The sequence below is a fragment of the Panthera pardus genome, unplaced genomic scaffold (genome assembly GCF_024362965.1).
Source record: "Panthera pardus isolate Hobbes unplaced genomic scaffold, ASM2436296v1 HiC_scaffold_11, whole genome shotgun sequence".
NCBI classification, from domain to species: Eukaryota; Metazoa; Chordata; class Mammalia; order Carnivora; family Felidae; genus Panthera; species Panthera pardus.
Genome location: NW_026526666.1, coordinates 91,009,152 through 91,122,647, shown reverse-complemented (window position 1 = coordinate 91,122,647; position 113,496 = coordinate 91,009,152). Strand labels below are relative to the sequence as shown.

General features: G+C 53.1%; 1 protein-coding gene across 4 annotated transcripts; it reads right to left on the bottom strand.

Moving 5' to 3' along the window:
• Window positions 1-310: 310 nt before the first annotated feature.
• Window positions 311-113,174, bottom strand: ECE1 (endothelin converting enzyme 1). Of its 4 annotated transcripts, none has more exons than XM_019461677.2 (19): window positions 112,721-113,174; window positions 60,763-60,849; window positions 52,233-52,374; window positions 47,199-47,411; window positions 32,891-33,012; window positions 31,056-31,202; window positions 29,902-29,967; window positions 28,674-28,865; window positions 22,618-22,760; window positions 21,143-21,257; window positions 16,488-16,598; window positions 15,133-15,231; window positions 14,561-14,638; window positions 12,944-13,047; window positions 8,564-8,674; window positions 7,810-7,877; window positions 6,801-6,991; window positions 3,526-3,621; window positions 311-2,870 (listed from the first exon to the last, which is right to left on the bottom strand). In XM_019461677.2, exons 1-19 carry the CDS (start codon window positions 112,721-112,723, stop codon window positions 2,694-2,696), a joined length of 2,265 nt encoding a protein of 754 aa, XP_019317222.1. In that variant the 5' UTR covers window positions 112,724-113,174; the 3' UTR covers window positions 311-2,693. The 4 variants fall into 4 exon arrangements, with proteins under 4 accessions (XP_019317222.1, XP_053754858.1, XP_053754860.1 ...); XM_053898883.1 differs by lacking the exon at window positions 112,721-113,174 and adding an exon at window positions 67,039-67,353; XM_053898885.1 differs by lacking the exon at window positions 112,721-113,174 and adding an exon at window positions 63,732-63,753.
• Between the last annotated feature and the right edge of the window lie 322 nt (window positions 113,175-113,496).

Below are 113,496 nucleotides of genomic sequence, written 5' to 3'. Positions count from 1 at the left end.
CCGACACTCTTTGCTCCAAGATAACAGAAAATTCAATTTTTCTAGGATGCCCCTTGGGCACAGTGGGGACATGCATCATTGTCACTAGCAGGGAGTGCTCACATGATCATATTGATGGAGGAAGGACGGCCAGATGGGCACAGGCACTGAGTAACCTTCTGGCACTTGTCAGGGTCCAAGTCCTCTGCTCTGGGGAGGGGTGCAGCTGGCCCCCATGCACATGCGACGGTGGGCAGCTCTGTGCTGGCCAGGAGCCCTCCCATAGCCTCCAAGCACTGTCCTCGGAGGCCACACACTCAGTCACATGGCGCTCGGTACAAGTCGTTTATTTCAGTTACAATAGTGCCACACCGAAACTACAGTAGCACAAAACGTAAGAATACAAAAAATAGATTCCCAGCCCCAAACCCCACATCCAAGTAGCCGCAGAGAAGCCAGACCTATGGCTCCCGGGCCTCAGGGGAGGGGTCTCTCACGGGGCAGCTGTCCACCTCAGCCTTGTTTTCAGCTCGGCAGGGACAGTGGGGGTGATCCCTTTGCTTCTGTCCCTGCTGGGCCTGAGCCCTCCTCCCCCTTGGCCCCTGCCTATTCCCAGGACACCCTGAAGAAATGAATGTGGTCTACATTCCCTCTGGCTGGACCCTCAGCTCTGGGACACTTGCTTCTGGTTGGGAGGTCCCAGCCCAAGGTGAGGACAGACACCCCTGAGGACTGTGACCGCCCACGGGGAAGGCGGGAAGGCAGGACGAGGCGGGTAGAGGAGGTACCTGGAGGGCACTAGGGCTGGGAAATCCAAACTCTGTGTGGAAGCCCCCAACTCTAGCTCCTTCTCTGGCTCCTGTCCTACGTCTCTGAAAAGCGAGCAGGACTGCTGCTTGCGGGGACCAGGGGCCTCATCTGGACCCCACCCCACCTCAGTGCCAAGGCTGATCTGGCTGGTCCTCTTGAGCAGGGAGGATTCTAACTTCCGGGGTGAGGTGACGGGGCACGACCAGGCCGTGGGCTGCCGAGAAGGGAGAGCCAGGGTGAGCACTGGCTGCTCTGGCCTCAGTCACAGGTGCCTGCTTCCCCCAGAGAGAGCGCCTGCACCACAGTTTCAAGGAGGGAAGCCACTCCTGGTTCCCTGACCCCACAGGCTAGACTGATCACATTGGGGGAACCTTTTCCTCAGTCTGCCTTGGCTGAAAACATCTCCAGATGAGGAGTCCCTCTAGTTACAAGTATCGTCTTGATTCAACCCAAGGGGCTGAGGGTGGGATGGGGCTCAGGGCAAGTTCAGGAGTCCTTCAGATTCCTGACCTTGGTGCCACTGCCCTGTAGGCTAGAGCTCCCAGGGCGCTGTGAGGGGCAGCTCTGTGGGCACTGGGAGTAGGGGGTATGGCCTTGCATTATAGTCAGGACACTTGAAGGCTTCACTGAGGAAGCAAAGGGGCACCTGGTAGGGGGTTGTCTCCTTGGGGTAGAGCCTGGGCTGCAGCCTCAGATAAGGCACTGGAGATGGAGGGCGGGCAGGCGGGGCTGCATGTGGTCCCTGGAGCCAAACCCGGGCCAGGGGTGCAGGACGGAGCTCAGAGGGAGGATCTGGGCCCTGTGGGACAGGAGAGCGGTCTTCTCTTTTCTCCTTCCTCTGCAGAAACGGGTCAGCAAGGCAGACCCTGAAGTGGCCAGGCTGGGAGGGCTGCTGTAGACAGGGAACCAGACCCTGGGACACACATGCAGAGGCCAGAAGAGGGACAGAGAGGGGCTATCTACGGCATGGCAGAGAGGATCTGATGGAGGGCCAGGTCTTACAGGCCTTCTGCTGTCCGGGCCAGGGCATCGGGGTGCCCCACGATGGGTTTGAAGGCCATGACCTGGCCTCATCCTGCTGCAGCCATCAATTCCCTGCTGCAACTTTGGGGATCAGACCGTCCTAGTTGGGGTTCCCACTGTTGGACTCTGGGGACAGAGGCAGGCAAGCTGCGAGGGGCGGTGCCCATGAGCTGGCCTCTGCCCCTTCCTGGCCTCCACACCTCTCCTCTCTACACCCTGTGACCACAAAACCAGGTGACAGAGGCTGAAACTGTAAATGCCAAGGGCAGCTCTCTACTTGGGGACGCGCTCAGTGGCTGGGGATGGCTGCCTCAGGCGACCTCACGGCGAGTGAGGAGGAGAGGGGTAAATCAGTGGGGCTTCCCTTATCCACAGGTTATTTAGAAAAACAGAATATAATAAATATACCAATCCTTTCCTTAAAAAAAAAAAAAGTGTTTTAAATTCATTATTTCCCTGAACATTTCCAGTGTATTCCACAATGTTTAAAAAATAGTTTCCCCAAAAATATATCTTTAAAGCATTTGACACAGTGGCATTTCTGGTGCTTCTGGCTCCGGATGTGGGCGGGGGGTTGCGTCCACTGCCCTTGTCAGCGTGGGGCCCAGGCCTGGTGAGCAACCAGCCTGATACCCAAATGCCCACCGGAGTTGACGCACATGTGCCTGGGATGCCAGGGTCTTCACAGGGGATCGAATCTCGGATTGTGTTGAGAACCCACATCGTAGGCTCAGTTCCGGCTGAAAACCCTCCAGTGCGGGGTAGGGGGGCCCTGGGTGGCCAGGGGGGCGGGGCGGTGCCCTGGACGCTGGATGGAGAGATGGCCTTGTTGGCCCCACCTGGGGGCTCATCCTCTGTCTCGGCTCGAGGTGCTCCCACCCTCACCAGACTTCGCACTTGTGATGAGGGTTCATGGGCGAGCCAGGGGGGCAGTGGAAGTGTTCTGAGAACTCCTTGGAGTTGGAGACGGAGCCAATGACCCGGAAGCGGGAGGGGCTGTGAGGATCGGTGATGAGGCCTTCGTGGGAGCTCTCGGGCGTGCGGACAGAGCACCAGACCTTTGTGAGGCAACAAAGGAGAAGCTGGGTCACTATGGGGCCCTGAGGCCGCCGGACTGCCCCCGTCCACGGCAGTAGGGGGATGGGCCCCCGCCTGGTTCTGAGAGCCTCGGGAGTCAGCTGGGGCTGCCGAGCGTGTGGGGAAGAGACGCTGGGCTGGGATGTCCCCCATCCCAGCATCCTCTACTGCAGTTACCTGGGTCTGTCCTGGGCCTCTGCATTAGATTTCATCTGAACAAAAGGTTCTGCCCTAAAACCAGTCTGAAAACCTTGAACTGAGTCCACATCACTCACCTCCTGGGCAGAACAAAAAACTATGGCTCTGGGCACCAACAGAAGACTATACATTAATGCCAACTCAAGGGACATCCTGGGGCATTTTGAGTTCAGGAAACTTCTAGAATCCCTGAACCAGGAGGCCCTTAGCACTTACCTGTCCTCTCATCTACCTGATACTGGAGACCTTTTAATGGCATTCACTGGATTTCTCTAATGGCAGGAAGCTCACCTTACAAACTGGATGCCCGATGGACGGGCCAATGAACTAGAAGGTTATCAATTGAGGGGAACTTGCCTTTTGGCTCTCGGAGCTCTTGGAGCTTCAAGATGGCAGAATGTGCCTGAGTTTGGCGTTTTTTTCCTCTAACAAACTCACCTGTGCAAAGCCCAGGAAGAAGAGCTGGTTGTTGGTGAGGCCCAGGGTGGGCAACGTTTGCTCAGCCCCGTTCTTCTCCACCCAGTTCTGGTAGGCCTGGGAGCAGAGAAAACAAAGCTCAGTGGCTCCCTCGACACAGGAGCAAACAGGGCGACAATGGAGGGCCAGTGCGGGAGATCCCGGGAAGCTCTACCCTGCTGGGGCGGGGACTCACACTGCGGAGTCTGGACCTCAGCTCAGGCTAGAGGAGTGATCTTCACCCGCACTCATCCTGAAGGGGAGCGCGTTCAACCCTACGGCTTAGATACCACCGACACGCCCACAGCTCTCAAGTGCCTCCTTCCAGCTCCAGCCTCTTCCCTGACTTGTTTATTCAACTGCTTCAGCTGGATTTCCACGATGCATCCCAGAGCTAACATGGCACAGCGGAATGAGAGGTTGTACACGCCCACGCACACGCACACGCACGTGCACGCACATATGCCTTCCCACCACAGTAAATGGTACCACCAACCGTCTAGTTACTCAGACTCCAGCCCCAGAGTTCTTTGAGCTTCTCTTTTTTTCTTTCTTCCTTTTGTTTTTTTAAAGATTTCATTTTGGGGGCGCCTGGGTGGCTCAGTTGGTTGAGCATTCAACTCTTGATTTCAGCTCAAGTCATGATCTCACATTTCGTAGGATCGAGCCCCACGTCGGGCTCTGTGCTGACAGCACGGAACCTGCTTGGGATTCTTTCTCTCTCCCTCCCTTTCTGTGCCTCCCCTGCTCTCTCTCCCTCTCTCTCTCTCAGAATAAATAAATAAATAATTTAAAAAAGATTTTATTAAAAAAATTTTTTAGTATTTATTCTTGAGAGAGAGACAGAGAGACAGAGCATGAGCGGGGGGAGGAGCAGAGAGAGGGAGACACAGAATCCAAAGCGGGCTCCAGGCTCTGAGCTGTCAGCACAGAGTCCAATGCGGGGCTTAAACTCACGAACTGCAAGATTATGACCTGAGCTAAAGTCGGACGCTTAACCGACTGAGCCAGGCGCCCCAGATTTTATCGTTAAGTAATCTCTACATTCAATGTGGGGCTCGAACTCACAACCCCGAGATCAAGTGTCACACACTCTTCTGACCGAGGGAGCCAGGCCCCCTGAGCTTCTCTTTCAATCATCCAAACAATCCAAATCTGACCACTTCTTACCCTTGCCATGGCTTTATCCCTTCTCTTGCCGGATAATCTCACAACAGCTTTCTAACTAGACTCCTTGCCTCGAGCTGGTCCAATTCCAATCCCCTCCTGACACAGCATCTTAAGCCATCCTCATAAAGTGGGGGTTGGCAAACTTTCCCGTGAAGTAAATAGTTTCAGTTTTGGAGGCCAAAGGGTCTAGTTGAAACTACTCAGTTCTGGCGTTGTCAGTGTGAAAGCAGCTGCAGACAACGTGGAAGTGAACGGGCCTGGCTGTGTCCCCCTAAATTTTTTATTTACAAAAACAGGCTGAAAGCTGGATTTGGCCCACAGGGTGTAGGTTTGCTGACCCTTGTTTTAAAGGATAAATTAGATCGTGTCATTCTTCTTTTTAAAAATCGTGCGGCAGCTCCCATCGTACAGAACAAAACCCAAGCTCCTTTTTTTTTTTAATTTTTTTTTTTTAACGTTTATTTATTTTTGAGACAGAGAGAGACAGAGCATGAACGGGGGAGGGTCAGAGAGAGAGGGAGACACAGAATCCGAAACAGGCTCCAGGCTCTGAGCCATCAGCCCAGAGCCTGATGCGGGGCTCGAACTCACGGACCGTGAGATCGTGACCTGAGCCGAAGTCGGACGCTTAACCGACTGAGCTACCCAGGCACCCCAAAACCCAAGCTCCTGAAGCCGTTGACCCAGACCTGGTGAGCTCTGATCCCGATCACTCCTCCAACATCCCCTCCCTCCGCTCCACCCCTGCCTGTCTTCCTGTCTTTGACCATGCCGGGCTGTGTCCATTTGCACGGACTATTCTATTCCAGCTTTCCCTGCCTCTTCCTCGTCATTCAAGGTCTCAATTCCAATGTCATCCCCTCCAGAAGGCCTACCCTGACCACCCTCCCCCCTTATGTTTCACTACCTTGCCCTATTTTATATTCTTCGTCTTATCAGTACTTGAAATTATCTTATTTGTTTACTTGTGTATTGGCTTTCTTCCCCCTCCCCTGCCCCACAAAATTGTGAGTTTTGTGAGAGCATGATTCCTGTCTGTCTTGGCACAAAATCTCCAGTGCCTAAGGCAGCCCATGGTGGGCAGAAGGTTTTCAGTACATTTTCACTGACTCCTGGACTTCAGGCAGGTTACTGAGTGTTTCTGGGCTCAGTTTCCTCACCTGCAAAATGGGGGCTGTAATACCTAATGGTAAAGTTGTGGGGGTACTGAGCAGAGTCTGGCACAAAATAAGGCCTCAATAAATGGCACCTCATTTATTTATTTCTGCTCTTACTGTCACAGTGAGAAGGAGGCTCTGTATTGCTCTTTTGACAGACATCTCCTTCTCTTCTCGTGGCCTCTGCTCTCTCTCCCTTCCAGCTCAGCTGACCTTTCGGAGTGTCACTCTGTGCCCAACTTTCTTTTTTTAAAAAATTTTTTTAAACATTTATTCACTTTTGAGAGACAGAGAGAGACAGAGCGAAGCAGGAGAGGGGCAGAGATAGAGGGAGACACAGAATCTGAAGCAGGCTTCAGACTCCGAGCTGTCAGCTCAGAGCCCGACGTGGGGCTCAAACCCAGGAACTGCGAGATCATGACCTGAGCTGAAGTCAGACTCTTAACCGACTGAGCCACCCAGATGCCCCTATCTGTGTCAACGTTCTGCCACGCCAGCGATGTAGGGAGTAGGTGTTCACAGTCAAGCACACTGGGGCTCGAGGAGGCTAAGTGACTTACTCCAGAGCCAGGACTTGAACCCAGAACTGGCTCCATGACGGTGTCCCCCCTCCCCTTCCCTCCCGGGTCCACTGCTGTGTGAATTAGTGGTGGCTTTCCTTGAAAAGATTGTCAGGTAGGTCCAACCTAAGCCCTCTCCTATGTCTCCTAGTTGGGCCAGACTCAAGGCTGGAAAGCCCTCTGTGTGCCACGCTCTGTGCTAGGGACTTCCGCAAGCTTCTCCATCAGTTCTCGTCCATTTTGCAGACGGGGAAACAGCTCATGGAGTGGCTACAGTCTGCCCAAGCTGGTCTCTAATGACCCTTTACTGAGGAGACACCTGCACAGACCCAGACTTGGGCCGGGGCATGTGCGGGGGGTGAGCTCTTACCCGATAGGCCGCCTTGAGGCCCCCGTTGTCGGCGATGTTCTCCCCGAGGGTGTGCCGGCCGTTCACTGGCTCCCCGTTCACACTGTAGTTGCTGTACTGGCCCACCATGCACTCGGTCTGCTGCTTGAAAGCCTCCACGGATGAGTTCTTCCACCAGGGCCGAAGGTTCCCATCCTTGTCGTACTCTCGTCCTGTGGGTTCAGAAGGAAGCGTCAGGTCAAGGGGAAGGAGAGGCAGAGCTGGCACGCGTAGCTGCTAACGGAGCCTCTCCTCCCAGTGAGAAATGGCTCCACCCGTCCACCTCCCTGCTACCCACCAGCACTGGGGAGATGGTGCCGGTCTGGGGGCCAGAGGAGCTGGGAGGATGAGCCAGGTGGGCTGGGTGGCAGGTGGGGGTGAGAGAATGGAGGAACGGGATGCAGGCCAAGGGTCAGCTTGTCCACAATTTCAGCGGAGCGGGAGTCATTGTCAAGGCTGGCGAAGGGCCTTGTTCCCTGAGCCCAGGAAGGGGTAAATGGAGCCAGCAGCATTGGGGTCACAGACAGGCCCCGGCCTCTAAAGTCCCGCCTCTTCCTTTTTGGCCTTGGAATCCCCAAGGCAGGAGGGAATGAGAATTCTGGACATTTTCTGATGAGGAGGTGAATGACTTCAACTCCTCTGCTGGCGGTGGGGCCAGAGAAGTCTCTGGAGTGGAGGAGAAATTGTGCTCCCTGAGGGCTACTAACACCCACTCCTGAGTATGGGACACCTCCCAGGAACCCCTGTGTCTGACACAGTCCCCACAATCACCCCATGAGGTCGGAATTGCCATGCCCACTTCACAGACAAGGACGAGGAGGCCTGGAGAATGACAGGACTTGTTAAAGTTCATTCAGATGACGGGAGGCAGGGCTAGGACTGAACCCAGATCCATCTGCCTCCAGACTGTTGGAAGCGACGAGAGCAAAGCAGAAGCAGTGGGGCCAGGAGTCAATGTGCCCGGTCTGAAGGGGGCCCCAGGGAGTCGTACCTTGATCATCAAAAGCATGAGTCAGCTCGTGGCCCACGACAACACCAATGCCACCAAAGTTTAAGGCCCTGGAGGGGAGGAAACAAGAGTGAGGGTGACGTCACAAGGGGACACGGCTTCCTGTGTCTGGAGAAACAGCAGGGTCCTGTGGCGCTCTGCAGGGACATGGCCGCAGCTTGAACTTCCAGCCAGTCCCCTGAGGCCACGGAGAGGCTGGGCAAGCGGGCTGTAGTCAGCCTGTGCCCAGTGGGTGCCAAGCACTGTATGTGATGCTCCACAGAACGGCACTGTCCTCTTTGGTCCCCTCAAAAGCGTTCGGCATTAATGACCGATCTATGAATGAGCAAGCCACTTGGAATGGCTTGATCACATTGTCCACGGGCCACGCAGTGAGCAAAGAGCAGACCTGGGATTCAAACTCAGGGCCCCATACCTTGTCTGTGTGAGACAGGGCCCTCACCCCTCCACCTCCCCGGCCGTGATGGCTCTAAGATACCATTGGAGGAGAATTCCCCTAGATGGGGCTCCTGACTCCATGACATGCCCCCAAATCCCCACTGTGGAAGGGCTTCTGGATCCTGGAGACCCCTGGAGGGAAGCACGGGGTGGGGGGCGGGGGGGGAGTGGACGTCCCAAGCTGCCCGGGCCACTGGGACAAAGAGCACTCAGTGTGGCTGTGGGCCACAGGGCTGGGCCGGGCGTCCACTGAGGGGCAGGGGAAGGAGACGGGACGGGAGCACCCCAAGCATCCTACTTGGGTGAGGAGCGGGTGTAGAATGGCGCCTGCAGGATGCCGGCAGGAAACACGATCTCATTCTTGGTGGGCGAGTAGTAGGCGTTGACCATGGGCGGAGTCATGCTCCACCTGCAAGGACACACAGGTGGGGTCAGCCGGTCTGGAGGACATCAGGAGCCTTAACCCCGGCCCCAAGTGCACACAAGTACAAGGACATCCTTAGCATCACTGTTTTGGAGGGAAAAGCCAGAAAAACCCCAACTGTCTGCAGACAAGGGATTGGTGAAATCCGATGTCACACACACGGAGGAACAGTGAGCCTCTTACAAAGAGAGACAGGCCACGGGCGCCTGGGTGGCTCAGTCAGTTAAGAATCCAACTTCGGCTCGGGTCATGATCTCACAGTCCGTAAGTTCAAGCCCTGTGTCGGGCTCTGTGCTGACAGCTCAGAGCCTGGAGCCTGCTTCGGATTCTGTCTCCCTCTCTCTCTGCCTCTCCCCTGCTCATGCTCTGTCTGTCTCTCAAAAACAAACATTAAAATTAAAAAAGGAAGGAAGGAAGGAAGGAAGGAAGGAAGGAAGGAAGGAAGGCCACTGCTGCAAAGCATCTCTCGAAGTGTGGTCTGTGGACACTGGGAGGGGCCCTCAATTCCCTTGGGGGGGGGGTCTGCAAGGTCAAAGCTATTTTCATGATAATGTTAAATCGTTTACTTGCCTTTGTGACATGTTGACATTTGCAACAGTGGGTAAAGCTGCTGGAGCCTAAGTGTGACTCAAGACAGGGGCCCAGCTGCTCCAGTGGTCACCATGCTCCTCACCAGGAAGAAAAACCCCATTCCATTTGGGAACATTTTTCTTTCTTCCTTGCTCCCTTCTCTCTCTCTCTCTCTCTCTCTCTCTCTCTCTCTCTTTCTTTCTTTCAAGTTTATTTACTTATTTTGGGTGGGTGGGGAGGCAGAGAGGCAGAGAGAGAGAGAGAGAGAGAGAGAGAGAGAGAGAGAGAGAGAGATTGAGAATTCCAAGCAGGCTCCACACTGTGAATGTGGAGCCCAATGGGGGCTCGAACTCACGAACTGTGAGATCATGATCCGAGCTGAAATCAAGAGTCAATGGCTTAACTGAACTGAGCCATGCAGACGCCCCATTTAGGAACATCTTTTTTTCTTTTTTTAAATATTTACTTATTTTTGAGAGACAGAGAGGGAGAGAGAGAGAGTGCAAGCAGGGAAGGGGCAGAGAGAGAGAGGGAGACACTGTATTCAAAGCAGGCTCCAGGCTCTGAGCTGTCCACACAGAACCTGATGCAGGGCTCAAACCCACGAACTGTGAGATCATGACCTGAGCTGAAGCCGGATGCTTAACTGACTGAGCCACCCAGGTGCCCCCCACAGCATGCAACTCTTGATCTATGGGTTATGAGCTTACTTACAAAAACAGAGCTTGGGTATAGAGCTTACTTACAAAAATAAAAACTAAAAAACTAAAAAAAAAAAAAATTAAGTTTATTGATTTATTTTGAGAGAGAGAGAAATTGTGAGTTGGGGAGGGGCAGAGAGAGAGAGAGAGAGAGAGAGAGAATCCCAAGCAGGCTCCACACGATGAGCACGGAGCCTGATGAGGGGCCTGAATTCATGAACCGTTGAGATCATGACCTGATCCGAAGTCAGATGCTTAACCGATTGAGCCATCCAGGCGCCGCAGAATTTTTTAAAAATTAAAAAGAAACTTTGAAGTTTCAAGCAAAATTAATTACTTAATTAGTGAAATTACAAGAACTTGTATCAGTCCCTCCAAACTTGACAGCTTCCCAATACTTAAAGACTTTTCTCAGGAGGTCAACAGTGATATGAACAAATGTGGATTTGGGGGGAAGGTATGTAAAAGTCAGCGGGGCCGTTGTTTCCCAAATGACCGATGTGTGATGTTACAAATTAGGGCTGGCTACAAGATCCATTCACAGTGCAAGACAGACTGATGGGTTTTAGTGTAACAGAGTAGGAAAAGTTCATGACTATGGGTTCAGGTTCCACAGTGCGATTAACCTTTAACAAATTATTACTTGCTGAGTTTTGGTGTAGTATCGACAAAGAGTGTGCACAAGTATCAGAAAAGACTGGGGCGCCTGGGTGGCTCAGTCGGTTAAGCGGCCGACTTCGGCTCAGGTCACGATCTCGCGGTCCGGTCACGATCTCGCGGTCCGTGAGTTCGAGCCCCGTGTCAGGCTCTATGCTGACAGCTCAGAGCCTGGAGCCTGTTTCGGATTCTGTGTCTCCCTCTCTCTGACCCTCCCCCGTTCATGCTCTGTCTCTCTCTCTCTCAAAAATAAATAAACGTTAAAAAAAAAAAAATTAAAAAAAAATAAATAAAAAAAAAAAAGAAAGAAAAGACTACTAAAGCATTCCTGCCTTTTCCAATTTCGTGTCTGCATGAAGCTAGGTTTTCTTTATATATTTCAAAACAAGGTATTGCAATAGATTGAACACAGCGTCAGATAAAGAATCTAGCTGTCTTCTATTTAGCCGGATATTAAAGAAATAGGCAAAAAGTAAAATAATACCTTTTTCTCACTAAATATTTTGTAAGTAAATAGTTCCTTTTAATAACATTTATAATAAGTTGATATAATCGCCATACAAAAATGACTCTTTGGGGTCCAATAATTTTTCAAGAGTGTAGAAGTGGGGCAGAGTGCCTGGCTGGCTCAGTGGGTGGAGCGTGCAACTCTTGATCTCGGGGTTGTGAGTTCAAGCCCTATGTTGGGTGTACAATTAGTTAAAAAAATAAAACCTAAAAAAAAATTTAAAAACAAAGAATGTAGAAGGGAACCTACTGGTAGAAACAGCTGTCCACTTGACAATTTTTCTGGTATTGCGGGGGGAAGTTCAGTAAGGAGTGGAGTGCTGGGGTGCCTGAGTCAGTTGGTTGTGTCCAACTCTTGGTTTCAGCTCAGGTCATGATCTCACGGTTTGTGAGTTCGAGTCCTGCATCAGGCTCTGCGCTGACAATGTGGAGTCGGCTTGGGATTCACTCTCTCCCTCTCTCTCTGCCCTCCCCCACTGAGGCGCTCACGCTCTCTCTCTCTCTCTCTCTCTCAAAATAAATAAGCTTAAAAAAAAAAAGGAGCAGAGTGAGACAGGAAGGACGTTTTCTCCAGGAGCTTAGACAGTTCACTCTGTCTCCTCCAGGTAAGCGCCACAGAGATGTGTTGGTGGGTAACTGAGGCCATGGAAAGATACTGGGAAATTGAAAATTCATATTTTTTAAAAACACATGGTTACATGAACGGGCAGGAGGCAGAATTTAAATGATAAATTTTAAGTTAAATTAAAGACTTCAGATAAATTCGGAACCTTGTGGCAGTATCTGGGCCATAGTCTGGAGACAGAGGAAACAGAGATGTTCAAACCTCGGTTGGCCACGAGGGGGCACCAGAGGCAAAGAGAAGTTGCTTCCACCTTGGTAAGATTTATTCTGCAAAATGTTTTCGGCGTGGAGGGAGCTTATTTTGAGAACTAGAGCTGCGTTGACAACAGAAGATTTTCCCAAGGAGACTGCTCAAAAAATGACAGATGCCAGAGCTCATTCCAGATTATTTTAAGAAGGTTTGAGGTCCAGGCGAAAGCTGTATTTAAAAAAACTTCCCCAGGAGGGGCGTCTGGGTGGCTCAGTGGGTTGAACGTCCAACTCTTGGTTTCGGCTCAGGTTATGATCTCACGGTTCGTGAGTTCGAATACCATATCGGGCTCTCTGCTGTCAGCGCAGAGTCCCTTTGGAATCCTCTGTCTCCCTCTCTCTCTGCCCCTCCCACGTGCGTATGCGCAGTCTCCCTCTCACAAATAAACATTAAAAAAAAAAAAAAACCTTCCTCAGGAAAACACACACACACACACACACACACACACACACACACACACACAACTTCCCCAGAGGGTCCTGATATGCAGTGAGGTTTGGGAACCACAGCTGTTGGGGGCCCGTCTGGAATCCTCCCTAACCGAGGGCCTCCTCTGGGCCAGACACTCCTGCGAAGTTCTCACACTTGACTGTCCATGGGCTCCTCCCATCTTATCTGCAGATAACAAGGCAAAGGCTCTAAACACTGAAGCTGTGGAACCAGGACGTGAGGCCAGGCCCGCTCAAGTCTAGAGGCCACTACTCTGCCAACAGGCTGGGCACTGGGGGCACACAGACCTGGGCCAGTCCCAGCTCCTGGCCGGGCACACTTCCTTGGTCCCTGGTCTCTGCATCTGAAAAGTGGGAAAACCATGGTACCCACTCCTCAGACGGCACTTAGGAGAGTCACGGTGGGCACGTGGTGCATGTGCGACAAAGGCAAGCTCAGCCCAGAGCACCCTGTGTTGTGGGAGCTACTTCCTCCCAGCAAGGCCCAGGGACTCACTGGTCTCTGTTGGGAGCTTTCCTGAGCTGGTCAGCAGTGACCCTCCAGGAGAAGTTGAAAAACCGCATGGCATTCTCGAAGTAGAGGTCCGGAACTGCCGTGTACTGGACAAGACGAAGCGAAATCACAAGATCAGAGCGTACCCAGGCCAGGAGGCCCCCCAGCTCCTCGAAAGGCAAACCCCTTCTTCTAAAACTGAGGAAGCTGAGACCCCACGAGGTTAAGGGATTGGTCCACAGGTCAGAGGATGGAATGGAGGGCTCGGGACTGCAGGCTTGGTGGCTTCCTGCCTTGGCCCTGACCCTGCTGGGGCCCGGCACCCTCCCCTCTCCCTTTCGAGGACACGGTAAGAACTTCACCAGGACCGCTCAATACCAAGCAGTATCACGGCCTGCAGCAGCGCCTGGGCCTTAGGCAGGAAATCCCTCCAGTGATGTCCAATCCACGACGAGGGACATGTTCTATGCCTGCGTTATCCAGTATGGTAGATACCAGCCACATGTGAGCATTTCAAACGTGGCTAGTGTGACTTTTACATTTAATTAAATGTTAATGTATTTCGATTTTCATTAATTAAACAGCAGTGGCTTGTAGCTACCACTCTGGATAGCACATGAATCAAGCCGGGATCTGTCTCTGACATGTCAGGGGACAGGCATCACTGCACATTTTCCTTAGCACTCAGCCCAGCCTTTCAGCTCTTTTCAGGGGGCAAGGTTCTCCCTCAGATCGGCTCCAGGGCTTTCTGGCTTTTCGTCAGGGCTCTGGTAAGACGCTGGGGCCCTGGGGACAGGACTCTGATCCTGTGGGCTGTCCGCAAGAGCCTCCGGATCCTGTATTGTGACACCCTGGGGCATCTTAAATTATTCTGAAGGAAACACGCTGCAGAATGAGTCAGTCCCATATTCTCAGAAGTAGTTTTAATATTCTTGGGTTTTAAATAGAGCCATGATGAGAGGTTACTATAATTGCAAAAATGCCTGAATTCACAAATTTCAATCACAAAAAGATATAAAACTATCTTTCAGGGCAGAAATACAATCCATTTAAAGGAATGACCTGCCAAAAGTTCCAACTCCCAGGAATATATCAAGCACCCCTGTTGCCTCATTTAAGCTTAAATGTGCATTTGGGATTCATGCTTCCTCTTTCCCATTAGCATTTAGGGTCCAAATGAGGTCCAGGTTTTTCTGGGAAGGTGGGGGAGGCCCCTGGGGAGAGGAGGCAACTTGGGGGCCTGGGAAGGAAAAGGTGGTATGAGGGGCTCCCTGATATTTTAGGGGCACCGATTCTGTCTGTCCCTTCCAGGGTCTGCTCACCTCCATGATTCCCACTCATTCAATGGAGCTGCCCATGAAATGGAGTGTCTGGCAGGGCACGTGGCACCATTTGGCACTGAGGGCTGGGCACTGACTGACAGAGGCTCGGGGGAGGCGGGCCCAGGAGGGGAGGAGCAGAGAACCCATCCCCACACCTCCCACCACCGCATCTTGAGATGTCCTGACGGTCAAGGTGCCTCCAGCATCCCACCTGGACCCAGCCTGCCTCTGCTCGTCCCCAACTGTGGACCTCCAGGGGCATTTGGGAACGCAAGGGGGCAGGGTGGGAGCCACTCACGTCATTGAACACTTTGTCGAGCTCCTTGGGGTCCATGATGAAGTTGGGGTAGCCTATCATGTTGTAGATTGCGTCTGCCTAGACAGGAGAGATATGGCGGACACTGAGCCCTCAGCAGGGCTGGCTGGCCTCGGGCTCTGGACCAAAGGGACATGGGCAGGTCCTCCTGCTTGGGGTTTCCACATCTCTTTCTGGAAATGTTCCTCTCTTGCCCGACTTCTACTTACCCTTTGGCCCTCTGCTTAAATGTCACGTCCCGAGGGAAGCCTTTCCTGGCTGTCCCCCACTGGACTCTATCAAGTCCCTCCCTCTTCGTTAGACATGTCACATCTCCCTGCATTTTTCTCTCACATGCTCAACACGGTCTGTTTTTACACAGTTATTAATGCAATCATGTGGTCAAGGCTGTCCCTCCCTCCTGCTGGACTGTTCACCCCCTGAGGGCAGGACAGCGTCCACGCCGGGCTTACTAGCTGGGACTGGTCTCCCTTCACGCACCCTCCTCCGTCCATGGCTGTGGCCCCACAGGCGGGAAGCCTCAGCCATCCCTTCAGGCACCGGGCCAGCCTCACCTTCTCCTTGGCTGATCTCCGAGTGTCCTCATCCATCCACTTCAGTGTGTTCAGGCTTTCCTCAAATGCCTTCTTGATCTCTAGGATTATCTCGCTGGCCTGAGGAGAGAGAAGCTGACCAGTGAGGGCTGGGCACTAGACAGACACCCCAGGCAGAAGGGAGGCCCCGGGCCAGAGTCGAAACTCAGATCACAGCTCAAAACCTCAGGCTGTGAGTGCTGGGTGAAGAAGGGGAGCCCCAGCCACTTCCCCAACCTTGTTCCTCAGAACACTGAAGTCCTGCAGGACAAGACTGGACCTCCATAAACAGAGCTCCGTGGCCAAATATGCGTAGGACAAGCTTTGGGGAAGCTGGAAAAGTCTCTCCTCTGCAGGACTTTTCAGAACCTTTGGCGTACAACATGCACCGTGGTTCTTCTGGAGAGTGTAAAAGTCTTATTAGTCTTTCTCAGACTTACTGGCCCACAGGATTTCTTTATTGATGGAATGGGTTTTAAAATCTACAGAACCTGAGTTCTGAGAAGCAGTCTCAGAAATGCTGTGCTCAGGCTGGAGATGACCAGCTTCTCTTGAGGGCGATAATGTCACAGGCAGACCCGGAGGTCAAAGATGCTAGAGCAGGGGGAGGAAGTCGTGCAGCAGAAAGAGCAGAGGGGCTGACGGCTGACAGAACTAGACGAAGATTCTGTATCAGCTGCTCACAGGCGAGTCGAGTCGCCTAAGGAATGGGAGTCTCCCTTTGCTAACATCTGACTGCAGATAATACCTACATAATTAAAATCAGGAACAAAAACTGTAACAATAACATAATGATAATAATATAATAGCTACCACTCACTGAGCCCTTGTTTTGCGTGCGGGACGGACAGCCCCACTACCAAGTTAACGGTGAAGGGAGAAAAACTGTCCCAAGTCACCCCACCAGGAGGTGATGGATCCAGGATCTGGACTGGGGCCCGGCTGTCTTCACACACCTAGCCATGATGTTCCTCTGCGTGTCCAGAACAAACCCGTCACCCACAGGGTAAGAAAAATGTCACCCTCCAGGCCAGAGCTGCTCTGCCAACACCAGCTCGTTGGGCCCCTCGTTCCCCTTGGAGGTAGAGGCAGGGATGGCTGGAATGGCCTTGCAGGGTTAAAGGGCAATACAGCTACAGTGCCTGCCACTCAATTACAGAGCTATCCCAAATAACTCCTGGCATTCAAGCCTTCAGACAACAGGAACTTTGAGTCAAGGCTGGAGCCCTGGCCCGGAGTAGGAAAGGTCCAGAGCAGACAGAAGTGTGGGCTGTCCGGTTCACGAAGGGCTAGAGCAGGTGCGATGTCACAGCCTGTGTGCAAGACGAGGCACTCACTATGCTCTTGCTGTCCTCCGCAAAGGTCGCTTTGACAAACATAGGGCCCAGGGCGAAGCCCAAGTTGTTCTCTGTGTCGCTCACGCAGAACTTCCACCGGGGAAGACAGGTCTGGAAACACAAGGGACAGGGGTTACTTGGTCCTGTCCTTCTTCCCAACCCTTGTCCGTCCAGGAGGCAGCAGCGGCTGGGGCTGCTTCCTTCCAGAACCTCCAGGAGACCTTTTCTGACGCAGTGGAAGTTATTTTAGGCACTGGATCAAGAGGCCACAGAATATTCCTCATCGCCGCCATCTATGATTTCCTGAATGCCAGGCTCTGTGTACAGCATGTCATAAATGGGATCTTAAGGAGCCATCAGAACGAACCTGGAAGGCAGGGATGTGGGCCTTGACAGATGAGGAAACAGACACAGAAACTCTGCAAGGGGAAGTCGCCGGTCCAGGGTCCCACAGCGAGCGAGGGGTGTTACAGTGACAGAACTCTGACATGCCTGCTCGCACGCCCCACCCCCCACCCCTACCTCGCCCTGCCCCTTGGGGGAGGCTAAGAATCCTGGTGGCAAAGACTTGAGAAATTACTGTGTCTATTCTTGTGCAACAGGAAAACCTTCCCAGAAGGCCAGACCCAACCCCATTTTCTTTTTTAATGTTTGTTTATTTTTTGAGAGAGAGAGAGAGACAGAGTATGAGTGGGGGAGAGGCAGAGAGAGAGGGAGACACAGAATCCAAAGCAGCTCCAGGCTCTGAGCTGTCAGCACAGAGCCAGATGCGGGGCTCAAGCCCACGAACTGTGAGATCATGACCTGACCCGAAGGCGGACGCTTAACCGGCTGGGCCACCCAGACGCTCCAGGACCCAACCCCATTTAAAGCCTCCTAGAGGAAGGACCAGCACAGTGATGCTGCAGGACGCACATGCCTTGGTAGCCCGTGGTCTTGCCCACAAGCCTGCCAGCCCACCAGCCCACCAGCCCCCAGGGCACCTATGGGGAGCTGGAAATGGGTGGCCTTAGGCTGTAGCCCCACAGAGCTCAGGGGAAGCACACCCACGCTGGTTCGAGCCCCGCTTGCTCTCCTGCCCCTCCAGCCTGCTGGCTGTGCATGGTCCCCATGATCATGAGTGGTGGCCCTGCTCACCCTGCTCGTGTAAATCCCTCATGTGGCCTCCTGACCCTGAAGAACAGGTGGTAACAACCACCAGGCTTGGGGCAGCCTGCTTCATGATAGTTTTCCAACTGAAAACAAGCAAATGCCCACCAACAGGCAGACGGATAAACAAAATGTGGTATTTTTATACAACAGCACACTACTTGGCAACCGGAAGGAGCGTGACACACAATATGGAGGCATTTCACAGCCATTAGCTGAGCAAAAGCAGCCAGACATGAAAGAGCCCACAGTGTGCAATCCCACCCACACCTGTCCACACCCACTTGGGGGACTGAAGGAACCTTCTGTTCCAAGGACACTGGATAAGTGGGTGACAGGAATGTTCTCTATCTCGATTGGGGTGCTGGTTACATGGGCGACTTCATTTGTCAAAACTCGCTACACTGTGTACTTCGTGTACCCCGTTCATTTTACGGTACGTAAATTCTACCTTAAAGAAATTTCTTCCAGGAAAGAAGGAAGAAGGGGAGGAAGTAAAAGGCATCTCAGCCTTCCACAAGTTGAGTGGCCCAAGTCCTTTTAAGCTTTCCCACCCATGTGTCCATTTAGATGCTGTGCCCTCCCACAGCTGGACATGGCTGTGGCCACATCTGGCCGAGGCCACCCACGCAGAAGGTCAGGACCGGGGGGGAGGGGGACTCGAACTCCCAGGCTCCGTGGGGGCCCTAGGCCCTGATGGCTGAGTCAGGGGCTGAGTCTTACTGCCTTCTCAGGAGAGCTTTTGCATAAACCCATTCATTCATTCACTCACTCATTCATTCACATGCCCAGTGCTCTCCGGGCAGTTCTTTTGCACCCTGAGAGCGCTAGGTGCTTGGAACCTAGAGGCGAATCAGCCGTGAGCTCTGCCTTCGAGGGGCTCAATAGAAACACCCAGAGCACCCAGTGGGAGAGACAGACACATAATAACAGCAACAACGGCAGCAAGACTAGTGTGTGCCAGCTGAGTGTTTATCGGGTGTGGGCCGTAGCTCATATAATCCTCATAATGTGGGCCACAGCTCATATAATCCTCATAATAACCCCACGAGGTAGGTTCTGTGCTCCTCTTTGCAGACAAAGTGCAGGGTGTGGAGTGCTTTAGCCTTTAGGACAGACTTTGTGGGAATACCTTTGTGTGATCCCAGACGGTGCCCTGGTCAGTAGGGCAGGGCAGGGATTAAGTATTCCTTTTTACATTTGGGAAGACTGAGTCTTCTGCTCCAATGAAGTGATTTGCCCAAGGCTGTGTGGTTAGAAGAAGCATTTCAAACACAGATCTTCTGACCAAAGTTCTGTGCTGTTTCCGTATACCATGCATGGGGCATATCGTGACCCTGGCTCACAGCCTCCCACCTCTAGGGGCTCCCAGTTGCCCTGGCTTCTGGCAAAGCCTTTCTGGGCTCCACCAGCTCTTAGCATCCCACTGATTAGAGCAGCACCCTGCACTCTGAGACTCGCCCAGGGAAGCTCTCCCTATGTATCTATGTATCTATCTACCTACCTACCTACCTACCTATCGTGGTAAAATACACAGAAGATTTACCATTCTAGCTGCTTTAAGTGTATAGGTCAGTGGTGCTAAGCATATTCACATTGCTGTGCAACCAATCTCCAGAACTTTTCATCTTGCAAATGTGAAACTTCACACCCATTGAACAACTACCCATTGAACAACTCCCCATGCCCGCCTCCCTGCCCCCAGCCCCTGGCAACCACCAGGAAGCTCAATTTTGACTTCTGGCTTCTGCAGAGCAGAGGCTGAGTGGAGCAGAGTTCGGGTGGGGGCTGTGGAATCAACTGTGCTAGGTTTGAGAACCCACTCGCCACTAATGAGCTGTGTGACTTTGAATCGTCCTTTCCCCTCATGGAGCCTCAGTTTCTTTATCTATAAAATGGGCTGATGAGAATAGTTCCGAACACACAGAGCTGTTATAGGAACTTGGTGACATAATGCCTACAAAAGGCAACATCTAGTAATGATGTCTTTTATTATTCTGATGATCATCGTTAGCATCAGTGAGTGGCTGAAAGTGCCAAGATGTCACCATCATCCAGAGCTGGGTTTGAATTGGAGTTTGGCTGCCTCCTTGCTGGGTGACTTGGGAAACCCTTCACCACCTAGAGCCTGTTTCCTCATCTGTACCCAGTGGGTAAGCAATGATGCAGGTACATGATCCCCACACAGAGGCATCTCTGTAACTGCCATCCCCAGTCCCGGTCAGACCCTTCCTGAATAAAGTCCCGTGGGAAGCCAAGTGCTCCAGGGGACAGAGTCCATGTCTCGTCATGTCTGTGACCCAGGGCTCACCCAGGGCCGGTCCAAGGTAGGTACAGGTGGAGCAGGAAGGCGGGTCAGCTGAGCAAAGCAGCCAATCCTTCCCCTGGTCCTTCTCTGCAGGGCCACGTGGCTCTCATAGCTGAGGTCCTTTGGTGCCCCCAGAGGCCCCTCTTGTCAGGAGCAGGGCCTGTTCCCAGCCACCCTCTCCTTCCGTCCCCTTCCTGCCAGAGGTGGGTATATATGGGGAGGGTAAAGAAAAGGAGAACTCTTCCCAGGATGAACTCTAGGACCGGAGGCCAGCACCCACATCCCATCATTCTCTGCCAGCCCTTATCTGGCTCTGTCCACTACACTGGACTCTAGGAGGGGCCATGGGGGCAGGGCGGCCGGAGCCAGCTCTGCCCGTCCCCTGGGGTCTTGTTAGCTGCTGTCCTGGGTGGGTGCACTGGGCAAGCTTAGCGCCTCGCCCTCTATTGGTCTATGGCTGGGGCACCTCCCTGGGGCCCTGACTTGGTGTGCGTCCCATCAGCACATGTGAGGACCTCACGATGTGGGCTCTTGGGGCACAGATGCCACCTCACTTGTCTCTGTGTTCCCACAAGGGACTCATGTCCTATGAATACATGTCTGTGGGCTACATGAATGAGAGGGTGACCTCCATGGGGAAAAAGTGGAAGTGTCTGGGAAACTTCCCACCTAGGGTGGGGCCCTGAGAGGGGGGGAGTGAGGGTCCTGGAGCCCTGGGACCTCTGGAAGAATGGGCCCTCGGGGCCAGGGAGCATGACAGCAGTGAACACATGTGCGGACTTACCACGAACCAGGTGCTGCACCGAGTGTTTTATGTTTATGGAGAAGCAGCAGTATTACTGGAGGTCCCCTGTATAAAATGGGGATGATGATCACACCCACCTCATAGGGATATTAAGATCACTGGAGTTACAGGAAAGCGTTTATTATCACCAGCATCGAGAAGGAGTTGGAAGGAAGAAAACAGAAGCCACCTTTTGCTGTAAAGTAGCTAACTCTCTAAGATTCCTCTTTACCCTTTGAGATTGGATGTAATCATCTCCTTCTGGAAGCTTCTGTCCATCCCCAGCTAGCTTAGATCCTCCCTCATGAGTTCCACGGCCCTAGAGGACACTAAGGTCACAAGAGCCTCCAACCCAGGGCCTGGCACACAGTAGGTACTCAGCACGTGCATAGGAATGCAGTCACAGAGGCTCACCTTCTTGGTCCCATACATGACTTCCATGAACTTCTCGTCGGCGTCCTGAAAGCGCTGATCAAGGAAGGAACTTGTCTTCCGCACCAGGTTCCAGATCATGTAGTTGTTGAGCAGGCTGGGGCAAGAGATCAGACCGCTCAGAAGGGCCCAGAGCTGAGAGCATCACAGCACTTCCCCCACTGACCTTTAGGGGGCGCTCAGAACCGGCCTTCAGCTAGCAGGCTCTTTCCCCCACCTGCCCCAGTCTGGCAGGTTACTGCTCACTAACAGGGAATGTCAGCTCTTCAAGGCAGAGCCTGGGTCCTCTTTTGAAAACCCCTCAGTGCCTAGTGAGGTGATTTGTACATCACACGTCCTCAATACACGCTTGTTGCATAGCTGCTTTTTGTCTGGAAGCCGTGGAAGGGCAGCATGGAGATGCCCCCTGGATGCTGTGTACTGCTGGGCTGGAGCAGGGAGGAGGCTGCCATGTCCCCAGCTTGGAGATGTCCCGGCCAGAGGGCCAGCGTCAGGGAAGGGGCCCTAAGAATAGGAGGGGCAGGAAAGGAAGCTCTGGCCAGCCCCGCCACGGTCTGGTCTGCGTGAAAGAGCTCACTGCCCCCTCCCTCAGGGCACAGAGAATCCTCTGTGGCTTTTGTCACCTTTGCAAAGAAGCCACCTTGGTACAAAGAGATGTTCACAACGGTGAGCATCTAGCCTCAAACTGGAACCAACCTAAATGTCTGACAATAGGGGAAGGGTTGAGTAAATAATCATATGTATACTTGGTGGAATACTGTGCAGCCGTGAAGAATGAGGTCCACAGAGAGTGCGGGATAACGTGGGGAAAATGCTCTTGACAAAGGTCAAGAGAAAAGCAGATTACACATGTGGTCACAACAATGGGGAAAAAAGGAACCATGTATTAGAAAATTCACCTCTCTCTCCCTCACACACGTGCGTGCGCGCACACACACACACACACACACACACACACACACACACACCCCATAGAATCAACAGCAGTGTTTGGGTAAGTTTAAGTTTTTTCTATTTTTTCTGTAGTTTTCAAAAACCTCTCCAACGAATCTTTAAAATTAAAAAAAATCAGAAGTATTAACTACAAATATGAGCGAACATTCACTGAGCCCCATCCCAAGTCATACCCTCACTCGGCTCTGGCATATCCCCACCAGGTAGGTGCTGTTTCCAGCCCCATTTTATGATGCGGAGCATGAACCAGGCGAGGGCGAGAAACTTGCCCAAGGGGACAGAGCTGGTGGGGGAGGGGCTGGGATTTGAAGGGCTGCCTCTCCCCAGGGCCCACGCTCCTGAGTCAGTCTGTCACCCGCTGGCCACACCTATCTGGCGGGAGAAGAGGACAGCGGTGGCAGCCGGCAGCAGGAGGGTGTGACCCCAAGGGCTGCCTGGCCGTCCCTTACCATTTGTCCGCAGCAGGAGGGTGTGACCCCAAGGGCTGCCTGGCCGTCCCTTACCATTTGTCCGTGTTGTTGATGAGGGTGGAGACCTGCCCCAGGTACTCCTTGTCGTAGACAACAATAGGCTCGGACTCATTGATCTCCACGGGGTAGAAGATGGTGTTGAGAAAGGGCAGCCAGTTGATGGCTGGCGCCAAGGCCTGGAAGGGAAGAGACCGTGTGACTCTGGCTGGGCTGTTTCTCCTCCACGCCCAAGGCTCCAGGGTGCTCTTTCGAGGAAGGCGGCACCATGCCTCCGAAGAGCTGGGCACGGACAGCGCCCTGTGCAGATGTCGAACTGAGGTCTCTGGCTTTCGTCAGAGATGCTCTCGACAGAATTCTAAGGAGCCAAACACCAACTTCAACTTGAAACGGAGCTGGGACGGAATAAAGGGGACACAGTGACAGCAGCAGTAGCTACCATTCTGCAAGCCCCTCCTGTGCCAGGTACCACTGCAAACGACTCACACGTCTTCTCTCAGCGGGACCTCATGAGAGGCCTAGGTGGGAGGCGCCACTGTCCCCAGTATATCGATGAAGAAACTGAGCCCAGACGGGCCTATAACGGAAAGCTCTGTAGCGTCCAGAGCCAAACCGCCTGGGTTCGCATTCCAGCTCTCTTACTTACTAGCTGTGTAACCTTGAGTAAGTGGATGAACCACTCTGTGCCTCGGGGTCTCGTCTGAAAAGGGATCTCCTCATCATAACAGAACTCACGCCATGGGGTTAGTGTAAGGATTAAACAGGTTAATGCTGTCTGTTCCATTCAACATGCACTTCCATCATACCAATTACTAGGTGATTAGGCTATACGACCGGTAAATTCGAGAATGATAGCAGTAAAATGTGCAAATGCTTCGGGCCATGGGTGATTTTTCTTGGGCACGGGATCTGAAAAAATAAGCTTAGACTGACAACCTCCAGCAAGGAAGGAGAAGCCCCCAGCTCTGCTGATGCACAGGAGGCTGGCTGGTCAGCTCTATTTTACGATCATTTATTTTTATTTATTTTTATTGTTTAGAGAGAGAGAGAGAGAGAGAGAGAGTGCATGAGCTGGGGAGAGAGGCCGGGGGGTGGGGGAGAGAGAGAGAGACGATCCTAAGCAGGCTCCACCCTCAGCACAGAGCCCGACACGGGCCTCCACCTTGCAACCCTGGGATCATGACCTGAACCTAAACCAGGAGTCGGATGCTTGACCAACTGAGCCACCCAGGTGCCCATAAGATCATTTAAAACGACGGCCGATGCCAGAGCTCCCTCTGCACTCCGGCTTCCAGTAACTTCCAGCTTCGAGCAGGTAGCCTGCTCTCAGCCCGCCTAGCGGCAGCAGCCCCCACTGCGCAGAGCCCATCCGCCTGCGCGGTCTCTGTGCCCACAGCAGCCTTCCTCCACTGCCCGCCAGGCAGCCTCCAGGCGTGCTGAGCTCTCTCCAGGTTCCAGTTATTGTTTTGGTTACAGACTTGCACAACTTCTGGGTTTAACTGTGGTCAAATACACAAACATGAAGTTTACCATCAAAACCATTTTTAAGCATGCAGTTCAGCGACATTAAGTACCGTCACCGTCCATCTCCAGATTCCATCTTGCAAAACTGAAACTCTGCACCTATTAAACAAGAATCCCCCCTAGTTCCCTCCCTACTGGGCCCCCAGTAACCATTATTCTACTTTTTGTCTCTATGAATTTGGCGTCTCTCGCTACCTCATGTAAGTGGAACCATACAGTATTTGTCTCTGTGACTGGTTTGTTTCACTTAGCGTGATGTCTTTCAAGTGGCACAACTTTTGAATCTAATTGGAGTTGTTTATACAATTAATGAGAGCTTCATAAACTGCAGGGCCCTGGAACGCTCTAAGTCCTATTTCTCCCACACGACCTGTTGTTCTTACTTTTCCGCCCTGTAATTTTACAAGATGCAAACATATACTGTGTTATACAGCAAAAGTGCTGATATGTGTCAGTCACAGAGAATGGTAGCCAGCACTTAACAAGCACTCAATCGATATTAACTATTGTAATCATTCTCAAGGTCTCCCAAGCGTGGGCCTGGGCTTGAAGGATAATAAATTCTGTTCTCTGTTCCCTTGCAAAAGGGCAGAACTGAAGACAAAGGCTGCAGGAGACACATTACAATCGGCCTTCATATGGTAAAATCAATCAATAATGTACAATGTAAAATCAATCTACAACATCAGATGAACCTATAACCTGTTGGTAACTACCTACGATACCCTCAGTGAGAAAGCAGTCATAAAGCCCTCCCCTTAACAGATGCTGACTTCGCAGATGAGCTAAGGTGACCTTTCTGAGTTCACGTAGTTAGCTAGTGTGTTCAGGTCTAAAATCTAGGCTCCCTCGTCTCTCCGGTTTCAAAGGGCAACTCAGCTCTTGGGGAATAAGGACCTCCGAGGACAGAAGAGGGCAGCTCCCACAGGCAGCGGTGTGCCAGCTCTTAGAGGGCAGGGAGGCGATTCATAGTGGCATCAGGACCTACCACAAACTCCCTCGGTGGTTTTTGTCAGAGATGCTCTAGACAGGATTCCAAAGAGGCGTGCCCAGCGGGCTCCCGCACATCCCTGCCCACCCGACTCCAAGAGGAGACACGGATCAGAGTCCTCACCATGAACTTGTTCTGGGACCTCAAGCCGTTCTGTAGCTTTTCTCTAAAATGGCCCCCCCAACACAAATATAAATACAAATAAAATGGGGACAACATTCTGCACCCCCCCCCCCACCTCACCGTGGTTGGTTGCTCTGTACCTCATGGGGATGGCCTGCTCTTTAAACCTGAGCTGCCTTTCTCCCTAGCTTGTCCATTAACTCTTTCTCTCTGGCAAGAATCCCCTAGGCAGGTAACCTCTGGGGCTTCTCTTTAACAATTTCTGTGGCTGCAAAACTGGGAGGTGTCCAGGTGAGACGGTCAAATAGGGCTCAACGCTTAGAGACACCTGCCTGCATGATCTGCTGGCAAAGACGCCTGGGAAATTCACCAGGTTTACAAAATGTCATTGTTTACACAATGAACGAGAGCTTCACAAACTGCAGGAGACTGGAACATTCTAATCAGGGTACAGACATCAGGTGGTGATAAATCCCTGTGCACTTGACACACGCCTGTTTCGTCAGGGAGAGCAGGTGTTCCGTGCAAGCAAATTCCCATAACTCCAGATAAGGTGTGTGTTGAACAGAATTTTCACATTTTCAATCTTGCTTTAGTGAACGCCTAACTTAAACATGTGTGCCTAGATCTGTATCCATAGAGACGGCTGTTTTAACCGACCGGGACATTCCACTTGTGACTCAAATCCTTTGGGGCACACCAGTCAGCTCTATTTTCCAAACCTGCAGCCAAAGAGTACTGCTGGTCACCAACCAGCCAGCTCAAGTAGGCTTGCAAAATAAGAGAGAAAAGGAAGATGCTATCAGACATGATCTCAGCTGGAGAATTTAGAGCAGAGGACAGGACTCATGCTCAAACAACTTTTTCTTATTTTTAATTTTTAAGTTTATTTATTTTGAGAGAGAGAGAGAGCGCAAGCAGGGGAGGGGCAGAGAGGGAGAGAGACAGAATCCCAAGAAGGCTTCATGCTGTTAGCGCAGAGCCCGGTGCGGGGCTTGAATTCATGCAACTGTGAGATCACAACCTGAGCTGAAACCAAGAGTCGGACGCTTAACCAACTGAGCCACCCAGGCACCCCTCAAACAACTTCTGATATGGAAGGTCTTAGAAAGGAATGAGAAGGGCCTCAGGCCCCCAGAGAAGGAACAGAAGGATGTCTGATTCGTGGCTCTGAATTCAGACTCTGATGGGGGCTGGCCTGGAACCACTCTATTCTGGTGGGGTTAGCCTGGACACATACTGTGAAGGCTGGCACACCTTTCCCTGAGTCACCTGGGGTGTAGGAAGAAAACCAAATTTCCAGCTACCAGGGAATAGCAAGGCATTCTCTGTCCAAGGCTGGAATAAATCAAATTGGTTTAGTGTTAGAGACGTGGGCTGGCATCATCAACAACAAAGGAATAACACGAATAATGATTACTACAGTACATTTGAATTGTGCACATGAGCTTACAAAATGAAATCTCATCCTTTGCCTCATCTCATCCTCTTAAACCCTGTGGGCAGGCCAGGAAGAGATTCTTTTGGAGGATACTAGGTTTCAGGGCTCCAGGACTTAATCTTTAAATGCTAGACATAATTTTTTAATATGCACACACGCCCTGTTCCCCTGGGAGACACTCCAGAGTTTTCAATTTGTTCTCAAAGAACTCTGTGACTAAAGAACCAGTCCACCTTATGGGGACAGGGGCTGCCTCTCATTTGTCTCTTGTGTTCTGGAATAAAGCAGGTGTGAATGAGTGAGGAAGGAAACAAAGGCTCACATGGGGGTCTTGCGACTTGCCCAAGGTCACACAGCTCCTAGTGGGGCTGGGCCAGAGCAGTCTTCTGACTCCAAGCCCAGGGCCTGTACCTTTGCTAAAGTCCTCCCCTACGTGGAGGGCTCTGCAGCAGCGGGGGAGGAAAAGCCTTTCCTGTCTTGCTCGAAGATCAGAGCAAAAGCAATGTTATAAGGTGCCCTGGGGTAGAGCCCGGAAGCCACGCTGGGGCAGATGTGCTCAGGGCTACTGTGTCTCCTCTGCTTCCCTGGGGGTGGTCGGTTGGCATTATGGCCACCGTGGGGGGCTGGGCTGCTGCTGAGGCCCTTCTTGCATTGAGAAGCGGACAGCTGGAGCAAACCAAATCACTGCACAGACAGCATCTCCGTTGACCTCCGGACCTCAGAGTGGCAACACGGTGCCAGATGGTCCCCGACACAGGCTGCTGATCTCTGTAACAACTCATGCACACCACTCACCCCGATGCCAGCTCCTCCGGGGACCCGAAGGGCAGCTGGCACCCAGAAGAGACTCTCTCACCTTCATCCCCAGCTTTGCCTGGGCTGTATCTCCACCTGGGACACCCTGTCGGCCTGGTGCTGCTCTTGCCCACACATCCCACTCACCTTCCCTGACTTCCCCCTACTCGGGTCCTAGTGCCCTCCTTCTTTCACCCAGAGCACTCAGCAGGGAGTCTGGGACTGCTTCCTGGTTGGTGTTCCTCTCTACCCTGGAAGTAGAGAGCAAGGCCCTGACGGTGGCCTTATACCTGTCAGAGCAAGGAATGGAGGGTGAAAAAGGGTAGGGACCGAGGTGTTCTTTCTGAAAAGAGAGCGCATGAGCCAACTCCAATGGGTGGGCGGGACCTGGCTGGTCAAGGTAGACAAGGACGGAGGAGACATCTCGGTGCAACCCCTACACACTGGCCTAGTCACCCTCCCCAGCGGAGAAGCAGGCCTCACCGAGGCTTCCTAGGCAATGGCAGGAAACAGGAAGACTGGCCAAGGACACCTTGCTCATTCCTCTGCGACCCTGGGGACCTGGGATAAAGCCAGACGCCAACACATGGTGAACTGGGAAGACGGAACTGGCAGTCAACTCACCACCTGCAAGCCTCAAGGAGCCACCAGGGGGCAGCCTTCAGCAGAGGGGCCACTTGCTTTCCAATGGGTTACACCCGGTGACAGAGAGAAACCCCCTCTCACCTCCAGGAGGTTGCCAGGGATCGTGGTCAAGAACAGATGCCATGAGCCACGCGTGAGTCCAATGTCCAGCTCCCCTGGTACTCAGGGAGCCTCAGGGACTTGAACATGTCACTTAACCTCCTGGCTTGGAAAAGGGAGAAGTGACTACAGAACCCACCTCTCAGGTCTATTGTTTGCTGTATATACACCAGGCTCGATGTGACTGGGGCTTGAGCATGGAAATGCCCAATCAGTGTGAGCTATTATCGTTATGACCACAGAGCCTCCCCAGGTAAATGCTGTTGTTACAGAAAAGCTGTGTGGCCTTCAGCAGATAACTTAGCCTCTCTGAGCCTCAGTTTTCCCATCTGTGAACTGGGGTGACAACCATCCTTGCTCCTTAGGGTTGTTCTGGGGACCTGATGAAGTGGGTATAAAAGCCTCAGCCCAGCACCCTACGTCCTGAAGCCCTGTGCCTCCCCCGGGCTCCACGTCAACCGGAGCTCACGTTACCTGCAATTCGGCAGCTGTCACTTTGTGGTAGATGAGCTCCTCGTCCCGGCGCTTCTCCTGGGGGATGGTGATGTTGGCCAGTGCCGTCTCAAAGTCCAGAATCTGTTGCATCTGGGGCCGGATGGTGGCCTCGTCCCCTCCACCCAGCAGCTTCCCCAGCTGGACCATGTAGTTCAGGTATCCCGTCAGCACCTGTGGGCCCAGCACCCGCAGTCTATCAGTCGTGTCACCTGCTGCACGCTGGACACGGGTGGCGGGTGGGGCAGGGCCAGCCCAGTGCGGGAAGTCCGCAGACCGGCTGCCCACGGAACTCGGGACGAAGCCCTCAGGTGCTCGAGTGGGTGGGGGACCCTGCTGTTCCCCACCCACACTCCCGCTCGGACACCCATCACGGGAAAGCTACCCACAGACCATCCTTCGGTTCTTACAACACACTTTTTCTGAGCTGCCCTCCTCTACCATGTCCCCAGATCCAAATTAGGTTCCCGTGTTCGACTTTCTCAGCTCACCCTTGAGCTATCACAATTTGTCATTATGCCTCCAACTGGGTGGTTAGTTCATTAACGTCTGCCTCCCCTGCTAGACTCTAAGCGGGGACCATGACTGTCTCAGTCCCCACTCTCCCCCCAGCATCAGGCACTTGGTAGGTGCACGCCCAATGCAAGTGGGCAGGATGAATGGAGACATGATGAACCACAGACGAGGTTTCTCCGGGACATCATGAGAGGCATGGGTTTTGGAGTTAGCTGGTCTGGATGTGAATCTCAGCCTCACCCCTCTGTGACCTTGGGTGGGTCACTTAGCATCTCTGGGCCTTGCTCTCTCCTCTATAAAAGGCAAGGTAAAAATAATACCCACATAGCAGATGAGATGAATGAAGTTCAGAGACGTTCTGTATCTGCGGGGTTACTGGGGGGGCGGGGGAAGAGGTAAGTATATAAGAGGCTTAGCACCCACAGATGGCCATGGCCATTACTGCTGTCTTGCTCTACAGTGGGGACAAAAGACACCTGCCCATCCCCTGCCTATTGTGCCCACGATGCCTGAATGGGAAACAGCCAGTCTGTTTCTGCCAGGGACTGCCTATCATCCATCAGATAACTGATTCGTCAGTGCAACTCCAGCTTCAAAGACCCGCACAGGTGTGATGTGGAGGGGACACTGAGAGGGTAAAATGTCACAGGGCGTGGGCTGGGAGCCACTCTCTCTGAAGAAGAAGCACACTCACCTTCTCGTTTTCAGTTTTGTTCAGGTAATAGTCCCTTGAGGGTAAGCCCAGGCCAGACTGGTCCACCTGGAGAGAAAGGCAGGAGTGAGAGGGGGTCTCCTGTCGCACATACACACCGCCTGCTGTGGGGACAGCTGGCACATGGCAACACAGGACCGGCCTGGGTCCCAGCCAGAGCAGGAGCTGGTAGCGGAGGACCCCTCTGGGGTGGGGCCAGCCGGCGTGGGAACAGACACATGTCTGGCTGCATAGCTGCCCGGACACGGGGATTCTGGGCCCTTCTGAAGGGCTAGAGCCACCCTCCCTCTAAACACCTCTTAGGCTTGGCATGGCGCTTCTACTTAATTAAACACTTCCCAAGACGGTGCAGTGGTTAAGACCCCTGTAGCCTTAGTCAAGTCACTGAACCTTTCTGGTCCTTAGTTCTTCGCATGGAAAATAGGGGAAATAATACCTAGCCCTCAGAGCTGGAATGAGGACTCAAAGGAGAGAGCCAGGGGAGGACATGCTGAGGGTCTGGCAGGTAGGGGAGGGTCAGTTCCTGACAGCAACTCTCAGAGCCTAGACGAGGTGTTGTTACAATTCGTTTGAGAAGGAAACTGCAGCTCAGAGCGGTTGAGGCACTTGCCCGAGGTCACATGCTGAGTGAGAGGCAGAACTGGATGGGAACTCGGCCTTCACGGCCCCCAGCCTGGGCTCCTCGCTTCCTCATCTGAGGGTGGGCAGATCAGGGCCGGGGCTTCCCTGGGGGTGCCGATACAAAGTCCAGGGCAGGCTCCGGCAGGAAGAGAGGGACTCCAAGCCATTCCAAGCAGAGCCACAAAGGGCGGAGGCTGAGGTGAGGGAACCGGGAGGTGGCTTTAGCTGTGTCCAGGAGTTGGCATCACTCTGGGGGCCCACGGTGACCGATCAGAGCCCCGGAGACCCGTCTGTGCTACACTGACCCCACCTACCCGAGGACGGCAGCCTGCTCTTTCGTGACTTGTTGCCGACAAAAATCTCACGGTTCAGAGTCTCCAGAAATAATCCAGGCTCAGAAACCAGAGGCCTGTCGCCCAGGGCAAGTCTGCCCCTACTCCGGCCCTTGCAAAACTCAGAACAGGTTAAATGCAAAACATGCCCATTCGTCTTCCTGGGGACCCAGGCCAGCTCACCTGGATCACGTTGCTGTTGGAATTCTTGGAGTCGGCACTGACGTAGACAGAGAAGAAGGGAGACGTGCGGTAGTGGGAGGTGACCACCTGCAGGGTGTCCTGGAAGTTGTCCTTGTCCCAGGGACCTGTGATGTTCCAGCCCCCTAGCTGCGGGCAGAGAGAGGGAAGGGGGAGGTGAAGAGGTGGCAGGAGACCCGGGTGTGAATTCTGCTCCTGCCACGGACTTGTCTCTGAGCCTCAAGAGCAAATGAAAGGGATGGTCTTCGTCGAGTGTCTGACCAGCAACAGGAGACGCTGGGTGGAACGAGATTTGCCCTAAACGAGCGAGCAATGAATCCACGTGGCAGCTGCTCTCTTGGGGATGGGGATGGAAAGGAGACTTCTCCCACACCCTGTTCACTTTTTGAATACTGACTCATGTGGATTCACTTGTGCACAAAATTCAATTGTGCCTATGGAAAAAAAGTCTCCGTATTTTTAAAAAGGTTGATAAAGCCATGGTCTCTTGTGTCTCTCAGAGCTTGGACTCTTTTTTTTTTTTTTTTAAGTTTATTTATTTATTTATTTATTTATTTATTTATTTATTTAGAGCATGAGAGAGAGAATCCCAGGCAGGCTCCACACTGTCAGTGCAGAGCCCGACGCGGGGCTCAAACTCATGAACCGTGAGACCATGACCTGAGCCGAGGTCAGATGCCTAACCGACTGAGCCACCCAGGTGCCCCTGGGAGTTATGTTTTCAAGTAGGCTCTATACCCAACACAGGGCTCAAACTCACGACCCCGAGATCAAGAGTCACATGCTCTACCAAGTGAGCCAGCCAGGTGCCCCGGAGATGGGATTTTGTAACCTCCTCGGTGTCTCTAGCTTGGCACACACTGGCATATGGGACCAGTGCCAGAGGGGAGGACTGTCTGGTCTCCGGTGTCCACAGCTCCCCATCCTGCTGCAATGACTTCTCAGAGCCAAGCCAGGAGGCGGGGCCCTGAGGGAGCATGAGACAGCTGGAAAACATCCATGGCCACCCTCTGTGGGTGTCAGGCAGCCTGGCCAGTCATAGGCAGCCCCTGCAGAGTCCATCCAAGGCTGACTGGGAGGTACTCAGCAAGAAAGAGTCCTCCTCCGTGAGAGAATGGGAGGCCTAGGGTAACTGGGGCCCTCCTCACGGGGGAGGAGAGGGTTCTTCTTCTTCTTCTTTTTTTTTTTTTTAAGAGAGAGAAAGAGAGTGGGGAGAGGGGCAGAGGGAGAGAATCTGAAGCAGGTTTCACGCTCAGCACGGAGCTGACAAGGCTTGAGCCCACTACCTGGGATCACGACCCGAGCGGAAATCAAGAGTCAGACGCTCAACCAACTGAGCCACCCAGGTGCCCTGGGGCGGGGGGGGGAGGGGGTTCTGCTTCAGATCTGAGACTTTCAGTTGGTCCTTCTGGAACATACCCCTCTTCACAAAAACACACCCTCTGCGGAAAGGGAAGCAACAAGGTAGAGAAATGCTTTTTCTACAAATACGGCCCCCATCCCACACACAGATGCAGAGAGGCATACATACGTGTGGCACACATCCACAACAGGTGCTGACGCGTACCCTGACACAAATACAGATATCCCCACCCACAGAGACGCATGCGTACACATGAGCACGTGCACGCACACACACACACACACACACACACACACACCCCCAGACACACTCAGCCCCAACAGGTTCTACAGTCCAGCTGGGTGCGATGGTTGGAGATGTGAGGTCGCCAGGCCCCAGTGGTACCTGAGAGCTGGGGTGGCAGCCAGAGGGGCGGAGGCAGGTGGCTCAGGCTGGAGGAGATCCAAGAACTCACCTTCTCAATCAGCTCCATCAGGGGCTTGGCCTTAAGCTCCTCAATCCTGGTTTCATTCATACATGCACGGTAGTATACTTGGGCCTTCCTTTCTGCCTCGCTCACACTGGCTGTGGAATTTTCTGGAATGACAAGGGATAGCAGTTTGCAACACGCCCTCAGTTGCTCAGTGGGTAGCACTGAGGGAGTCCTTCTCAGAGCCTCGGTGTTCTCAGCTGTAAAAAGACCTAGGACTTCTCCCTGTCGGGTAGCCACAAAGACTCAGTCACAGCGGGTATATGACTGCCCCTGGGCAGATCCTGGGAAATGAGGTGCTTCCTAATTTTTGCTGAGTGCGAATAAGAAAAGCATACCATGTGTCTCCCTGTCTGCCAGGCAGGTTCGCAGACATGTCCCTAGGCTGGCAGCATGGGCCACCCAGAAGGACACCCTGCTTTCCCTGCTGGCTAACACGTGGCCCAGACACCCCTGCCTGGTGTGTGGGACAGAGGCCTGTCTTGGTTTTCAGATCCCAGATGACTTCTCTTGGGATAAAGCCTGGAGCTGAATGGAAGCTTCCAAGGCCTCATTCCCTAGGAGTTTCCGTCTCCCTTTCTCCCCTGAGGGTCCAGGCTGTTCATCAGATTTACAGTTCACGCAGAGTGCTTTTGCCGTGTCTCTTCCCAACTCAACAGTCAGCACCTCTATCCTTACACCGGGACGCCTGGGAGACCTTGGTCCCCCTCTCCCTGTCCTCAGTGTCCCGGTCCAGGAGCCGCCTGCCGAGGGCCACACTCCTGTACGTGCACCAGCACAGGGCAGGGCCCTGCTTATACCCAGGGAAGGTGACCACGTCCTGCTGTTCAGGTCGTGAAGGACCTACTACCTGCCGGAGCTCCCATGCCTGAGCCTTCATCTCAGAGCCCTGCTCCAGACAACGCCTGGGTCCCTGACCCCCTCAATTCTGTCTGTCCACTTTGCTGCCTCCCTGGGGAACCCCTTCCTCACTGCTCCACAGTCACCTTTCCTCATTTCAAATTCACTTCTCCTGGACCCAGAAACTCCTTCTCTTGCTTCCTTCAAAGACTCCCCCAAGCCCCACCTCCTCCATGAAGACTTTTCTGGCAGAACCTTATCCACTCATCCACTAAATAGATGCTAGATGCTCACTCTGTGCTAGGTACTGCACAAGCTTCGGGGACACAAAAGACAATGTCCCCGTCCCCGTGCTTCTTCCTTTCTAGTATGACGACACCGATAACAGACAAGAAAACACATGAAGAAAAACGTCCCCTTGGCCCCCTGTATGGGACACTGTCAAAATCCTACACCCTTCAAGGCCTCTCCCGGACGCCATCTTTCCTGTGGAGCCTCTCTGGAGACGTTCTTTCGTGAAGGCCCCAACATGGAGCACCTATTGAGTGCCAGGCACTGGGCTTGGCTCCAGTTTTACAGACATGAATAGGACCCAGGTAGTCTCTGCCTCCAGGGAGTTCATGGTCTAGTAGTGAACACAGCCAAGCAAAGAAATGACCGGGAGACACGGAGGTGCTTTGGTTAATGCAAATGGCTATGGAGCCCAAAGAAAATTCACACCCTTTGGTGGGGTGAGGTGGGGTCAGGGGGACTCTAGCTCTAAGCCAGTTCTTTTATTTATTTTTTATTAAAAATATTTTTTAGGGGCACCTGGGTGGCTCAGTCGGTTAAGCGTCCAACTTCAGCTCAGGTCATGATCTCACGGTTTGTGATTTTGAGCCCCTTGTTGGGCTCTGTGCTGACAGCTCGGAGCCTGGAGCCTGCTTCGGATCCTGTGTCTCCTCTCTCTGCCCCTCCCCAATTTGTGCTCTATCTCTCAAAAAATCAATAAGTGTAAAAAACAATAAAAAAATATTAAAAACAATTTTTTTAGTAGGCTCTACACCCACTGTGGGGCTCGAACTGACAACCCCTAGATCAGGTGTATGTTCCACGGACTAAGCCAGCCAGGCTCCCCGAGCTGGTTCTTTTAAAGGTAAGAAGTTATTCACCAGGTAGAAATGAGGGGAAAGAGCCTTGGGTTTGGATGGAATTGGAGAGTCTGGGGAAACACGAGAGGCACACAAGGGCATGCTATCTAGAGAAAAGATATCCATTTGGAGCGGCCTGTGGTGCAGGGGGCACCCGTCAGCTCCTGACTTGACTTCCAGCGTGGGTCACTTTGGCTCTCCCAGCCCTGTTGCAAAAGCCCACCTGCCCTCCCCCCAATTCTTACCATAACCAGCACCACGGTTTTCTCTGGTCAGAGAGCATCAACCCCCATCTTGCTGAAGTCAGGGTGATGGCCCTGAAGAGGGCATGGGACCAGCCTGAGCTAGTCTGAAGGGAGATGCAGAGACAGAACCCTGAGAGAGACAGTGGTCCAGGGGCCTGAGTGACGAGGGGCTGTGGAGGGTCCACACAGCCCTGGAAGCCACAGCCTGCCATGCCGCTGAAGCCTAGAAACACCTGCGCGTCCCTATTCCCTTCTGGAACACGAAAGGAAGCCTTCCGGAGGGGAGGGCAGAAATGGGGAGAGCTGGACCTCTCCCTGCTCCTCAGACTCAGGAAGCAGAACTTCAGGGAAAGCAAAAGGGGGGTGTCCACCCACCCCCCCAGAAGCCTTGTTTCTATGACAATGCCTCCCAGCAGCTGGGCTGTTAGAAGGGAAAGCAAAAGAATCATCATTGCTTGCCAGAGCCCGAAAGTAGCGTCTCATCTTCCATATGTGGCTCTGGCCGTGACCCTGAAATGCCAGGGTCGGTGATGGGGGAGTGTGCTCTGTGTACTCTGGCCAATGAGAGGGCCTGGCATCTCCCTCCCCTGCTGCACCAAGGCCACTGAGATAAGAGGCCCAAAGAAAGGCTCCGGAGGAACAGCCTGGCTGTGCTCATTCTAGAGAGTTCCAGGTGCCCATCTTTCTCTGCATTATCGCCAGGCGGACAGAATGTGTGCTTCAGGCACACACACCCTCCCGCTCTCCTTCGCTGAGAGGCTGCCCCTAATGAGTTCAAACTTCCTTCCTCTGAGCTCCACACCCTGGATCTCACATTCACTTGTTTTTTCACAAATGTTTATTGAGTTCCTAAGGTTTGGTGGCTGCCGGGCTGGGGGGAGAGTGCAGCAGACCACGCGGATACGCGTCTGTCCAAAGAAGGCCTGTAGGCTGGTAGGTGAGACAGACAGCAATGAGATGATCACAAAGCATCTGACCGCACGGAGGGCAAACGCTGTGAGGACAGGAGGCCCTGAGAAAGGATGGCGGGGGAGGCCCCAGGGAACCCCTTGCCCGAACTCTGGGCTGAAGGCTGAGCTCAATGTGGCGGGGACACGGGGGCCTGTGCTTGGGCCGCTTCACCCACTAGTTTGCATCCTACTTGTCCGTTTCCTCGCCTGAACTCAGAGGAGGGCACAGAGTAGCCCCCAGCAGTATTTGCTGGGAGAACCGAGCCCAGTGTCTGTCTGATGAGGAAGGATGCCGTACCTGGGCGCCGAGAGGGCGATGAGGTCAGTGCCTGATGGAGACTGGCACAGGCAGGAAATGAGGCAGGTGTGGCAGGAAGGGCCAGGGGCACAGGCCTCACCAGGAATCGGCATTCACATCCCCTGTATTCCCACAGTGACACCGGCTGGGGCAGGAGCTCTGGGAGAAGGTCCAGCTCCTCCATGGCTCCCCCTGCCTCCCTCTGGTTCATGGAGCCCACTGGGACAACCCTCAGCACCCTCTCCCCTCTCCTCTCTTTCATCCTCTCCCGTGGGGCACGTATGACCTGGAAGGCACTGGGGAAACAGAGGTGAAGGCACTGGGGAAACAGAGGTGAAGCAAGACGGCCAGGTGGCAGGCCACTGCAACAGACGAGGTGAGCGATGGTGCGGGCTTGGGCTGGGGCGACAGCAGAGAAGGGGCGAGAAGCAGTTGGAGTATGAGAGAAAGAGGAGTCTCAGATGCCACTGCATTTCCTTGACCTGAGCAAGGGGTCGAGGGATGGGGAGGGGGATAAGCAGTTCGGTTTCCAACATTTTTAGCTGGAGACGGTCTAGTAGACGCTGAGGTGGAACCCTGGGTGTGGACTTTATAGAGCAAGTGTCTTGAACGACTCTGAGTTCAAATATACTCTGGAGCACACAAATCCCTTAAAACTGCCTATAAGGCTCTATGTCGCGCATTCTCAACAGGGACAATACTGCCCCCGAAGGGGGAGAGAATTAGCTCTTAGGGAGCAGAAATATCTTACGCTTTCACGTGTACATATAGTACATAAACTGTGAGTAGTAGTATCTCTTATATTCTTACTGGACTTCATGGACGAAATGGATAGATTCTTAAAAATACACAGCCTACCAAGACTGAATCACGATGAAACAGAAAATCTGAACAGACCAATTACTGGTAAGGAGATTGAATCAGTAATCAAAAGCCTCTCAACAAACAAAAGTCTAGGACCAGACAGCTTCACCGGTGAGTTCTACCAAACATTCAACAAAGAATTAAGGGACCAATCTTTCTCAAACTCTTCCAAAAGACAGAAGAGATGACTCTTCCAAACTTACTTCGCAAGGCCAGCATTACCCTGATACCGAAACTGAAGATGCCCCAAGAAAAGAAAATTATAGGCCAACATTCCTGATGAACATAGACGCAAAAATCCTCAACAAAATATGAGCAAACAGAACTCAATAAAACATTAAAAGGATCATACACCACAAGCAAGTATCATTTATTCCAGGGATGCAAGGATGGTTCAATGTCCACGATGAAGGATAAAAATTATATCATCTCAACAGATGCAGAAAAAGCATTTGACAAAATTCAATATCCATTTATGACAAAAACTGTCAACAAAGTATAGAGGGAATGTGCCTCCACATGATAAAGGCCCACAGCTAACCTCATACTCACTGGTGAAAGCTTTTCCTCTAAGATCAGGTAAAGACTAGGATGCCCACTCTTGCCACTTCTATTCAACATAGCACTGAAAGCTATAGTCAGAACAATTAGCTAAGAAAAAGAAATAAAAGGCATCTGAATTGGAAAGGAAGAAATACTTAAATCTATCAAGTTAAACACAAGTTATAAATCTTTTGTTCTGTGAATATGGTGAATGAGAGAATAAATGTCTTTTAATTTTGAAAAAAAAAAGGGAATGGAAGAAGTAACACTGTTGCTATAATGCAGAGAACGTGATATTATATACAGAAAACCCCAAAGACTCCATCAAAAACCTGTCAGAACTAATAAACAAATCCAATAAAGTTGCAAGATACAACATAAATACGCAAAAGTCTGTTATATTTCTTTTTTTCTTTTTTTTTTAAGTTTATTAGAGACAGAGAGAGAGAGAGAGAGTGCAAGTGGAGGAGGGGCAGAGAGAGAGAGGGAGACAGAGAATCCCAAGCAGGCACTGCATTATTAGTGCAGAGCCTGATTCAGGGCTCAAACTCATGAACCATGAGATCATGACCTGAGCCGAAATCATCAAACGCTTAACTGAATGAGCCGCCCAGGTGTCCCTGTTGTATTTCTATACTACACTAATAATGAACTATCAAAAAGAGAAATTAAGAAAACAGTCCCATTTACAATTACATCAAAAAGAATAAAATATATAGGAATAAATTTAACCAAGAAGTTGAAAGAGCTGTATATTGAAAACGACAAGATATTGGTGAAAGAAATTGGAGAAGACGCTTAAATGGAAAGATATTCTGTGTTTATAGACTGGAAGAATTAATACTGTTATGCTGTCCATACTACCAGAAGCAATGTACAGATTCAATGCAATCCTTATCAGAATTCCAACGGCATTTTTTTACAGAGACAGAACACATAATCCTAAAATCTGTATGGAACCATGAAAGACCCTGAATAGCCAGAGTAATCTTTTTTTTTTTTTTAAAGTAGGCTCCACATGGGGCTTGAAATCATGACCCTGAGATCAAGACCTGAGCTGAGATCAAGAGTTGGATGCTTAACTGACTGAGCCACCCAGGCTCCCCCAGAGTAAGAAAGGAGAAAAAAGCTGGAGGCATCATGCTTCCTGATTTCCCTGATAATGAAGACAGTATGGGCACAGCAGAGGAAACCATCCACAAAATGAAAAAGGCAACCTACTAAATGGGAGGAGATATGTACAAATCACACATCTGATAAGGGGCTTATATCCAAAATATATAAAAAACTCATACGATTCAACAGCAAAAAAAAAAATAATTATTATCTTATTAAAAAATGGACAGAAGAGGGGTGGCTGGGTGGCTCGGTTTGCTGAGCATCACACTCTTGGTTTTGGCTCACGGTTCATGATCTCACAGTTTGTGGGTTCGAGTCCTGTGTCAGGCTCTGTGCCTGGGATTCCCTCTCTCTCTCTGACCCTCCCCTACTCATTTTCTTTCTCTCTCTCTCAAAAATAAATACATTTTAAAAAATGGACAGGAGACATAAATAGACATTTTTCCAAAGAAGACATACAGATGGCCGACAGACACATGAAAAGGTGTTCAACATGACTCATCATCAGGAAATGCAAACCAAAACCACAAGGAGAGACCACCTCATACCTGTCAGAATGACTAGTATCGAAAAGACAAATAACAAGTATTGGTGAGGACGTGGGGAAAAGGAAACCCTCATGCACCGTTGGTGGGGATATAAATTGGTGCAGCCGCTGTGGAAAACAGTATGGAGGTTCCTCAAAAAATTAAAAATAGAACGACCCTATAATCCAGCGATTCTACTTCTGGATATGTACCCTAAGTCAGCAAAAACACTACCTCAAAAACATATGCACCCCACGTTCACTGCAGCATTATTTACAATAGCCAAGATATTGAGACAACCTAAGTGCCCACTGATGGATGAACGGATAGAGAAAATGTGATATACACACACATACACACACACACCAGGAATATTATTCATTCATAAAAAAGAAGGAAATCTTGCCATTTGTGATGACATGGATGAAACTCGAGGATATTATGCTAAGTGAAGGAAGTTAGACAAAGACAAATTAAAAAAATATATTGTATATACTATATATTTTAAAAACCAAGCTCATAGATCTAGAGAACAGATAAGTGGTTGCCAGAGTTGGTGGGTGGGGTGATGGGAGAAATGCATGAGCTGTTTTAGTTTATCTCTTTAAAGAAATTGAACTAAAAAAAATAAAGCAGAAAAAATATTTAAAAAAATTTTTTGACATTTATTCATTTTTGAGAGACAGAGACAGAGCACGAGCAGGGGAGGGGCAGAGAGGGAGGGAGACCCAGAATCCAAAGCAGGCTCCAGGCTCCAAGCTGTCAGCACAGAGCCCGACATGGGGCTCAAACTCACGAACTGTGAGATCATGACCTGAGCTAAAGTCGGACGTTTCCAGCAGAAAAAAACCTTTTAGGGAGGGGGCAATTGATGAAAAAAGGTTGAGAAACACTGCCCTTGATGGGGGTCTCCACCCCCTGGTCTGTCTCCAGCCCCTCTCCCTCTTGCTCCCAGATCCCTGCCCCAGGACCACTGTGCTCACTGTCCTGCCTGGAATAATCTTCTCCTCACATCCACGTGGTCCATTCTCTCATGATTAATTCAAGCTTCGGTTCAAATGTCCCTCTTCTGAAAGCCCATCCCTCTTTGACTGGTGTAGTGACAGTGGCCTCTTACCTTCATGGCCCTGCATCCTATGTGATTGGTTTCAAAGCCCTAATGCTTCACAACATTCCTTATTTACTTGTTTATTTGTTTACTGTTTACTGTCTTCCTTGCTACAACATAAGTTCCACAAGAAAGGGCTGTCTTATTTCTTACACAATCCCTGCACCTAGTGATGTCTGGCACACAGCTGGTGTATAACATATTAACTGCTGAACGAAGGAATGAATGATGGAATATTCTGGGAGCTCTGCAAAGAAAGGTACCGATCACAACAGCCCGAGGGAGGAGGCTTTGGTTCAAAGTGAAATGAGCCACATTTAGTTTTCTCATGAGGAAAACCTTGGACTCCTCAGAGACATCCCTGCTTGCGCTTACTTTCCAGAAGAAGGTTCCATGGGAGCAGCCTAGCTGCTCAACAGTATAGCTCCCAGGATGGAGATGGAGGCCATGTTTGAATATGGCGGCACTTCCAGGGCCCCCACGGTATGAAAATCATTTGGCACCCCAGGGCCAGACAACAGGCCTCCCAATTGCCTGGGTACTTCCTTCCAGGGACCCTGAGTTCCAGAAACTCCCTCAGTCACTTCCCCAAAGTCTCAAAGAGGAAAGACAGCACACCGTTTAATCGGCCCACTTCTTCCTCTGTAAGTTTTTATTGGAACACCCTCTCCCACATCGCTCCCAGGGAGGAAACCGATCTCCAGCAGCTGGGCGGGCTGCAGAGATGGGGGTTCCTGGGAATTCTGTGGTTCTGTGGTCCCTGTGCTCAGAAAGACCATCTGGCCAGGAGCATGTGGGACTCCACATCACGGCAAGATCTGCACTGGTTTTAGATAAAACCACAGACTCAGTTCAGGCCGTCACAGGCCCCCATCCTGTGAGCAGAAGTGTGGGAGCAGATAAACGAAGCATCTTTTTCTGCAGAAGAACAATAGTAAATGATGAGATCATTACCACGACTGGTATCTGCTGCAGGCCAAGTCCTGGCCGAGCTCTACTCATCACCACGCTGACAGCCTGAGGTGATACTATCCCCCCCATTTCACGGGGAAAGAGAGTGAGGCCCAGGGAGAGGAAGGAACTTGTCTAGGGAGGCAAAGCTTATATGCGATGCGTTGGCATTTGAACCCAAGCATTCTTAAGCCATCCTGAGAAAACGAACTGCTTCCTCTCTGTGTGGGTGTGGCTGTGAGTGTGCATCTGGTCCTAACAGCTTCCACCAACGGGTGTTATTACTATCACGCCCAATTTATAGGCAAGAGGTTGAGTAATGTGCCTGAGGTCCCACAAGCGAGTGGCTGAGGTCAGGGACGTGAGCTCTCTCTGCGTTCCTTTCCTTTCCTCCAGGTTGGCAGCACCGAAGCAGTCCAGCCAGCCTGGAGAAGCCCTGGACACCCACTCCCGTCCTCAGAACGTGAAAGACGGGCACGCTGCTGCAGATGGAGAGCGTGTTGGACACAGCTTGTCCACAGAGTTTCCAATACGCATGGGAAGATGCAACAAAGCTAGACAGCAGCTACCGGGAAAACGAACCAAAATAAAAGTGCAAGACATATCACAGGGCGACACGATTAATTGCCAAGTCACTGACATGGACAAATTTAATACTGATGGAATGATTCTGTCTCTATTTCTCAGGCAGACTGGCGCTGGGGTAGAAAGAAGGGAGACCACAAATTCCTTGTGGAATACGGGTTGCTCAAATTGTTACAAAAACCAGGCATTAATTTTGCATGCATTAATCTTATAAAATACAGTAAATATGACAGGCACATAGAGCACAATTGTAGCTCAAACTCAGAGAGGCCCTTTGGTAGCCACAGAAGGCCTCGCGGAGGAAGCAGGTTTTTGTTTTTTGTTTTTAAATGTTTTTATTTATTTTTGAGACAGAGAGAGACAGAGCATGAGCAGGGAAGGGGCAGAGAGAGAGGGAGACACAGACTGGGAAGCAGGCTCCAGGCTCTGAGCTGTCAGCACAGAGCCTGACACGGGGCTCGAACTCACGGACTGTGAGATCATGATCTGAGCCGAAGTTGGACGCCCAACCGACTGAGCTACCCGGGCGCCCTGGAGGAAGCAGGTTTGAGAAAAGTCCTGTAGGATTGGAAGGGGTGAGGCAGGTAGTCCAGGCAGCAGCATAATCTGCATTAAGAGCACAAGCTGGAAAGCCTGGGGCAAGGCCCAGCCTAAGGGTGAGAGGTCTAGCTGCATCCCTCCCCTGATGAAGGGAGGCCATGCTCTTGCCTCCCCAAGGCCTACGAGGACAGCCCAAGCCGGCAACTTGGGTGGGTGGCAGAGTGTCTCTTGGGTGAGGCACCTCTGTCCCATGAAGCTGAGGTCAGCCCTCCCAGCCCGTGAGCTGCAAGGACATGTCACAGTGGCATCTGGCAGACTTCAGTCCACCTGCTACAGGTCTGCCTGGATATCCTCTGAGGGGGCCAGAGTGAATTCACTGTTCGGAGAAAGGAGTGGCTCGCCCAAGGTCAGCCTGGCCAGCTGACACAATACTCACCAGCACTCTGAATGCTCCTTCTCCTTCCAGAGGAGTCTGCCCTAAGCCAGCTTGGCCAGCCTGGGCACCCCCTGCACACTCCACTCCCCATCAGCTCCGGTCCCGCTCCTGAGGCCAGCTGGCTGACCCCTATGTCCTGCAGAAGCTGAAACCAGTCTGGCCTTGAGCCCAGGAATGCACTGGCCCATGTTCCCGCATTTTTTTGTCACCCACTCACCTGCCTCCTGCCCCTTCGGGGGTTTCCAGGTGTCAAAATCCCAGATATCAAGGCCCACAGGTGAGGGGCTGTTTCCAGACTAATTCCCAAGAGTGAGCCTGGCAGGAAGGGGACTCCAGGATATTCCTTCTGGTCATAAGCTTCTGTTCAGTAGGATTTGGGGGTGACCTCACCTGCTGTGTTCATCAGGCTGGGGCCAGGTCCCACCTAGACTGGAGAGCTTAATCAAGCTGCCACTGGGAAAAAGGAGGTTGGTGAATCGTGCTTCTGGGCCGCTCTGTGGCCTCTGCATGGTGAATCTGACTCAGGGGAGTCGGTAGAAAAAGAGTGCAGGTTTGAGGCCCCACAGCTCCGGGGCTAAATCTCACTACTTCCTAGGTATTTGTGAGTCTCGTCTGTACAGTGGGTATATACATCCACAGCTTAAATAAAATAATACAAGTAAACAACCTAGCATGGTCATGGATATGCCTTGTACCTCTTTCCCTAATAACTAGGTCCACATCAGTGCCTCTAAAAGAAGTAAAATTAGCAATAATGAGGTTTTCTTCAGCCACTGCACTAATCCTTACAACATTGCCATCAATGCTCTGAGTCAGTTCCCACCTTACAGACGAGGAGCCCAGTAGCTTCTCTGTGGTCGCACGGCTTGTCAGGGGGAGGTCTGGGCTGGCGCTCACTCGGGACACCGAGAAGGTGGCACTGCTTTGGTGAGCACTTACTAGGTGCCAAGCTCTGTGCTAAGCACGCTGACCTAGCACTTATAAGCCCATACTCATGGTAACCTTGGGTTAGATGGCATCATTACCCCCATTTTAGAGATAACGAAACTAAGCCGGAGAGGAGGCGGGTCACTTGTCCAAGGCCACACAAGTGATAAGCTAGCGTGTCAAGGCTGCCTGACTTCAAAACCCTGCAGTCTGGCGTCCTGATCCTACCAGACCCCGGCCGCAGGGTCAGGGGCTTGAACGCATGGTTCTGCCTGTTCCGTGCCCAGCACAGCACAGCTCTCCACCTGCACCTTGACTCTCAGGGATAGGATGGATGTTAAGGCCAGAGCGCGGGACTAGAGCCCACTCCTCATGGCCCCTGCCAGCTGGGGGGAGGGTCGGGGGATGGGGGATGGGGCATGGACTCAGTCCTGGCAAAGACCCAAGGTCCTCCTGATAAGGACTGGCAGGAGCATGGGCCGTGGGCACCACACAGGAGGGCCAGTCCTGGGCCTACGCTGGAAAGTTAGAAGGCCTCTCTGCCTGTCTTCTCCGTCTCCTCTCGGTGCTAACTGCTCCCCAGGGCTGGAGCCCGTCTCCATCCAGGACCAGCAATGTATCCTCAGCAAAGTCACTTAATGTCTCTGAACCTGTTTCCTTATCTATAAAAAGGGAACAAGAGTTCCTAAGTCCCAGGGAGGCTGTGAGGATGAAGGAGGCAATGGATATAAAGAACCTGGTACAGGGGCGCCTGGGTGGCTCAGTCGGTTAAGCGTCCGACTTCAGCTCAGGTCACGATCTCGCAGTCCGTGAGTTCGAGCCCCGCGTCGGGCTCTGTGCTGACAGCTCAGAGCCTGGAGCCTGCTTCAGATTCTGTGTCTCCCTCTCTCTCTGCCCCTTCCCTGCTCACGCTCTGTCTCTCTCTGTCTCAAAAATAAAAACATTAAAGAAAAAAAAAAAAGAACCTGGTACACAGCATGGCAAGCAGCAGACACTCAAACATCAGTTTCCTTCTCTCCTTCCTTCAGACCCTCAATGCCCCGCACTGCCAGCAAGATGGGCGGGAGTCATAGCCGCCCCTTATATCTGAAGGAGGTGGGGTGAGACGGTGGGGGGGAAGGACACCTGGCCCCGATTCAGGCAAGTCCCAGCCATGCCACCTACTAGTCTGTCTTGTGGATGCCTCTGGACTTTAGTTTCCTCATCTATCAAGTGGGGTGAATGATACCTTCCCCGTTCCTACCTACAGGATCGAATAAGGCGACATCTACAAAAAGAGCTCTGTAAACTGTAAAGGACTGTGCAAAGGTCGAAGGTGAATCATAACTACGACACTAACATACACAGCAGCCGCCCCGCTATGCCAGGCCTAGGCAATGAGCTTTATTTTTTTTTAGTTATATTTATTTATTTAGAGAGACTGCGTGTGGGTGTGAGAGTGGGGGAGGGGCAGAGAGAAAGGGAAAGAGAAAATCCCAAGCAGGCTCCGTGCTGTCGGCGGAGAGCCTGATGATGTGGGGCTCCCTCCCATGAACTATGAGATCATGAGCTGAGCCGAGATCGAGAGTCAGACGCTTAACTGACTGACACCCAGGTGCCCTGGCAATGCACTTTAAATACATTTTTCCCACTTTATTTTTGTAACCTGGAGGAGGCACGGTTCCCATTATACTGATGAGAGGAGAAGCCCTGGGAAGCCATGTCACTGACCTGAGATCACAGAATAAGTGGCAGAGGCAGGATTTGAACCCAGGTCCTGGTGACTAACGGAGAGGCCCTAGGCCATCTTGTTTCCTACTTGGACTATTCTCCTGCATTGGTTATTGGTCTGTGCCAAGCCCTTGGCTGTCTTTAGGTGCTAGAGAAGGGACATCCTGAATTCTAATCTGGCTACCATAGACATATTTGCCTCTTAAGCAAATATGAACTTCTAGTTCTGAACTCAAAGGCGGTGTCCCCTTTCAGAGGTACCTAGACAGCATATAGAGTGTGGGGGCTCTGCTGTCCCTGGCATACTGAGCTCCTTCAGCCCCGCCTCCACACACTACCCTGCTCTGATCCTCAGGGAGACAAGCTGCAAGTTGGACTGCAGAGGGGGCTGCAGAGGGGGGCCTGCCCAGGAGCCACAGCGGGCCAAGGAGACATGGCGGGTGGGCCTCACCCAGCAGCAAGGGCACTTCCTTCCACCCCCGGGGGCTGGGTGTTAATTCGACAAACAGTATCCACGGTTAACCCTGCAAACAAGACAGACGTGGGGCTCTAACCTAAGGATGAAACCACCAACACCAAGGTCAACTAGAGGTGTCCGAGGCCCAACAAGGTGCAAAGAGGAGAACTTCAGTTAGACGGTTATCGTGCAAGCCCCACCACCACGAGGCCAAGGGACGGCCCTGCCTGCAATGCATAAACTCTCAGTTAGACTGTTCTAACTTTAATCTGCTCGCAACCTTAAAGTCTGACCAAGTGTGTTCACCTTGGTTCCCTTGGCTCACAACTTTCAAAGCTCACAGCCAATTCCGGTCCAAACTAAGCCACAGCTTAAAGCCACAAAAGCAAGGGCCACAGCTACCAGTCCTCGCGAACCTACTATGCGCCGCACGTACTGCGCGAACCCTTTACACGTGTGCTGTATAGTTCTCAAAACTCCGAAGTTTGGGTATTATTAGTCCCATTAAAAAAAAATTTCTTTTGGGGGCACTTGGGTGGCTCAGTCAGGTAAGCATCCGACTCTTGATTTCGGCTCACAGTCGTGAGATCAAGCCCCGCGTCCATGCTTAGGACTCTCTCTCTCTCTCTCAAAATAAATAAATATTAAAAGAAATTCTTTTAGTTAAAGTATAGTCGACACACCATGTTACGTTAGTCCCAGGTGTACAACACAGTGATTCGACAAGCCTACACACCGTGCTGTGTTCACTGCACGAGGAGCTACTGTCTGTCCCCACACAAGGCTATGATGGTACCACTGACTACGTTCCCTGTGCTGTACCTTTCATCCCTGTGTATTAGCCCCGTTTTTATAGATGAAGGGACTGAGGCTCAGAGACAAGTAACTTACTCTGGACCACGCAATGAGTGACGGGGCAGACATTTTAACCCGGCTTCATCAACTCCAAAGCCTCTGGTCTTCCCTTGTGTCAAGCTCTTGCTCTAACCAGGCCTGGCCAGGTAGGTCCAGCCGACGGCTCCCCTCTGCAGCCCACGCACTGGCCTCCCTGCTGGGTGCTTACCGAGGAGGTGCTTGATGATGGCTTGGTTGTGTTCCCAGAGGTTGCTAAAGGTCCCCCAGCGTGAGTGGCCGTCAGGCACGGGGTTGGCTTTGATCCAGCCGCCACAGGCGTAGGTGAAGAAGTCCTGGCAGGGGTCCACCGTGGGGTCCATAGAACTCAAGATGGAGCTGGTCACAGAGACGCAGGCCTCACTTAGGCACACTGGGGGGGTTCCTGGCAGGGGTCAAGGATAAGAGGCCAGTGAAGGGCAGGGAGAAGGCTGTGGGAATACAGTGCAGGTGGCCTGGGGTGCCATGGCCCACCCCAGCCTTGACCAACTGGATTTGGAGCTGGATGGTCACTAGACTTCTAGAGACAAATGATTTCAGTAGATTAACAATTTCCTGGCTTATAAAATAAGACTTTTTTTTTTAGCTCCCTTTTTAAAATGCTTTCTGCAGCTCGAAAAGTACCCAGAACAGAGGTGTTTCTCTTAATCAGTCCTTCCTTTCATAAATATTCATTGATTTTTTTTATTATTCCCTGATGCTCAACAAGTTGATTCATTCATTCATGCAATCATTTATTCAACAAAATAATTACTGAGTTTCTTCCAGGGTCTTATTGAGTATGGTGTGACAGTGTGTGTGCGCAGGTGTGTGTGTGCGTGCGTGTGTGTGTGTGCATGTGCGTGTGTGCGGTGAAGGATATAAAAGGCATAGTCTTTCCTTCAAGAGCTAATAATTTAGCTGGGATACAGACATTATACAAGAAAAGTTAAATCACGACGGGAGGAGAAATGTCTGTCATTTATTCTATAAACATAAACTGAGTATATTTGGTCCATGACAACTGGGTGATACAGACAATATGGTGCCAGGACTTAAGATGAAGGAGAGCCTATTAGGAACAGAAAAAACTATGACAAATCATTCCCACTGAGTACAAGGTGGGAGATGATCTCATTGACTCTCAAAGAAACAAAACCAAAACAAACCTAAGAGACCATTTTGCTCAAGGCCATTTTTATATACGAGGAAACTGAGGCACAGAGAAGTTAAGTACCTTGTTCAATAGCCAAGGTACCCCATCCTTCCTCTGTTCTGTCTCCTATAGGCCTGGAGGGGTGCTATCCCAGCAATGACAGGAGGCATCTGCCAGGTGCCTTCCTAAGGAGGGATGGTAACCGGTGCAGGTGGGCCATGGGGAGGGCCACCGGATACTGTAAGTGCCCCCAGTGAATCAGCTGCCTCTGACCCGGCTCTCCTAGGACATGGGGCGGAGGCAGTGAGGGCTCATCGAAGGTCAGAGGCAAGAAGAGGGGCCGGACCCCTGCCTCAGCATTGGTCAGAGGGCTCCAGCAGAGGAACTAAACTGGGCAGCCTTAGCAGCCAGAGATCCAGCCTCGTGACTAAGAACACAGGCCCAGCTGGATCGTCCGCTGACATGCCACACGGGCAACAAGAGGGACTTTACACGCGTGTGTTATCTCATTCAGGCCTCACTGCAGGCTGTGACGCCCGGTTCAAAGAGAAGGAAACTGAGGCTCTGTGTGAATGAATGGAACGCGGTCACCCGGCCGAGGGGGAGAGCCGAGGCTGAACCAGCTCTGTTCTGCTGCAGCAACTCCAAGGCCAGGTTCTCAGTTTTCCCTCACCGCCTCTTTGCCGGTCACATCGGGTCTGGGGCGGCCCTTCTCTCAAGTTCAGCATCCCTACCACACAGGGAGGAGTGTGGCAGGGCCGGGGCTGGAGGCTCTGAGACCTGGGTTAAATCCCAGCTTTCTGATTCTGGCTGAGACTTGTGCAGGTGACCTCATCTCCCTGAGCCTCAGTTTCTCCACCTAGAAGCGAGGAAGCACAGTGGACCTGACTTCACTGCGATGATGGCCGCCTTCGTGGCTGGGCCCGATGTTCCCAGCCCAACCTTCAGAGAGCAGGAAAGGATACAGAGTCTGGCACCAGCCCGGCTGGGGTGGCCTGTGGGCTTTTTAATATCCGATGACAGGCACCAAGTCTGGCAGGGCTCACAGGAGCCACACGATAGCATAAAAATCAAGGTAACCTTATTGTGAGGTAATTACTTGTTTGGAGAGAACTATACAACAATTACAAATTACCAGCATGTCAGGCAGGAAAACAGAGAAAGGAAGCGGCAGGGATATGGTGCCATTTAACTGTCTCTAGGTGAGACCATCTCAGTTCCAAGTCGCACGGCCCACTCCCCACTAAGGAAAATACATCTCCTAGAATCTTTAGGGTGGGTGGGGGGAAGGGGAAGAGCATTTCTGCGTAGTTTGAAAAAGCCTATTCACTATTATGGTAGAACTTCATATTCGGGAAAGGAAAAGAATACCTATTGTTTTTATACAACAAACTACAGGAAGTGAAGCCTGACAAAATCTTGGCTTGTGGGAATGCCCAGAAGACAGATTGCAAGATGGTGATTCTTGGGGAACAAGACATGTCAGAATCTGCATGCCAGCGTGCGTGGGAGAGACCATGGGTTGGGGGGTGGGGAGATCCTGGATGAATGGTTTTTGAGGTTATCATGAGAGGACTTGGGTTTAAACACAAAAGAAGAAACCAGTCTCCAGGAGTTACTCTGAGAGGCCTGAGTTCTTCACGAAAGCACCCAGTCTGCTAGGTACCAAGCTAGCGCTTAAGCAACAATAATTGGTTGTTTACCTGCTTAATGGTTTGTAGATCTTTTCTCGCTATTCCTGACCCAGCAGGGGCTTAACACGTATTTGATCAATTAATTGTTTCCAGGCCCCCCCACCACCTAACATCACGGTCAACACTTTCAAGGCTTCAGCTGCTGAGGAAAACCTTCCCAGACCCTCATTCTTTGCTGGGCCCCTTGGCTGGCTGCCTGGCTGTCCGCTCTCTGAGCACAGACTATGCTGTGTCATGACTGTCTCCCTGTCTCCCTCCCCAGCTGGAACGTGAGCTTGAGGGTAGGGCCAGCACCTTACTCACATTCACATAGTCTTTGCTCGGCACGGTACTTGGTACCTAACAGCTGTCCGATATGTGTTTGTTGAATGAATGAATGAATGAATGAATGAGTGAATGAAATGAGCTTTGTCCAGGGCTTGGTCACCACCTGCAGAGGCGGAAAATATTTCTTCCTTTGAGGATGTGTGCGATCAGTCGAGAAAGCAGGAACAGCCCCAGATCTAGTTCACAGACACCTGTCTGGGCAGTGCTGGGCCTCAACACCGAGTAAGACACTTAAGAATATTTTCTGGGAGAATCGGTGTGCTTTGTTGCCACTGTTTGTAAAGCGCCTGCAAGTTTCTGGAAAGCGGGGTGCAGGGTGAGGGTAGACAAATATGTATGTAAGGGCCCAGACATAACTTTGAGATGGTCTTTCAGAATCATCAGAGAATGTGCTTCGACTAGCCTGATGTTTGCTCAGGTGTGGCCAATGCCAGCACCTGCTGACAGGCATGAGGTTACTGTCAATATCTGGGATGGCCATTGCTTTCCCTGGTCGAGGCAGCCGATGAAGACACATCAGTTGGCTCAGGGCTCATGAGATCCCCCATCCAGGCCCACCTGGGCGGAGAGGTCCTTTCATCCCGGTCCAGACTGGGGACCCCCTCCTGCGGTCCTCAGGGGGCCCTGATACAGGCCGAAGCAAGACTGCTCCCTGTGGGCCCCACCTGGGATCCAGCCCTTGGCGGCTCCCTTCTAGTTTCTGGGAACTCCTGGGGCACTCTCAGAGAGCCTGATCGAGGGGGCTGAAAGGATGACTCGGATGAGGTCCTGCCCTCCGTCCAGGCCCTCAAACTCCTTCCCCCTCCTAGTCTAACATGGCCAGCCACGCAGGCCAGCTACTTCACAGTGGGGAAGGCCCAGAGAAGCCTGGAGTGAATGCTCCCAGATCCCGTGAGGGGTCATAATCTCTCTGACGGGATGAGTAATCAGGTGACCAAGTAGGTGGGGTTGGACCCCGAGCAAAGCCCCCAGAGGCTGCTCAGATGGACCACCTGCCATCGGAAAGCTAGATGTTGGGGCACAAGGGTGTGAGAGACCCTGGAATCGGCAGGACTCCCCATCCTTGTTTCTTATCTTGACTCCACCCTTTCCAGTTCCATAAGTGCTTACTGAGCATCAACTCTACATGAAGTACTTGACTAGATCCTCTCAGCCAAACACAGACGGCCAGCCTCAAACCTGACAGCAGGATCAGAGGGGCCCGATCATGCCGCTAGACAAGGTACGATACAGAAATGTGATAATAATGTGTACAAATGAAGTACACAGAGGGCAGCTGGGCCGTGACAGGACAGCTGTTCTGGGGGTTCTAACACGCACTGGGGTGCACCCCAACCACAAAGGCAGGTGGGGCGTGCCAGCCTCCAGTTGAAATCCGGCTGCCCTAGTCACTTCTGCACCAGCCATGTAACCTTGAGCAAGTCACTTTGTCTCACTGCCTCAGTTTCCTCAGGTGTAAAACGGGGCCCAAAGTAACCACACCTCAAAGGGTTGCTGTGAGGAGGAAATGAGATTATGTGTGTGAAGAAGAGGTGGGGTGTTGGGTCCACGGAAAGTATTAAGTAAATGGAAGCTATTGTTGCTATTTTGTTGGAACTAAGGATGATGGGCAGTGCCAGACTGTGCATCTAATCAGCCCACATCCTAACAATAACAGCACTCAGAGCTCAGGTTAAAGAAGTCCTAATAGGCACCAGGTATGTGATAGACATTATCTCTAATCCTCAGAGCCAGCCCCAAATTGGACACCATTTTCCCCATTCACAGTAGAGAGGACACAGGCTCTGGGAGACTAAGTGACTTGTCCAAGGCCACACAGACAACGAACGGCTGGGCCAGTGTTTGGACTCACGTCCAAAACCTTTACACCACCCACGCTGTCCACCTCCCGTGCCCCAGTCCATCTCAGCACCGAGCCGCCCAGACCCACTCTCTCCTTGGCCTTGAAGGCCAGTCCCGGCTTGAGCAGGGAAGCCCTCTTGCACAAGTGGCTGGACAGAGCCGAAGGCAGGAGAGAGTCAAGCCCGCATCGAAACACAGAGGCACCTACTTGTCCGGTACTGAATGCCCAGGGCTGCCAAGCAGGCCGTCAGTCCGGCCGCCAGAAGTGCCACCAGCACCACCAGTCGCTTCTCCATCTGGGTCCGCGCAGCCCAGCATCTCTGGCCACTCCGGGGGCTGCGGAAGTTCACCTGCAGGGAAGGAGGCAGGAGGGGCGGGGAGGACGTGAGCCTGGGCCCCCCGCTCCCCAGGAGCAAGGGGCTCCTCGACAGGCTCGGGCCCCGGGGAGCCATCAGGGCTGCCCTTGGCCTCAGGGGTGGTCCGGTTCCCACGGAATCAGTCCTAATCCAGGAAGGGAACAGCCACCCTGCTCAGCAGCTCGGATTAGCTCCTAAATGCTAGAGTCAAGCCGCTCAACCCAGCCGGACTTGTGTTTTTTGTGTTACCCGATACGGGTCGAAGAAAAAAAAAAGAAGAGCTCTTCCCTGTTTCTCCAGTAAGGAGTTCAAAAAAGAACAGGATGTTTGGACTTGGCATCCAGCGAGCGTCCAGCTGGGCTCTTCTCAGAGCCCCCGCACCGGCAGGCCAGGATGACACAACCACAGCTCACACTTCCCAGGAGTGCAGACATCCTTAGCTCATTGCTCCCTCCGAGTCCCGTGAGGGCTGTGTTATTAGTTCTCCTTTACAGATGAGGAAACCGAAGTTCAGAGAGGGTGAGACCCCTGCCTCTCATCACACAGCTAAATGGGGAGAGATGGGTTTGAACCCACGTCTGTTGATTCCAGAGCCCACCAGGGGATCAGGGACTCGAGTCTGGGAGGTGTCAGGGGAGACGCAAGGGAGAGATAGCTCCACTGAGGCAGGCCCTCAAAGGGAGGAAAAATGTCCCCGGCCTAACAATCTAGCTAAACAGGAAGGGAGGCACAATGAGAGGAAGTGGAGGGCGTGGCGGGGCCCTTAGGGCTGAGGAGAGACAAACTGGCCAACAGCACTCGGAGCCCTCAGCCCAGGCCTTCACACCCCAGACCAGCTCGGGGGAGCCCCCCTCCATTCCAAGAGGTGCTTCCTGCAAAAGCCAGGGCCACAGGACAGGAGGCGTCCCCCAAAGGTGGGGCTCGGCTTAGTGACACGGTGGTGTGCCAACAGCTGAGCACCGGCTCAGGGCCATGTTGGAAATGCTGGGAGGAAGATAGACTCCCTCGCTTTCAGCTGCTCACAGTCCAGCAGGAAGGCAGATACAGAAACAGACTAGGGTGGGAAGGGGTGGGGGTGGGGGCGTCCAGTCAGGGAAGGCTTCCTGGAGATGCAGACGCTTGTGCTGGGTGTTGAGGAATAAGTAGGACTGGCTGGCTGATGGGGAAAGAATGGAGAGAGGGGGCAAGGCCTAGATCCTAAGGGGCACCACAAGCCCATTTAAAGAACGAAGACATCTTCTGGAGGGCTGGAATGACATGACTGGAGTTGCCCTTTGGAAACACCAAGGTGAAGGGAGTGAGGCTTGCTGGGGTGTGGGCACGCAGGCGGGGAGACCTGTTGTTGCCGGGGTGGGGTGGGGTGGGGGCGACGGGTGGGGACCTGCCAGGGGAGATGAGGAGACTCAGATTCTGACCTGCAAGTGCCTCCCTAAAAGCTCAGGGGGTGGCTGTCCCCGGGAGCCAAGTCACAGCCCTCAGGGAGCCTTACACTGGCACTTGGGGGTCTGAGGTTGGTCACCTTAGGGAAAGGCACCACGCGGCCTCATGCTCATCCTGGGTATTTTCTGGGCAGGAAATGACTGGGAACTGCTACACCAGAGAAAGGGGAACACAAGGACTTTATGTGGAGGACAAAAAAAGAAAAAAATTATGTTCTAAGACCAACAAAAGGAACTTGGGGCCTAGTCATATTTCCGAGGAGGGCGAGGCGGCTCCCGATACCGAAACAGCTGTGTCAGGTAGAGGGAAGGGTGCCGCCTCCTGAAACCCCTTTCTCAAGAATGGTTTCAAAAATGTGAGAAACGAGGGACGCCCGGGTGGCTCAGTCGGTTATGCGTCCAACCTCGGTTAGGGTCATGATCTCGCGGTTCGTGGGTTCAAGCCCCGTGTCGGGCTCTGTGCTGACAGCTCGGAGCCTGGAGCCTGCTTCGGATTCTGTGTCTCCCTCTCTCTCTGTTCCTCCCCTGCTCTCTCTCTCTCTCTCTCAAAAATAAATACAGATTAAAATAGATATTTAAAAAAAAATGTGAGAAACGAAGATTCTGACCAGGCTCCTGCTGTGAAGTGAAAACTCTGGGCCGGGAGGGCCTGGTGCAGAGTCAGCTGGGACGCTGCTAAACGTGTTCCCAGCACTGGAAGGTTTATAAAGTGCTTTCTCCTCAGCATCAATTCTCGCACTGACATTTCACCCCTCCTGCCACACTGGCCCTGGCCCGTCTCACCGTCTGCCTCCACCTGAGGCTTCTCAGCCTCCCGTACCATGGCCCAGCTCATGAGGCGAGGGGGTGAAAGGCAAAGAAGCAGGGAGGCCTTGGTTTAAGAAGCACCCCTCTGCCTGGTGCCGGCTCTCGGAAGCCAGGGAGCACAGCCATCAGGCCTGGGGGAGCGGGCCGACTTACCATCTGCGGAGAGAGCAACACCTTGCTGTGAGGAATATGGTGAAAGGGAGGGAAGGAGGCAAGAAAGGGAGGGAAGAAGATGAAAGGAACAGAGAGGAGGAGAAAAGAGTCATAAAAGTAGCCAACACTTGAGTTCTCTCCCCGTGCCTGGCTTCGTGCTGATTCTGTTTGGTTGCTGGATGAGGCTACTCTCTTTTCACAGCATCCTTAAGAGAAGGTACTACAGTAGCAGCTCCAGAAGAAACACAGGAAGTAGGGGAGGAGAGAGAACCGTGAAAGAAACCTCTCTGTCTCCAGAACCCGCGGCCTCAGCCCCACGGCCGCGCTGCCCCTGAGGAACATCAATAGAGCCGAGCCTCATTGTTTAGCGTCAAGCAAACAGATGGTGCTCACTGCAAAAGTGAATCAAAATTAAGTCCGAATTAAATTACGAATGCAGTTCCAGGAAGAAACGGCAAACAGGACTTGAAAATAGGATTTTTAACCTTTGTCATGTTCTTCGCTCAACTCACACTGAACTAGCTGAGGGCCTGCTGGTTTCTTGACAAGCCTCGTCTCTGAGGGCAGAAGGAATCCAGAGACACCCCTCTGGGGCAGAAGTCCCCCGGAGGCACTGCGCCCAGATCCAGGGGCCTCTCCAGGAGAAGCCGTCCAATTCCTGGAGCGGTGGACAGGGCCAGGCTGCGAGGCCCTTCTCTCTGAGCCCTGTGGTCCTCGCCCTGCCTCCTTCAGAGCATCCAGCAAGTTGAGGTCACAGCAAGGGGAGGACACAAGCGGTTTCTCACATTCCTCTTGGAAATGAGGGCAAGTTGATGACCGGAGCCGGTCTGCAGCGACTCGGAGGCTGGGGGCATTTGAGTCAGGCAGCCCACTCCGTCTCGAGAGAGGCAACTGGGAGTGGCCATCAGCCAAGGAGCAGAGCTGCCAAAGCCCGGAAGATGGTGCTGAAAATTACTTTAAATGCTCAGCTCATGGGTGGGCTTAATATCCTATTTATTGTCACGTGAGGCAGAGAGAGAAAACCGAAGGAAAAGGATGCCCTCAAAAGAGAGAGGTGGAGAGGGAGACAGAGGAGGAAAGAGATAAGCAAAGCCAGAGAAACAGAGAGAGAGAGAAAGAGATTGAGCTGTCCAGCCTAGGGGTTCCCAGGGTTTCCACAGCCAAGGGAACAAAGCCCTAATGAGGGATAAATATTCGGTTACAGAAGGGAGTGCTTGGCTCACCTAGGCTTACAGCAAGAACGAGTTCTGCAGGCAAGGACGGGACCTGACTGCCTGGGGCCCAGGAGACAAGCCAGCAGGAGAAGGGGAGGGGAGTGGGGCAAAGCCTGATTTTCAGAGGAAGCAGGGGGTCAGGAAAAGAGGCAGAGGTTCTTCCTGAGCCACTGCCAGGTCCCCCAGCGACCTGGGCTGTGCAGAGAGGCAAACAGGAGTCAGTCTGGCCAAGGGTTTGGCAGGGAGCCCATCCCCGCTGCAGCCCAAGAGCCTGGCCACCCCACGAGGGCTGGCAGGGTGACCGGGCTGCCTGCTTCCAGTCAGTCTCTCAGAGCAGACAGACCATGACCAGTGAAGTTTTTATATCGAGGACTTCCAGCTGAGGCCATGGAGGCCAGCCCAGAGCAAAACTATAATGTCTTCTTGTCCTCCCACCTCTTCCCTGAGCCCTACCTGTCCCCTGCCCTCATGCCAGACACTCTTCCAATGACTGATAGTAGCTTATACCAGTACCTGCTGTGGGGTGGAGGGCTCCTTCCATCTAAACAGGAACCAAAGTCTAGTTTTTAGAAGAAGCACGTTTCCAGCTCTCTTTTCTTCCCGGAAGGAACACCCAGCTACCAAAGGTGTGAGAAAAGGGGGGCGTCAAAGGTCCGCCTCGACTTTATCAAGACCCCTGCATGTATGTGTGTCTGTGTCGCTGGGCAGTCTCTGAACCTCCATCTCCTATCTTTAAAATGAGGAAGCTAGATGAGGTTCCAGGTCTGGCCATCTCAAATTCCAGAAGAACTTGAAAGCCAGGAGTGTAAGGCCCAAATGGGGAGATGAGCCGAAATGACGTGCTGGTGAGCACAGAGGTCTTTATATAAAGTACTGAGCGGGCTCGTGCCTGAAATCGCCCTCGAAGGACAGGCCTGTGTGTGGCAGGGAGAGAAAAATGAGAAAACCACCACTAAGAATTAAATATCTCAGCTTTCTCTTCTCTTGAAACAACTGATTTTTTTACGAGCAACAGGATGGGTTTCACAGGCTTTGGTAACAGTCACGGCCACCGGCTCTCCAGTTTAGGCTACAGGTATCACTTTAGCTATTTCCCTTTGAGTCACTGAAATGGTGTGTGCTGGGCTGCTGGGGAGGCCAGGCAGCCGGCCCGAGCAGAGCAGAGGCTCCAGAGAGCAGGGTGGTTATATTCAGGGCATCACTGAGATCTCACACCTGGTGAGTCACGATAATTCCGATAGCAACCCAGTCCATTTTCTGAGCACTATGCAAAATGCTTTCACTTACACTGCCTCATTCTAATCTTTGCCAACAACTGTTGATAAATAATATTAACCCCATTTGACAAAAAAAAAAAAAAAAAAAAAAAAAGCTGTTTCCGTGAGTTGCTTTTAGGTCTCACAGCCCATAAGAGGCAAAGCTGAGTATCTGTCCTGGGGCCTATCCGGCTTTAAATTCGGCACTCAGTGGATCACAATTCACTGGGGCCTAAATATGAGACAAAGGAAAAGAAAAACAGGTAGAACGGGGGTCCAGCTAAATTCAGTATTTGGTCAGCATATTCAGTAACGAAGGGGTCAAGTTTCATTCAAGGTTTTCATTTGTTAGTATTGGTATAGATAACTTTGGTATTCTAGAATAATGGGCTTCAAAGTTGCGAAAAATCAAGTAGCTTATTTTTATAGCTGCCCATCAAAGAGGGAGAGTTGGGGGTGGGGGGACAGGGGCCATTTTTTAAATCTTAAACTTGAAGGAGCCGTTACGTCTTTAGTGTCAGGGCATAGGAAATCATCCGAAAGGCTAAAGGGTGGTCGGTCACCTGCAATGTTAAAGTTACCAGGTTTATCTTCCAACCTTAGCAGACTGAGTAAATATATTTTTATCTACTGGTACCAAGAGGCATTTTAGTTTTCAATGGCAGCATGTTTTGAAAGTTTTTAAACAACATAGAAAAATACTTATGAAGTGGCATTAAATGAAAAAAAGCATAGTACAACATCGTGTACTCAGAGTGAGCTCAATTATGTTTAAAAATATATGCATGCAAATGTGGAAAACTAGAAGTAGTTATCTCCAAATGCTGGAATTACTGTTTCTTTTTAAGTAATATATATATATATATAATGTTAGACTATTTGTTTTTAAGACAAATACAAATACTATTATACAAAGACTATTACTGTTTCTTTTTAAGTCATATATATATATATATATATATATAATCTAACAATTATATATATATATATATATATATATATATATGACATGTTAGACTATTTGTTTTTAAGATTTTCTGCTTAAGTAATCTCTATACTCGGTGTGAGACTTGAACTCACAACCCTGACATCAAGAGTTGCGTGCTCCACCAACTGAGCCAGCCAGGCACCTCTACGCTTGAATTTTGTTTGTTTGTTTGTTTGTTTGTTTGTTTTTTACAAATAAGCATGTAAAGTTTTTATATTAGGAGGGGGGAAAACCTTAATGATTAAAAACAAAATTAATAGAAAACTCTGCTTTGTAAGTTGATCAAGTTCTTGATTCAAGCACTGGCTAGTTCACACTTGCCTTGGGGAAGTCAAGGGGGTTCAAGAGAAGCCGGGTTGGGTACCCAAAGAAATGCCCCAAGTCCTTTCAACATTTTTGGCTTTTCCTGTATAAAAAGTAGACAATGTGACCAGTTTGGCAGATTGGTGTAGGGACGGCAACACTGTACTCCATCCCACATGACAGCTCTATGACCACAGGAATGTCCCCAACCTCCACGAGACTCAGCTTCATCATCTGTAACGTAGCCATGGGGCCCTTACCTCATATGTCATAAAAACAACAATAATCCTAGCAGGCCCCATAATAGGAATTACATTTACTTTCTCCAAATCCCATTTTACAGTTTCGTGATTAAGCAGCTCAGCCAAGACCATGAAACCTGGGACCCCAGCTTCCACTCTGCTAGGCAGCCTCGGGCAGATGAACACACTCTGTGACATGAAAAACGCTCTACCTATGGGGGCTACCTGTCCTATTATGGTGATGACAACGCCACATATTATTTTGCGGTGAATTCTGAAATGTGTTTGTGCTGATATATTTAGAACCTTCTGGGCAATATGAGACTGAAAAGGTTGCTGATTAGATTCTGTTTTGATTTGTGAAGGGAAAAGTGCCTGCCACAGATATTTAATTTCCTGCTGGATTTAGCCTCTCAAGAAGGGTCCCAGGGAAGAGGTTTTAGGAAGACTGAGTTGATTTCTCACTCCCAGATTTCTAGCTCTTAGTGACTTAAGGCAAGTTGTATCCCCATTCAGAACCTGTTTCCTCATCTGTAAGTGGGAACAGTAATCCCCCCACGTGGGTGGTCCTGAAAGTGAAGTGGGATGATGTAGGTAAGGGTGCCATATTCTAGCGGGCAGACCACTTGGAATCATGAGTTGGGATCTCCCTGGGCCTACTTAATTAACTGTAGGAAGGACTCCATCAATGCTGTTTCCCTTTATTGGTATTGTTATTATTTTTAAAATCTTGAACATTATTATTATTTTTAAAAAGTGTTAACATTTATTCATTTTTTTTTAATATATGAAATTTATTGTCAAATTGGTTTCCATACAACACCCAGTGCTCATCCCAAAAGGTGCCCTCCTCAATACCCAACATTTATTCATTTTTGAGAGACAGAGAGACAGCATGAATGGGGAAGGGACAGAAAGAGGGAGACAGACTTCAGGCTCTGAGCTGTCAGCACAGAACCCAACGTGGGGCTCTAACTCAAGGACTGCAAGATCATGACCTGAGCTGAAGTCAAACGCTTAACCAGCTGAGCCACCCAGGCACCCCATTCCAGCTTCTAAGAGGTGTGAGTTTGCATGCACCCTAAGTTTGCCCCCGGGTGAATTGTGATTTGGTGGCAGCTCAATGCTTGGCCCCAACACGCTCCCCAATTCCTCCCTTGGTTAACCTGGCAGAAATCCTCGGACTGAGATGCCCTGCTCCTCTCTGCGAGCTGGCTTCCTAGGAGTCGGATCAAGGTCCCCCTGGGTGTCCCTGACACTTCCAACGCGTTCCCATCCACCCGCCTGGGTCCAAACCTCACCAGGGCTGAGGTCCTGTTCAACACTACCCCAGCTCAGCCCTGCAGGGAGAGAAGAGCAGCCGCAAGGTAGGGAGGCGGTGGGCAGGTTTGAGTCCCACAGGGGCAGACCGTGGGGAGGGGAGAAACTGGGTTTTGTGAGTGGGCTGCAAAGGGGAGGAAAGAGGAGGCAGAAGATGGGCTCCTCCCTGCAGGAAACGCAGGAAGTGAAGAATGGGGTCATGCCGACCAGAGAGGGTGACTAACCATCCTGGTTTGCGCAGCACTGAGGGGTTTCCAGGGACACAGGGCTTTCCGAGCCAAACCTGGGACAGTTTTAAACTCTGCCATTATTGGACTATGTGACCCTGGGCAAGTTCCTCGGCACTCGGGGGCTGCCTTTTGTGTGAAAGGTAATCGGTCCAGTTCAGTTCCATAGGGTGCTTCAACTCTGCCAAGGGGTGGAAGTCCCACTAGCAGGTGGCAGGAGGATTTAGGGGCAGCCGGGGCTGGGGAGAGGACACGGGTGGAAGGAGCCCAGCACCTCCGGACCACTTCTGTCCCAGAAAGTCCTCTTCCCCACGGAGCCCAGAGCTGCCAGGTTGGCACGGCCCCCTCCCGGGCTGGCAGGGATGGGGGCGGGGGCGACAGCAGCGCGCATGCCCGGCTGCCTTGGGGGCTCGCAGCGGGCCAGGGCTCCTACCTGCAGGCCGTTCGGGTACACTTCGCCCTCGGACAGCGAGTCGACCAGGTCCTCCTCGTCCAGCGTGGCCCGCTTGTAGGTCGACATCTGCAAAGCCAAGTGCAGCACGGACTCCCTCAGCGCCTCCATGGCTCTCGCACGAATGGGGAGAATGGGGAAGCGGCCCGGCGCCACCGCGCGCCCCGCCCCGGCCGGCCGGGACACCGAGACCGGCCCAAGGACCGGCCCGCGGCGGGGGAGGGGGGTCCCGCCTCCCTCCGCCCCCTCCCCGCCCCCCCTCCCCCCCATCCCGCTTATGCAACGCCGCGCCTCACCCCCAGCGCCCGCAGCGCCCGCAGCGCCCGCAGCGCTGCGGCCATCCGGCCATCCGCTCCGCATCCTGCGCCCCGCGACGCTCGGTCCCCACCGCCAGGGAGCCCGGGGCGACAGGCTGGCCGGGGCGGGCCGGGCTGCGGGGGCCCGGACGGCAACACGACACCTTGGCGGGCGGGGCCGATCCGCGCGCGGTTCCCGGTTCCCTCCCTGGCCCCGCAGGGTGACCCGGGGTAGGTGGAGGTCCCCCACCGCCACCCCCTAGCAGGCAGGAAGAGGTCTCGGGGCAGCCCCTCCTCCTAGGAAACCTCAACTCTCCCTTCAGTAAAGTGGGTGGCGGATACGGGAGTCAAGTATGAGGAAAATGCCCCTAATTTGGATCACGACTGTCAACAGAGAGGTTCCACCCACCAGTGGCCCTTAGGTGCCTCAAGTAAGTCTCCCCATCAGAGATAGAAAGACGGGGGGTGGGGGGGGGGGCGGGGGGAGGGAAAGAGGGGGAATAAAAAAGACAGGTGTCTCCCCTCTCATTTCCCCCTTCCTCTAGCTCAGGGGCCTTATAAGCCAGAGAATTTCAGAAAACTCCAGACTTCGGAAGTCACCAGGAAGGTGACCCAGCCACCCCTCCCTCCACCCTCCCTGTCAGCAGTCCAGAGACTCAAGCAGGTGCTCCCTCCCCAGTCCCTGTGACCTGGGCTGGAAAAGTGGGCTCTCTCGGGCGTGGGTGCACTCAGGTAGGGACTCCAGGGGCTCCGTGCCTCCCACCTCAGAGAAACTAGCCGGCAAGTTTCCCAAAGGACCCTCCACTTCCAGTGAGACCTGGAGTCCCCTGCATTTGTACATTTTTCAGCTTTCCACAATGCACGTCTGTTGATTCCCATTATCTGGTTCTCACAGCCACACATATGTGCACAGAATCTGGCTCCAACGGCGAGGTGACTGCCTAGGGTCACAGCAACAGCTCCTGGCAGTCTCCCACTTCTACTCTGGGCCTCTCAGCACCCAGAGTGAACCTTTAAAAGGAAATTCTGGGGGTGCCTGGGTGGCTCAGTTGGTAAGCGGCCGACTTCGGCTCAGGTCACCATCTCGCGGTTCATGAGTTCAAGCCCCGCGTCGGGCTCTGTGCTGACAGCTCAGAGCCTGGAGCCTGCTTCGGATTCTGTGTCTCCCTCTCTCTCTCTGCTCCCCACCCACAACGCCCTCCCTCCCTGCTCATGTTCTCTCTCTCTCTCTCTCTCTCTCTCTCAAAAATGAATAAACATTAAAAAAAATTAAAAGGAAATTCTGATCTCGCTATGCCCTTGTTTGAAACTCTGCAAGGGCAGTCCCTTTACCAGTCCCCCACGGCCCCCGGGGCCACCCCTGACCCTCGTCTCATGCTGCTCCCCACCTCACTCACTAGGCCCCAACTTCTTTGGCCTTCACACAGTTCCTCAGATTCTCAAGTTTCTCTCCTCTCCCAAGATCTTTACGGCTGCTGCTCCCTCTATCTGGAACATTCTTTACTCATCTCTACTCCTCCCATGACCAGTCCCTGCTTCAGACCTCAGCTTAAACTGCCACCTCGTCCAGTGTCCTAACCACTCTTAAGTAGCCCCTCAAATTCTCTTCCACATACCCCCTTTCTTCCCTTTATAGTATTTACTGCAGCCCTGTTGTCATCAGCATCATTATTTTTTTTACATCGATCCCTCCCTTCCCACCACAAGCATCATGAGCCTGGGACGCTGTTTGGCACAGAGAATCCCCATCACCTCGCATACAGTAGATGCTCGATAGACACTTCAAATCGATACTGGAACAAGTACAGGGGAAGTGAAAATTACTCTGGGGCAGTGCCCTGAAGTTCTTGACAATCTAATTTTGCAATGTCTAAGGATAAAGGAAACATATCTAATGGGCACAGGCCCTGGGGGGAGGCAGGGTGCATGGGAAGAATTTTAATTCTGGAATCTTCTGCCCCGCTCCCACTGGGTGGAGGAGTTCCCGTTACCCACTGGAGACACAGAGAAAGGACTCCCGCGCTTCTTCACTTCACGCTGGATTACAGCTGGACTTTTTCTGAAACGAGGACACTCGGTTACATTAAGTAACAAGTGTCAACCGCCCAAGGAAAAGACCCTTGAAAAAGAAGTTCGATTCACCACACAGCCGGGCACAGCAGCTAATGTTTCATCCATCATCTCATTTAAGCCTCTGGCCCTTCCCTCTGAGTATTACTGGCCCCTTGTACAGAGCCTGAAACTGAGGCTCGGGCAAGTAACTTGCCTGGGTGCAGAGAGGCAGTGGCTCCTCCTTCTTCTGTCTCATTTCAGAGATCACCCCTTCTGGGAAGCTCTCCTCACCACCCTCCAGACAAGGGAGCCTCTGGCCCCCTGCTCAGTGTCCCCCCCACCCCAGGCCCCCACCCCGTGCTTCCTTCTGTTGAAGCCCACAGCACTCCAAACGAGAGAACCTTGAAGCGGGGGCCAGGGCTCCTCAGGTCCCGTACCCCCCGGGGCCTAGGCCGCGGCCGGGGCCTCCGTGGGTGTTGGAGCGAAGGTAGGAGGCAAAGGAGGGAGGCTGGAAACCCATCCCAGGGGCCAAGGCCAGGCCACGGGGGCCGGCCAGCCCACTGCAGCCCGTTTGTGGATGGATGATGAACACAGCTCACATACCTCCCAAGCAGAAACCCGCTCAGATGGAGACTTGTTTATGTTCCAGTGCACAAAAGCTGAGGTGCCCCTCCTAAAACGCCTGCCTCAGACGTGGGAATGGCTTGGCTGGCTCGGTGAGGAGCACAGAGGCTCCAGTCAGTGAGTGAGTGGCACTCCCAACAACAATGGCAGCCGTATGTTTGTCCCCACCCGGAGCCGGAAGGGGCCTTCCCTTCACGGTCTTGTTGGGTCCCCACAACTACCTGGAGCCTCAGCCTCGGCAGGTATCACTTCCATGTTATAGGAGAAGTGGGAGGCCAGAGGGAGCGGAGGCCCTGGGCAGGGAGAAAACAGCACCTGCTCTGTGCTGCACAAAAAAAGCACCTCTCCTGACCCCTAGATGCCCTGCTGGGGGCGGGGGCAGGGAACCATCACCTCCACTTTCCCAGTGAGAAGACTGAGGATTAGGGAGGAGGCGGGATGTGACAGTCCCCTCCCCAACCGCCCAGGTGGCCCAGGTCGCCCGGCTGCAGAGTGAGATGCCTCAGCTCATGCTGCCGCCTCCAGGAACCCCAGCCTCACGGCTAGTAAGGCCCTGCACCTGGCCCTGTGCTCCTAGTCCTGTGCTCCCTGTGGAAGGGGGAGCTGCTCCTTCAGGTGGGGCCCTCACAGAGTGGAGTCCAGGCCCCGAGCCGGCAGGGTGGCCGTGCTTATTCCGTCTCATTGCAGGTGTCCCGCCCCACCCCATGAGCTTCCGGGAAAGGAGAAGAACACAACTGCTTTGCAGGGAGTCTGCCTTGATCTGCTTTTCCTCACCGGGCCCCTCAGTGTTCACGAGAAGGGCTCGGTGGAGACCAAGTACGGAGGAGTGGGGACCACAGCTCGTCCCCAGGCCCGCAGCTGCACACAGAAGGCGATGAAAGCCAGAGGCGTGGGTGCTGGTGCCCCGCTCTGGAAACCCCACCCCGGGGGTGAACAGAAACGAGGAATATTGGAGAACCCTCACGTTTCTGACAACAAAGGCCTCTGGCCCAGTGACACACGGGTGTGATCCTGCGTGCTGTGACCGCGTTAGTCACTCAGATGGTTCTGTGGTTGGTTTGCCCAAGGCGGGGAATCTTCATGGAGACTTGGAGTGTGTCAGAGGCAGGAAGAGCAGTCGCGAGCGACATTCCGAGGCCTGCGACTCCTTGGCCACACCCTCCAAGCTGTTTTCGTGTTGTTTCTAAGCCTTGGCTCCGTCAGTTCCTGCCTCGGGGGCTCATAATTGGCTGGGATCCGTGCTGTCCTTATATGTCATCTAATACACACTTGCACTGCGTGTTAGTTCAATACTGTTATTTAACAGACACAACCACAGAGTGGGTAAGAGCTCTAGATCTGCACCTGTGCTCTGGATTCCCAGTGACAGCCTCTCTGTGCCTCAGTCGCACAGAGAGTGGGGGTGGTGATTGTAATACCTCTCTCGCAGGACTGCTGTCATACATATTTAAGTGAGTTGATACAGACGAAGTGCTTAGAGCGGGCTGGGCACACAGCTTGTGCTCACTAAGTGTGAATTGCCCTTATTTACTTCTTCATTACTTACAAAACATGAGGGCTGCAAACTTTCCCTTGACCCCCACCACCGAAAGAACAAACTCTAAACTCCTCCCTCTCCAGGTCCATCCTCCATATGCCCCTCAGGTGAGCGGCTGTCCCCCAACCCTGACCCAGCCCTGCAGGCGTTGACCACCCACAGGAGTCCATCGAGAGTCCTTGACGCAGGTCAGGCCTGTGCTGCAAGCTGAGGGGGCAGCTCCCGGTAGGACTTGGTCCCACCCCCGAGGGACCAGCAGCCGATCTCTCCTCTCCCAAGACTGGGCCCCCTCCCAACCAGTGCTCTCCATCTCTGGTCAATCTCCTCCGACATCTGGTCCTCCCTGCCTCCTTCCCTGTGGTGTGCCCGCCACCCCCTCCACCAAGTGGCAACTGCACTGATGTTCAGGCCTTGTCTGGGCATCTCCATCCCTGGGATGGAGAGGACCTAGGGGAGTAGGCAACAATCATCTTACTACTTTCCATCCCCAGTGCCTAGAACATAACCTGGTATATAGATAACCGGTTAAATTTTTTTTAAGTTTATTTATTTATTTTGAGAGAGAGAGAGAGAGAGAGAGAGAGCGAGCGAGCAGGGGAGAGGCAGAGAGAGACGGAGAGAGAGAGAATCCCAAGCAGACGTGGGGCTTGATTCCGCCAACCGTGAGGTCATGACCTGAGCTGAAATCAAGAGTCAGACGCTCAACCCTGAGCCACCCAGGCGCCCAGTTAATTGGTTAATTTGTATCCTGGATTTTCACAAGGGCATAAGCATCTGTGACCGCAACAAAGAAGAAAGAGTAGAGTTGCTTGATGACAATCAAGTAAAATCAAACAGAACAGTTATGGGCACGAACAAGATAGTGAAAATAGGACTGTCCCTCCTAAAGACGATGCTACATGACGTTTATTACTATTGTATCATCTATTACACTGCTTGGTCTTTTACAGGAGAAATTTCCATATGATTAATCTCTTTTTAAATTTACCACAAAGTTCTTAAAGGAATGAACAGCTTTTTTGCTTTTTGATAATAGGCATCATAGCAATTGTCCCAGACCCTTTTTCGCCTTGGCTGCCAGGAAGCTGACCGGCAAATCAGAAACTCAGCTATGGGTACTTTCCTGGTCTTTATGTTCAGCTTCTTCCTTGTCCACATTTTTCAGTCTGTTTTCTCTGCTCTGATTTTCCATTTCTATTGTATAGTATTTTATTGAATGAGTTTTAGTCATAATCCATCATGAATCCTTTGTGGAATAAAGTGAATTATAAACAACCTGATTCAGGAACGCCCCTTCCCTCATCCACGCTGCGGGGAACACAGTTTCAAGAACTTTCTTCTTCTTCTTTTTTTTTTTTTTATAATTTTTAAAAATGTTTATTTATTTATTTTGAGAGAGAGCATGCATGCGAGTGGGGGAGGGGCAGAGAAAGAGGGAGAGAGAGAATCCCAAGTGGGATCCACACTTCCTCATAGAGCCCAATATGGGGCTTGATCCCATGAACCATGAGATCATGACCCGAGCTAAAACCCAGAGTCAGATGCTTAACTGACTGAGCCACCCAGGCACCCCAAGGAACTTTTTCAACAGTGTGGGTGAGGCAGCCAACACAGACCTGGGCCCAATCCCAGGTTCCTGAGCTCATTTCCCCTTTTGGACCTCAGTTTCCTCATCTGTAAAAAAGGGTTGTTGTGAACTGCCTGGCATGTAAGCATCATATCCCATCCCCAAGTGAATTCACCTCATACCTGCTCCTCTTTATTTTTCTTCACCACTTTTCCATTTACTTCTGCCTTTGCCCCTGTTTCTGATCGCAACTGTAGTTCAGCCAACACTGGCCCTACTTTAGCTGTGCTGCTGTACTCAGGACAAAAATAACCAACTTCCTGCTGATCGAGGTTAACATCAGTGGTAAGTCCAGCGTGATAGTAGGCACTCTTGATACGTGATGGGAGGGGTACTTTACCTCTGTGCCCTTCCTCCCCAGGGCATATTATTGCCAGTCTAATAAGGAGAAAAACATCAGACAAATACCAACTAAGAAACATTCTACAAAATACCTGACAGTATTCCTCAAAACTGTCAAGGTCAAGGCAGTTGTCAACAAACAAGGCAAGTCCGAGAAACTGTCACAGCCGAGAGGAGTTAAGGAGCCATGACTCCTGAATGTATTGGGGTGGGGATCCGAGAACAGAAAAGGGACATTAGTGAACAAGAGAAATCTGAATAAGGTACAGACTTCAGCTGGTAATAATGCATCAATATTGCAGTGTAAGGGAATTCTCTCAACCATTTTCTCAAAAATGCTATAAATCTAAACTGTTCTAAAACGAAATATTTTTTTTAATTTTTTTTTTTAACGTTTATTTATTTTTGAGACAGAGAGAGACAGAGCATGAACAGGGGAGGATCAGAGAGAGAGGGAGACACAGAATCTGAAACAGGCTCCAGGCTCTGAGCAGTCAGCACAGAGCCCGATGCGGGGCTCGAACTCACGGACCGTGAGATCATGACCTGAGCCGAAGTCGGACACCCAACCGACTGAGCCACCCAGGCGCCCCTAAAACGAAATATTTTTTAAATGTTTATTTGTTTTTGAGAGAGAGAGAGAGAGAGAGAGAGAGAGAGATGCAGAGAGTGTGAGCATGGTAGGGGCAGAGAGAGAAGGAGAGAGAGAATCCCAAGTAGGCTCTGTGCTGTCAGCACAGAGCCTGAGGTGGGGCTTGAACTCTGAACTGTGAGATCATGACCTGAGCCGAAATCAAGAGTTGGGTGCCTAACTGACTGAGCCAGCCAGGTGCCCCAAAATGTTTATTTTTTTAAAAAACCACAACTGCTGCCCTCTAAAACAGAAAATAGAGTCATCGACGTGGACACAAGCCCAGCACTGCCCAGGTCTCAAGGCTCTATTATATCTTTATCTTATATGTATCTCATGAGCACCCTGTGGAATAAGCCCTGGGACCCCCATTTTACAGATGTAGAAACCAAGGCCAGAGAAAGGAAGCAGCTTGCCAGTTGGTGACAGAACTGGGACTTGAACCCAGATCTTCCTGACCCTCTCACGGCCTCTTTCTCTCTTCTTGGGCCACCTTCCTGGGGCCCGGCTCCCTAGGCTGACCTGCTTTGGAGACTACAGGCTGCCCTGGTTGTGTTCTGAGACAGAGGGATGATGTAAGTGGCAGTGGAGGTTGGGGAAGGAGACTTCACTTGGTGCTGGAGGCCAGACATGGAAAGGTAGACAGGAGCTGGAGGCAGGGGAGGCCTACAGGTGCGACTCTGCAACAGACAGGAGGCCGAGGGTACAGAATGTACATGGGAGACCAAGGCTGCTCACCGCCTCCTCAGAGAAGGTAGCAGCCCTAACAGCCCATGAGTCAATCGCCCTGGTCTGGACCAGAGTCGCAGGCCGAGCTCCCCTAATGTGCTGGCAGAGGAGACGTGCCTACACATGTAGGGAGCTGGAAAACACTCTCCTACTTGGCCCCACGTTGACTCACCTGCCTGGGGGCCCTGGGAGGCACTCAGAATCTACCTGGTGTTGCCAACCAACCGCCTGAGTGCTGCTGAGGAGGCTAGCCCACGCCCAAGCCCCAGAGCTGGCCGGTAACCTCCTCCCTCCTCCCTGACACGGGCCGCACATTACACTGCTGACCGAGGTACGTGGCCTCTCTCCACCCCTGCACGGGACAGCTTCCGTCTGTCACCTCTGCCCCTTTGGGGGTGAGGGGCTTGGGTCTGCCCCTCCTCCCCCTGGAAGCCTTCCCTGGTTGGCCCCTTAACCAGCTTGAGCTCTGCTTATCACTCCCCCTAGTGTCTCCTCTCCCAGCTGGCTCCAAGCCGAACTTTCTAAACTAACTGATATGGTCCAGTCAGCCTCCTCCTTCACAGGTTGGCTCTCTGGAACTGGCAGAAAAAAAACAGGGGCCTTGGCCTGGCTTTCAACCTGCCCTCCCTGCTGGGGTCTGGCTCCTGGTTCCTTCTGGGCTTCTTTCTTACCAGTCCCCCCTCACATACTCGAATCTCAGTAAAATATGTATGGTCAGTCCCCTAAACACACCGTGCTTCCTGCTGCCAGGCCTCTGCATAGCCACTGCCCTCTGCCTGCCAGGCCTCTCCTCTCTCTCATTCCCCCCTCCTCCCCACCGACTCTTCAGCTCACATGCCTCTTCCTCCAGGCAGCCTTCTTGGACTTCACTGTGACCTCTCCTCTGTGCTCCCCAGCAGCACCCTGCACGACCTTCTAATATCTCATCCCAACATAGTGACTGGCAGCCAAGGGCAGCTGTGTGACCTTCACAAAGTCATGCCACTTCCTTTCTGTGGGTTTCTCGTCTATCAAGTGGAGATGATGATGGTACCTGCCCCACAGGGTCTTTATACATATCAACTCAAATGAGACACAGAAAGTCCTCTGTCCAGTGCTTGCAGAGAGGCAGCTTGGTAAACACGAGCGTGGGTGGTTGGTGGGTGGGTTCAGAAAGCCCTGAACCCCGTCATACTGAAAATGACAGAAGACGGGAAGGGAAGCAACAATTAGAAGGACCTATGACATGCCAGGTGCCGGGCCTGGCACTTGCTGGCACACAGAATGTCCTTGACTCTTCCCCACTGCCCAGCGCAGAACAACTGTAAGGTGGGGAGGGAACAGGCTCAGAGCCCTACACCTGGTAAATAACGAAGCTCAGATTGCAGCCCAGCTGTATCGACGCCCAGAGCTTATGGTTTCGCCATGACAACACGTGAGATGGCAGCCCCAACCCGCTCCATCCTTCCCGCCACAGGCCTCACCTCTCGGCTGGGTTAACGGGCCAGCTCACTCACTCCGATCTTCTCTAAGCACCAAGATCAAAACAGACCAGAACCTTGCAGCTGGCCCTAAGCTGCGCAGGGTGACCAGTCTGGATAAGTCCCAAGCGGAGGAAACCCAGTGTGCCTGAACAATTTGCTGATCTCATCACATAAAGCTTAGGACAAAGTTAATCCGTCTCACTTAATGATATTTGTAATGGTAATGACGGAGCTGTCTCATAATTAGGCTCAACCAGGAAGCAGATCGTGGAAATGGCTGTAATTAGTATCTGTGTTACAGAGGTGGGTAGTGAGGGCAGGGAAGAGGGAGGGCGAAGAAGGTGGGGCTGGAAGTTTTGGGGACTCCTTGGATCCATGAACTGAGGGTGGCTGGGGCCCTCACAGTTGTGCCAGACCCCGTGCCAACCAACTCAGGTGAATGATCCTGTTTAACGTTCATGATAACCCTGTGATGTGGCCCCCATTCTCCCTTTTCTAAAGCGAGGAAACAGGCTCAGAGAGGTCCATTCACTTGTCCAAGGTCACACAGCCAGGGAAGAACAGAGCCAAGGTTCACACAGGGCTGCTCATCTCCCCATCCGGCCCAGGTGGTGTTCTAGACAGTAGGCTTGGGTGTGGGCTGGGAGGCAGGAGATCTACATTCTGGCCCCAAGTCGGATGCTGACTTCCCCTCAGGACACAAACAGGGTGTGCCTGTCAAGCTGGGCATTGCTGAAAGCATGGACTTGGGAGCTGGGTTCCTTGGATTCTAATGTTGGGGCAAACCACTTTGCCATCTGAACCTCAGTGTCCTCATCTGTAAAATGAAGACAAAAGTGTTGCCCTCAAAGGGGTGGGAGGGTTCAGCAAGCTAAAAAACCTAGAACGGTGCCTGAATATTTTTATTACCTATGGGGAAAGCATGGGCTTTGAAGTCAGTTTTTCCACCTGTAAAATGGGGAGGCAGTTTGCTAGATTAGAACGGTGGTTCGCAAGCACATATATTTTTAACCCCACAGAGCCCTTTATTTTGAAGAGTTAACATTGCCAGGTGTCGGGGTGGCTCAGTCGGTCAGGCATTCGACTTGATTTTGGCTCAGGTCATGATCTCATGGTTCACGAGTTGGAGCCCTGCATCAGGCTCTGCGCTGACAGTGCGGAGCCTGCTTGGGATTCTCTCTCTCCCTCTCCCTCTCTGCTCCTCTCCCCATGTGCCCATGCACACAGGCACACTCTCTTTCTCTCTCAAAATAAAGACACGAACTTAAAATAAATTAATTAAAAGGTTGCCATGGCAACCCAACCCAAACTACAAAAGAGATCTAAGCGGAGTTGCCACTTACGTTCAATGATCCCGTATCTTGACCCCAAACCGGCTTCCTCAAGGGCTCCACGGGGTGGATTTTGAAAATCACTCATTTATATTTCTTTCTGAGAACTACTGGCTCTAAAGCTCTGAGATCGAAGATGATGTGGATACAGGAAGTGGTGGCCTGGGGCTCGGGTGGTGTTTGCCCCGCGGGGTGGGCGCGTGGGGGCCGTGGGGCAGGCTGGGCCGTGCCCACAGTGGAGCTCACAGGGACCTGCCACCTGCCACCATTCAAGCCGATAGCTGTCTCCCCCAGTGGAGGCTGGGAGACAAGGGGAAGGGGCGCCTGAGTGGAGCACGTGACTCTTCAACTCTTGATCTCGGGGTTGTGAGTTTGAGCCCCACGTTCGGTGTAGAGATCACTTAAAAATAAAATCTTAAAAAAAAAGAAGAAGAAGAAGGGAAACAGCCCTGGACCCACATTCCAGCCCAGCCATGTGGCCTCCAGCAGGTCACAGCACCTGTCTGGGCCTCACTGTCGTCAACTGGAAGACACGAAGTGATAACACCGTTGTCATCTGGTGACATCAGGCCAGAACTGAATCATGCGCATGTAAAGCCTTTGCAATTGTGAAAGACTGCCCCAAATTGACCCTTTTTGCTGATTTCTAGTAGATTATTTTCTCTTCCTAGGAGCACAGAGTCTGGAGCCAGGCTGCACAGGGTCAAGTCTCAACTCCACCACGTACTGGCTGAGTCCCCAGGGTTCAGATACTGAGCCTGTTTCCTCCTGTGTCAAATGACATCATAAGGGCCTTAGCATAGTGCCTGGCAAACAGCAAGTGCTCAGCAAGTGTTGGCAGCTCTTGAGTCTGAGGAATAACTAAAGACAAACTTGCTCGCTAGCGCCCTCATCCAGTGTAGACACAGCTGAAGAAGGGTGAGGGACTCCTGATCCTCTGAAGCACGCAGCTTCAGACGCAGCAGTTGGCAGGTTTTGGTTCTGTGCTCAAGCACGGATCAAGCTAGACTGGGGATTTGTCTGTCCTTTGACTTTAAAAGTCCAGTTCGATTCAATAGCTGTTTCCCAGCGGTTCCGCGGTACCTGTTTACTGAGTACCTAACATATGCCAGGCCCCCACCACAGCTCTGCGTGGTGGGTAGCACTGTCCCCATTTGACAGATGAGGAAACTGAGGCTCAGAGAAGTGACGTGACCGCCCCAAGGCCAGGCTGCCCCTTCACAATGCACGGGATGTGGAGCCAGGCCCAGAGGTCTCCCTTGGTGTGGAGCCTGCCAGAAGGCTTGTGAAGGCCTGGGGTATCAGCCCATGTGACTTGCTGCTCTGGTGGGAGGTGGCATTCTCAGAGTGAGGACACCCAACCAGCACACGTCTTATGCAGAAAACCACCTTACCCAGAGGAGAACCAGCAGCCCGAGAGGCTGGGCCATGTCACCTCCTCCGAGAGGTCCTCCTTAGCCAGTCCTGCCACCTCATCCCTGCTCTGGCCCATGGCCCACAGCCCTTTGCTGTGCACCAGAATGATGTGAAGCACCCTACATACATCACTCATTTACTCCTGCCAATGACTTTCTACCTCTCTGAGCCTGGCTTTCTCACTGGTAAAATGGGGAACATAAGATAAGAACACATACCTTGGGGCACCTGGGTGGCTCAGTCGGTTAAGTGTCCGACTTTGGCTCAGGTCATGATCTCTCGGTTTGTGGGGTCGAGGCCCGCGTCGGGCTCTCTGCTGTTAGGGCAGAGCCTGCTTTAGATTCTCTCTCCCTCTCTCGCTGCCCCTCCCCCACGTGTGTGTGTGTGTGTGTGTGTGTGTGTGTGCGCGCGCGCGCGCGCTCTCTCTCTCTCTCTCTGTCTCAGAAATAACCATTAAAAAGAAAAAGAATACATATCTCAAAGGTGGGTGTGAAGATCAAATTGGGAAAAAACAAACAAACAAAAACAATGGCAAATGCTTATTTATCACTTACTTCATGCCAGCCTGGTTCAGTGACACACACAACAGACAGGAGGGTCTGGCCTGTCCCTGCCCTTCCCATCAAGCTTCTGGGACACTTGCCTGCCAGGGACCACAGACCCTCTTTCCCCACCACACCAAGTCCTGAGGGACAGGACCAAACGGAGCACAAAGAGCACTGGAGTAGAAAGAAGCCAGTCAGTCCGGGTTTGGCTCCTGGCTGTGCCCTCTGGGCCTCAGGTTCCTCTTGTGCACCCCCCTCCCCCCCCCCCCCCCCCCCCCCCCCCGCCCAAGGTGGGAGGGGATGATGGAAACGCAGCACTGTTTTGCCTGATGATTCTTATCTTCCTTCCCCAAGTGATAGGCTTGTCTGGACGATGATGTGCAGAAAGGAGGCCAGGGCGGGGGCGGGGCGGGGGGGGGGGCGGGCATGGGTGCACCGTCCAGGATGCTCCTGCCACCAGCTCCCCAGGGCGGCAGCAGCCTGGCCTGGCCGTAGGCTCCCCTGGCTGATTCTTCCCTTCTCCCCTGCCCACCCCCACCCCGAGCCCGGGCTCTCCCCCTGCCGGGTTCCTGCTACTTCTGCCCCCACTTGCCCAGCGCTCCCTGACAGCCTCATCAAGGGGCAGCCAGCCTTCTGTCTTCCCAACCCCGCCCCTGGCTGCTTTCCCGGCACTTCCTGAAATCGGGACTCCACCAACTGACAGCCAAGGTGTCTGAACTTGAAAACTGCCCGTGCCAGGGCAGTCCTGGCAGGCGGGGCCGAGGTGCACTCTCACTGCCTGTCCAGGGTGGCTAGCGACGCTGCACCCCAAGTGGTGTGCCCGCCCCTGCTGGCCTCTCCCCTGCACCCTGCCTCCCGAGGGGAATGTGGGCGGTGGTGAGGAGCGCAGACTTGGGAATCAGCCAGGGGTCAAAGCCCAGCCAAGTCCTCACTCTCTGTAACCCTGGGCAGGTCCCTTAATCCCTCCCTATGGTGCAGCTTACTCATCTGTAAAATGGATTTATTAATAAATTGTTAGGGGGGTTAGATGACTTAATAACATCAAGCACTTAGGACAGGACCTCAAACAAAGGAATCACTTAACAAATATCAGCTATTACTATTACTAACATGCTGATTAGCCCGAGGCAGGACTCACACACGGGAAGCCCACAGGTCTGGCCCACAGATGTGAATTATTCGGCCTGCGGTGCAGTACAAGGTTTTGAAATATCAACATTTAGGAGACTTTACATGAAAATCAGTATTTTCAGCTTTCCCCTGGAGCCGAGGAGTGGCTGCCCCCTTGGCACAGGCCACGAGTCTCCGGGACACCACAGCCCTCCCACCCCACCCCTTCCTGGCTCCTCTGCAATGTGGCCCGGGGTCAGCTGCCCCTTGTCATCATGCTAGTGCTCTGTTTTTTGTAACGAAGAGAAAGAGAAGAATTTCTTGTACCCTTGTCTTAGTCAAAAGTGGGAAAATACCGGGGTGCCTGGGTGGCTCACTCGGTTAAGTGTCCGACTTGGGCTCAGGTCATGATCTCTCGGTTTGTGAGTTCGAGCCCTGCATCGGGCTCTGTGCTGACAGCTCGGAGCCTGGAACCTGCTTCGGATTCTGTGTTTCCCTCTCTCTCTGTGTTTCCCCCGCCCCGCCGCTCGTACTCTGTCTTTCTCTCTCTCAAAAAAATAAATAAAATGTTAAAAATTAAAAAAAAAAAAAAAAAAAAGGTGGGAAAATACCTTACGTGAGGCTTAAACAGGGCAAAACAAATCTATGGTGACAGACGTTAGAATATAACCGTTGCCTCTGAGGACAGGACTTACTGGAAAGAGGCAGGAGGGAACTTTTTGGGGGAATGGAATGCTCTGGAAATGTCCCGTATCTCAAGCCCACTGTGTTTTCACGGGTGTCTACCTTTGTCAAAACTCATCAAACTGTTTGCTTCCGGTCTGTGCCTTTCACTCTATGAAACTTACACCGTGATAAGAAGAAAAAAGCGAAAACGGAAAGATGGGGCAGGAGGGTCTCATGTTTCAAAGCAAACGGTGAGTGATTCCTTTGTGGTGTAAAGAGAACACCCGTGAATTTAATATACTGAAACACGCCAAAGAAGACACAGCCTAAGGTGTCCCCAGGAAGACAAGTGGGTTCCCCTGCTCATATTGGAGCTGGAGACCTATGGTCTAAGGCCATGACTGATCTTCAAAGAACTGCACACAGACCCGTGACGTGCAACACAGAAGCCAGCAAGCCACATGCGGCACTGAAACTAAAGTCAATTAAAATAAAATTAAAGTAAAAAATTCAATTCCTCATTTGCACCAGCCACGTTTCTTTCTTTTTTCTTTTAATGTTTATTTATTTTTGAGAGGGAGAGAGACAGAGCATGAGCAGGGGAAGGGCAGAGACAGATGGAGACACAGAATCCGAAGCAGGCTCCAGGCTCCGAGCTGTCAGCACAGAGCCCGACGCCGGGCTCGAACTCGGGAGCGGTGAGGTCGGGACCTGAGCTGAAGTTGGACGCTTAACGGACTGAGCCACCCACGTGCCCCTGCACCAGCCACGTTTCAAGGGCTCAACAGCCACGCGTGGTTGATGGATGGCACAGACACGGAACACTTCCCTATCGCAGAAAGTTCTATTGAACAGCACTGGGGTACGCACTAGTTACAAAGCTGCAGTAACTTCCGGATCACCCGCCAGGGTGGGCACCGTGATCACAGCCTCACAGCAAACGACACAGAGTTAGGTGCTCAGTAAACATGAGTTGGATGAACGAATGAAGGCAGAAGAAGCAAGCAGTGAGGCCCGGGTTTGAAACCCAGGACTCTGGTCCTTGACGACTGTGGGGCCTCCAGCAAATCTCCCCTGTGAGCCCCTGTGAGCCTTGTGCAGAGACGCTGGCAGAGCACTATCTCCCTCCCAGACCTGGGCACGTAAAACCAGTGTCCTCACGGCCGCTCAGAGGACCAGGGGCCTGCGGGAGAACTGATGTGCCAGCAGGCCCATTCTGGAGTCTAGAACAGGTGGGAGGCGTGGGAGTGATGGGAGGGGCCGCTGGGGGTGTTTCTGTTTGTGAGAGTAGCTTTTGAACCTGGGGGAGGGGGTGGCAGTGATCAAGGAAACAGGCTGGGCCCAACTCTGCGGGCTCAGGAGGGGGGGCTGCTGAGCATAGGGAAAAATCTACGTTAGCCCCCACGCCTGGCTGCCAGAACTCGAGCTGAGAAATAGCATCAGACACCCACCGACACTGCTGTGGTCACGGTGGCTGAGACAGGAGCTGCCTGGATCCCTAGAGAGACTCCACTATCCTCAGGGTGCGGACCCCTATCAGGGCAGGCCAGGATGGGGCCCACCATGGGTTCTGTCGGGAGCGGAGAGGGCTGGCTGGGCCCTGAGCAAGGTGCTGGCCGAAGTCCGTCTTCCCAGCACCCATCTGTCCCCCTCTTCATCCACACGGGAGCTGCCAGAAGTGGGGGATGTCAGTGCCCATCTACCTGTTTGCTTATTCAGCAAATCTTTATTCAGCACCTACTGTGTGCCAGGGAATGAGCTCCGTGCTTCATGCACACCATTGAACAAGACAAAGTCCTTGTCAGGAGCGTGGATTTTAATTGGTGAGACCAACGCTAAACAATGTTGCTAAGAGTTATAATAACAGCGTCTAGCGTTTATTGAGTGCTGTGTGCCAAGCTCTACAAGTGTTAATTTTTAATGCATTTCTTATTTCATCTTAACAAAAATAATAATATGTGTTATTAATGACCCCATTTTATAGGTGACGAAACTGAGGCACAGAGAGGTTATGGCCAAGATCGTGTGGCTCTAAGTGGTGGCACTTGAGATTTGAACACAGGCGATCCGACTCTAGAGTCCCTAATCCTACACAGTATCCTGAATGCCTCACTGCAGAGGCGGTGACCGACTGCCTCGCTGGGTCATAACGTACAGCAGGGTGGCGTGGTAGTGAACTCCTGGGGAGGGGTCAGGGAAGGCCTCTGTGAGCAGGTGACATGTAGACTGAAAGCAGAATGACAGGTGTCAGCTGGGAGAAGGGCACTTCAGGCAGAGGGAACAGCAAGAGCAAAGCCCCAGAGACAGCACCAAGCATTGTGTGCAAGGAGCATCCTGTCCTATCCTACAGATGAACTAACCGAGGCCCCAAGAGGAAGCCCCCTGAGTAAGCTGAATCAGGGGTACGGCCAGGACCAGAAGCCAGGCCTCTGGACCCTCAGTCCAGTGCTCCTTCCAAAGCCCTGCATGCCTTCGCCATGAATGCTAAGGGCTGTGTAGTGAGGACTGAGCCTGCCTGGGCCTAGAATGGCCAAGGGCAGCTGACGGCCCGTTGCGTCCCTGCATCCAGACCCTCTCCCTTCTAGGTCCGGGGTGTCAGCTCCTGGGCCACCTGCTGCTCAGGACTCCTGTCCACGCTTCCACAGCCAGGGTCGTGCGACACTGGCTGCCGCGCTTTATCTGTCCTCATGGGGGTTCACTCCCCTTAATTCGCTTTTCTCTTCACAGCAACTCCGAGGGGTGGGAGTCAGGATCTCCATGTCATGGGTGGAAACACAGATTTTGAAGTGGGACACATCCAGCTTAGCTGTTCGGGAACTGTGACCCTGAGCCAGTCATGCCACCTCTTGGAGCCTCAGTCTCCCCCTCCACACCATGAAGATAGTAGCAGCTTCCTTGCAGCGTTGACAGGAGTGGCCACTGAGACACTGTGTGGAAAGTGCCACCCGCAGCGGCTGTTCAAACATAAAAGATGGCATTCAAACATCATCGTTGTGCCCACTGACATGAGGATGTTGGGAGCATGGGGGCACCTCTCGTTGCACCCCAGGAGCCATTCTGGTCACTGTCGCCACCAGCTCTGGGGTTCCAGTTCTAGAACAGAGTGTGGCATTCTTTGACCCACTGATGAAAACAACTTGGGGCCGGGAGCTCTGCCTCACCAGCCCAGCCCAGCCCTGCCTCGATGGTGGTGCCCCCTTTGGGGGAGGGGGGGCTGCCGTTCCAGACAGGAAATGGGAAGGGACAGATAAGCCTTTGTGGGCCCAGGGGAGAGGCCCCCGCCCACTTGGGAGCCCGGGCCTGCCGTGAGCATCCTTGTGCGGCAGAGATGTGGGAGAAAGATCTTGGTTCAAAAGAGAGGAGGAGGCTGGCTCACTGGTTTCCCAAGACCCCGATGGGTCACATCCCTTCTGGTTCCTCCCAGAGGGTTCAGAACGAGTGACCTCTAGAAATCTGCCTGCCCCACTCCCGCACAGAACCATCACCCAGCTCCTCCCACCCACATGGGAACCGCCACCCTTCCCCTAGAGTGCGCCTTCTACTTCTCTAACTCTGGGCCCTTGCTTACGTGGTCTCCTCCACCTGGAGAACCCTGTTCCCTGCTCTAGTCACAGAGGCCTCACCTTTTTCTTTTGAGGCACAACCTAAATGGTGTTTCCTTTGCCCCCGGCTGAAGTGCCTCCTTCCTCAGTGGTTTCCTTTTACAAGCGTTTATGAAGGCTCTCAAGACTGACTGGCCTCCTCTCTCCCATATCCTGCCAGGGCCAGAAAGGGGGGCATAATCAGAAGCCTTAGTCCCCTTAGTCTCTGACCCCAGAGACCACTTGTGTAGGATTCCCAGGGGCTGCTGGGCTCCTCCCTTGGAGGAATGGAAAAACACTCTCACTGGGGAAAATTCCTTCTGTAAATTGGAGATAAGATGAGGAAAGGTGTCCTGTGGGAAGGGCCAGAAGACCTGAGCTCTGGTGTGTGTTCCAGAATCCCTAGGTCAGGGATGAGGCTGAAGAGGCAGGAGTGAGGCTGTCCAGAGCCTGTCACATGCATCTAGGGAATGCGGCTGTGCAACCCTGGGCAAGTCACTTAGACTCACTGAGCCCCAAACTCCTCGTTTGTAAAATGGGGTTGGTACTCCCTGCCTCCGTTAAATAGAAGGGGAGCCCTTGGCACGTGGGAGGTGCTTGAGCCTGAGGCAAGCAGGGGCCACGGACTGATGCTGACAATACCCAGGACTCCCCTTCCTGCCACCCAGGGCCTCCCCTGTCAGAAACGGCTTTAAAACTCTCCAGTACCTGGGCTGGAAGCCAGAGCTCCTTCATGTTATCGACCTCCTGCCGAGGGCTTAGCCAGACCCAGCTGGAGCCTGTCATTCACTGTTTCTGGAAACTGCAGGACAGGGAGTGCCCAGCAGGAGCCTGGCCCTAGCTCCTGGCTAGCCGGGACTGGAAATGGGCCAGGGGAGCACCCTACCGCCTGTGAGAGAATCCACAGGACCCTCCTGGCTTCCCCTGTTCATCATCCAGCTACACCGGGGCTCCCACGGGTTGGGCATGGGCATGTGTCCGTCCCCACTGGGGCGCAAGGCACAGAAGTTCCACAGAAAGAACTCTGGGCCGGAGTCAGGGGTGGTCACCCCTGCTCTGTGGTTAAGAAGATAAACTCTAGAGCTAAACTGCTTGGGTTCAAATTCTGGCTCCGTTGTTTACCCACGACACAACTTTGAGCAAGTTACTCAACCTCTCTGTGCCTCCATTTTCTCACCTGTAAATTGGGGAAATAACAGTACCTACCTCACTGGGTTGTTAGGAGGATGAAATTTGTTCTTTGTGAAGTGCTCACAACGGTGCCTGATACACAGTACCGGACTGGTTAGCTGCATGGATGGATGGATGGATGGATGGATGGATGGGTGGATGGATCAATGCATCCAAGCTCTGCACATGAGGCCCTTTAACATCTGCCCAGGCATCATCATCTGCCACCCCCTAGACAGGTCATGATCACGTCTTTCCCCCAAGCTTCCTTTGCCTGGCAAAACCTTGCCACTGCTGTTTGTCTCCCAAAACCCCTCCAACACCTAGTTCAAATGTCACCTCCTCTGTGAAGCCTCCTTGCTCAAGACCCTCAGCCTTGTAAGTGACAGAAATCCAGAAAGAACTGGGTTTCAAACACCCTGACTTGCACTGCCTGAAAAGGAGGGAGGCTCATGCCTGAGACAGGAAGAGACCCAGGAGCTCAGATGATGCTGGTGGGTTCTCTCCCCTCCCCCTCCTCCCCTTGGTGTGTTATCCTCATTCTCACCTCCTGAGTTGAGATCAGGCAGGCTCACCCGATCTCTTCTCTAGAGAAGAGAACCCTCTTCTAGAACCTCTCTTCTAGAGAAGAGAACCCTTCTTTCTCCCTGTGTTGAAACACAGTCCTAGGGAACAAGTCTGATTGGCCAGGCCTGGCTCATGTGTCCTCCTGGTGAAGAAGCAAGAGGCAAGGCCCTATGATTGGCACTGACTACTCCTAAAGGGGCCGCCGTTAGCAGGAGGAGAGGGAAGAGCAGCTAGACAGACACCATCTGTGTCCATGCCGTGGCCCTGGCACCCTGGCTCTGCAAATTCCTTGCCCTGTGCTCCCATGGCACCCTGCACACCCCCACCAGATCCCACCATGCTGCCGGATGACCTGGGACTGGGTACATGGCTGTCCTACCCGCTGGACCAGGCAGTCTTAAAGGGCCACGGCTCTAGTTACCCTGGCCTCCCGGCATTCAGCTCTGCCCCCTTGAAGGTAAACCGCTTTCAACAAATGAGGAAGATGAGGGTCATCTGGGTGGCTCAGTTGGTCGAGCATCCGACTTCAGCCCAGGTGGTCTGTGGGTTCGAGCCCCGCGTCGGACTCTGTGCTGACGGCTCAGAACCTGGAGCCTGCTTCGGATTCTGTGTCTCCCCCTCTCTCTGCCCCTAACCCGCTCACACTCCCTCTCTCAAAAATAAATAAACACTAAAAAAAAAAAAAAAAAAAAAAATGAGGAAGAAAAGACACAAGGAGAAGAGGCAGTTGCCCACAGGGCCAACCAGGATCTTTTGATCCCACCCGGATCCTCTGCCTGCAATCGTCTAAATCATCTTTTAAAAAAAAAAAACAAAAAAAAACCTGTGACAAGGACACTGGAACCCATCCCTCAGGAAGCTGGTGCACCCGTGGGAAAGGACTCCAGCTTTGCGGTGAGTTGGACCGACGTTCCAACCAGCTTCTTGCGAAGACACACGATACTATGGTCAAGCGGGTGGTTGTGAGGAGTAAGAGAACGTGGACCAAGCGTGCGGCGTGTGGTAGGGCCTGGAGGGATGGGGGCCACGGCTTTCAGAGTGGGGCTCCCTGCCCCTCTCAGGGCCACAGTGGGCGGCCGGCTGCCCGCCTGCAGGACCCAGAGGGTCACAAGCCCGGCAGCTCCCCTCACCGCCCGTGCAGGGGCGTTCCCGGCGCCCATCCGCGCCTCCGTTCGGCAGGCCCATACCACACGGGCTTCTGGGGCAAGCCAGCATCGCCAGGTGGCGCTGCCCTTTCCCTCTACGTCGTCACCCTCACGGGGAGGCAGGACGGCATGGCAGCAGGAGAGCGGTGGACTCGGGACCCAGGAGGCCCGGGGTTCGGATCCCAGCTCTGCCTCCTCCTACGTGTCTGACCTGGGCAAGTGGCACGACCACCCTGTGCCTCGGTTTATCAGGAGAACGGGACACCAAGAACACCGCTCTCACGTGTGGCAGGAGAAAGAGCAAAAGCCCGAGGCACTGGGTACTGCTCTTTGCTGGATTCTGGCGCACATCCGTGGGGTGGGTGCCACCACTGGCAGAGCCAAGGCCAGACGCCAAGCCTGTCTGCCGCTGAACCCCCTGTTGTTTTCCCTCCGCCGCTCTGCCCCCCGCTATTCCCTCCTTTGAAATCCTGTCTCAGCAGGAAGTGCTGGTCCCCACCTGCCACACTGCCCAGGCCTCGTGGGAGGGTGACGCCCCCACGCAGCCCCGGCCAATCGGGGTGGACTCTTGCCAAACCAGATGCTACCGAGCTGGCGTTGCCTCAGTGACCAGGAATGTCCGCCTCACAAAGCCCACCCCAGGCTCGGCCTCGCATCTGGTCCCCATTACCCCCCCTCACCACACATGTGTCGTGCTTGCCCGGGAGGCTGGGGGGAGCCTGGGAGGAAATGCCGAGCAGGGAGAGGAGGCCCGACTCCTGCTGACGGTGGGGGGAGCAGGGGCTGTACTGGCTCAAGAGGACACATGCTGCCCCATCTGCATCTGCAGCCTTGGCCCAGAGTGGTCCCCAGGCGCAGAGCGGAGCCGAGGAGGGGGCGGAGAACCAGAGGCAGGGACACGACAGGAAAGGGAGCGGAGGGGTGACTAAAGGGCGGGAAGGCGCAGGCCACGATTCCGCGGCACAAGCTCTCCCCCCATCTAGCAGTGGGAAGAGCAAAGGTTGTGGACCCCTGTGACTTACTGCTGCGTGATCCTGGGAGAGTGGCTTCACCTCTCTGAGCATGTTTCCTCACCTACCCAACAGGGATGCAAACCTACTTTGTGGGGCTGGCTGGTAAGAAATAAGGAGATAACTCACAAAAAGACAAAGGCACACAGGAATTCGAGTTCTACCACCTTCTAAGGGCACGGGCACAGCAGCGTTCTGGCTCCTGGAGAGGCAGTATGGGTGGCCAGAATGACCCCAGGGTTCAACCTGAGTGTGACCTGTGTCATGCAGGTGGCAGCAGTGAAGGCCCCGCTGCTGCGAACGAGTAACAGCAGCCACAGCAGCAGCCACGAACACCACTTCGTGAGCAAGGACTTCATTCCAAGGTCCTGTGCCAACTACTACCCCGCATGACAGGCGAGACGTGGAGACACAGAGAGGTTAAGTAACCAGGCCCAGGCCACACAGCCGGCGAGAGGCCATCATTCAAAACCAGGTCTACCCAGCTCTTAGGCACCGCAGGATCCTGCGGCACAGCATGGGAATCCTGGCCCGGGAGGCGTCCCTGCCTGGGGCAGTCACCAGCACCCAGCGGCATTCCCAAACCCCCTCCTGGGCCCCCCGAACTCCTGGCTCTATAGTTGTCCAGCCCAGCTCCTCCTCCTCCTCACCCTAGGGCTTGGCTCCTGGTCAGCCAGCCCAGGAGCCAATTTGCAACTGCACAATTAACAATTGGGAACGTTTCTTCTCTTCCAGGGGAGAGAACAGCACAAGCCTTGGTGACAGGGATGCAGCGGGACCACCCCCAGGACCCTTGAGGTCTGTCCTTCATCCCTGCCAGGCTGGGGACACCCCTTTCCTGACCCAGTCCAGCCAGGAAATCAAGTGTGAGGCACCCCTCTCTGTCGTGTGTTCCTTTCCCATCTGACTCTTACCCTCCACCCCCACCAGGAAGACTTCTCGAATGCGCCAGCCCATAGTCTTGGCGTGCTCCTCTGACCCAGGCATCACTGGTTCTCAATTTGTCTATTTAGTCAGCACCGGGCCTGCACCAACTTCACAGGGTCATGTATCTCTATCAAACTGTAAGTAACTAGCATTTGTTTATTTGTAAGACACCCTTCTCAACACCAAGTCTAATACAGGACATACAGAGGTTGCCTGACCCATAACTTACTTCTTAGCTTGGAGAACTCTTACTCACCCTTCAGAACCCAGACCAAATGTCATCTCCTCCATGAAGTCCTCCTCTGTGTCCTAAGCTGTCCCAACTGTGTGCACCTTTAGTGATCTGTATGTATCTCTAGTTAAAATACCCTCCCCACCCCCGCCATACTGTAATAACAACCTTGTGGGCACTGTGCTAAGGTTGTTATACTCAATTCTAAAACTATCAATAGCTCTGCAAGAGAGAGTCACTATCCCTATTTAACAGATGGAGATGATAAAGCTCAGAGAGCTTGACAGACTTACCTAATGTCACACAGCTAGTAAGCGGCAAGCCCGGGATTTGAAGGCAGTTCTGCTCATGCTCCAGGCAGATCAGGCTGCCTCCTGCGTGATGGGGCTCTCCCACCACATGCATCTGGATCCTAAGCCTAGCACGGTCCCAACCTTTGCAGTTCCCCCGTGGATCGGCCCCAGACGGGAGGTGCCACTAACCACCAACCCCATGGTGGCATTCAGACCAAAGTGACAATCAGCTGGCCCTGCCTCACTCGACCAGCCTCCAGGATGACTTCGAAAGCCCTAAACATTTGTATCCAGGTGACTAGGCATTAGAAGCAGCTCCTGTTTGCCCTGTATTCCTGGCCTCTGAGAATATGCTCTCTGTGTACATGGGCAGCCCCAGGGGAGAACTAGGCTGGGGAAAGAGTACAGGCTCTGGAGTTGGCCAACTTGGGAACGGGCTGTGGCACTATGGGGACTCCACCTCTTCAAAGCCTTCGTCAGCTCAGCTGTCAAATGGAAGAAGCCCTCCTCACATCCTCAGAGCGGGCTATTGAGATCATCACCACGTCTCACACTGGCCACACGTCCACTCATTCACTCGACAGATCGTGACTGCACACCTACTATGTGCCAGGCACTGTTCATGGTGCTGTTCACAGCAGCAAACGAAACAGAGTTCTTAAGAGGCCTTTAATTTTCAGAGCAGGGGCCCCTTCAGATTGTTGGCCAATTCTCTCAGCAAAGAGTCCTATGATATGGGGGGCTTATCTGATCTTGTCCCACTCCTTAACATCAATAACCCATATACACCTTGGAAACTCTCCTGTGGTCACCAAGAGACATGGACAAGGAAGCCCCACAGCATCGTCGAAATAGTGAACCAGAGGGGTGCCTGGGCGGCTCAGTCAGTGAAGTATCCAACTTCAGCTCAGGTCATGACCAGGCAGTTTGTGGGTTCGAGTCCCGCATCAGGCTCTGTGCTGATAGCGTCGAGCCTAGAGCCTGCTTTGGATTTTGTGTCTCCGTCTCTCTGCCCCTCCCCACTTGTGTGCTCTCTCTCTCTCTCAAAAATAGATAAACATTTAAGAAAAAGAAAAGAAGTAGTGAGTGAGAAACAACCCCCCCGGTTGTCTAGAGCAGCCCGGATAAGCCCTGGCAGGTGCACGCAGTGGAATACTAGTCAGCACTGAACGCGAACTGCACACGACTCAAACACAGACAGAAGAGGGAAGAGCCAGCTGCAGAAGGAAACACAGCTTCCTGCTAACGATGCAAAGTTTTAAAGCACGTGAGCAATACTGTGTACCATTTGGGGAGGCAGAAACATCCAGTCAAGGTAGCAAGGCAGTCGTTCACAGAAGTAGTTTCTTCTAGAAGACAGGGTGGTAGGCAATGGGATCAGGTAGGCACATGTTGGGGGATTAAACTGCATTTGGAATGTTTTATTTCTTAAACTGGATGGTTGGTTGGCCAATGTTTGTTTTTACTGAACGCTGTGCTTTTTATGTGTCTGAAATACTGTGTCACACACCAAAAGAAGGCATGGGGCTTTGGAGACAGGCAGACTGGGATTCAAAGCCAGACCAGTGCTTTGCTGTTATATGAGCTCAGTTTCCTCTTCTGTGAAGTGGGGATCGTAACAGCTCCCAGGACTCTTCTGAGAAGAGTTATGTTTGTTGAGGTTGTGTTTGTAAAGGGCCTGTGCACAGTAGGGCGGCCTGGCACATGACAGCCGCTATTGTTCTTGCTGGCGGGGGTGGGGGTGGGGGTATCTCCTAAAATGAACAGGCAGAGAAGAAGCATCAGTCCACAGGCCTCCGACTGGGGGCGGGGGGCGGGGGGGAGGGTTTACTTGTCTCGAGGCCAGAGCGGCCTTCAGTGATTCTTAACTGGTGACGCATCTGGGGCTCTGGGGATTGGCCAACCTTGATCCCTTGACCAGGATACGTACAGTCACAGGCCTGGGCTGGCTGGACTCCCTCTAACTTCCCACTCTCTTCTCAGACTGTTCCTGGGCTTCTGGGGACCCCTCCCTTTTGTGAGCTGGGCAGGAAAGCTGGCCTCCTCCCTGCCCAGTCCTCCCCAGCCACTCCTGAGACCCCGCTCATCATTCTCAAGGGGGAGTCTTAGCCACCTTGTACCCAAATAAATCCTCTGGAGTAACTCTCACAGGTCCCAGGTATCAGCAGGTACGGCCCAGAGCACGGAGCCCAGGCGTCTGTCTCCTGGTTCAAATCCAGGCTCGGAATGTAACCTCAAACTGTAACTCAGGGCCGCCGTGCCACCTCCTTCTAAGAGCGGGGATGGAGGATACCTGCGGACAGGGTCTGCGTCCCAAAGGTGCAGCTCAAAGGCGTCCGATGGCACATCCCAGGTGTCCAGACACATTGATATTTAAAGATTTATGTATTTAAACGATTCCTCCCGATTTTGGTACAACCTAAGATGGCAGTCCTGTTGGGACTCCAAGATGAAGTAGGGTGAGGGGACACGTGTAGGGGGCAGGGCAGGACCTGGGCAGAAAGCGGCAGGAAGACAGGAGCAAGGATCCTTCACACAGACCCTCAGGCACGCGAACCCAGTGAGGCTACCCTGCCGGCACACGTGAAAGAGTTTATCGTAGTTCCCGAGAGTCCAGGGACATTTCTGGGGCCCAAGAGGGCAGCCAAAGGGGGGGGGGGGGCGAGTGGCTGTGACATTTTATTTGAGATTGTGATGCATCTGGATAACACACTGACTTCATCCCCGCTGCGTCCTAACCCGGTCCCACCCTCGTTGATAAAGAGCAGCCCGGGGCGCCTGGGTGGCTCAGTCGGTTAAGTGTCCGACTTCAGCTCAGGTCATGATCTCACGGGTTGTGGGTTCGAGCCCCGTGTCGGGCTCTGTGCTGACAGCTCAGAGCCTGGAGCCTGTTTTGGATTCTGTGTCTCCCTCTCTCTCTGACCCTCCCCCATTCATGTTCTGTCTCTCTCTGTCTCAAAATAAATATTTAAAAAAATTTAAAAAAAATAAAGAGCAGCATGGACTAGGGGTATCCTCCCTGCAGACTTGGAAACAGAGACTCTGTCTCAGCCACTCAGTGAATCTTTGGGAGCCAACCTCTCCCTTCTGTGGGCTTCCATTTCTCCATCTGCAAAATGGATGGATGATATCTAAGTTCTCCCCAATCTATCAGACCTGCTCCACATGCCTGCATAACCAGAACCGGCAAAATCCCCTTCCCTGGGTGATGTGGCCAGTCCCCCCATGGCCTCTTCCACCCGGCCAGTCCCACACACCGTGATGTGCTCAAAAGTCAATGAAGGAGGTAATTACAGCTACCAGGTGGACGCGTCTCCGTGGGAAAGTGAATCAGGATCCTAACAGTGTGCGTGGAAAGCGTGCCCCCAGCAGAGGCGGCTGCACGGGGAATACTGCCCATGCTACGCTTTCACACCCCTTCTCGGCCCATCAGATTTTGCAGGCTTTGACGGAGCTGAGCCCATACAACTCCAGGGTCTCAGTTTCCTCATCAGCTAAGTACAAATAATAAGACAGACCAAACAGGGCTGTTGTGAAGATGTGATAAGATGTGTGTAAATGAGCCGGCACATACTAGGTGCTCAATAAATGCTGGCTGCATGCTGCCTCTCCGTCTGTCCAGCACGGTACCCCTGGCACCAGGCTGGCACCAGGAGATCCTGGTTGCTGGTTCCCCGGCTTGCTCAGCCCCCCACCAGGCCAACAAGCAGTCCGGATGTTTACACTGGCCAGTCGGGGCCCCCTGCCTGCCTGGAACAGGCTGAATAAACACCCACAGTCACACGGCTCCTGCCTCCGGCTTCCCGCAGACCGCTTGCCTCCCAGGCTGGTCTTCATTCCTCAGGCCTCCACCCTACTCCAGATCCTCTGTTTATAGATTCTCCCCATGAATTGTGTTTGGGACTTGCTGCGTCCAGCTGCTACCTGGCAAGATACCCCAAGCCAGTCCACAGCTGTCTCTAGAGCCGGGGCGAAGTGAGAGAACACTCAGGGAAGCTCGGGCTTCCTCCTGGCTCGGGCACGTCACCCCACTTCTCAGAGGCTCGGTTTCCTATAAAGTGGGGACAACAGGGACAGTGAAAATTAAACGGGGTAGTGTGAGGAAGGCACAAAGCACAGTGCCTGGCTCATGGAAGGTACTGAAAAACTAAGCTCTTAAAAAATGATTACTGGGGGCGCCTGGGTGGCTCAGTCGGTTAAGCGGCCGACTTCGGCTCAGGTCATGATCTCACGGTCCGTGAGTTCGAGCCCCGCGTCGGGCTCTGTGCTGACAGCTCAGAGCCTGGAGCCCGCTTCGGATTCTGTGTCTCCCTCTCTTTGACCCTCCCCCGTTCATGCTCTGTCTCTCTCTGTCTCAAAAATAAATAAACGTTAAAAAAAATTAAAAAAGAAAAGAAAAGAAAAAAATGATTACTGTCTTACGGGTAATTCAGGAATTTAGCTAGAAAGTCAGTGGGCCCCGAGAGCACGTCTTAAAAATAAATAATAGGAAATTCCTGGCCAGATCGTGCCAAGCACTTTCCATGCATGATCTCATCACGTCACACAGCAACCTGAGGAGATAGGGTGCATTATTAGTCCCATTTCTCAGGTGGAGAACTGAGGCTCAGAGAGGTTGAGTCATGTATACGGGGTCACACAGCCCCCTGGCAGCTGGAGGAAGTGTGTGCCTGATCCACAGCTTGTGCCCTTGACCTCCACACTCGCCCATGTCCCTGCAGGAACCTCACTGGTGTCTTCCCTCCACCCCTCCACCATTGTGGGGACGCTTCTTCCTGAGGTCCCAGCCTCCTCTAGGCCACGGGAGTAGTGGGAGCTGCCAGCAGCCTGGGGCTCAGCTGTGCTGCCACCACTACCCCAATGTCTGGGGCAGATCGCAGGCAACGTTCTTCTCCTGCCCTGGGTCAGAGGGCACAGGGGCCTGCTGCTGCTGTGGGCCTCCCGGTTTGGAGAAGGGGAAGAAGGCTTGGAGAAGCCCTCGGCGATGCATCACCTGTCCCGTGCCAGGTTCCGGCAGGCATTTTCGTGACCATCCTGTGCAGGAGGTATTATTATCCTCACTTTATAAAGGAGGAAACCAAGGTTCTGAGGGGTGATATCACTTGCCCGGTGGCGTCCCACAGCCGATCAGTGACAGAGCTGGGGACTCAAACCCAGGCCACTCTGACTCACCAGGCTGCCCCTGTCTCCTGAGAGAGATAAGACACGACACAAACAACCTAACACAAACCAGAAATCGATAAGGACCTTCAGGGAAGGCCAGATAACAGGCTGGGACATTTACAGAGAGGGGCTCGGCCTTCCTGGGGAAGTCTTTGTGTGAGTAACACAAGAGGAATCCCTCATGGGAGACACAAGTCCTGGGGGCGCCAGCAGCCCTGCCCACGAAGGGGGTCTGTTAGGGATCTACGCCTGGGCAGACAGGGCTGACCACGGGAGATATCCTTCCCTGTGGCCAGTCAGTGCCTTCAACAGTAATCAACACTTAATGAGCACCTACTGTATACTGGGCCAGGCACCGGGCTTTTCTTATTCTGTTTTCCTAGAAATCCTGTCACACGGGAAGCATTATCTTCATTTTAGAGAAAGAGAAACTGAGGCTTAGAGAGGGAAGGGCGCTTCCTCAAGACCATTCTGCTCAAAAGGGGTAGATCCGCCTGATTCCCGAGTCCGAATGGAACAGAGCTGTGTCCCTGGCTAGCTCTCCTTGGTCTGGACCTGTGTCCCCGCCTCCCTGAGGCTCCCAGGGCACTTCCCCAGGCTCACTGACCACTGCCCCCACATGGCTCACCTGCGCAGCCGGACAACTTCTGAGATGGGTATCGTATCTCCATTTACAGATGAGGAAACCAAGGCTCAGAGTGAAGTCTCACGGTGGCTTCGAGGGAGACGGGCTGGGGGCAGGGGTATGTGGGGGTGAAGCCACAAGACCCCACACTCTCGCTGAGCTGAGAAATGCTCCCCTCCGTAAGGGTTAGGGACAGGTCAGTGCTGCCCACTTCTGGCCTCCTAACAGACGTTTCCTTTCCATGACTGCGGGCACCCTGTGGGGAATTCGGTGGTCCTCTGCCCGGCAGAAGCCAGGGGATCCTGGCGGCACGGGTGCCATGGAAACACCAGAGGACGCTGTGAGGGCAGAAGGCCAGTCAGCTTCTCTCACCAGGCCAGTGCACAAGGCAGGCCAAGGGCTCAAAGTGGGGCTATGCCAGGGACCTTCCTCCCATGCGCCCCATTCCAAGGCTCCAGACCTCGCGACAAAAATGACAGTGCCAACTGTCGGCACAGAAGACCGGGAGGTGGTGCTGTTGAGCCCTGGGAGTGAGGCTGGCCTAAACAGCTGGGTAGGCGAGGAGACGGTGAGCCAGCTAGAGACGGTGAGGAGAATCAGAGGAAGGACAGACAGAGGGACAGCCAGAGAACAGAGTCAGGAAGGACAAGGGGGCTCAGAGTCGGCCAACACTTCCTGAGCCTGCAGGCCATGGCTGGTGTCAAGCTAGCACTTCGGCACACCAGTTTTGTCACCTGAGCCTCTGCACTGTCCCACCCCACAAAAGATAAGGACAGCTCCCGAGACGGAGGGGAGTGAGGTCAGAGATGCAGGTGATGGGCCCAGGCCAGGGCACAAGGTCAGGGGTGAGAGAGGGACAGAGAAGAATGAGGGAACTGGGGTGCAAGCAAATACAAGAGAGCTGTCTAGGTGGACGGGACAGTGGTGGACCCAAGACTTCAAGGTCCCCAGGGCCCGGGCCCAGGCCGAGGGTGGCAGAAATCCTCCCTCATCCACGGGCCAGTGGCTCCTCTTGCCAGCAGCCAGTCAGCGGGGCTCGTCTCTGTCCTTCTAAGCATCGTATAGAATGAAAAGAACACTGCTCTACAAGTCCTGAGTTCAAATCTCATCCCTGATACTCACTTGCTGTGTGACCTTTGGTAAAGCATCTGCCTTCTCTGGGCCTTTTCTTTAAGACAGAAGCACAAGTTCAAATCCTACTGCTAATGAGATGTGTGACCTTGAGCAAATCACTTAACCTGTTTCTGACCCTCGATTTCCTTGTCTGTAAAATGGGTCTATTAATGGTACCTATATCTGACAAGACTAAATGAAAGTATGTAGGTTAAGCACGTAGCCCATACGAAATCCTCGATATTAGCTGGTATTAAGGTTACCGTACCTTTTATTGGATTATCAGCGGGCCTCAATCTGAGGCAGTTCTGCCCCTCTGAGGAGTTTCGGTATATACATGGCAGCATTTTTGGTTGTTAGATGACTGGGGAGTACGAGCATTTAATCCCAGGGGCCATAGTTGTTAAATTCCCGCAGTGTGTGCAACAGTCTTGCAAAATAACACAAACTGCTTCTCTCAAAATGCCAACAGCACCTGCATTAAGAAACACTGGCTGCTGGGGCACCTGGGTGGCTCGGTCAGGTAAGCCTCCGACTTCGGCTCAGGTCGTGATCGCGCAGTTCACGAGTTCGAGCACCGCATAGGGCTCAGGGTGGTCAGCATGGAGCCTGCTTCAGGTCCTCTGTCTCTCTCTCTCTCTCTCTCTCTGTCCCTCCCCTGCTCATGCTCCCCTCTCTCTCTCAAAAATAAATAAACATTTAAAAAAAGTTTTTAAAAAAGAAACACTGATTGCTAATCCCAGTGTCCTTGATCTCCAACGATCTCCAACAGGGGGCAGTGCAGGACGGTGGGTCTCTGAGTTACACAGACCAGTTTTCAATCCATTTCTGCTACCAACAAGCTACGGGAACCGGGAGATATCATGTCATCTCTTTGGGCCTCAGTTTCCTCATCCGTGAAAAGCAGACACTGATTTGTGCCTTGTATGACTGCCTGTGGCTTAAACAGGGTAACAATGACAGAGCATCTACAGCAGCGTCCTTGGGAAATGCGGTCATTGCTAGCACAGAGCAAGCGGACAGGTGGCCGGGGCGGGGCGGACGCGTGAGTTATCAGAACCACCTTTCCACACCAGCTGGCTTTCCCATAGCTCACTGGTCCGTGCAGCACTCTGGGAGAAACAGGCCGTCGGGATCCCAGGGTCTTGTTGGTTAGAGCAGGAGGCAGGTCTGGTTGGGCTCCTGAGACCCACCTGGCTCCTGAGACAGGAGGGAAGAAGGGAAGAGCCAGGAAGAGCCCTGAGCAAAGAGGACAGCTGAGCTGTGAACGAGGGCCTTTTAATGACTGTCACAGCTTGCTTGTAAGTGGGGGTGGGTGACAGAGGGAGGGCGGAGACCTGATATTTATCAGACCCTGGACTACACACCATGACGGGGTAAAGTGCTTTCCGTGTCTGGCATTTCATCCACCCAACAACCCTGCAAAGTAGGTGGTGCTGCCCCCACTTTACAGACCAGGAGCCCGAAGCTCAGGCAGACGACACGACGTGTGTGGAGTCATGCAGCTTGGATGAAGGGACAAAGTCACAGTTCTTCCTCTCTTCCTGTCTTTTCCTTCTATTTCCCACCATCTCTCTCTCTGTCTACGCTCTCTCACTCTCTGACCCCATTCAATGGTCCCTTATTGCTCCAAAATTAAACATAAAACTACAGGCACCCCAGGCTCTGGCCTTGCCACCCTGGTGAGCCTCATTTCACAACATCTGCAGCCTCCCCACCCCAGGCCCCAGTGACTCTGCTTTTCTTTCGTCCTTTCCAATCCCTTAAGCCCCAGGGCCCTTGCACACACTGTTCCCTGTGCCTGGAATGCTCCTCCCCTCCCACCTAATCAACCTCACCTCTCCTTCAGATCACAGTGAGTGTCACGTCTGCAGAGAAGCCCCCTCTGACCTTTACGAGGTCAAATCCCACCCCACCCCACCCCCAAGCCCCAGGACTTCAGGGCATTTGTCACTGCTGCAGTTTCATGCTTGTCTGAGATGATCTGATCAAGAGCTTACCTGCCCCCACGCCCTCCTCACAGGTATTTGTCAGGTGCCTACCACATGCCAGACACTGTCCAAGGTGCCACAGGGACAGTGGCGAACAAGCCAGGCAAGGTCTCTACACTCGTGGGGCTCACAGCCTGACGGCAGGAAACTGACAAAGAGGGCAAAGGGGTGGAGGTGGGAATGCTGAGCAGGCTGTGTGGGAGAAGCAGGGAGGACAGGCTGGGGGAAGGCCAGAGAAGAGGTAGAGAAACACGCAAGGCCCAGGCACGGAATCGGGCTTCGAACACCCCAGAATTCCCGTGAAGGAGTCTGACTCGCTCCCAGAGTCATGGGGAGCAATGGAAGGGTTTGAAGCAGGGCAGTGACCGGGCTAGCCATGTGTCTCAGAAAGATGGCTGAGGAGGAAAGCTTGGAGGGCCAGGCTGGAGGCCGGGAGGCCAGAAAGCAGGCTCTGACCTAATCCAGGCAAAGGTGGCCGACAGAGGCCAGCAAGGGTGAGGAGTGGGAGGAAGAGGAAGGGAGGGAAGCATGATGTTGAAAGAACTTGGTCAACTAAATGTCCTGTGATGCCCTGGATGGGATCCTGGAAGAGAGAAAGGACCTCGCTGTAAGAACCGGGGAAATCCAAGTAGAGTGTGTGGTTTAGTGAACTGTGATGTCCCCCTGTCGGTTGCCTAGCGCTGACAGATGCACTGTGGTCGAGTACACGTTCCCATTAGGGGAAACTGGGTGAGGGGTACACGAGAATTCTTATCATCTTTGCAACTTGTCTGTGCATCTGCAATCATTTCAAAATCAGATGCTTATTTAAGACAAAAACAGGGGCACCTGAGTGACTCAGTTGGTTAAGCATCCGACTTTGGCTCATGATCTCGCGGTTTGTGGGTTCGAGCCCCATGTCAGGCTCTGTGCTGACAGCTTGGAGCCTAGAGCCTACTTCGATTCTGTGTCTCCTTTTCTCTCTGAACCACCCCCCCGCCCCCTGCTGGTGCTCTGTCTCTCTGTCTCAAAAGTAAAATTAAAACATTTAAAAAAATTTTTAATAAAATAAAAGTCTGGGTGCCTCAGTCAGTTAAGTGTCCGGCTCTTGATTTCTGCTCAGGTGTTGATCTCACAATTAGTGAGCTGGAGCCTCACATCAGGCTCTAGGCTGACAGTGAACAGCCTGCTTGGGATTCCCTCTCTCTCTCTCTCTCTCTCTCTGCCCCTTCCCCATTCGCATGTGCGTGCTCTCTCTCAAAAACAAATAAATATTTAAAAAATAGTAATTAAATAAAGAAAAGTTAAGCATGAAGCCTCAAGAGTGGATACGCTAACTTGGAGAGAAGGCAGAGGCAGGGGGACCGAATTATGGTAAGTGCTAAGGAGAAAAATCAAGTGGGGGGGCAGGGGAGGGGGGACGGAAAATGGGAAGGGTGGGCATTTTTCATTAGGGTGGCCCCAATGTCACCCTCAAGCGACATCTAAGTAAAGACTCAAAGGAAACACTTTGCAGGTGGTTTCTCATTTATTTTTCACAACTGTGGGTGGTATTTATTTGCCCTGTTTTACAGATGAGAAAGTGAGCCCTAAAGAGGTTAAAACAATTGACTTAAGGTCACCTAGAAAAGAATGGGGGCTCCCAGACCTACAACTGGACACAGGCCCCTCGGTTCCTCTCTGGGGAAGGTGGTTAGGAGCCCCACCGCCCCACCCCGGGCCCTGGCAGACGTCACTAACTGATGGAACCCACCTCGGCTCACTCCTTTGCTGAAGCCAGATTGCCAAACCCTTCCAACAGCCGCTACTAATTAGTAGGGTGTTGCCATACCTTCCCTCCATGTACCTTCTTAACTCGATGAGGTTCGAGAGGTTAAGGGACAGAATGGGCCGCATGCCCCCCTGAGGGCACCGGGTGGGCAGAGGAAGGGGGAGAGGGGCCAGTGTTGGTCGACAGGAGGGTCCCTCCACCTGTTCAGCCCAGCACGGTTCTGTCCAGGATGACCTCGATGGCCGCGGAGATTCGGTTTAGTGACTTAACCGCGTCAGGCTGCCCCCTCCATCCACGGTTACGGCACTCTTCGTAGCTGAGAAACAAATTTGGAGGGGACCAAGAGGGGGTCTCCTCACCCCCGAACCTTTCCCCCTTCTTTCCACATAAAGAGAAACATTTCAGGGTTGAAGCAATGACTCACATTTCCCCAGAGACGGCCAGGCCTGGGCTGAGTCAGGCTGGAGGAACCCGAGGATCACTCATCAGCTTGCCCGCGGTGGCTGAGTGGCTCAGGGCCCCAGGAAGTCAGGGGACAAACGGAGGCGGAGGTGGCACACACAAATAGCCAGAGGATCTCCCAACCCACCCTGGAGCATGTCACTGGGTGTTGCCTGGCATTGCTCAAACGGACCTTGATGCAGAAGAAAACTCCTCTGGACCTTCCTGAATGAGCTTTACGGCTGACTCACCGCCACCTGGGGACAGCGGGTGAACGCGCAAACCACCAAAGAAGGGAAAAACGGTTCCCATTAAGAAATCTCTTCAGTGGATGGATCAGAGACCACCAGTGCAAATGCTCACTCGCATTTCGTTCTGGGTTTTATTCTTTAAAGAAGCACAACACAGCAGCTGGGGGTTGGAACTGACTGCAAAGGGTAATTTTAGATGTTAAATTCTACTTCTCCTTTAGCTGGCATTCAACACGCAGAGATGTGTCCCCAGGGACCACATGAACACGAGACTGGCTACAGGAAGGCTTGTCCTCCATCCCGAGCCCCTCTCTACTTCGGCCCCATGAAGCTGTGCCCTCCTCCGCTCATCCTTTGCTGGCATCTGCCGAGGGCAGGCGTGCCAAGGCGGACTTCCCCTCCAGGAGAGACAAGAGGCAAAAGGGTATGAGTGGCTGGGAGGCAGCTCCAAATGTGCTTCCGGCTGCCTGCCTCCCCCGAGGGTACCAACTGCTCCCCTCCAGGGAGACCCCCAGATGGGGCTCCAGAGCAGCCTTCTGCTCGTCCTCCTTTGCCAGCCTCCTCTTGTCCCTCCCAGTGGCCTTCCTAGGCCATAAGCACACCCAGCCTCCACCCTGATATTGGATACTCCACAGGACCCTACAAGAAATTCTGGCTCTGGAGTCGGCCACGATACTGGGTCTGCCGCTTCTAAGCAGCATGGCCTTGTGGAGTTGCCTTGCCTCACCCAGCCTCAGCTTCCTCATCTGTTAAATGGGGACACAACAGGACCCATCTCTTGAGAGTCCATCCTAATGAAATGAAATGTGCTGCTCCCCCAGGGCCCTCAAAAGTTAATGCTCAGGGAACCGTGGTTCCTATGTCCTGCTCCATGGAGCAGACAGGTCGGAGAACAATGAGAACAGGTGTTACAAAGAGTTATAAAGGGGTCCCGGTACTGTCCTCCTGATGTTGGCCAGAGGTTCAAGGAGATCCTGGCTTCTCCATGAAGCCACTCGTGGCTCTTGCACTAACCTACCTCATTTCCAAACCTGCTGCCCATTTTACACTAGTGCCGTGATTTCCAGATCGCAGCTCCCTAATGTGGGAAGGGAACTTTCTTAGACTTGTCCTAAACCTGCCTCACCCTGACCCAGCAGGACCAGGGGGCTGAGTGGGTAGATCTGTTTTTCCTGCCCCTTCTCAGCCTTCATCCTTCTTCCACCCAACATTCTGAGCCAACAATAGCTACTTTCCAGGCTCAGTTGCCCCACAGAACACTATTCCCTGAGCAAAAATACCCATGTTGGGGAGGGGGAGGAGGCTAAGGAGACAACACAAAGCGAGGGCCTGGGGGGTGGGGTAGCAGGAGGAAAAGAGGGCATTTCTTGAGTGCCTACTGTGTGTCAGGGCGAGAAAGGGCCAGTCCCTGGGGAGATTCAGGAACCCAGAAGACTGTGGGTGTTGGGTCTCTAGGACAGCAGCGGACCCAGCCCCCAGAGATCAGGCCCAAGTCCAAGTTCCAGGGCAATGCTCAGGGAATAAGGTGAGGTGAGTGGGCTCCAGACCCTGATGAGAAAAAAAGGAGCCTGAACCCCAAAGAGATTCCAAATCCTAAGAAAAATAGGGGCTCAGAAACAGAGGGGATGAGTTTCATGACAGGGGAGTTATCTTGGATCCTGGATCCCTGGAGGGTTTAGACCACGGTGGGGTGGGAGGGGGGGACCTGCAGAGCTGGAAAGTCATTTAATTGAACATCTCAGTGGTCTTATGTGCCAGACAAGGTTAACTAGGGGAAGAAAACAGAAATCTTAAAACGGCAGCCAGCAGCTTCCACTTTCAGAGGTTTGGATGAAAGGGCATCTGCTGGCCTCTGGGAAGACCCCACTGGGCAACGAGGCAGGCCCAGGCTTTGGCTCTGTGACTCCTTTCTCCCCATGGCAGGGCATCTCCTCCAAGCCTTGGAACACCCCACCCCACCCAGTGAGGGGCTGTTTGTACACAGTGGCTCCAGCCCCCGCCCAGCCCGGGTTCTGTGGGCTCCTTCAAAAGCCTGGGGAGGGCTTCAGTGCAGAGGTCACAGAGAAAGAATCTGGAGGTCAGAGCACCACCCCTCTCCCCTCCCCCAACAGAGGCTTCAAAGACAGAATCTGTGCGCACAAAGCATCCCCCTCCCTGGAAGCCACCAGAGTCTTTGGCGGGGGGGGGGACACGGAGAGGGGGCACAGCCACCAGAAAGCCTGGAAGAACTTTGCTGAAGTAGCTGCCGGGAATCGGGGCCCTGAGTCAGAGTTTTCCTGGAAGGCCCTGGGTCAGTCAGGAGTTTTGATGCTGAGCTACGTGACCCTGACCCACGGCAGCTCACACACCTTTGTAGGCTCTGTTCCCACCTGTCAGAGCGGTGGGCTGGATCCCCGGCCCCACCCCAACCAATCGCCAAGCCCTGTCAATCCTACCCCTCAGTGTCTCCGTCTGCCTCTCTCTCTTACCGCTACTACCACCGGCCTGGGCTGAACCACTTCCCACCCCCACTTTTGCCCCCTCATCCCCAGCGGACAGCCAGAGTGAGTTTGATAAAAAGGCAAGTCAGATCCTGTCGCCTCCCTGCTGGCACCCCTTCCAGGCCCCGCTGAACCCTCCACCCTGCTGGTTATAAATGTTTGCCTTCTGTTCTTTTTCCAGCTCAAATGGGGTCTTTGGTGTCAAAGAAAATAAAAGCCTAAAATTTATTCATTTGAAAATACATACGCATACACACAGAGACTTCCACTGCTCTTGGGATGAGGCCTAAGTCTCTTACCTGGTTTACACTGCTTGTGGGGCCCAGCCCCTGACTACCTCTCAGCTTACCTTGGGTCACACTTGCTCTTGATTTCTACTCCAGCTACCATGAACGTGCTATAGAGGTCACCTACCTCAAGACCTTTGCACATGCTATTCCCTTGGCCTAGAATCTTTCTCTCCATCTTCTAACCTGGTTAGCTTACCCCATCCTTCAGATCTCTTCTCAAATATTTCTTCCTCACGGATGTCTTCCCTGATGCTGGTCCCCTGAGCCTCTGCCTTGGAGGGGCCCCTCTGATATAAACTCACATAGCACCCTGCTGATAATTAGAGATCCATGAGATTACCTAAGACCATGTCTGTGTGCTCACCATTCTCTACCTTATGCCTGCACATAACGGGTGTTCAATAAATGGTAGCTATTGTCACCATTAATCTTCCCATATTTACCTGGTGGGAGGAGCTAGATTCTGTGCTTCCAAGAATCTGTATGCGAGAGTCTGCAAAAGAGGCAGTGTGGGGGTTACTTTGGCAGCCTTGGCAGCTGAGGCATCTGGGTTATAATCCCAGCTCTGCTACTACAAACTGTCTTTGGGCAAGTCACCTAACTTCTCTGAGCCTCAGTTTCCTAATCTTGTTTGTTTGTTTGTTTAAGATCCTATTTTTAAATAATCTCCCCACCCAACATCAGGCTCAAACCCACAACCCCAAGATCAAGAGTCTCGTGCTCAGTCAACTGAGCCAGCCAGGCTGATCCTGTTAATCTGAGGATTAAATTAAAACTTTGGACACTTTGGTTATAAATGTCTTCATTATGGGGTGCCCGGGGGGCTCAGTCGGTTGATCGTCCAACTTTGGCTCAGGTCATGATCTCACGGTTAGTGAGTTCGAGCCCAGCATCAGGCTCACTGCTGTGCAGACCCCACTCTGGATCCTGTCTCCCTCTCTCTCTGCCCCATCCCCCCCCCCCCACACACACACACTCTCTCTCTCTCTCTCTCTCAAAAATAAATATTTTTTAAAAAATGTCTTCATTATGACTGGCAGAAATCTCTTTCAGGACACCCTGCCTCCTTTTGCATCAATTTCTGCCACCAAGCAATGTTCTGACGGCTGAAAGACAAAATAAAATGCCCAGGACAACACGGAGCCCAGAGCAGACAAGGTAATACGTCAGGATTTCCAAAGTGTGATCTATGGCCCACCAGCATCAGAATCTGGGAGTGTGTCAGAAATGTAGGTCCCTACACTTCAAACTTACTGAATCAGAATGTCTGGGACAAGGGCAATGAAATTTGCATTAGCAATCAGAATCTCTGGTGGTTTTCACGCATACTCGAGTTTGAGAAGCATGGCAACTAATGCAATCGTATCGCTGTTACCTGGAACCGGCAACTCCTGGGGGCCCTGCTTCTAAGCCCAGAGGTTATCTGTTATAACAGGGTTAAAGCATCAGTCAGCAGAAAGGCACACGGTCTATCAGAAACTGGTATGCTTCCTAATGGCTGAAGCACAGGCCTTGGGCTTAGACAAATCACAGTATAAATTTTGGTCTTTCTACCTACTTGCTTAGCTGTGGGACCTCAGACATGTGGCCCAACCTCTCTGAGCTGCCTTCCTCACTTTTAAAATGGCGACAAACAACCTCGACCTGCCAAGGTTGTTGGGATAATCTGAGGAAGTGCCTTATGCAAAGTACATTTCAGGTGCTCAGTGGGAGGAAGAGGGGGGAGGGTGAAAAACAAAACAGGAAGTGCTTCACTACCTCCCCAAGCCTCCTGGGCCGCCACAAGAGCACTGGTGGTGGAATCTGGGTCCTTCTCAGACACCACAATTCCTGGCCACCTAGAACAGGCAGAGACCCTCTCTGAAAGGTTGGTCAACCACCCAGTTCCTTTGCAGAAAAGGAGAGTCGGCCAGGTTTCCAAGGAACAGAAGCAGGGGTTGTATGGGAAACGGCTAGATAGTTGCCCAGGGCCCACACTGAGGGACCTGGGACCAGAAGGGTCACATCTCTCAGGGTCAGGCCTTGCAGAGTAGTGGAGACAAGCAAGCCATGGTGGGTGAGAACACAGACTCTGAAGACAAGCTGTTTGGGTTTAAATTCTCGCTCTGCCAACTACTGGCTGCACCTGGCTGGCAAACTCCTGCTCATCCTTCGAGACCCAACTCAAGTATCACCTCCCAGGGCCAACTTAGTCATCCACTTCTCCGGGCCCTCAAAGGCTCCTGCCCACACACTCAAATACTATTCAGGAATTTACCTGTTGACTTGTCTATCTTTGCCACAGGCCTGGGAGTTCCTTGAGGGCACCCTCACACCTGGCACAAAAGATGCACTCAGCAAATGCTGATTCCATTTGAATTCCAACTTTCTCAGCCTTCTGAGCTCCCTTCCTTTCCCCACTGAATGCCTCCTACTTGACTCCCTGTGCCTCTCCCTGATACAGGCTCTTCTGTTTTTTTAGGGTTTTAACTTCCAGATCCCTTTCTCCTGGAGGTCTGAATCTGCTCGTCGCGGAGCTGACGCTTAAGGAAGGCTGTGCAGAAAGACCTAATAGTAATTCCTCCACCTGTGCTGACTGCAAGGCCTCCCATGGAAGGGGAAGTGCTCAGAGTCCATGAGACTGCCTGGTCGGTCATAAGGGCTGTGGGGCAAAGTCAGTTATAGACGAAGCACTCTAGCACACTAGCTAAGAATGGGCTGTGTGACCAAATTGCCTGGGGTTCAAATCTTGCTCTGCCACTTACTGACTCCAAGAGATACACTGCCTCTCTGTGCCTTCGTCTCACCCCCTATAAAATGGGGCTGATAATAAATACCTCACAGGGTTGCTATGAGGACTAAGTGAATTTGTCACATAAAACATTCAGCATCGTGCCTGGCACACAGCAAGTAACTCAATAAACACCATTATCATCACATGATAGCTAAGCTATTAAACACTGCTGGCAGGAAAAGACTAAAGATTACTGAAGAACACCCTAATGTAGGCAGAAGTTAATATTATATCATTTCCGCCCGCGGAATCACCAGGTGTCGCCGGGCCCAGAAGGTCTCCCCTGAAGCAGCGGGCCCGGCCCCGTGCTGATCGATCGTGGTCTAACGGTATCAGAGCCGTGTTGCCCGGTCTCACTCATGGACTGGGGCTCCCTAGGAAGAGCTGTGTCTGCACGTCCTCCCAGTGAAGGGTGACACAGAGCAGGGTTGTGGGGGATCTCTGCCAAGCAAACAAGCTCGCCATGTAACCTGAGTCCTTGACCAAGGCCCCAAGCACAGTCCTTCCAGGGAGGCCCATTTCACTGGTAAGGCAACTCCCCGTTGCCCGTAACGCACACCCCTACACACCGCCCCAGATCCCTCCCGATCCCACCCTTGCCAGGCGCTAGGAATACAGAGCGGAAAAGGCAGGGGCACTACCAGAACTCCATCTGGGAATAAAACCAGTTAACATATACTAGGCACTTCCTGTATGGTAGGCCTGGATCCTACACTGCACAGGAATTACTCTGAGTTTGGTACTATTATGGTTCCCATTTTCCTTAGGCAGAGACAAAGGCTAAAAATTAAGGAATTTGCTTGAGGTTCCTTGGGTAATTGGCAGAGCTGGGATTCAAACCTACGCAGGCTGGCCCCAGAGCTCAAGCTCTTGATCTGTGTCGACGCAGGGAGACGTGACAGGGTGGCAAACTGCATCCAAGGTGACTTACGCCCTGACAGAAGGCAGTCGGGGTGGGAAGTGACAGGACTGTGGGAGTGCATGACAGGTGGGTGGGGGGTGATCGAGAAAACATCTAAGGATAGCTGTGGAAAGAGGAATAGGCTTAATGGATTTGGGACATGTGTCAATGTTGCTCTGAGTGACACCCGCCTCTTTGAGTCAAGCACTGAGCTCCGATGGCATCGTCTCTCATTTCATGTCTGCCATCACCCAGGGAGGAAGTTGTGACCCCCACTTCACAGGCGGGAAGCCCAAGGCTCAGAGAGAAAAACTCACCTGCTAAAAGGCCCTTTACGACAACTAAGTGGTGGGTGGATGCTGGGTTCAAGTTCAAGTCAATCCCATAGCCCCTGCTCTTAACCCTTAGGCCCCACCGTACAAACAGGAATCAGCGAGTGTGTGGTAGGGACCTGACGCAGAAGGTGGGAAGCCACGCGATGTTCCATCCTAGGCCTGCATTTAGTCTATGTCGGCTCTCTGTGCAGGCTGGAGGCAGACACAACAGCTCCAGCCTACCTGAGCCGTGTGTGTGTGTGTGTGTGTGTGTGTGTGTGTGTGTGTGTTGGGGTGGTGTTGGTAATTAAGAACCTTGTTAAAGGGTCTCCTAACTATATGGGAAAGTAAAATAAGCAAGCAGCAGTGGGGTGGGGTGATGGTGGAATTTCCTCCCCTCCCCTGCTTAAGTGCATTCACCAGAACCAGAAATCAGGGCAAGAGAAGGCCACACACACCTGTTCTTCCCAGCACGTCACCAGGCTTAGAATGACAGAACCACAACGGTGATAATGTTAATAACGGCTCCCCCTTACTGAGGACCTACTATGTGCACCATCCCAGGAGCTTTACATGAATCGTTTCAACCAATCCATGAGAAAGGGGGTACTATTATCCCCTTCCACGGGGCAGAAAACCGAGGCTCAGAGAGTCACTGGCTCAAGGTCACCCAGCTGGGACTAGAAACCACGTCTGTTGACTGTAAAACCCACATGTTAAACAGAAAGAGCACTGAATTAGGAGTCCAGGAGATGAAGATCTAAGTCCTGCTTCCAACTCCCTGTGAGGCCTCAGGCAAATCTCCTCCCTGTTCCGTCCTGAGCCTTTGTCTCCCCAGGAGAGGTTGGTCCAGAAGGTGTCTCAGCCCTTCGGTGACCCTGCGAACTGCCACGCCCTCTCGCTGTCTCCCCCCCCCCCCCCCCACTCTGGGAAGCCCAGCAGCAAGTGGAGCAGCCATGCAGAAAAAGATGAGCTAGTGCCTTCTCACGGCTGCCTTATGATCCGAAGCAGCTGGAACACCCAGAACCACAAAGCCACAAGATTCCCTTGCGCCGGGCCGTGGGAGCAGGAGCCCAGAGGGCAGAGGGGCCGGGCATCCCCGGGGCAGCCACCACTTCCTCTGCCCTCACTTCTCGGCAGGGTGTGCGGAAGTGGGGGAGGCAGGCTCTGGCTCTGTGCCCTTCCGGCTCATTTCTCTGGGTCCCCGTGACCTGGGGTGGTGGGAAAGCGGTCACTCTGGGAGAATCCCGAGATCTCACTCTGGAGGGCTAAGTTCAAGGGGAAGTTTTAAGACGAGAACCTCTGTTGGGTTCCAAAGGCGATTTTTGCCCACCATGCTCTGCGGCCAGAAGGTCCTGTGCCATCTGAGATACCCTGTCTCCCTCTCTCCATCCTTCTAAGTAGTTGCTAAAATCTCAGATCCTAGCGTAAGAGAAGTCTCCCCTTCAGGACAGGTCAAAGTGCTAGGGTCCTGCTCCCCTTTTACCTGCCGCCCGCCTCCCTGCCTCACTCCTGCCCCTGCGGTTCATCCACACAGCATCCAGAACCTTGCCCAAACCAGTCACACTCTCTCTCTCTCTCTCTTTCACACACACACACACACACACACACACACACACACCAGCTTGGAGCCCAGCAGTGGCTTCCCATCACTCTTAGGATGAAATGCCAACTCCTCCAGCCCCTGTCCCCACACCTGACAAGGCCCTCCATGCCCACCTTTTCCCACCCCTCTTCCCTTGCTCTCTCTGCTCAGCCACGTCAGCCTTCTTACTGCCCATAACATCCAAACCGCATGTCCCTGTCTCGGGCCCTTTGCACTGCTGTTTCTCGGTTCAGAACTCTCCCCTCCCACATCTTTGCCCAGCTGCCCTCTCCTCATCCTTCAGGACTCGGCTTAATGTCACCTCCTTCCTTGCCCACCCATTTGAGGAGCTCCCTCCCCACCTCGCAGCTAACTCTCCACCACATCACTCTGTTTTCTTCCCTTTCTCCGAAGTGATCTTTGTGGTTGGTTGGTTTGCTTGTGTAGTCTCTGGCTCCCTCACCTAGAATACCTCTCCTCAAGGGCAGGGATTTTACTGCCTCATCCACTTTGGTCCCTACAATGAGGTGGGACCTCATTTCATCCTTTCAACTGTGCAGGTGAGGATGCTGCAGTTCAGAGTGGTGGACTGACTTGCCTAAGGTCACACAGGATGCAGACCCAGGTCTTCCTGATACCAAGGCCATTTCTGCAAAGCCTCCGTGGACAAGGCTTCCAGGGGCCAACTTTGGGGGGCTCTCACCCAGAGAGGACTTATTCACAGTGAGGCTCCTACCAAGGACAGCAAGAATGAAGGGCCTGCCTACTTCCTCAATGGTCCTTCTTTGGAGATACGGGGCAGCTGGGGCTCGCCAGTGGGGCAGGTACAATCCTGGAGATGAAGAAGCATGCCGTGAATGCCTCCCAAATAAAGGGAGCCCACTAGAAACTGGGGAGCTGGGGAAACCTTCAATCTACCCCATGTTGTGCAGAAGGGGAAACCTAGGACAGGGCAGGGAAGGGATCTACCTGAGGTTACACAGCCCGGCAGAGCCTCACGGTCTGGAGTCTCCAGAGCCAGAGGCCCCTCCCTCCCCTGAGAAATGACAGGGGAAACCCAAAGCCCAGGTTCTAGGGAGAGAGCACTGCCAGGGCCCGAGGGCAGAGGAGGGCTGGCAGAGTGGATCTGAACCACCTGGACAAAGAAAAGACTCACATTCCTTCCTCCTTTCAAAAAACATTCATCAAGAGTCTACTCCAGGCTAGATCTTGGGCCTGTCGGCAGAGGTGAACAGCACACGCAGAAACAGACACCTCCCTGGAGAACCACGTGGTGGGTCCCATGACAGTGAAATACACACAGACCCTCTGACTCTGCAGGTCTACTCCCAGGATCCAGCCGCGAGAAAGGAGTGTGTAGGTCCACCAAGAGAAAAACAGGAATGTCACAGCTGCCCAGGCAGGAGTGTCATCCGTGGACGCACGTGTGCCTCTGCCCAATGGGACACCGTGCAGCCTGAAAGGAGCACATTCCGGCATGTGCGGCAACGTGGGCAAACTGAACACCATTCACTGTTATCTGAGGCTGAAGGAAACCAGACCCAAGAGTACCTATTATGAGTTCATGCAGATAAAGTTCAAAACCAGGCAAAACTAGGGTGACATAAAGCAGATTAGTGGCCACCTGTCACAGAGAGGGATGGAAGGGAGTATATGGGACCTCTCCGGGGAGGAGAAAATGTCCTATGTTTTGATCTAGGTCCTGGTTCTGCCGGTGTATATATTTTTGGGGGGGAGGGGGAGGGGGAGAGAGAGACAGAGAGCACAAGCAGGGGAGGAACAGAGGGAGGGGGTGGGGAGAGAGAATCTGAAGCAGGCTCCATGCTGCCAGCACAGAGCCCGATGTGGGGTTGGAACTCACGAACTTCGAGATTGTGACCTGAGTGGAAATGAAGAGTCCGATGCTTAACCAACTGAGCCACCCAGGTCCCCCTGCAGGCATATACATTTGTAAAAACTGAGCTGCGCAAGATGTGTGCATCTTACTTAAGAAATTGTACCACAATTTAAAAATATGCACAGTCTTGCCCTCGGGAAGCACACAGACCCGCGGAACAGGACTGGCATATCGTCCTCATGACCACGACCATGAAAGAGGCTGTGCTGGGACTGAGCTGGCTTCTTCCGAAACAGCGTGTGATTAACACTTCCAACCACTGTACAGAAGAGGTCCCACTATCTCCAGATCAGAGGTGAGGAAAACGAATCTCGGAGAGGTGACCGAGTGTCTGAAGTGACACAGCAAAACGTGAGGGAGCAGTCTCCACCCCCCCGTCTCCCTTCCCCACACCTTGAGGTTGCTGGTCCCAGGCACCCCCTGCGCCCCTTCCTCTCCGGCTGAACACCGAACACCACATGAGCACTGAACTTCTGTGAAATAGCTGCTTAGGAAATGCGTTCTTCCTCCGCCTTCCGCCTCCTCCACTCTCCCTCACCCCCTCACTGCCACATATCTCTGAGGTCATTTCAGCCCTGGACTTCTGCCCGATGAGAAGGAGCCCCAGAGGCCGGGCAGCTATGTGTTGGGGGCGAGGGGTGAGTGGTGGTGTGGACCGAGCGGCTTTCTCTGCTCCTGGGCTCCCCTGACCCGGCCTGCGGCCCCAGAGTGCCAGGAGGGCTTGCGGTCAGAGACCCCACCCTTGGCTCCAGTTCACGAGTGACGTAACCCAGTGTCTGGACTCAGAGAATCATGAAATGTTTATTTGGAATAACAGCCACCACCTCCATTGCCACCGCTTACTCAGTTCGTAGCCTGTGCCAAGGGCTTGAGCCTGTCTCGTGAAGCCTCACCCTAACCCTAAAACAGGTACAGTTAGTTAGGATCTCATTGTACACACAAACTGGAACTCAATGGGGTGCGGTGGCTTCCCAGGTCTCACGGGGAGGAAGTGATAGCACTGGGATTCAAACCCAGGTCTGCCTGGCCTTGAGCCCTGGGCTCTGAACTGGAGTGTGATGCTTGTAATCCTGCCCGTTATCACCGAAAATGCCCCCTGAGTACGTCTGTTCCGGCCGCATCGCTTTACAGATGGAAAAACTAAGGCCCAGGAAGGGAGAGCCCCCAGCTCAGGGCCACACAAAAAGCTGGTGGCAGAGCTTGGCCTGAAAGCTCCATGTCCACCCTTGGCCTGGCTTTCAGTGACCAGGGCCTTGGAGCAGGCCACGTGCACCTGGATGGGCAGCGTGTGGGAGGCAGGGAGGCCTGGTTCCAGGCAGAGGTAAATATTGACATGACAGTGTTTACACTGTAACCCTACTCCGCCTGGCGGCCGCCCCACACCCACCCCACACTCACCCCGTCCTGTCCCGTTCCATCCTGCCCAGAGGGGAGGAGGCTTGCGGGCCAGGAGCTGCTGCTCATATGCTCCTAGGGGCAAGTGGGCAGGGAGCCCGGGACATCTTCGGTCAGGGGGCTGCTGGAGACCTGGGCTGCAGCCCACAGGGCAATGCCGGGAGCTGGGGAGCTGGGGAGCTGGGGAGCTGGGGTCTGAGCTGGGAGTCACAGGGCTGAGTTTCCGTCCTAGCTCTGCCACTGACTGGCACTGGGACCCAAGAACAGTCCGTGAATGGGGAGGAAAGGGCTTCAGTAACTGTCAAGTGCTGTGCAAAGGTGAAAGATAAGTATCAACATTCCAGCCTGGCCACCGTCCAGCCTCAATCAGCTCCTACTGCCTCTGGCCACTGCCCAACAGCCCCATTCCCATCCCCAGGGGGGCTTTCCTAGGAGGGCAGAGTTTCTGAAGTGGGTGGCAACTTGGGACTGAAGCCAGAATCTTGAGGAATCAGGAGGCCGCTGCCTGGTTCCAGTCCCTAATTCCCTAAGTGATCTTTGAGTGTCAACTTCCACAGCTCTGTAACGGAGATAAACCTACTTCCTGGGGTTCACGTGAAGGTCGGAGAGGTTTACATTTAAGTGCCAGGCACACAGGAGATCCTCATCTTGCCCCTTGATCTTTCCACCTATAAAATGGGGAAGTTGCATCAGATGGTTACAACCAAGCACTCTACAGTTGTAAGATCTAGCAGCCAGGGCGCCCTCTCCGTCTCTGAGCCCCAAAGTTAGATCCTCCCTCAGCTAATTTCCTGAATAGTCTTCAGAAACTTGTTCCCCTGTTTACATCTCCCCCCAAGGAATCCCCCAACAGCTCTGTGGGGAGGAGAGAGTCATTCCCAGGCTTGTCAGTGAGCCAAGACAGGCCTGTGGATATTTCTGCCACCCCTGTCCTTGGGGCATCTGGGAAAAGGGCAGAATCCCCAGGCTCTAGACCCCTACTGACAGTGGGATTCAATCAACATCGGTTGTTCGTTAAACCTGGCCCAGAGTAAAACTCTTTAAGGACAGGACAGCACCTCCTTATTTTCATTACTCTAAAACTTGGCTCCTACGAAGCACTCCATTCCACTAACTGTTGCCAGAGGAAGCACAAATGCCACCTCTTCTGGGAAGCTTTCCCTGATACTCATGGCCGGGGTGACTCTGCAGTTGTATCCCCAGGTTGGTAATGTCATATTCTACCTTATTTTAGAGCCACTTGGGAACTTCGTCCTTCTCCTCTATTAGATCAAAGTTCCTTGAGGCCAAGAGCCCCACACATTATTTGCAGGAAAGGAGGTGGGGAGGACGGTCAATGTCCACGCGGAAAGGGGCTTTGTGCAACCTCTCTTCACCGCCCACTCTGGGCAGCATGCTGGGGGTGTGGGTGGCGTGGAGGGGGCAGCGACTAGTGTCTAGACCACCACCAACTCTCCCAGGGCCACTCCAACTGGTTTTCCAGCTCCCAGCCTCACCACTCCTACCCCGAAGCAGCTTGTGTGACCATCTTAGAACACAACTCTGACGACATCACTCCCCTCGCTCTGAACTCAAGGGTGGCTCCCCACTGTCCTTAGGATCGAGCCCCAAACCTTTAACAAGACCCCACCTGCGTGCACCTGCCCCAGCCACCTCCCGAGCATCATCTTCTGAGCCCCCAGACGAATTAATTCCGGAACACCCATTTTGTCCCATCTTGCACAGATGGCTCCCTCCGCCTGGAATGCTCTGCCAGGTCCCATTCATTCTTCAGGCCACAACTTTAATGCCATGTCCTCGAGGAGCCTTGTCTGATCCCCAGGTGAGGTTCCCTTATCTGCTCTACAGTACCGTGTGTCCCCTTGGCAACAGCAATTGCACTGCTAATTTCCTGCTCCTTATCTGCCTGCCTGTCTGCCACACTGTGGAAGAGAGACCTATCGGTCTCTTTCACCCTGACTGCAGCCCCGATGCCTGGTATTGTGCCAGGCGGACTTGGTTGGTGAATGAACGAATGAATGTGCTAGGGGTGCTCACCTAGTGAACTAAAAAAGGAAAAAAATGGGGCAGAAACACAAAAACTCATAAACATTTGCTGATGGTTCCTCCCTGGCTGTAGACATCAAAGTGTGGACTTTAGCCAAGCGGGTTATGTCTTGGCTAATGCCCGAAACCTTCTGTCGAACCCACCCTGTAGCCCTCTCACTCCTCAAATCTTGTCGCTCCCCTGATGGGGTCTGGTCTCTCCAATTCTGTCTAGGAAACCACCTATTTATTCTTTAACAAAAATGAACAACGGGTCTGTCTACCAAAAATCTTAGCGACGTCAGGAAACCTGAGTAATCCGGTTATGAGCGTAGATGCTGGCTGCACGTGGAAGGGTACCACCGGGCTCTGGGAAGCCAGTAGAGACTGGTTCAGGGGACATGTGGCTGGCCTAGCATCTTCAAATAGTAACACTTTACCTTAAGTTCTTAAGCATTCCACATAGTATCCTAGATTGTACCCTCATGATAATCCCGCTAAGAAAACAAATCTGCCCCACTTGGTGGGAAAGGAGGTGCAGAGAGGGGGAATAGTTGATCCAAGGTCATGCAGCAAGCTGGAGGTACATCCAGTGTTCAAACCTAGGCACTGGACCCTGTCCTCAACCCGGCCACTCACAGTAAAGATGATTCCCAACCCTCAGCCGTGGCTTTAAGCTCAGCCCCTAGGTTGGAATGTGAAGGAACATTCTCAAGAAGCCACAACAGCAGACTGGGAACACTGGGTTGAGTCTCTTTCTCCCCAACCTGTCTGCCTGGTAACCCTCTAAATATATAGCAGGTATGTTTGACCCTATCTTGCTGTGTGACTCTAGGCAATCTCCTTCACCTCTCTGTGCCTGCTGCTGGGTGGTATGAAACAACTGAAGACAGGAGATAGAAAAAGCCTTCTTAGAACCCTCAGGCCAAGCCTGCACTGAGGTCCACCTGAGGACTTTAAGAACTACCCTGGGTGAGTAGCTAGGAACCATCGGGGAGATTCAGCCAGGACAAGAGGGAACAGCCCCACCCACCCTCCAAAGGAGCCCCATTTGGAACCTGGGGGCCAGGGGAAAGAAACTTGGCTACACTGGAGGAGAGGGAATGCGGGGTTTGTTTAAAACTCATGGAGCAGGAGATCCAAGGAATAAACTCTTTAGCTGCCCTGAATCACCCCCACCTCAGGAATGAGCACAGGAACTAGTGTTCAGGGGAAACCAAATGACAGGGGCCAAAGAGGCCTGATGTCCACCTCCACCCCATCTCCCCCTCCCCCACTGCCACCCAACCCCCCCCCCCCCCCCACACACACACACGCGTGCGCACTGGGTCTACAATCCACTCCTCAGCCTAAGCCTTTGGCCATCTGGCCCCACCAACATCCCTTGACCACGTTCTCTCCTCCTTCCTGGCTCTCTCATGCCCAGGTGCCAGGCAAGCTCCCTTCTGGCCTTTCCGAGAGAATTTCCTGTGTCTCACGCCCTGGTCCTCTGTTCACACGGGCTTCTCTACCTGGATGTTCTTTCCAATTCAGATGCCACTTGCTCAGTGAAGCTTTCCCTCATCTCTCCAGCCAGGAGGGGGCCCTCGCCTGGCATGATACCTCTGCCCCTCCCGAAGATATGCCACCTAGCATGAGGATCCTGGCAAACATTTACACACTGGCAGAAGCTCCCCTAACAGTATTTGTGACAGTTGTTCCTCCTCCGCACAGGGCATATAGTAAGTGGTCAATGAATCTTCACTGAATGATGAACAAAGAAGTGATTCTTAAGTCTCACTGTCCCCTTCTTCTCCCGACAACATGATACACTGTAATCCTTCTTCCAGACTAACAAACAGATGTCACACACAACTTCCCAATTTGAGTTTAAGACTGTACAAGAAAGGAAACGAAGCTGTATTTGAGCAAGCACTCCCGCTGTGTTATCGCACCAAATCCCCACTCCACCCCTGCAAGTAAGACTTTTCAACTCTTCTCACAGATGAGGAAACTGATAGTTAAAGGTGAGGGTTTGACTTGATCCAAGTCCCTGTGGGGAAGTGGAAGAGCCGGGCTCTGAACCTGAATCCGTTTGATGCTAAAACCTGGCAGGTTTTTTGGTTGTAAGGCTCGGAAAAGTGTGTCCAAGGTGAGGTGCCCTCTCTTTCTTTAGTGGTTTCTAAGGAGGAAAAAATTCTCTTTCTGAGTAACGTACGTCAGGGTGGGTTTGGAGGCAGAGCAAATGATATGACCTCAATGTCTCACCCCCTTTAATTGCCTATGTGCTGAGACTTTAAATCAAGGGCCAGGCCATAGGGTGGGCTTAGGGTGCGAGTTCCCTGCCACTGGAACCATCCAAGTAGAGCATTCCAGGGGAGAGATTCCTGACCAAGGAGGTAGGTTGGATCCAAGATGGTCTCTAAGCCATAATCTCATTACTTCTGACTCTGAACAGGCAAGTGATGGCAAAGGGGGAGGCAGATATTGGCAGGAAGAGGAGAGGGAGAGGAAGGGAAAGGGATGTTGTAAGGGGACTCCAGCTCTGGGCGGAGCAGAGGTTGGTCCTGGGGAATCACTGGGGGACTCTTCATGTCTACAGGGGTCCCATCTTGCCCCCACCTGGGCCCCTTCAGGCTTGGCAGCAGCATCACAGAGAAACAGAGGTGGCTGTACCGCTGGGACTGGCAGCCATCATCGCTGGCACATGCCCTCCTCAGGCCCTACATGGTGACCTGTACTCACTTCACAGGGCACAGAGCAGGACTAGGAGACAGAATCAGAAGGGCTTGCCCAGGGGAAAGAAAGCAAAGAGAAGTAGGTGGCCTCCGCCCCCAAGATGCAGAAGTGATCTAGGGAGGTCACCTCTCTAGGGAGGTGATTGAAAGGTCCAAGCTTTTCCTTCCAGAGAAAACACCCCTCCCTAAAAGAGCTCCAAAAAGCCCAGCCTCAACCACATGAGTTTCTCTCTGGGGCTTCAGAAACCCCCATGAAATCTCCCAGCCATGTCCCTTCTCCTTGGTGTCGCTGACTAACCCCTTCAGCAACCCCCTCCTCCGAGGACCCATTACGGGGAGATGCTGGGGAGACCGGATCACTGAATGCAGGGTCCTCAAGTGTCCCCTGGTCTCTGACAGCCGCCAATCTAGCTGCCTCCATTCTCCACTCCCGTAGGCCATAGTGGGATAGACAGTCCCCGAGTGCCCTCGACCGAACCCTCCGAATGCGCTGGGCTCGGCCACCCACGATGCCCCAAGCCGAGCCTCAGCACCAGACCGACCTCAGCATCCCGGGACACTCAGGTCCAATTGGATTCACCGGCTCCCTAACCAACCCCGACCCCGCTAAGGACCCAGCCGGAATGCCCGGGGTCTCCACGCCCAGCCAGGACTTCCGGACGCCCCAGACCCCAACTGCACCAAGTGTCCCCGAAGCGAATCGGCCACCCCGAGCCCTCCAAACCCGGCTGGGGCCAGCCGCCCAGAAGCAAGCTCGGCGCGGCCCCCGACGGAACCGAGGCGGCGCCGCCCGGCCAGCCGAGCCCGGCCCGCGCGCCCCCCGACTCCTCGCCTCCCGAGCGAGAGCCGCAGCCGGCGCCCAGCCCCCCGCGAGCGCGGCCGAGTCCCACCGCTGCGCCGCCGCCGGGGCCGTCCAGGCGGGGCGGGGCACTCACCATAGCTCGCGCGCTCCGCTCCTGCACCGCGCAGCTCCCCGGGCCGGATCCCAGCTCTCGGCTCCAGGCAGCGCTCCTCGGTCGGCGCGGCTGGCTGGCCCCGGCCGCGCGCTCGGCTCCCCGCGGGCGAGCGCGGCTCCGGCGCCTAGACTCGGGGAGGCGGGCCCGCCGAGCGGCCAATGGCAGGACGCGGGGGCCGGGCCGCGCAGCCAATCACGCCCCGAGCCTGCCCTCGACCCCGCCCCGCACAACCTCCTTAACCCCAGGCGCGCCAGGCAGGGAGCGCGGCTGCGTGGGGACCCCGCGGCCCGCGCGGGCGGAGTCTCGGGCTGCGGGGTGCGGGGTGCGGGGTGAGCCCTCGCTGAGCCAGGCTTCGGGGGCAGGCGGAGCCCAGGGAGCGGCTCCGCTGCGGCGGGTGCGCGGCGCCAGGAGCCTCGGCGACCTTTGTCTCCTGCCTGGCGCCTGCTCGGGAGTGTGACCCAGGGCGCTGCAGCTGCGCGTGTATTTATGTGGGGTGTGTGTGTGTGTGTGTGTGTGTGTGCGCGCGCGCGCGCGCAAGAGGGGAGGAGGGGGAGAAGAGGACAGAGAAAAAGCGGGGGAGGCGTGGATCCCGCGTGCCTGTGTGTTTATTTGCGACCGAAAGGCAGACTGGCTATATTTGGGGTTTGTTACTTCAAGCTTGCGTGTGTGTGTGTGTGTGTGTGTGTGTGTGTGTGTGTGTGTGTGTGTGTGTGTGTGTGTGTTTTAAGAGAGCAGGGCGAGAGAAGGAGTGGGAG

What these genes read in the sequence shown, in the direction of transcription:
- ECE1 (XM_053898883.1), bottom strand. Translation starts at nt 67,338, where the DNA reads ATGTTTCTTAGTTGGTATTTGTCTGATGTTTTTCTCCTTATTAGACTG. An exon ending in CGGAGGACAGCAAGAGCATA is followed by an intron (nt 15,232 to 16,487) that starts GTGAGTGCCTCG and finishes CTCTCTCCTCAG; the next exon opens with GCCAGCGAGATAATCCTAGA. An exon ending in GCCTCAAGGCGGCCTATCGG is followed by an intron (nt 3,622 to 6,800) that starts GTAAGAGCTCAC and finishes CTCTGCTCCCAG; the next exon opens with GCCTACCAGAACTGGGTGGA.